This window comes from Drosophila biarmipes, unplaced genomic scaffold (assembly GCF_025231255.1).
Source record: "Drosophila biarmipes strain raj3 unplaced genomic scaffold, RU_DBia_V1.1 ptg000005l, whole genome shotgun sequence".
Lineage (NCBI taxonomy): Eukaryota > Metazoa > Arthropoda > Insecta > Diptera > Drosophilidae > Drosophila > Drosophila biarmipes.
The window spans coordinates 592,742-736,920 of NW_026114527.1; the positions used below are offsets into that span (position 1 = coordinate 592,742).

The 144,179-nt window shown below is 36.2% G+C and overlaps 1 protein-coding gene across 1 annotated transcript; it reads right to left on the bottom strand.

The window, feature by feature from the left end:
- Positions 1-37,815: 37,815 nt before the first annotated feature.
- On the bottom strand, positions 37,816-69,065 carry LOC108035828 (dipeptidyl aminopeptidase-like protein 6). The gene is made up of 4 exons (XM_050889679.1): positions 69,000-69,065; positions 60,264-60,388; positions 59,821-60,207; positions 37,816-38,215 (listed from the first exon to the last, which is right to left on the bottom strand). The coding sequence occupies exons 1-4, from the start codon at positions 69,063-69,065 to the stop codon at positions 38,203-38,205; spliced, it is 591 nt and encodes a 196-aa protein (XP_050745636.1). The 3' UTR covers positions 37,816-38,202.
- Between the last annotated feature and the right edge of the window lie 75,114 nt (positions 69,066-144,179).

Genomic DNA, 144,179 nt, shown 5'->3' on the forward strand with positions numbered 1-144,179 from the left:
GCAACAAGAAAAGAAGTTAACTTCGGCAAGCCGAAGTTTGTATACCCTTGCAGTTATAAGAAATAATCAAGTTTAGTAAATAATTTTATCATATTATTTTTCCACTAATTACCAAGCTAAGAAGGTAATATGTCAAAAAGCACTAATTCTACAATTTGTTATATATTATTTTCCCACCAATTTTCCGATCGTTCCTATGACAGCTATATGATATAGTCTCTCGATTTTGATAAAATTTAATTCGAAACTCAGAATTAATTAAAAAATTTCTTTCCAAGCTTAGAAGGTTATCTGTTAAAAAACACCGAAGACATAATTTTTCATATTATTTCATTATTTTCATATTATTTTACCACTAATTTTCCGATCGTTCCTATGACAGCTATATGATATAGTCTTTCGATTTTGATAAAATTTAATTCGAAATTCAGAACTAACTACAAAATGTTATTTCTAAGCTTAGAAGGTTATATGTTAAAAAACACCGAAGATTTTGATAAAAATTTTATTTGGAATTAAAAACCACTTAAAAAATGTTATTTCAAAGCGCAGGAGGTTAAATGTCGAAAAACACCAAAGATATAGTTTTTTATAAATGTTGTTCCCGATAGTTACTATGGGAGCTATAAGATATAGTTGTCCGATCCGGCTGGTTCCGACTTATATACTACCTACTTCTATCCTCCGTTCAAAAAAGACACCCACAGCTAAAACCTTATCTTGTTTTTGGCATTTAACTATCTCCGAATGTTATTTTTTGTTTTAAACCTATATTTCATTCTCTGTTTGAAGGTATAAATATGAACTATATGGATGTATGTTTCCGTGCGAGGCCGGAAAGCTTCTATTTGTCAGCAACCAACGCAATAGTATCTTATGTAATAATACAATGCCACAGATTTTTTAATAAGCCCGACTAGCTCTTTTAAGACTGGTTTGGAGGCGTGAGTCGCAGCCACACGTCAATGAAAAAAGAAACTTTCGTACGATGCAAGTTATATGACACATTACTTAGGGGCCTTGCCCAATTTATAAACAACTTTGAGCCAAGAGCCTTCAATCGATTCCCACCCAGATCAGTTTCACACTTTCCGCTTCAAACGGATTCTGTTAACATCTAAGCCGATATTGTAACACCAGAGCCCCAAAAAGGGAGCCCCAAGTCCGCTAATGTAAACACCGATTTCCGGCAGAATTTCAATTCTGCAAAATTGCAATTTTAAATTTAATTGACAATTTTCATCATCCTATTTTTCGACTTTCTTGGATGATTCTATTAATCAGATTTTTGTGATAAATGTCTTAAGCCGAGGTTCGATTATGGATTATTGAACCAAAGTCAGGCAGTCCGTTTTTGAATCCGAATTGATCGGTCGACAACTTGAATATCGCGAGCAGTGAAAATTGACTTCGGTACTAATAAAAATGTAAACTAAGCAATAATTTAATTGTCGCCCAACGTGGGGCGGTGGTATTTAAAAAAATTCCTGAAATACGTTTCAAAACAAAACAGTTTTCGAAAACAAAAAGGAAATTCGCGCCGCTCAAAAACCTAACCGATGACATAATAAAAAGTGTTTACATCGTGAAAATAGCTAAAGGAGGAAAACAATAAATGCAATAATCCCCCTGTTTACAACAATCCTTTAATTAGCGAACGTAATGAAAAGCACACTGCTCAAAAAAAATATTACTCTCAAAAACAAATATTTAACAAAAATAAAGATAACAAACAAATATTTAAAAATGAAATGGATAAATAAAAAATTTTAATTAAAATTCAAATACAAATTCAACAAAACAAGGAAAAGAGTTAATCAACGACTTTGAAAAAATTCTAACCATGACTCCACCCTTATCTGCAATGGCTTCTAGCAGCCAGATGGTTAATGTAAGCGATTTAATAGCACAAATAGTTAATAATGAATTGAGTCCTTTAAGGAATGAAATCGCGAGCTTAAAGACACAATTAAATCATAATATAAAAAAGGGTGCGGAATTCAAGGTGAAAGCTGTTGATCCAAACGTAAGGTGCAATACTTCTTATGAAATCATTAAGTCAGTTCGAAAATATAAAGGCGAAGAAGATAGTTATGTTAGCTGGAGAGAATCGGCGGAAAAAGCAATGGGACAATACAAAAGGGGAAGTGAAAAATACTTTTCGGCACTATCTATTCTTTAAAATAAAATTACAGGCATTGCCAATGATGCTTTAACTCATAATGGAACCGTATTGAATTTTAACGCCATAATGGCAAGACTAGATTTTGTTTTTAGTGACAAGCGACCTATACATATTTTAGAATAGGATTTAATTGTATTAAGTCAGGGGAAATTATCGATTATGGAATTTTATAATTTGGTAAATAAAAAACTAACTCTCTTGATTAACAAAACCATTATGGCACATGGGAGGAATAAGCCAATTACATCTGAACTTAATGAAAAACATAGAAAGACAGCCCAACGAGTGTTCATAACTGGCCTTAACGGCTATATCTCAGATGTAATATTTTCCATGAATCCACCCGATTTACCGAACGCAATGGTGGCCCAATTGAGGGCCCAATTCGTGAACAATTTTATATCATCACAACGCAAAACTAATGAGTCAAACTTATATGGGCAACAAAACTCAAATATCAAACCCAGACAAAACTGAAATAATTATAACAATTTTAGTTAAAATAGAAACAATGCTTGGAATCAGGGAAGTTAATAAAGTTAAGGAAAAACATCCTAATAAAGTTATTATTAATAACAGAAACCGTACGATTCATAAAGATAATATTAAATTTTAAACAAATTTAATTATCTTAAAATCCAGATAATGAATTCAATAATGTACTTATTATTGCTGGTAGCTTCAACCAAATACGAAATTATGGACTACACAAACCATGATTTCTTTCTTTACAAGGATACCAAAGAAGTCCTCATTTATGAATCATTCGCGGATTTTTTTCATATACCTAATTTAAGCTTTTATAAAGATATTATTATTCTTGAAACAGAATTTTAAAACGCCATAACGTTCAAAATTCAGAATGGGAAACAACCAACGATTTAAAAATTATAAAAATGCTTATTTCTCAAATATTACCCACTAGGTCAAAAAGAGGCATTAATGAATTAGGCACAATTTTGAAATGGATAGCAGGAACACCAGATCATGATGATTTCATAACAGTTCAAAATAAAATTGATGATTTGATAAAAAACAATAACGATCAATTCGTTATCAATTCCAAAAGATTTAAAGAAATAAAATCTCTATCTGACAACTTTAAAACCGCCTTTAAAGATCAAGAAATTCCACTCAGAAAATACCGCCTTCGTTTGCTGACTTACGATCTTATGAATTTAATGGACAAAATTACATTAGCAACAAGAAAAGAAGTTAACTTCGGCAAGCCGAAGTTTGTATACCCTTGCAGTTATAAGAAATAATCAAGTTTAGTAAATAATTTTATCATATTATTTTTCCACTAATTACCAAGCTAAGAAAGTAATATGTCAAAAAGCACTAATTCTACAATTTGTTATATATTATTTTCCCACCAATTTTCCGATCGTTCCTATGACAGCTATATGATATAGTCTCTCGATTTTGATAAAATTTAATTCGAAACTCAGAATTAATTAAAAAATTTCTTTCCAAGCTTAGAAGGTTATATGTTAAAAAACACCGAAGACATAATTTTTCATATTATTTCATTATTTTCATATTATTTTACCACTAATTTTCCGATCGTTCCTATGACAGCTATATGATATAGTCTTTCGATTTTGATAAAATTTAATTCGAAATTCAGAACTAACTACAAAATGTTATTTCTAAGCTTAGAAGGTTATATGTTAAAAAACACCGAAGATTTTGATAAAAATTTTATTTGGAATTAAAAACCACTTAAAAAATGTTATTTCAAAGCGCAGGAGGTTAAATGTCGAAAAACACCAAAGATATAGTTTTTTATAAATGTTGTTCCCGATAGTTACTATGGGAGCTATAAGATATAGTTGTCCGATCCGGCTGGTTCCGACTTATATACTACCTACTTCTATCCTCCGTTCAAAAAAGACACCCACAGCTAAAACCTTATCTTGTTTTTGGCATTTAACTATCTCCGAATGTTATTTTTTGTTTTAAACCTATATTTCATTCTCTGTTTGAAGGTATAAATATGAACTATATGGATGTATGTTTCCGTGCGAGGCCGGAAAGCTTCTATTTGTCAGCAACCAACGCAATAGTATCTTATGTAATAATACAATGCCACAGATTTTTTAATAAGCCCGACTAGCTCTTTTAAGACTGGTTTGGAGGCGTGAGTCGCAGCCACACGTCAATGAAAAAAGAAACTTTCGTACGATGCAAGTTATATGACACATTACTTAGGGGCCTTGCCCAATTTATAAACAACGTTGAGCCAAGAGCCTTCAATCGATTCCCACCCAGATCAGTTTCACACTTTCCGCTTCAAACGGATTCTGTTAACATCTAAGCCGATATTGTAACACCAGAGCCCCAAAAAGGGGCTTATGGATTATTGAACCAAAGTCAGGCAGTCCGTTTTTGAATCCGAATTGATCGGTCGACAACTTGAATATCGCGAGCAGTGAAAATTGACTTCGGTACTAATAAAAATGTAAACTAAGCAATAATTTAATTGTCGCCCAACGTGGGGCGGTGGTATTTAAAAAAATTCCTGAAATACGTTTCAAAACAAAACAGTTTTCGAAAACAAAAAGGAAATTCGCGCCGCTCAAAAACCTAACCGATGACATAATAAAAAGTGTTTACATCGTGAAAATAGCTAAAGGAGGAAAACAATAAATGCAATAATCCCCCTGTTTACAACAATCCTTTAATTAGCGAACGTAATGAAAAGCACACTGCTCAAAAAAAATATTACTCTCAAAAACAAATATTTAACAAAAATAAAGATAACAAACAAATATTTAAAAATGAAATGGATAAATAAAAAATTTTAATTAAAATTCAAATACAAATTCAACAAAACAAGGAAAAGAGTTAATCAACGACTTTGAAAAAATTCTAACCATGACTCCACCCTTATCTGCAATGGCTTCTAGCAGCCAGATGGTTAATGTAAGCGATTTAATAGCACAAATAGTTAATAATGAATTGAGTCCTTTAAGGAATGAAATCGCGAGCTTAAAGACACAATTAAATCATAATATAAAAAAGGGTGCGGAATTCAAGGTGAAAGCTGTTGATCCAAACGTAAGGTGCAATACTTCTTATGAAATCATTAAGTCAGTTCGAAAATATAAAGGCGAAGAAGATAGTTATGTTAGCTGGAGAGAATCGGCGGAAAAAGCAATGGGACAATACAAAAGGGGAAGTGAAAAATACTTTTCGGCACTATCTATTCTTTAAAATAAAATTACAGGCATTGCCAATGATGCTTTAACTCATAATGGAACCGTATTGAATTTTAACGCCATAATGGCAAGACTAGATTTTGTTTTTAGTGACAAGCGACCTATACATATTTTAGAATAGGATTTAATTGTATTAAGTCAGGGGAAATTATCGATTATGGAATTTTATAATTTGGTAAATAAAAAACTAACTCTCTTGATTAACAAAACCATTATGGCACATGGGAGGAATAAGCCAATTACATCTGAACTTAATGAAAAACATAGAAAGACAGCCCAACGAGTGTTCATAACTGGCCTTAACGGCTATATCTCAGATGTAATATTTTCCATGAATCCACCCGATTTACCGAACGCAATGGTGGCCCAATTGAGGGCCCAATTCGTGAACAATTTTATATCATCACAACGCAAAACTAATGAGTCAAACTTATATGGGCAACAAAACTCAAATATCAAACCCAGACAAAACTGAAATAATTATAACAATTTTAGTTAAAATAGAAACAATGCTTGGAATCAGGGAAGTTAATAAAATTTTGGGATATAAAAATCCTAAACGCGCCGTTGTCGAAATATCCGAATAATCAAAAAATTAACAATATACAAAATTTATCCTCATGTCAAAGAAAAGATTTTGAGGACAAAATATTAAATATTATTAATAAAGAACATTCCAAAATAAATATGCAGATTCCTCTTAGGACTGACATACGCGGTTTAATAAATACCGAAAACGATAGGGCTATTTATAGTAAGCAATACCCTTATGCTCTATCAGCCTCCGATTTTGTAAATTCTGAAATCGACAGAATGCTTAAAGAATAAATTATAAGGCCAAGCAGTAGCCCTTATAATTCCCTAGTATTAGTCGTACCAAAAAAAGGTTTTAACGAAGATGGAACTCCCAAACCTAGACTAGTAATAGATTATAAGAAACTTAACGAAAACACCATACCGGATAGATATCCAATGCAGGATCCTTCCGTAATTTTGTCAAACCTCGGGAAGACTTAATACTATTCAACAATTGATTTGGAATCAGGATTCCACCCAATTCTCATGAATGAAACAAACATTTAAAAAACCTCATTCTCAATAAAGAATTGAAAATACGAATTCCTGAGAATGCCATTTGGGTTAACAAACGCCCCTACAATATTGCAAAGAGCGATGGATGATATTTAGAAAAACGTGTCATGTCTATATGGAGGACATTATTATTTTATCAAAAACAATTGAACAGCATTATAAAGATTTAATTGTTATAATTAACATTTTGCTAAACGCAAACATGAAAATTTTGATTATAAAATCAAAGTTCTTCAAAGTGGAAACAAACTTTCTCGGTTACGTTGTTTATCACAATGAGTTCAAAACCGATCCCCAAAAAATTTTCACAATCGTACAATATCCAATCCCTAAAAATATTTGAGAGCGTAGAAGCTTCTTAGGCCTTACAGGATACTACAGAAAATTTGTTCAAAACTACGCCAAAATTGCTAAACCGCTAACGAAATATTTAGAAGAGCAAAATGGCAAAATATCAAAGAAGACATCCCGCAAATCTTCTATACAGTTGGATGAGCCAACTGTAAGAGCTTTCAACAAGCTCAAAAATAATTTAATCGCACAAGTGGAGTTAGTTCAACCCGACTATAATAAAAAATTTACTTTAACCACCAATGCGTCAGATTTGGCTATTGGTGCGGTTCTTTCTTAGGAAAACCAATTACTTTCATATAAAAAACTTTCACAAAAACTGAACAATTATATGCTACTAATAAGAAGCAACTTCTAGCTATAGTTTGTGCTTTTAAAAGTTTACGAAATTATTTATATGGAGTTAACAACATCGAAATTTACACAGATCATCAACCTTTTTCACCTTTCAATTTCTCAAAAGAACCCTAATATCGAAATAAAAAGATGGTAGTCTTTGATTGAAAGTTATTCTCCAAAAATTATTTATAAGCCAGAAGCAACAAATGTTGTTGCAGATGCATTATCTAGGATACATATTAATAACTTAACAGATAGTATCGAGTCGGTCTCAGAAAAAAACACTCAGCATTCAGCAGAGAGTAGTTTTGAGATTGTTATACAAGAAACCCGTAAACCCTTAAACCAGTTTAAGCAACAATTGCTAATAGCAACGGGGAGGCATATAATACATGAGTCGATTCGATTAACGTGTTCGGAAATACTAGACATATAAAAGAGTATGACACTCTGCAAAATTTAATAACTCTCTTAAGGGAATACATTCCACCTTATATAACAATTAGAATTCATTGTAGCTTAGAAGACATTTATATAATTCAAAAACCACTTAAGGATAATTTTATAAAAAAATTTGTATTTGCTAGAATATTTGTCCAAGACGTTGAAGACAGAAGTTTATAATAACAGAAACGCATTGTCGAGCATACAGAGGGCTTGATGAAAATTATAAACAAATTAACCGGCTATATTATTGGCCTACCTTATATCAAAAACTAAAAGAGTTTGTTAAGTATTGCACAATCTGCAATCAAAACAAATATAACCGACATCCAGTGCAAATTCCTATCGGTCAAGCACATATTCCGGATAGAGAAGGTTAAAGTTTGCATTTTGACATTTATTACGCCCAAAATCTTATATTCATCACTTGCATAGATTCATTGGCAAAATTTTTAGTCGTAAAAGAAATCTCAAATAAATCCCAAAATATATATCTTTAAATATCTTTATTTTACGCAAATCGTCGACATAGTACTTTCAACGTTCAAATTGAAAGGGCACACTTTACTTTTGCACGTTGCACTAAAGATGATTATTCCGAAATAGTAATAAGAGCAGCACAGAAATACAACTTATCAATTCACTCTATAACCAATCAACGACCGTATGATATATTATTCAATAAAATCAATCTCGATAAAATTTCCCAATTGTTAAAGCAAGCATAGGATAAAATGTTACATTTTCATAATAAAGACAGAAAAGAAAATGAGTATCACAGAGGAGAAATAATTTACGAAAAGAAACACGGGGAAAGAAATAAGCTTAACTCTAGATATAAAAAACAGGTAGTTAAGGAAAAACATCCTAATAAAGTTATTATTAATAACAGAAACCGTACGATTCATAAAGATAATATTAAATTTTAAACAAATTTAATTATCTTAAAATCCAGATAATGAATTCAATAATGTACTTATTATTGCTGGTAGTTTCAACCAAATACGAAATTATGGACTACACAAACCATGATTTCTTTCTTTACAAGGATACCAAAGAAGTCCTCATTTATGAATCATTCGCGGATTTTTTTCATATACCTAATTTAAGCTTTTATAAAGATATTATTATTCTTGAAACAGAATTTTAAAACGCCATAACGTTCAAAATTCAGAATGGGAAACAACCAACGATTTAAAAATTATAAAAATGCTTATTTCTCAAATATTACCCACTAGGTCAAAAAGAGGCATTAATGAATTAGGCACAATTTTGAAATGGATAGCAGGAACACCAGATCATGATGATTTCATAACAGTTCAAAATAAAATTGATGATTTGATAAAAAACAATAACGATCAATTCGTTATCAATTCCAAAAGATTTAAAGAAATAAAATCTCTATCTGACAACTTTAAAACCGCCTTTAAAGATCAAGAAATTCCACTCAGAAAATACCGCCTTCGTTTGCTGACTTACGATCTTATGAATTTAATGGACAAAATTACATTAGCAACAAGAAAAGAAGTTAACTTCGGCAAGCCGAAGTTTGTATACCCTTGTAGTTATAAGAAATAATCAAGTTTAGTAAATAATTTTATCATATTATTTTTCCACTAATTACCAAGCTAAGAAGGTAATATGTCAAAAAGCACTAATTCTACAATTTGTTATATATTATTTTCCCACCAATTTTCCGATCGTTCCTATGACAGCTATATGATATAGTCTCTCGATTTTGATAAAATTTAATTCGAAACTCAGAATTAATTAAAAAATTTCTTTCCAAGCTTAGAAGGTTATATGTTAAAAAACACCGAAGACATAATTTTTCATATTATTTCATTATTTTCATATTATTTTACCACTAATTTTCCGATCGTTCCTATGACAGCTATATGATATAGTCTTTCGATTTTGATAAAATTTAATTCGAAATTCAGAACTAACTACAAAATGTTATTTCTAAGCTTAGAAGGTTATATGTTAAAAAACACCGAAGATTTTGATAAAAATTTTATTTGGAATTAAAAACCACTTAAAAAATGTTATTTCAAAGCGCAGGAGGTTAAATGTCGAAAAACACCAAAGATATAGTTTTTTATAAATGTTGTTCCCGATAGTTACTATGGGAGCTATAAGATATAGTTGTCCGATCCGGCTGGTTCCGACTTATATACTACCTACTTCTATCCTCCGTTAAAAAAAGACACCCACAGCTAAAACCTTATCTTGTTTTTGGCATTTAACTATCTCCGAATGTTATTTTTTGTTTTAAACCTATATTTTATTCTCTGTTTGAAGGTATAAATATGAACTATATGGATGTATGTTTCCGTGCGAGGCCGGAAAGCTTCTATTTGTCAGCAACCAACGCAATAGTATCTTATGTAATAATACAATGCCACAGATTTTTTAATAAGCCCGACTAGCTCTTTTAAGACTGGTTTGGAGGCGTGAGTCGCAGCCACACGTCAATGAAAAAAGAAACTTTCGTACGATGCAAGTTATATGACACATTACTTAGGGGCCTTGCCCAATTTATAAACAACTTTGAGCCAAGAGCCTTCAATCGATTCCCACCCAGATCAGTTTCACACTTTCCGCTTCAAACGGATTCTGTAAACATCTGAGCCGATATTGTAAACACCAGAGCCCCACACCGATTTCCGGCAGAATTTCAATTCTGCAAAATTGCAATTTTAAATTTAATTGACAATTTTCATCATCCTATTTTTCGACTTTCTTGGATGATTCTATTAATCAGATTTTTGTGATAAATGTCTTAAGCTGAGGTTTGATTATGGATTAATGAACCAAAGTCAGGCAGTCCGTTTTTGAATCCGAATTTATCGGTCGACAACTTGAATATCAGCAGTGAAAATTAAGTTCGGTACTAATAAAAATTGTGTAAACTTGTGAATAAGAATTATCAATAAAAAAAATATTTTTTCTTTTAAATTAATTAGCAATAATATAATTTGTATACATATATACATATCTATACAGTTATGGTATTTTTTTTTGTGAAACATAATTTTTGTGTTACGTTTTTGTGAATCGCCATCCAATATCGCATGTGTATGTATATAGATATAAGCCAATTATAACCTCTTCCAAGCCTAATCGCACAGGATTGAAAGGGGGGTATGTTTTTCGGAACGAAGTTTCCACTTTTATGAATATGTCTGTATATACTCGTATATGTATATACTCGTATATATATATTACTAGCCAATTATTAAAAAGAACTTTAGATCATGATCCACAGTTTAATGTAAGAATTCTATATTTACTATCAAAAGCAAGCGAAAGCTAAGCTTGTGGTGCAGTGTGGGCCCTTCAGTGCTTTTTTCTAGACTTGGAAAGGGTAAATACTTTTTCACGATTGTTTTAGAATCTGGATTTCATTAGGTTCTCAGGAATGAAACATACATTCATGAAACCTAATTCTTAAAAAAAAAATAGAAGATACGAATTCCCATACAGTCATAATACGTATTTCCTAATAAATAATGGAAAACAGATTTCCTGAGAATGCTTTTCAGGTTACAAAACCCCCTAGAATATTTCAACTAGCAATGGATAATAAAAGGGAACAAGTCAGTAAAACGTGTCATGTTTATATGGATGACATTATTACACTTTGAAAAACGAGAAAGAAATCAAAAAAGATATTATACCCTTGCAAATATAAGAAATAATTAATGTCACTAACAAAACGTTAAATTTTTTACGAATTTTGCTAGTTTTAGTGCTATTAAAAACTAAATTTTTCCTTTAATAATTATTTCATTACTTCTTAAGAGTTATAAGATTTTAATTCAAATTAATTCAAAATTCTTAAAAATACCGAGGTTATAACTTGTTTAATATTATTTTTCCACCATTTTTCCGATCGTTCCTATTGCAGCTATATAATACTGTCGTCCGATTTTGATAAAACTAAATACAAAACTCAGAACTAATTAAAAAAAGTTATATCCAAGCGTTGAAGATTATATGTTTAAAAAACACACAGAGTTTTGGAAAAGTTTCAGCCCGATAGATATGTATTTTAACAATAGATGTTCACCGTACTCTAAAAGTTTTTCTTTTTTTTTTAAACCACTCAGAGATAATTTAATTTATATAATTTTATACACAAAAACATTTGTCCAGGATGTTGAAAGCGCCGGATATATATACTCGTATTTTATAATTTCCGAAAATCATTGTTGGGCTTATAGATTTCATTATAAGCATCATTAAGACAAGAAACCTTGGAAAATTATCAAAAATTAGACACAGTATAAACTCTATTCGGTCCAGCTAACACCTATTCCGGAACAAGGAGGTAAATGTGTGCTTATATTCAATGCTTGTATTCAAAATACGCATGTTTGCTTAATTCATGACATTCAAAGAATCTTATTCAAAATACTTAATAGTAATAGAAATTCAAAATATAGTTAACATTGTTTAAAATATTTTGCAACAATTTCCATTAGCCAAAGTGTTTCTTCATCCCCACTTAATGGACGAAGAAATGGGATATCTTTATTTTTTGTGGGTCCTCGACATAATGCGTCAAACCGACTTACTGACACCCTGATAAATCTATGTGCGCTGCGAAGGAAGCCCCGGAACCCTACTAGCTTTAATAGTTTCCGGATAGAACGTCGCACGGACATGGCTAGATCGAATCGGGTAGTGATCCTGATCAAGTGAAAGTGGTCCTTTTTTCGTGTTGTTGTAGCTAGTTCTTAAAGACTGAAGGCTTTGGCGGTTGTGTAATCTATTTTCCAACGTGTCCGTATTCACTACGCTCAGAGGGCATCATTCTTTGTACCAGGATATCGGCCAAAGAGATCCATATATAAACATTAAAAGGGGCGATCTGATGTTAATGGCCAGCCCATTTGTGGCTTTAAAATAAATTTCGGACTCTTAGTAGATCGACATTACTTTCAAATCCAGAAAACTTTCCTGGATTTCTTTAATTATATCAATTAAACTGAGATATTCTGTCGATCTAAATGGACCGAATGCAAATCATCAATAGGACTACTCGCAACAGACGTGTTTTCGCATCAGCTGAAATAGGTAAAAGATTGCAAAATTATCGACCATTTTGCTATATCTTTCTGCCCTATAAGCCATTGTGGTGCAGCATGATCAGTAAAAACCAGGAAGTATAAACCATCTATGAAAGGGCAAATGTCAATGTGCGTCAAAAAAAGCCAACTCTTTTCTCCCTTTTGCACCAGCCCGCAATTACTGCTCCACAACTACAAGACTCTTCAATTACTTCCAGTGCCAGCATCTGATCAACTTAAGTGAAACTTTAGTTTCTCTATTTTGTACAGTACGCGATTCTAGACAACCATTCAACCTATTATCGGGTTTTTTACAATTCCAACAATTTATTATGGCAGGCGACTCTATTTGGGTTTGGTTTCCATTAGTTCCTTTATATAAGAACGTCGAGTGCTTGGCTTAACGGGCCAATACGTATTCGATAAACGTACATTCCATATCGGCAATTGAAAAAAGCTTTTCTTTCGCCTATTCGCCTTTTCTGGTCTTTCCCCATATGTCTAGATCAGTCTCAGCTTCCTCAAACCGTTTATGAAATTCAACAAAAAATTATTCCCAATTAAAATAGGTATTCTTACGGTGAAACCAAAACTTTTTGGAAAAGAGTAGATACAAATGATCACAAGGCAACTGACAGTCATTACTTAAGTTCTGTCAAAGGTCGAATTGTTTTGGAGCCGTCAAACTTTATACGCCAGTTTTTTATAGTAATGGCAGTTTCTCCTAATGATATTTGAGGATTCGACCAACTTCCACTGTTATTCGAAGAAACGCTGGCCTATCAGGTCCCTTTTTCGAGTATCGCGATTTTTCAATGTTGCATTTTTCTCGCTTAAAATTCATTGCTGCTAGTTGTTAATAAATTGTTTCCTTTATGAAAGCGTTTAAGATCTCAATATTTTTTTTTAGATATTTTACTAATTCGCCTTGGGTTTTTATTTAAAAAAAAGGATCCCCCTCATCAGGCTTTAAGTATTCTAAGTAACGTGCTTTGAATCAAGTAGACATGCCTGTCCTTGATCTGAGAGACCTACCTCTATTTCGACTTTTAGTTTGAAATCTAGAACCTTTTTGATCATTTCTTTCCCGAATTTCCACAAACGCTTTTTCGTTTCTCGCTTCTTCCCCTTGGTTAGTGCGGCTAGCGCAGTAGATTATGTGTTTTCGTCCCACCAAATTTATATAAGCGTGACCGCCCAGCAGTTCAGTGAGAAAGCATAGAATTCACGGGCTCGTAGTGGGTTTAATTGCGGATAAAATTCCAGGCGGTTACCAAGCCGGATGGCCTTGGTAACGCCACTTCTGGTTGCCTCGATGCCCTCTTGCCTTGTTGAATTGGTAGCTCCCTGAAGATCCTTGCTCGCTGCTTATCCCTGACTCGGTGACTGCTTGGCAACGATTCAGACTCGTCAGGGGGTCAGCCGTGCGGGCTTAGGGAAGCGTCAACGTTCTCAGACTATGGTGAACAGAATGTCGCGCTCTGCAGGATTAATTCTTTTCACACACGACCGCCTGTCCCTTGCTATGTCCCGGATGGTCCCACTGAGGTTTCTGTTCAGATCGTGCGGACAGTCAAGGAAGCTGTCTCGCGCTTCACTTCTCTTCTACGCCTAGTGTAAACGAACGTACTGATCGACCGCTCCCCCTTCTAGCTCGTTATACTTTTTGTTCGGACACGCCGCTCCGGGAAGCCACAAGTCAAAACCGTAGGCTCTCTTGGAAAATTCCACTTGAGACCGTACTGACCTGCTCAATTCCACTTGATGTACGGGGTTTAGACAGGCTCGCCGGCCTTCACTGCTCAAACTCTGACATTTTCTCCAGGCGTAATGCCAAGACTTCGTTGACAGAAATAAACAGATCGCCTTGACCTAGCCGTGTGATTCCTCTGGACCGCTCCGCTGTTAAGATGTGGCACTTCCTCACTTGGTCCAAAGCTCACGGCAGAGTCTAAACTCCGTGGGAGTTTTGTTATTCCGTTTTGCACACGCCACTCTCGCTCTGCACGACAAGTCTCTTTTCTCTCTTAGTTCATTCTTCGACGCTAAACTTTTTTTTAATCTCCAAACTCTCTTCCGCTCCAACCGCTCTTGGCCGCGCCATTACTACGCGAATTCGCCGCGTATCTGGAAAGCAGTGTGAAAGAAGAAAACATGCAGCACAGGTTGGGGGTGTCCAGATCTATACTTTATTGCAAATTGAGCAAAAGAGATCGGCACGCTGGATGTTTTTTGGTTGTTCATTTAATTTCTTATTTCTTCATTCTGCCCAAAAAAAAAAACAAAAAAAATCTCGAATAATTGAAATAGTTGATATCCCTATGTCAGTCTTTTCTCAACTCAATCTCTTCCAAAATGCATTGCACCCGAAAAAGTATTATTTTCTACTGTTTCAGCTAATGAACCATTTGAAATTAGTTTTAAAACTAATCGAATTTATGGGCACTGTCCGAAGCCCTCCAGAACATTGTATTTCGCATTTAGAGGTAGCTTCCCTCGAAATTTCATTTAACGACTTCTCAATTAATTTATACACTTTGGTCAGTCTGAATTAAAACTGGGTGAATCAATGCGCAACGGAATTGCAATCACAAATTTTACCGCTTTAGTTCAGATATATCCTAAATAAGCATCGGTATACTTTATGAAAAAGGTGGCTTTAAAAGGTGAATTTTCTATAACAAAGGATCGATTTTAGGAGCCAAATTGTTACCGAAAATATCGTTTCCGCCCCACGTTGGGCGCCAGTGTGGGAAAGGAGCGATGCCAATATCTAATAGCTATTTCTATCACATTAGCCACATTATTTTAGTTATGACTTACTGTTAGAAGGAACTGGGTGCGCTGGTGCGCAATCTAGCGGTGCTCGGGTCTAGATCGTTGGATTGGTCGGGGTCCTTTCCCTTTTAGCTACCTAAGTTTACGAACGCAAATCATGGTTTAAAGCGTGAATCACAGAAAATATATACACACATCGACACGCATTACGTGAATTCAGGGGATCAAAGGTGTTAGTAATCCCCAACCTCAGGAGTTTCCCTAGAGCACAGATTTATATTATATTACTGATTTTTGTGTGAGGTTAGCATAAGTACTCGACCGACAGAGATAAAAATAATTTTAGTCGCAACGCGGCAGTCTTAGAATTTAAAACAATACTGTGTGGTAAAATGTTTCAACGCTTAACAGCCCATGCAAACAAGTAATTTTCGCTCGAGGAGTATTGGTTTCTTGTTGATATTTTATTATTAGTTCTGAATGACTGTGCAAAGTTGAGGAATGAAAACAAGTAATTCGGTTCCTTGGTTATGACGATTTTGTGGAGGAGAGTCAGTTTCTTAAATTCGACTAATGAGAAAAAGTGTACCATAGATTCTTTACCATGACTCGAATTTGACTCGTGTGACTTAGTATTGAAAATTAATCTCGCTATGCTTTTGTATGCTACGATCAATTTAATCCTACTTGTTCAGTCACATTTTTCATATATGTAATCGCAGTATAATGCCATTCTATATATTATTGGTAAAATATTCTGGATAAATTTTATTTTCACGGTTGACAATACGTTTTACCAATTCAGTATTAAAAATATTCAAAGATTTAATTTACTTTTTGATTTATATGAGCGTCATTATTATTTGCCCAATTGCTTAGCAGTTTAAGTTCACCATTTGTGAAATCAATTCATTCCGATGTACAGTACATATAAAATTAGACAAAACAGTAATGTTCCGAGGACCGAATCTTGGGGGACACCACGCTTACTGAATAAAAGGTCGAAGGTGTGAGATCGGCCCATTAGATATGATCTCATCAAGCTTGTAGCTGGGTTTGAAAAATTATATAGTTTTTCCAACTTAGAGCACAGAATAAAATGCTTAACAGTGTCGTAAGCTTTAATCTAGCAGTGTATCAAATGTAACTTGCCTATTTAATATTTAACATGGACTGAAGGCATTACATGGACTCACACAAGCAAAGATTTCACTAATTATTGAATTCATTAGCTATAATATGTCCATGTCTCTTCTCGTTGCTTTCCTACTCCAATACTTTAATATTTTTTCAGAATTTTTTCCAGATTACACATTATTGATTTTCTGTTGATTTTGGGTTTTGGCTAACTTGCATTACTTATTCATCTTTATTTTCAAGAAAATGTATTGCTTGTCAACGTTTACACTTTATGTAGGCCCTATCACACGCAGTTATGGTATTTTTGTATTTCCATGGTATTTCATGGGTTCTTATTCAGCTTAATAATACCCGTTACTCGTAGAAGTTTTCTGACAGTTTTTCTGATAGAAACAATATTTTAACTGAAATGTATTTGTCTCATCAATACCTATCGACTAATCAAAAAAAGGTGCCACGCCCTCCCTTATCTGTCTGCCACCCACATAACATATACTGAAAAAGCCGTTAGGTGGCGCCCTAAACTATCGATTTGCTGCTTATATATCTCTTCCTTCCTTGCTTTTTTTTTTGTTCTGAATGGTATTATTTTTCGTAAGGAAGCTCAATATTACTTTTAAAGAACTATAACTGTAAATCAAGATATACAATACTTGCCAGTTAAAAGATTTTATTTCTGAGTGCAGTTGAGTATAGTTTATATCTTTTAGTTCCCGAAAAGATATGGAGTATTCCTCAGCTCTTTATTCTATGCTTTGCGGCACGTTGATAAAATCATGCATAATAGTTCAGTTAAAAAATCACTGTTGAAATCACCGTCCAAAATCAAATTCTTGTAAATCCATGTTTGCATGCACAACCAATAAAAATGTTTTGAGAATTTGTTCCTTATACTTCTACAAATAAGAATTCTATTAGAATTTATTAAGATGTTGATTAGGCTCGATTGCAGAAATATGTACTAACAATATAAGTATTTTAAAAAGTAAAGACCTAGAATGAACACACACAACCACAGAAAATATAACAGTATTACTAATTGCAATTAAAAGTTAATATAAATATAATAATATATTTAAACGAAGTAAATTAGGTGACCATCCATCCTTCGTTGAGTCAGTTTCCTCAGGTGTTTTATGCTGATCATTATTAATGTCGTTAAGGTCTCATGGTCTCAATGTATAGGACCTTATTACTGCCCGTCTTTTTTACGTGGATTGTTGCTCGACGAATGATTTTGGCTCTGATGTGACTCTTCAGTTAAGTTACGTGGCTTTTAAGAAAGTCAGTTTGCTCATTAAACTTCTCACATATTTTTTCTCAAAGCCCATCTGCTAGAGAACCTACTCATTGAAAATGGATCTCTTTGCTGGCAGTGGTCGATGTTTAGACTTTAGTATTTTAAAATTTTGTTGTTTTTGTTCATGCTTTGCTATTTATTTATTGAATATTCTCCCTTTAGATACTATCAATAAGTGTATCAAAGCTTAAACTAATTAATCTAACTGACAGTGCTATTGCTTGCTTGGCATGTCGTTGCGTTCTAGACGGGATCGGCTGGAAACCCAAGTTAAGCCTCTTGCGAGGCGTTTGGATGCGTTTTTCATTGTAGGATACGGATACGGCATTACAAATAAAGTGCCTAGGTCCCTTTAGATGTTTTGGTTGCAAATATATATCAAATATTAACTTCTGATTCAAGCGTAATTTCAACCAGGTTACAAAAGGTTACAAAAGTCTTTGTCTGCAATGTCGAACAGTTTTCCGACGTCATCGATGGTAGATAAACCCTTTCGATAATCCTACTGCATCTAAGAGAGGCCGTTGGATCCAACCAGGGCACCTTCCAGCCGGGAGTGGATTATTCTTTCAAGAATTTTACCCGCCTTGTTTTCCAGTGACTGGGGAACACACCTTTTGTTAGGCATGCGTTATAGATGTCAACATATTCTTTTATGTTTGCTTTTATGGAAATGTTTAGTATTTTATTCGGAATTCCATCTAGTCCCGGTGCCTTGTCGTCCTTTATAGTCTTCCGAACCCCGAGGACTTGTCGGCGATGGTCTAGTAAATGCCCGAAGCCGTTTTGTGACGAGTTCATATGTGAAGCCCCAAGGGTTAGAGTCTATTTCTTCGCATATATTATTAATCCACCTACCCTACGTTTGCTCTCTTATATGCATTTTTCCAGGGCTCGTGAAATCAAGTTTTCCTTTTGAACGTTGGTATGCGCGTCTTGCCCTATGGCTTCCGCAATGGATTGTTTCCACCAGTATGCAAGTTTTTTTCTTGATGGGGTTTTCCCTTCCTCTAAATAGATGCATTACAGGCTATACTGAAGTAATCTGCCTTGCGGGTTGCCCTTTCTTCGGCTGATTCGCTTGTAAAGAGGTCTTCGGATAACATCTGCACCATCTCCACGTCTAGCGTTTGCGGGGTGGGCCATTTGTAGATTTAATCGTGCAAATTATTGCTGCATGGTCACTGCCCATGTATGTGTCAGCTGGAGCCCAATCCAGCACTCACAAATGTGAAGTCAATGATCTGGAGGAACTGGTGCCGGCTCTAGAGAAAGTCGGTTTTGTTCCAGAGTTCAGCAGTACTAGTTCAAGTGCGGCGAAGCTCTCCAGTAGCGCCCCTCCCCTCGGATTTGTCCGCTCCGGACTCCTCGGATTTTTCCCGGACGTCTTCTGCAATCTCTTCGAGCATAGATATTGCCTGGGGGAGGCTAAGGCTTGGCGGCAGCGACAGCTATAGAAAGCTATACCATTCACATGGGCCCTGTTGAAGCAATTTCTTCTTTTTTTTCTGGTAATCTGGCGCCTTGGGTTTCCGCAGCTTTTTTCTTTTTCTCGTTTTATTGAAAACGTATACTGTCGAACCAGGCACGGCTTTTTGCTGTACCACATTTCAAAAGGTATCTTTCTGCATTCATGTAATGCACTAGTTGGGCTTCTATTAATAAGGTAGGTGGCTGTTAGCACTGCTTCACCCCAGAAAGTTTTCTGAATCTTGCCCCCTATAACTAAAGCTCGAGCTTCTTCCGTTATAGATCTAATCATCCTTTCGGATACACCATTTTGTTGTACCATTATCAATATAAAGGTTAACAATATTTAAATTAAACAAAGCATGCGTTTTAGCTACATAGTCTTAAAATACACTAAAAACTTCTGACTTATAACTCAACAGGTAAGTTACACAATAATGCGTATACTCATCAATAAAAACTACATAATAATTCTTATGATCAACAGTAGATGCGGTTTTTGGATCACATACATCAGAAAATACAACAAATAATGGTCGATCTATGTGGTCCTTATTTTTAAATTTATTAAAACTTAATCTCGCTTGCTTTCCCATTACACAATTAACATAATTCATTTTCTGGTTTTATGTTATTCAGCAAATCTGTATCGTCAAAAATATTTTTGGTTTTAATTTCTAAAAACTTTTCCTTACTCAAATGACCTAGCCTCTCATGCCACAAACTATAATTATTATTTTTAGCTGCATTTGCAATACAAGCTAGTTTATTAGAAAAGAAATTAACCAATGGAACATTTCCAAATATACATCCATTCATTACAATTATTTTACCTTTTCTAACAGTTACACCTCCTCGGTGAAAAACAATGGTAAGGCCTGCCTCCTGCATTTTTTTTAACTGATATCAAGTTTTCAGGGATATCAGGACAGTATAAGACATCTTTAAGCTCAATTTTCTCATTTGAATCTGTGTACAGCTTCACTGTTCCCCTCTTACTGCATAAATGAATACATCGTTCTTGGCAACAGAAATTTTAATAGGTTAATCTAGTTCAGTGATAGTTGTAAACAAACTCTCATTGTTGGCCAAATGGTCTGGTGCGCCAGAATCCAATAAGAACCCAATGTTTGGTTGCAAATTTGCTACTTTTGAGGCTTTCTGTCCTTATTTACAGCCTGCATAACCTTTAGACTGGTATCTTTGCTAATATTTTTTAGCTTGATCTGGTGATCCAACAGACGATTTTTTTACAAAGGCCAAGGTTAAATTGTTTTCTGCTAAAGTTTCTATTGCCGTTAAAGCGCCCTCAAACGAAGATGGCAGTGTTAGTAGTTAATGCGAAACCTTGTCCATTTCTTCAACTTTAGCACCTGATGCTAGCAATACGGCAATGAGTTCGTTAAACAAATTAAAATGGCTTAATAACTGAGAATCGCTCTTAAGTTTTAAAGATAGCAGTTACTTGAGTGTAGACAACTATGAGGCGAAACTCTTCCTCTCATAGATTGAATCAAAATTTTGGAAAACCTGCTTTGCAGTATCTTTACTTTTAGCAAAATCTAAAAACGAGTCACTTAAGTACTCAATGATCACGCTTTTGTGCATTTCTCCTTTTTTTGCCATTCAACCATTCTTTAAGCTCAATATTCTTATTTGAATCTGTGTACAGCTTCACTGTTCCTTTCTTAACTGCATAAATGAATACATCGTTCTTGGCAACAGAAATTTTTAATAGGTTCATCTAGTTCAGTGATAGTTGTAAACAAATTCTCATTGTTGGCCAAATGGTCTGATGCGCCAGAATCCAATAAGAACCCAATGTTTGGTTGGCTATTTGCGCGTCTCATCATAAATGCGATCCCATTATGATTTCCTTGGCTTTGTGTGGATGTCATCTGCGCCTGATTGCCATTTCCATTATTCTCCTTTTCCCTTTTTAGAGCAAAGCAATCTTTTTTAAAGTGACCACTCTTGCCGCAATGAAAACATTTTTTCTGGAAATTTGAAACTCTATTTGTTGCAAATTTGCTACTTTTCTTATAAGAAAATAGAGGCTTAATGTCCTTATTTAGAGCCTGCATAACCTTTAGACTGGTATCTTTGCTAATATTTTTTAGCTTGATCTGGTGATCTAACAGACGATTTTTTTACAAAGGCCAAGGTTAAATTGTTTTCTGCTAAAGTTTCTATTGCCGTTATAGCGCCCTCAAACGAAGATGGCAGTGTTAGTAGTTAATGCGAAACCTTGTCCATTTCTTCAACTTTAGCACCTGATGCTAGCAATACGGCAATGAGTTCGTTAAACAAATTAAAATGGCTTAATAACTGAGAATCGCTCTTAAGTTTTAAAGATAGCAGTTGCTTGAGTGTAGACAACTATGAGGCGAAACTCTTCCTCTCATAGATTGAATCAAAATTTTGGAAAACCTGCTTTGCAGTATCTTTACTTTTAGCAAAATCTAAAAACGAGTCACTTAAGTACTCAATGATCACGCTTTTGTGCATTTCTCCTTTTTTTGCCATTCAACCATTCTTTAAGCTCAATATTCTTATTTGAATCTGTGTACAGCTTCACTGTTCCTTTCTTAACTGCATAAATGAATACATCGTTCTTGGCAACAGAAATTTATAATAGGTTCATCTAGTTCAGTGATAGTTGTAAACAAACTCTCATTGTTGGCCAAATGGTCTGATGCGCCAGAATCCAATAAGAACCCAATGTTTGGTTGGCTATTTGCGCGTCACATCATAAATGCGATCCCATTATGATTTCCTTGGCTTTGTGTGGATGTCATCTGCGCCTGATTGCCATTTCCATTATTCTCCTTTTCCCTTTTTAGAGCAAAGCAATCTTTTTTAATGTGACCACTCTTGCCGCAATGAAAAAATTTTTTCTGGAACTTTGAAACTCTATTTGTTGCAAATTTGCTACTTTTCTTATAAGAAAATAGAGGCTTACTGTCCTTTTTTACAGCCTGGTATCTTTGCTAATATTTTTTTAGCTTGATCTCGTGATCCAACAGACGATTTTTTACAAAGGCCAAGGTTAAATTGATTTCTGCTAAAGTTTCTATTGCCGTTATAACGCCGTCATACGAAGATGGCAGTGTTAGTAGTAAATGCGAAACCTTGTCCATTTCTTCAACTTTAGCATCTGATGCTAGCAATTCGGCAATGAGTTCGTCTGGCTTAATAACTGAGAATCGATCTTAAGTTTTAAAGATAGCAGTTGCTTGCGTGTAGACAACTGTGAGGCCAAACTCTTCCTCTCATAGATTGAATCTTAATTTTGGAAAACCTTAGCAAAACCTAAAAACTTAAGAACAAACTCTTTCTTCCAAATACTCCTATCTGAAACATTTTCTCGAACATTAAGAATTTGGTTCCTTGTGTTTCTTTTCACCTTTTTCAACCGAATGTGCATTCGAATCGAAACGTTTTCGCCACTTTAATTCACCAAACAACAGTGTTGATCTACTATGCGTAAATACAAGGTGAGTTCCAAAGTAAACATGACTTCTTTAATCTAGCGCCCTCTAGTGGCGCAATCTATATGTCAACTGGTGCGTTAGAATCACCTATCGTTTACGGACTTCCAGTAAAACATGACATTTCATGTATTGGAAGTGAGGTGTCAGTATGTTTTTGACATCGGCGCGAAAATGAGCCGAAAATGACCGAAACGTTTCAATTGATGAAACAAGATTATGGCGATGATTGCCTATCCCGTAGTTTCAACGTTTTTAAAGTGGTGGTGAGGACATAAATGAAGATGAACATGTGGGCCAACATAAATGACGATGAACATGTGGGCCAACAAAAATCCGTGATCATCGAAAACTCCATCGAAACTGTGAGTCAATTCATAAAAAATCAGCCGAAATCATCATTGAAATTCATGGAAATAGAATCGAACATCTCCAAAACATCGAATTATCGCAGTTTGACAGAACATTTGGGCTTACAAATGGTGTGAGCACGGTTTTTTCCGCACAAATTGACTGACGTCCAAAAATTGCTCAGAATACAACATTCGAAGGACATCATTAAAGAGGCAAAATAAAGACCCAAACTTTCTTTTTAAGATTGTGACTAGTAACGACACGTGGTGTTTTTAATATGATCCCGAAACGAAACGCCAGAGTGTTGGATAAAAGGCACCGGACGAGCCGAAACCCAAAAAAATCGCGCCTGGATAAGTCAAAACTGAAGACAATGCTGATTTGTTTTTATGATTCCAAGGGTATTGTCGACAAAGAATTTGTTCCACCCGGCCAAAACGTTAGTGCGGTATTCTACCTTGGAGTTTTGAAGCGTTTGGTGGGTCTTATTCGACGAGTTCGACCCGAATATCGTGAAGATGGAAGTTGGCGTAATGCGCCGTCTCATCGATCGACGCTTGTGTCCGACTTTTTGACCAAAAATCACATTTTAACCATCAACCACTCCCCGTATTCACCTGATATGGCACCCTGCGACTTCTAATTTTTCGGAAAAATGCATTTGCCGATGAAAGGAGAGCTTTATGCAGACGTAGAGGCCATTCAAAAGGCTTGCACCGGCATACTGGCGGCCATACCGGGCAACGAGCTAAATCACTCGTTCGACATGCTCTTGGAACGAGAAAAACGCTGTATTAAAGCAGAAGGAGACTATTTTGAATAAAATAAAATAGATTTTACCGAAAAAACTAATTGTTCTGTCGTTTTTTTTTAAAGTCCGGCTTACTCTGGAACTCACCTTGTATAATTTTGGGGTGTCCGTTTAACGACAGGTTACAGGTCACAGGTCAGCCAACAAATCAAAAGGTGTTTGTTTGAGAGAGGGATATTAGACACGCATACTTATTGTGGTGTGAAACAATCGTGTTCCTCCCTCCAATAATAAAAGTAAGGAAAACGTTGTCTTTTTAAGTTTTTCAAAGAAATAAAATCTATTCTTTTGAGTGATATATAAACAAGATTTTGAGGGTCTTCTCAAAATGGAAATATTATTTTGTTTTTCAGTTTGTCCCAAAACGTTATTTTAGAGTCCTGATAATTATAGACGGTAATATGCAGCTCAATATAAGAAGCATTATTTCTACCACTTTTGGAAACACTAGCTAGTTTGGCGAGCAAACAGCTATAAAATGTTAAATTTTTTTTACATACCTCAAGAGAAAGAATCCTAACGTGTAGTTTTCGTCGGAACTATAGCAGCTATATGATATAGTCTTCCGATAAAAATTAATTCGAAATTCAGAACTAATTTAAATAGCTATAGAACTGAGCTTTAAAACTGAGAGACTAGTTTGCGTAGAAACGGACGGACAGACGGACGGACAGACGGACATGGCTAGATCGACGCTGATCAAGAATATTTATGGGGTCGGAAACGTCTCCTTCACTGCGTTGCAAACTTGTAACTGAAATCATTGTACCCTCTGCAAGGGTATAAAAATTATATCTTTGGTGTTTTTTAACATATAACTTTATAAGCTTGAAAATAACATTTTTAAATAGTTCTGAATTTCGAATTAAATTTTATTAAAATCGGATGACTATATCATATAGCTGTCATAGGAACGATCGGATAATTGGTGGGAAATAATATGAAACGAGCTATAGCTTTGGGGCTTTTTGACATATTATCTTATAATATTGGGAATATAAATTTTTATATTTTTAAGAATTTCGAATTCAATTTAATAAAATTATTGATTATTTTTTATAACTGCAAGGGTATACAATCTTCGGCTTGTTGAAGTTAACTTCCTTTCTTGTTAAATACAAATTTTATTTTTTAATTGGTATATAAATTTAGTTCAGAAATTATATTTGATGTAAAAGAAACATGTTTTGATAAAGAAAACATTTTACCTTATTATGTGTGATGCCAAACACAAAGATATGAGAATTTATACGAATGGCTATACTTCGCGACTTACCAATAACAAAAAGTGCCAAGACGTATTTAAAATAACAAATTAAAATGAAATAACTTATAGCTTACATGAACTTTAATGAACCAAACCGTCAAATAGTTGTTATGGTTGCTATATAATGAAATTATGAAATTAAATCTCCCTCACCAACTATCGAATCAAAGCCACTATTTTAGTCAGAACGATAACCAATTCCCAATTAATAGCTAATGAACGATAAAGAAAATCATTTCACTGGGTTTCATTTTAGACTTATCCTTTTTAAGGTATTGTGCTGTAATGTGAGCACATATATTTGAAGCTTGTAGTTTGTCATAAGGAAACAAGCGTCTTTAATTAATGATGTAAACCCTTGACAAAAGTCATAAGAGCAGACACCTTCGACCACGTCGTGCATGATATCAAAGGATATATTATTAACTAAACTAAGAGATTTTAAAACATTGAGTGGGCATTCGATTTTCGAATTATCTTGCTCACAATCTTTGATATAATTTTCTATAGTTCGAATATTTTGTTCTTTTGTTTTAAATCTACTTTCACCTTTAGTGCATCTGCAAGCCCTACAGAATATAAATGAATTTAAAGATTGTTCCATGCACAAAACTGCATTGGCACCGAAATTGTCACCTATAACTACAGCTAACATAAAATAATTTTTTATACCTGTTACTCGTAGAGTAATAGGGTATACTAGATTCGACAGAAAGTATGTAACAGGTAAAAGGAAGCGTCCCCATAAAGTATATATATTCTTGATCAGGATCACTAGTTGAGTCGAACTAGCCATGTCCGTCTGTCCGTCCGTATGAACGCTGAGATCTCGGGAACTATAAGAGATATAATATTCATACCTGGCATGCAGATTCCTGGGCTTTCTACGCAGCGCAAGTTTGTTTCAGCGGGGTGAGTAGCCCACTCTAACTCCCACAATCCGTGAAAATTGACTCCCACAAATGGCCAAAACGCTTAAACCTGTCTGCCGCCCACATAACATCTTTTGAAAAAGCCGGTAGATGGCGCCCTATAACATCGCTTTGCTGCTTATATATCTTCATTATCCTTTTGCTTCCTCAAACTTAGTAACGGGTACCTGATAGTCGGGGCACTCGGCTATAGCTTTCTTCCTTGTTTTAAATTAATAATAATACCAGCATCTAAAGCTTTGAGTTGGTAGCCATAACAGTTTAAATATTTTGATGAAATTAATACAGCTGGAAAAACGTAATCTAACTTTGACTGATATTGAAATAATTTAGAAGTTAGCAAAGATATGCTTATCTAGCATGATCGGGAGTTTCTATCTAATGCAAAGAAATTTGAAGGAAGGTCCAAGCTAAACTGCATGGATCGGAATATTTTAGATTCAGTACTTGGAATAGTTTAGGGGTGCAATAAATAATTTTTTGATGCCCACTGCGATTATAAATGGTTGCAAAGTTGTTTTGAGCACCTGACAATTAGATCGGATATTCTCAACATTGACGTCGATGCTGTTGATGGTGGACATATGTACATCAAAGACTTCTTAGGTTAGGTTAATTAGGCAGTGATAGTAACATGCTTTGCAATATAATCATTACCAATAAGGCAACTACTATATATACACAAAGAATTGAAAGTCTACAGAAATCGTCAGTTTGTTTCGGGTGACACATCAATCGAAAGGTATTGCATAAACAAAAAGAGTTGTAAACCAAGACTTAAAAAAAAATGAACTAATTTGGGAGAAAAAGTGGTGAAAGTGTAAAGGTTAAAATTTCGAAAATTTGATTTGTTGTATTCTCAAATAAAATACGCTCCGTTCAAAGAAACCTTAGTTCTACCACTTTTGGAAAAACAAGCTAGTTTTTCGAGAAAACAGCTATAAATAGCTTAATTTTGTATACTCGTAACTTGTGAAGTACTGCAGTTAAAGGTTTGTGCTATACGTCGTTGGAAAGGTATTTTTAAATACTTTGTACGCCTTTTAAATACTATTTGTTAATGCCACAGTTTAAAAATTATAGTCCACTTATTTTTAAAAATATTTTTTGTATTTTTTTTCTTTTTTTAAAAAAAAGCCGTTAGCGATTTAAAATAAAATGTTAAGGTTTATAGCCCTTAAGATTCCCCAACTTTTGGCATGCGACACATTCTTGTAAAACAAAAAAAATAAACAAAAATGGCTACATAAACCAGTTCAAAGCATTTTACACTGCCTAAGAATATTCCTTTTTTTTGACCGAATCCAAACTCTATTTGAAGGTCCTAAAAATTTAAGAATATGTTAAGCAGATTAGTATAAGAAACTTTGATTCTACCACTTTTGAAAAAACTAGCTTGGCGAGAAAACAGCTATAAATAGATATATTTTGTACAGTCGTAACTTGTGAACAACTAAAGCTACAGGCTTTTGACAAGGTTTGTCAAAATACTACACACGAATTTTAAACACAATTTGTGAAAATAGCACCGTTTAAAAATTATGGCCCAAAGTTATTTTTATTTATTTTTAAATCCCTTTTTATGAATTCTTAAAAATAAGAGTTAAAGATGAAGAGACTTTGAGATTTCTAAAATTTTGGCATACGACACATTACAGTATCTTACACTGCCTGATCATTGACATTTTTTGCTGCGTAACTAAATTGTATTTGAATGTCCTGGAAATTTAAGATGATGTCAAAGAGCTTAATCCATGAAACTTTTAGGCAAACCAGCTGTTTTGGCGAGAAAACAGCAAGATATATCTAAACTTTGTACACCCGAGAACTAACGGGTGTTTTTTCTAGAGCTATATAATTTTAAGTTGCAATAAAACAACGATGGATTATTCGATTGTCATGAATGTTTTTTTATTTGAAAGATAATTTTGTGGCATTACATATTATATATGATTTCAGGCACATGACCGCCACAGCTGGCTCTGATGTAGTCCAATCTGGACGTCCAATTTTTGACATTTCCCAACATTTGCGGCCGTATATTGGCAATAAAACGGAGAATGTTGTATTCCAAATGGTCAAGCGTTTGTGGCTTATCCGCATAGAACAATGACTTAACATAGCCCCACAGAAAGTAGTCTAGCGGTGTTAAATAACAAGATCTTGGAGGCCAACTTACACGTCCAAAACGTGAAATTAGGCGGTCACTAAACGTGTCTTTCAATAAATCATATGTGAAATGTTGCTCCGTCTTGTTGGAACCAGAGCTCCTGGACATCATGGCTGTTCAATTCAAGAATGAAAAATTTAGTAATAATGGCTCTTTACCGATCATAACGTAACGTTCTGGCCATTATCGTTTTTGAAGAAGTACGGACCAATGATTCCACCAGCCCATAAAGCGCACCAAATAGTCAGATTTTCTGGATGTAACGGTGTTTCGACATACACTTGAGGATTAGCTTCACTCCAAATGAAGTGCGCTTCATCGCTAAACAAAATTCGCTTATGAAAATCGGATACAACGACAATCTCATTTTGGGCCCATTCGACGAAACTACGCCTTGCTTGATGATCGTTTGGCTTCAATTCTTGCACGAGTTGGATTTTGAAAGCACGCAAGCCAAGATCTCTCCGCAAAATCTTCCATTAAGTGGATGGACACAGATCCAATTCCTGTGCTCGATGGCGGATGGACTCATTCGGGTCTTCCCGAATGCTACGCTCTACAGTAGCAGTAGCTTCTTCTGTACGCACCGTACGGCGTCTCTTGGGATGCGAGTTATCAATAATAGTAAACGTGGTGTGAAAACGTTTCATGGTTAATCGAATTAACTGCTCTGATGGACGATTTAGTCGACGATAAAATGGACGTAGTGCGCGATACGTATTCCGCACTGAACCATTACTTTCGAAATAAAATTGCACTATTTCACTTGACAGCTGTTAAATCGGTAGCCATCTTGAACAGTGATGCCAACTTAAAGTTCTATACCTCCAAAAAAAAACACCCGAAATCAAAGCTACATTTTATTTCCTAAAATGATTTGTCGAAATGCTATCGTTTAATGACTATGGCAAAAAGTTTTTTGTTCCGATTTTTTTTTTAACTTTTTTCCTATTTCTCAAATGTGGGCTTAACGATTTCGTGCAAAGCCTTAAAGTGTATATCCACTGACATCTCCTAAGCTTTACATGCAACACATCTTTGTAAAAGTCCCGTTTTAAAATTTTTTCAACAGAAGTGGCTATTTGTACTAATTTAGAACCTATGTATAACACTACCGTATGGTTTAAGGTGAATGTTTCACATAAGAAACATGAATACTATTTATGAAAGTAGATGAATTATTTGAATGATTTTTAACACAAAAAGTTTTGAAATTAACAAAAACGATGTAAAAATCTAGTGACGATCACAAACAAAGAAAACAAAAAATGTGATATTAACATTTTTGATGAAAATCTATATTAAGATCTACTAAATAAAGACATTTTCTTAATTTTTTTTAATTCGACATTTTTTTAAGCCAACATAAAAAAAATTTAAAAATGATTTCTTTAGTAGATTGTTTAATACATTTTCTGCAGAAAAGTTTATATAAGAAGTTTTGTTTGCGATCGCCACTAGATTTTTACCTCGTTCAGAGGTGTTTTTGTTTGATATCATTATATCGCTATTAGCTAGCTTTAATATCGTGTATTTTTATCTTATCAGTACTAAACTCACTTTCTTTTTTATTTAAGTATTCTCTTAACATTTCACTTGCTATGTATCTCTTTTTTAAGTACAAAGCGTGCATTCATTCTGCTTAATCAATATATATTTCTTGTTACTTTTCGATCATTATTAAGAAAAAAAACTTTTTATTCATCTTCGTCTGCAATTTTTTCACTTTGTAAAGAATGTTTTGGGTCTTGTAAGATCCTTTCGTATAGTTTTCTACCCATCTGTTGCTAGAGGGGTATGTGCATTCATATGTCTGTTACAACGTTTTGATTTTATTCTTTTTTATACATTTTTATGTATATCGAAATGGCCTCATATGTTCCTTTCATTCTCAATTAATCTTTTTTTAAATTTTCTATAACAGCTCTCTTTTTGTATTCGAATTGTAAATTATTAATATTAATTGCATTTCTTAATTTGTTACTTATGCTCGACTTATGTTATCCGAATCGGATTCATTATCATTACTCCCCTTTATAATTTTTTGGTGGTTTTCTGTAGCTAATGAACCTAATTTTTATTGTTCAATTATTTCTATTGAATTATGATCTATTGTAGTTGACGTACATGATTTTTAATTTCATTTTTAGAATCCTTTTTTTCTGGTTTTCTTGTAGTTGTAGTTGTATTTATAGTGCTAGTTGTCTTTGTCGAAAACCGCATTTCTTCAGTACTATTAAAAGTATCAAGAAGAGGTGAATCTTGTGTTATGGACTTGATGCCACTGGTGATTTTGTTGTTGGTTGTGTTGTTGGTGGTGCTGTTGTTGCTGGAAACACTTTTGATTGTGTTGCTGGTAGTGGTGCTGTTGCTGTTTTTTTTTTGCTGTTTATAGTTGTATGTAGATGTTCGCTGATGTTGTTGTTTTTAGTGTCGCTGTTGGATGTGATGCTGCTGTTGATTGCAACGACACCAAGCACGTGCTTGTTACGCGCGGGGCCCTTTTATCCATTTGGGCAAAAAATGCGAGTTCGCGAGGAAGATACATACATACAACAAATAGAGACGGGACACAAATGGAAATAAAAGGCACAACTAAGAATTAAACAAATGAGCTAAAATATTAGTTTTTAATACCGGGATAGATGTTGAAAATCAAATCAAATGATAAAGTTTATTATAGTTACTACATAGAACGCGAAAGACAAAAATTTGATGTACATCGTGGCAAATTAAGAGGATAATAATTTCCTGTTAGTCTAATAGGAACATTGAATGTTAGGCGGTTTAAAAGATCTGCAGAATCAATGTCACCTCTTATAAGATGTTGTATAAAAATAGTACCAAGCATTTTTCTACGATTTACAAGTGTAGGTAAGTTAAGCAACTGTAATCTACTCTGGTAGGAAGGTAGCCTTACGTTTTGATCCCAGTCAAAATAAACCGACTTAATACGGTCGATTTGCACTTGATATTGTGGACTCCAAACCGACGAGCAATATTCTAAAATAGGACGGACAAGGGAGCTAAATAATAATTTGGTCGTATAAGGGTCATCAAATTCATTTGACCAACGCTTTATAAACCCAAGATCACTCATGGCTTTGTTAACAATGGATATAATGTGACAGTCGAATTTAAGTTTAGGGTCAAGAAAAACACCTAAATCGTTAACTGAATATATACGGTCAAGAGGAGTATGTTTAAGAAAGTAACTGATAAACGTAGGATTACCCCTAAAAAAAAGAGATAACATTGCATTTAAGGCAGTTTAAATTTAGAAGGTTGTACTCACACCATCCATGAAAACAATCAATATCCGACTGTAAGTTAAATCCCGACGCTATATCATTATATGATAAACAAAGCTTAACATCATCAGCATAGATCGTTAATAGACAAAGTAAACAGCAAAGGGTCCAAATGACTACGTCACGTAGATCAATTTTGAAACAGCATTCTTGAATATAATCCTCTGAGTCCTACCATTCAAGTAACATGAAATCCAAGATAATTGATTACCAAGAAACCCAAGCTGATCTAATTAAAATAAAAGGAATGAGTGGTTAACGCAGTCAAAGGCCTTACTAAAATCTGTATAAACAATGTCCGTCTGGATTTTTTTCTTAAACCCATTTATTACAATAGCTGACATTTCAAAAAAGTTAGTGGTGGTCGATCTTGTCTTTACAAAACAATGCTGACACGGTGATGTAAGAGAGGAACATAAATGTTGCAAATGAGAAGTGATAATACGTTCAAATACTTTAGGAATTGCCGACAATTTAGGAATACCTCTATAATTTTGGGCATCCGCCTTTGCACCTTTTTTATGGATTGGAATTTATAAAGGAGTCCTTCCAGATAGAAGGAAAAACTGATGATGAAATAGACAAATTAAAAAGTTAAAGAATCGGTTTAAAAATGGTTGACGCACAAAACTTAAGCACACATCCAGGAAGTCCATCTGGACCGAAAGCATAAGTTGGTGTTGTTGTTGCTAAATCTCTTACGAGAGAGCTTTCGGTGATTACAGGGGAAAAAATACAATTTGCCATACCATACAATTTTTTTATAAAGCTTACTTGCTGTAACGATAATTCTAAAGGGTCATCCACAAAATCATGGGCGTATAACGGCATAGCGACAAATGAGTCAGTAGGAGGAGACCAAGAAATATCATGTAGATTAAAGTCACCTAAAACAATCAAGTCCCTGTTAGAAAGAAGGGTTAAAACAGATTTTATTGCAGACAGATGGTGTTCATAAATTACTAGGTCAGAGCCAGGTGGAATATAAGAACATGTAACAAAAACAGATAAAGATTGCAAAGAAACTTTCACACTTAGAAATTCAATTTCATTGGGCTAGAGGTAACGGCAATCAGGACACCGCCCCCCCCTACGTGAGTGGCGATCGGTTCTAAAAGTATTAAAGTTATTATCCAGAACTTCAGAGTCGGATATCCCTCGTTTCTGCCAAGTTTCCGTAAGAGCTAAAATATCTTCTGTAAATGCAGAGGGGTCAGCATAAAGCTTGGGTAGCTTCAGATTTAATCCCCTAACATTTTGATACGCCAACATTAAACTTTTTAGTTTTTTGACAAAGTAAAGGGTCTGTTATTTGTTCTCGGTTTATTTGGGACAAATTCTTTAATTACTAAACCATCATTAAGCCAAAAGCTTTCAGAAAGTAAAACATTAAAAATTTCAGGCGGAGCAAATATTTTAAAAGAAGATATCCTACGAGCATATGAAAATCGAAATTGTTCAACTGCAATATCTTCGGATGGGAATTTTTCACGTATAAATTCCTGAACATCCTCAGATGTGGTATCTGGGGTGAGTCTAGTAACAAATAATTGCTTCCGTTGTGGAACAACTGAAAGTTTTTTACGCCCCCCAGCAGCAGTCTGAACCTCACTAGGCTGAGATCCAGGAGCGGTGCCTACTGTACCTATAGGAACGGTCGGCACCGATTTCTTTGACTTAGCCATTACAAAAGCTTTTAGTCCGGAAACATAGACTTCATTCGAGCCAGCTGTATCCAGACGCACAGTTAGTTCGCTTTCCCCTGTGTCGACAGGAACTGCTGCTACCAAGTTCGGATTTGGGTTGGAATCAATGGTGGCATTAACGGTGGTTAAGCTAGCTTTTTTGCGTTTAGGCGACTCGGTTAATAATTTTTTATTATTAAACTGCGCACAGACGGTATTGAACCCTCCATTGAGTTTCCTAAAAGCACCCGAGATATTCAACAGGCTGTCTCAAGTCTGCTTCATAAAGCCGCTCATCTCAGCCATCATTTCCTTGCAGGAACCACAAACCACATAAGACCAGAGTTGAGATCAATAAAATCTTTTACTCTGCCGGTGAATCCTGCACATTTGACGTGCATCATCGAATTGCAGAGCCAGCAAAAAATAAAGGGGTCTTTCGTTGAAGACGCAAGTGTGCAGTTTTTCTTGGAACAGACAAGGGCCATTATAAGACAAACGAATGAAAAATGAAGTAAAATATCAAATATACCCCAAAGTAAATTTGGCACTGATCATATTCTAAAATCACAAAGGCACAAAACACAAAAAAAAAAATAAGAGCGCGAGATCGCGAAAATGTATTAAAACGTAAGAGAGCTCAAGAGAAAAAAAAATATTCTATCGACTGAGCGTGGATTGTGCGACACTAACAACTTTCAGCACGAACAAATACAAAGTAAATCAAGCAAGAGTGAGAGAGAGTTGCAGAAAATAGCACAGAAAAAGTCTACTAGATATTCAGCGGGTGCATAGAGAGGTGATTACAGTTATAAAATAGAGCAAGGGAGATTGAGAGGGAGTAAAAGAGTTTTAGCAAGTTTCGGAGCGTAAGTTACACAAGCAAAGCTATAAGATTAAACAAATCTAATAGAAATGCTAAAATAACTATTAACACGTATCCGTTTACTGGGAGATCTATTTAAAATTAGTAGCGCAATTGTTAAGCTAATCTTTGTAAATAAATACACACAGAACACTCGCACAAAATCATTGAAAAGGACAACAGCTCGGAGCACAAAAGTAAACACAGTCGTTCACAAGCGACGCTAAATCGTGATGATATATGATGATATATATATATATATATATATATATATATATATATATATATATATATAATATTGAATTACGTTTTTGCGAACCAACTATCATTTTGAACTCTTTTAAAAAGCCTAGCCAACGCAAAAGCACAAAATCATCTTTTTGACAAGATACATATTTGGGGAATTGTTTAGTTTTTTTTTAGTTTCTTGTTTAAAGAAACCACCATTTACTGGGTCACTCTTTAAGTCCTCAAGTAAATATGTGGTGAAGAATGTATTTTGTACTTTTCGAATTCCAAGAATTTCTGTTGTCCAGTTTGGGGTTTAAACTTTTTTAAAGACATCCTTGTATTTACTTATCGTACATGATCATCCTCTTTTAAGTCTCCATTTGCAAATATTTTTATATAATTGTATGATCTTATCAAAATTGGTTTTTTAATGTTAGCATTAACATAAATGGGTTTCATTTTAATCGCTGTATGCTTCCCGTTATTATATATATTAATCAACTCTTTATATATTTGTAGCATGTATTCCTTTAAAACTATACTCACGCCACGTTAGTCATTTTGGTGTTTTATTAAACGTTTTACAATAGATGCTTTAAAATTACCAAATGTTGAGTAATGATTCATTTCATGTCGATTCATTATTTGTCTAAATTATAGAATTCGTTTCCATTCACTGTTTGTAAATTCTTTAGTACTCCACTACCACATTTATTACTTTTTTCATTGCTTTTGTTACTTTTTCTGCATTTTTTAGTTTAATTTCTACACCCCATCGATATTTAGTAAAGGTTTCTATTACTTTTAACGATGGATGATGCATATGCACCCATTTCAACCAAATCAGCGTGCCATAAATCATTAATACCATTCACTATTATTCTACGTCTTGGAAAATTTTTGGATGATGGGCTATGTAATTCATTTACAATCTCTCGTTTACTCATAGCTTTATTTTATTTGCTACAAATGGTTTCTTCTCTAAAAATTCGATCTTACTTTTCAAACTTGATGAAATGATATAATTAAAAATGTTATTCTCTTTCATTTATATCATAACCTATCCTTTTAATAGTTTTTATAACATATTCCAATTTTGTTTTCCAATCACTTTTCCATCAATAAGATTTATTGTTTCTGTGGCTGAATAGAAATTCACTAAATTCTGCAGTAGTTTAATAACTTCATCATCAGTATAAAATTTTGTTGCCACTTCATTCATGAATAAAGGTAGAGAATTTTCAAATCTTTACCTCTGAACGTTCATAATCGTTAAGTAGACTTTGCCATTTTCTACACCTCTTGTAACATCTCTTAAGTACACTTTCTCATTTAAAAAATAACCAAACTTGTCAACTGACATTGTTATTATAAAAATAAATCATTACACAATGATATATTTATTTAATTGTTATAGCTTTTTCTTTTTCAAGACGAGAAAATTGGAATTTTCCATCTTTTTGTATCCAATCATTATCAAAACGAATAATTGGTGAGGGTCTTTAAATTTTGGTTTATGAATTTGTTAAGATTTTCCAATTTATCATGAAACTCTAAATCATGTATGTGCTCCATTTAAGGTATCATTTTATTGCTTTACTTTCCAACTTTGATACTCTTAAATGTTTTAGTTATAGTGGCTATTTGCTATTATTTCGCTTCATTGATTTTATCGTCTACATAACATTTAAAAACCAAATCATGACCATTTATTGGTTCTAAAGAGTTTTTAATTCTTTTTTTCTGTATATTTATGCGACCACCAGTGTCAAGATATACACCATTTAAAAAGTAAAGAAAATGTCTCTATCATTTAAAAAATGACCAAGCTTGTCAAATTTTAATATTAACCAACATATTTAAATGTTTTGTATGTTTATTAATATATTATTTTTCTTATCGCAACTCTTCTACCATTAAACAAATTTTATTAGTATGGTTAAATTAACAGCAGCTCATGATGCTAGTAAGAGTTGTGATCTTTCAACAAGTTCATTAACATTATCCCAATATACATAATTTGATGGCATTTGTTGTAGTGTCATATACCTAGACCCACTATCTAGTTCATTTACTAAAGATGTTACTAAAAGTTGAATACTTAAAGAATATTTCTTAGAACGATTTCCTTTCAATTGACCATTTTAAATTTTGATAAATTTTTTTATGAGTACTTGTTTCAATTAAAATGTTTTTGTATGATTCTAAATCTTTCTTATTATAGCCCTCAGGAGCATAATGAAAAATTATGCCCTTTCATTATTTAAAATTTTAAATGTATTAAAATATTTTTTCCTCTCTTGGATCATATCTATTATCTAAAATCGTTTATTCTTTTAACTGATTAATGTTAAGATTGTACCTCACACCTTCTTTCTTAGATTTATTTATATTAGAATGTTGTGAAACATCTGCTTCATTATCAGAATCATCAGAATATTGTGAATAGAATTTTTCATTACCATCACTTTCATAGCTATTAGGTGGTTTTATTTCCTTTTTAAGGTTTCATATTATGCATTTCATCATCATTATCAGCATACCTACTTTTTTTCAGTAAGTCATGTTAAGTTTCTGTAATAGGTTTTAAAGTTTCTTCTAAATTTGATACGTTCTCATTTGTTATTTGTTGTAATTCCTCATATTTTCTTTTTAATGAATTCATACAATTAGTAAACTGTTCTAAAAGTTTACGCTTCATTTTTTTAGTTTTCCCAGGTACTCAAATGCTACTGTGTCAAATGTATTGTTCCTTAATTATTTATATCGAAGTGTACGAGTATATATATATAATATTGAAAATGGATACAATTTCATGATTTCAAAACTTTTTTTCATTCTAAATAGAGGTTATTATGATATCTTTTTATTATAGATAAGTTATTATCTCGAAGAAGATTAGAGTTGTTTGTAGATGTTTACATATGTCGTTTGTTTGTTGTTGTTGCTGTTGTTTTGCTGTTTGTTGTTCTTCTTTTGCTGTTTGTTGTTTTTGTCTTACCGTTTGTTATTGTCGTTTTGTTTTGTTGTTTGTGGCTGTTGTTGTGATTTTCGTTGCTGTTTTCTAAATTGCACATGAAGTTGTTTAAATATGATACTGTTTACAGAATGATAGTAGTCTGTTTGCAGATTGTCCTTTTATACCTTCAGGTAAGCCAACCATCTTTATTTATGTCACCAAACCAATTATAGAAGTGTATACTATGTAAAAAGTTTATGTAAGTTTAAACGATCATAGATAAATTAAAATGATGATCATCCGAGCTTAACGAGAATGTTAAGGTGGGATACAGAGTAAGAAGTTCAGAGACAGGTTTCCACAGTGGGTAGTAATAAGGGCTTGTTTTCTTGTAAATGGTATTCCCCAAGTATTTCACAATTTCTTTTGGTGGTTGTAAATTTTAAAAACTATACAACTATACTTTTTATTTTTGTTATAAGCTACCCAATGACGATTTGGATCGCTGAACTGAATTGCCCAGATTTGGCTGGCAAAATAAAATTCAAGTTTGTTTGGCTCGCTCGGGCGATATAATCTGCTGATTCCCAGGGGGCGACCGCCCCTTGGTGCTCGTGGCGGGTGCATCAAAAATATGCGTGCATATGCATTTAGGAGCCTGTGTAGGTGTGCCTGATCAATTTGCTCTACCTTTCCATTTTTTGGGTGTTTCATTTCCATTTCCATCAGACATGACAACTGAAAAAGTTACAAAAGATAACCAAAGATTGAAATGTGTTCCGCTTGCTGCCATAGATAAATGTGTTTTCTGCCTGCCTACAAATTGTTTCCCCATCCGATTCACCCCCAAGCTTTAAAGTATTCAACCGAAATTTAAATTATATTTTTTTAATTTTCTGAGTGAATGAAAAAAATGCCTGAATAACAGGGTTTAATATCTTTGGTATCTTTGGCTGAAATCAATTTAATCAGTTCTTCGCTGATCATCAACCAATATTCATGTACCTCTTTTTTTGGTGGTCGCGGTTGTTGTTTTAGTGCTTGTAGTTGTTTCCTATTTTTGTTGTTTTATTGTTTTAGCTATTTTTGTTGTTGTTGTTTTACTGTTTTAGGTTGAAATTTTTAGGTTGAGATTGTTTACAGGTGGGTTTTAAAAGTGGGTTAAAAAACGGAACCAAACCTTTACATATCGATGATCAACCAACAAAACAATATATTGATAAGAACATCGGAAAGTTAGGAGATTTTTAGAAAAATTATAACTCAAAATATAATTCATCTACTCACAAATATTTCAAGCTTAGAAAACAAAGTTTTATAATAAGACAAATTTTTTGCCAAAACTCTAGAAAAGACTAAAAGCATTAAGGATTACACACGACATGGTATGATAAGTACCTACGAGGGCAGACCGAGCAGTACTTAGCCTTACCACCCGATGGCATCACTATCGCAAGTGAAATGTACTATCATGTAAAACATTCTTGCAGACGGCTACTGTTTCAATTTCAGTTTTTTGGGATTCACAAGGTGTGATCTACATCGACTACCTGGAGAAGGTTCAAAACGGTCACAGGACTGCACTTCCGAACTATTGGGCCGATTCGCCGCCGAATTGCAACCCCATCCACCATATTCTCCAGATTTAGCTCCGTGTAACTTATTTTTCTTATCAAACTTGAAAAAAGTCACTAAAATTTGCGTCGAAATGGGAAGCTTCACGGTTGCGTTTGTTGTCCGGAGTGAGCAAACGCGGCACCCATCGCACCGACAGCTTTCTCATGCCCAAAATTTAATGCAGAGTATAACCCTCACGGTCTTTTGACATGCCTACTGTCTCAGCTATCTTGCGTATCTACGAGATCGTGGATTTTGGTCAAGTTATCCGTGGTAGCCGTTTTCGGGGCACCTGGGCGTGGCTCATGAAAAACCGAAGTGCGACTACGTTGAAACTCGTTAAAAAATTTTTGACGGTTGCCATCGAAGAATAAGAGTCACCGTACACAATTCGCGGACACATCCGATTCCACACAAAGCCAAAACAAAGCTACTAGTCCGATTCGGCTATTAGCAAATTTTTCTTGCAATAGTGACGCCATCGGGCGGTGAGGCTAAGTACTTATCGGACTGGCCTCGTAATGTATACTGTTTTATTTTTGTTATAAGCTACCGAATGGGTACCATTTGATGAGCTCTCATCTAGGTTTACAATTATTGATTCTTCTCTTCAAAAAGATTTTGGTGGATAGTCTCTCATAATTACAACTCGGAAACTTGGAATATATTGACCAAATGAATGACCAAAACTCAAAACACCAACATTTGAAAGTTTACTTAGGTAGCTTACTGATTAGTTTTTTTGATTTCCTTTAAATGTATTAAAATATAATTCATAACCTTTTCTATAATTTTAAGCAATATACCTTCACCAACCGCTTACTCTTTTTTTTTTTCTATTTTAGCAACTTGATTAACTAACTGTCTTACATGCAACCTTGATTATACTCATTAGATCAAATGGTTTCTGAGTTTCAAATGCTCCTATTCCTGTTTGAATAACATTTGAGAAACTCTTTACCTTTGATCTCCTTTTCATAGACTTTCTCTTCGCTTCCTTCTTTGCACCCAATCCAAATTTATTTTTTGTTTTCATAATATTTGTATCTAAGTATGCTGCTGTTTTTCCATCAATACTACTATCTTTTGAACGATCATGTTCCCCCCTATTATTAATACAACATCAGCCTTATTTCTATCAGTTAATTCCTTATGTTGTGAATAAGAAATATCAGGTATTCTAAGAACTTCATTCAATTGATTAACCCCACGATCACTGCGCTCCAGTCTTTCCTTAAGCTTTGTTTTAGGTCCACAAAATGTATAACCTGGTATATGGGCTTCAGGTGGAAGTGTGCTAATATGTAGAAATGCTTGTTTATTAGAAATCTTAAAAAGTAGGCAAAGAATAAAGAAAAACATATAACCCATCAAAAGATACAAACAAGCAAACAAAAAAGTGCTGCCTAACAAGAATGTTGGTATCAGCAAGGGCAGAAACTCAGAGCAAATTGTCATTTTTTGTTTTGACTTTTGAGAGGATAAAAAATGAAAATCTGCTGATTGGTTCCATATTTGTCTGTTCGATTTTGATCGCCAAGAAGGACAGTCCATCAGCTCGAAAGGATTTAGAGCTGAATTTTGATTTCTTGCTGCCAAGTTACGTAAATATACCAAGCTATATGTATGGCCAATCTAAGGGAGTGCCTTTCTTTCCCTCAATGTGTGTCCAGATTGGCACGCAGCCGCAAAATCTTCAAACAGCATCCAACTGGCAAGTGATTTCGCCGGAGATACAAAATTTCATCACACAGTTTTTTAAGTTGGAAATCTTGCTAAATGTGAAAAAATAACCCAACATATGCTTATAGACCCCACCGCCCTGTAAGTAGTTTATCTAATAAAGTGCTTATAGTCACTCCCTGGTAGGGTGGTCCTTCGGAATAATCCTTTGCGAAAAATGGAGTGATGCAGGCAAGTATTGTTGATGTTGTTTTTTGACCGTTTTCTTTAACTTTCTTTTTTTTTCTTCCCCCAACTAGGTACGCGAAATCTAATTAATTTAATTAAAGCGCCATTTCTTTCCATCAGCTCCTTTTCCAAATCAAACGTTATATGCTACAAATTATTTTGTTGATAATACCACTACCTCGTTTGTAGTTTGATGACTGACTGTAAAAATTATAAAAACGTTTACCTATTTTATACAATGCTTAATCAAGGAGTATTTTTAATCGAATGAACTACATTACATGCGTTTAATACGTCAAAAACTATAATTTAGAAATATTGAAGTCGGCGATCTGTTACTTATAAATGCATTTCCTGGCCACAATTATTTATTACCCAATACAATTAGAAACTCGGTCGCGGTCCCTCAAACTGTAGAAAAACTAATATTATGCTCAGTTTTATAGAAAATGCAAGCGTATTAAAATTTGAGAATATATATGTATTTTCAAGGAATTTATATCAACCAAAGTATGAGTATTTAGAGAAATTGATATATTATTATATATATATTATATTTATATATATTATATTTTTATATAATATTATTATATATTATATTTTTTTTTTAGCTATGTCAAACATATACTCATTTAAACAAGATGATTTAAGTATGCGACATATATATCGTTATCATGTATATGACTCATTTATGAAAATTTGCCATAAGTATTAGGAGGATAAAAAACGGTTTAAAAAAGAAAGATATAGGAAAGGATTTAATGAATTTAAATGTATATATATTTTCACAGTTTATTATAGATCCAAATGAGTAGTAATGAACCCATTACAAACATTACTTATTTCACAACCATTGAACTGATAAATGTTGAATATGAGTGTGCACTCATTGACTTTCATATGTACAACTCTTACCCAATGTTGTTAAATAATAATCTTTTTCATATTGGTGACAAAGTTGTTCAACTCCCATGGGATCATATAAACTAAATAATATTTATGATTTAATAAAAAAATTAACTAAATTATGTTCATGTGAAAATTTTCATATTTTAACTAGCAAGGATTGAATTAATTTTAATAAACACAAAAACAAATTGGTCAATTGCTTAGTTTCAATTAAAAAATATTCTGCCACCGATCAACCAGTCAACATTTTAAAAATAAACGCAATACGCTTATATCGTAAGAGGATCATATATTGATAGTAGACAAGATTATTCAATATACGAATTTGGAATCAGTGCTTAACCAGGCTTTAATTACTTACCAGTCGAGACTAGAGAATTAATTATATTCATCATACATACATTACATTACATTAATACATACATTAATCCTTAACTAAGTAATAAAAAACTTCATGTTTGGAATGTCAAATTAGCTGCTAACCGTAAACGTCCACGATTTTTTTTAACTGGAATTAAAGATAACCATTATCTGATTAACTTAATGTTTACGAAATCTTAAGGTATACTTAAATTCTGAAACATACCCTTACGATAACTTAAATTTAGATTTTGATAAAGATCGATTTGCTCAGTTATATGAAATGTATTGCAAAATTTCAAACTAGCTATTATAATCGAAATGAATCTTCTTTAGTATCACCTGCAGAACTTAAAACTTAAGCTCCTTTTGTCGTAAAAGATGAACTTTACAACCCCGCTATCAAAAATGTTCATGTATATTGCTTGCGATACATGATCGTTTAGTTGAAAATAGCCCGTTTAACGGTTCAGCGGATTGCCTAACAATGAGTGATGAGATTGTTGCAATTGATATTCAAGAATTTCTTGGAAAAAAATAATAAATGTATTTTGAAAGAAATTTGATTCTTAACAAAAATGAAACAAACCTAAATTCTAATATTATTATACACTCTCCACATGATTTTATCGAATTGAATAAAAAATTTAGAAAAACAGCCACTTGGTTAACAAAATAGCATCGTACAATTTATTGGAATGATGAAGATTACTTTCAAAGAGAAACAAATGTTAATGTGAAAAATAATAAAGAAATAAGAGTAATGAAATAATTTTTAAAGGATATCAAAAAAGAATTTTCACACAACAATTTTTAAAAACCTCGGATATAGTTAACATTGATGAAATTCGATGTCCCTTTCAAAAAATAATAATATAATAATAATATGGAAATCAGTTTCCATATTGCGCATTACATTCTCAAGATTGTATCTGTGCACTCAACAATGCCCACAAAATATTTAACTTTTCAGAAACGAAAACTTCTAAAAACTTTACTAAACAGGATTTATAATATCTGCTGTATTCAAGGAACATGTTCATTGGGATTGACGTAAAGGAATTTATAAAGACCACATTTGGAGAACATCTAAATTTATGTAAATTTTATAATGATTATATAGAAACATGTAATTCAACAACATAAAGTTCGGAAATTAATTTCATTATATGATAAAATTCCAAAACAAACAGAAAACCGAAAAGTTTTCATTGTTATACCCTTGTAGAGGGTATAATGATTTCAGTCAGATGTTTGCAACGCAGTGACCTCATAAATTATATATATTCTTAATCAGCGTCAGTAGACGATTCGATTTACCCATGTCCGTCCGTCCGTCTGTCCGTCCATCAGTACGTCCGTCCGCTTGTCCGTCTGTCCGTCCGTCTGTCTTTCCGCTTCTACGCAAACTAGTCTCTCAGTTTTTAAGCTATCGGGCTGAAACTTTCTTAAAAGTTTTCTTTCTATTGCAGGTAGTATATAAGTCGGAACCAGCCGGATCGGACAACAATATCTTATAGCTCCCATAGGAACTTTTGTGGAAAAAATTAAAAAAAAAACTATATCCTTCACTGCGTTGCTAACTTCTGAATGAAATCATTATACCCTCTGAAAGGGTATAAAAATCAACTAATGTGGGAGAAAAAGTAATGAAAAATATAAGTTAAAATTTGGAAAACTTGATCTGTTGAGGCCGGTGGGGATAATTACACCCTGCTATTCTCAATTAAAGTATGCGTCGAATGACACTCAAAAATCAGGTTTTCCGTTCAAAAGTAATACGCAAAACAAAATTTTCGTGGTCGTCTCAAAATAAAATTTATATTTTGTTTGTCAAATTGTCAGTTTATCGCAATATGTTTTTTTAGAGTTCTAAAAAAACGTAATATAATACGATTAATTAAGAAAGATTATAAAGAAAGATTAATTCTTGAGATTCCTCAGCAACGCTATTCAATATGCTTGTGTTTATTTTCATAAAGCGTGCCGAATGCAAAAAAATTAGGAAAATGTATTTAATTAGTGCATCTTTTAATAGATTTTTCTCACAAATGTTGATTTCAGAACTTTTGTTTTCTGTAGGTGCGATTTTGTTTAATTAATAACTATTCCCGTTATTCGTAAGGTAAGAAGAAAGATTTACCAGGTAGAAGGCAGCGTTTCCAACCCCATAAAGTATATATATTCTTTATTATATGCCAGCCAAGTATACTTTAAAAGGATGAGTCGGACTTGGCATAGAGATTCAAACACGCGAAAGACTTTAACATCTACACTTTGTTATGCTAGAACAACAATGTTAACTGAAATGTATTCAGCTCATACCTATTACTTGACCGCCCAAAAATGGGGGGCCACAAATCTCATACTGGAATACACATTTTAGTTGAAATGTATTTGTCTCATCAATACCTATCCATTGACCTGAAAAAAAAGTTTGCCACGCTAATTCTAACGCCCAGAAAAGACCAAAACGCATAAATCTATCTGTTGCCCGCACGACATACGAGTACACTGAAATATCTGGTATGTAGAACATTTCAATATGGCTTTGGTGCTTATACATCTTTGTACGTGATCAGAAGGATACCAGGATCACTAGCCAAGTCGATGTAGCCAGTATCGTCGAAAAGTATATAACAGGCAGAAGGAAGCGTTTCCGACCCCATAAAGTATATATATTTTTGATCAGGATCACTAGCCGAGTCGATCTACCCATGTCCGTCCGTCTATCTGTCTGTCTGTCTGCCTGCCTGTCCGTATGAACGCAGAGATCTCGGAAACTATAAGAGCTAAGTCTGGCATACTTGGCATGCAGATACCTGGGTTTCCAGCACAGTGCAAGTTTGTTTCAGAGGGCTGCCACGCCCACTCTAACGCCCACAATCCGCGAAAATCTGTAGCGCCTACAGTTATTATGATACGCTCAAATTTTTAATTTAATTGTGTTTGTCTCATCAATACTTAACGACTAACCTAAATAAACGCTTAAATCTGTCTGCCACCCACATAGCATCTACTGAAATAGCCGGTAGGCGGCGCTTTAAAATATGGCTTTCCTGGTTATATATCTCCATTTGTGAACGCAGAGATCTCGGAAACTATAAGAGCTAAATATGTCTTATTGGCATGCAGATACCTGGGTTTCCTGCGCAGCGCAAGTTTGTTGCAGCGGGGTGCCACGCCCACTCTAACGCCCACAATCCGCGAAAATCTGTAGCGCCTTCAGTTATTATGATACAATAAAATTTTTTACTTAATTGTGTTTGTCTCATCAATAACTATCGGCCAACCTAAATAAACGCCCAGAAACGGATTAAACGCTTAAATCTGTCTGCCGCCCACATAGCATCTACTAAAATAGCCGGTAGGCGGCGCCCTAAAATATGGCTTTCCTGGTTATATATCTCCATTCCCTATTTGCTAGCTTAAGCTGAGGCACTCGACTATAGCGTTCTGAAACAAAAGCAGAGCCGAAAAATAAGATCAAGGCTGCTGCCGGCGCTTGGAGAGAACGAATTGCGCGTTTCCGACCCCATAAAGTATTTATATTCTTGATCAGCGCTACTAGACGAGTCGATCTAGCCTTTTCCGTCTGTCCGACCGTCTGGCAGTCTGTCCGTCCGTCTCTACGCAAACTAGAAATAACATTTTTTAATTAGTGCTGAATTTCGAATTAAATTTTGTCAAAATCTGACTATATTTATAGCTGCCATGGAAACGATCGAAAAATTAGTCGGAAAATAAGAAAAAATGATATCTTTGGTGTTTCTTAACATATAACCTTCTAAGCTTGGAAAAAACATTTTTTTAATTAGTTCTGAATTTCGAATTAAAGTTTATGGAAATCGGACGATTATATCATATAGCTGTCATAGAAACGATTGGAAAATTGTTGGGAAAATATTATGAAACATATTATAGCTTTGGGGCTTTTTGACATATTCTCTTATTATATTGGGAATATAATTTTTTATGTTTGTAAAAATTTTGAAATCAATCTAATAAAAATCGGACTAATCTAACATATAGATGTAAGAACAAGAAAGAAAGTTAACTACCACCATGTGAAGTTTAAACAATCTTTAATTTTTGCTTGCTTTAGAGATATAAAAAAAATTATTTTAATATTTCCCTCACCATTTCTTTGACAGCCGATTTTTATTAAATTGAATTCGAAATTCTTAAAAATATAAAAAACGATATTCCCAATATTATAAGATAATATGTTAAAAAACACCGAAGTTTTAATTTATTTCATATTATTTTCCCACCCATTTTCCGATATTTCCAATGAGAGCTTTATGATATAGTCGTCCGATTTTGCTAAAATTAATTTCAATATTCGAAACTTATTAAAAAATATTATAATAAAAAACAACAAAGAGATACATTTTTCATATTATTTTCCCACCAATTTTCCGGTCGTTTTATGGCAGCTATATGATACAGTGGTCCGATTTTAATCAAATTAAACAAAATTGAATTAAATAGTGAAATTTCTAAACTTAGGAGGGTATACAGTATTTTCATATTATTTTGTCAGCAATTTTTTGATCGTTCGTATGGCAGCTAATTTAAGATTTTGAAAGAATTTAATTTAAAAAACCAGATTTAATAAAAATGTTATTTTTAAGCGTAGGAAGCTATATGTTAAAAACAACAAAGATTTAGTTAGAAATAAAAAAAATTTTAGTATTAAGATATAGATGAACTGGTCATTAAGAATATATCTACTTTATGGGGTCGGAAATGTCTCCTTCACTGCGTTGCAAACTTCTGATTAAAATCAATATACCCCCTCAAGGGTATAAAAAGGCAAGGCGAAAAGAAAATAAAGTTTTAGTTAAGTGGCTGGGATTTTCAAAGACTATTTGGATAAATAAGAAAGACATTTTGTGGTATAACAATTGATTTATTACATTAATTGTATATACAAATATAACTAAAAATATAAATAAAAAACTCTAAATATTTTCTTTTTTTAACTCAAAATATTTTCCGAAAGACTGTAGCGCCCAAAACTTCTGTGCTAGAAACAAAATTTTAACAGAAATGTATTTTTACAGTGTTGAATTGTAAGATTTTGTAAACCCACTCCCTTTGCTTTGTTATGCGAAGATTCAACTTGCTATATCCTTTAAGAATAAACTTTTTAGCACTCCTTAAAATTTTTTCAGGATTTTTCCGCTAAGTTCATCTTTGAAAAACCCCTTTCTTTTTTTTTGTTAATTTTTTTTTAAGTTTTGCAGATTAATTCTTATAATTCTAGTACTAACAATATTTCGATGTATTAAATTTTGCATCAAGATCATTACGTTAATCTTAATAAAAATACTTAATTTTTTAATCTATAAATAAATAAACCCGTAACCATATAATTTAAGAGTAAAACTTTGTCTTCATATAGGGAAAACAATATATTTTTCATTTCGACAAGTCTAATAGAACGATCATCTTTTCATTGAATTACTAGAAATTATCTTATCTTGAAATGAAAATTGAATTTTGAAATTACAGTTTTTACACAGTAAAGTAAGTAAAGAAAAGTGTTCATACTTGGTGCTATCCGGAGCTTCCCATATTCCAATAAGCCTTTTCTCATATAAAGTATTAAAATCAATGTAATTGCTTTACCAGAGCTTTTGTAAGTTCCCTATAGTCTTTTGGCAGGGGTTGTGACGTTGCCCACCCAAACAAGTAATTCGCTTCCACAGTCATTAAAAAATGAAGACTCCTTCGAGGAATCATAATATGACAAATATTTATTATTTGCTTTTGTGTATCTATGCCTTCAATGTACTAAGCCACATCAAAAAGCTTTTTTAAATAATTCTATACATATCTATATCTGTCAGCAGTTCAAGTTGAATATTTGAAAAATACATTCTAAATCAGAGTCTTTATTCCTGATCAGAATGTCAAACTCTTTTTAGGAAGCTTTTCATTTCAATCTGTTCAAATTGATTTATTAATTGTATATACTCTATATCTGTCAGCAGTTCAAGTTGAATATTTGAAAAATACATTCTAAATCAGAGTCTTTATTCCTGATCAGAATGTCAAACTCTTTTTAGGAAGCTTTTCATTTCAATCTGTTCAAATTGATTTATTAATTGTATATACTCTGCAAATCGTTCAAAGTCTTGTTTTGCTAAAGTATAACTTAGATGAGGTAGCAACGTTAATCTAGCTTCACTCACGAAATACTCAGAAAAGATCAAGTTCAATTCATTATTTACATTCATGTAATGCACTATTTTGCCTCTTAGACCTTCATAAATTTTATTGACTCTTCCTTCAAGAGGTTAAATGGCATTTCGCTTATGCCACTCCGAACAGACATGGTTTTCCCAATTATTCTTTTGCACAAATTTAACTTATTAATAATTATTTCCGTTGTTCGGAAAGAGGAACATTTATTATAAAGTTCGCAGAGAGCATTCAGACGTTCATACCTGAGTTGAAAATTTTGTTAAAATGAAAACGACGTTTTTATATCCGTTACTCGTAGAGTAAGTATGTTATTCAGTATGTAACAGGTAAAAAGAAGCGTTTTCGACCCTATAAAGTATATATATATTCTTGATCAGGATCACTAGCCGAGTCGATCTAGCCATGTCCGTCCGTCCGTATGAACGCTGAGATTCGGAAACTATAAGAGGCAGAATATTTATTGTGCCACTCTAACGCCCACAATAGCGCCTACAGTTTTTATGATAGAAACCAAATTTTAACTGAAATGTGTTTGTATCATCAATACCTATCGACTGACCTAAAAATAGGTGTCACGCCCACTCAAACGCCCACAAACTGTTAAAACGCTTTAATCTGTCTGCCGCCCACATAACATCTACTGAAAAACCCAGTAGATGGCGCCCTAAAATATCGATTTGCTATATACCTTCATTAATCGTTTGCTCCATTAAACTGACTAACGGGTATCTAATAGGCGAAGCGCTCGACTATAGCGTTCTTCCTTGTTTGAACTCAAAATGTTATCTTTGTGATTAAATCAAGTTGTACTTAAAAACTGTTCTCAAATTAAGAACGTGGCTGTTAAATCAAATTTAGTTTGTTCTCAGAAACCCCTACAGACTAAAAACAGAACAAACAAGAAAGGAAGTTAACTTCGGCAAGCCGAAGTTTGTATACCCTTGCAGTTATAAGAAATAATCAACGTTAGTAACACTATGTATAATTTTTAAGGATTGTTGCTGACTTCAGTTAAACAAAAATTATTGTATTCTTATTTTTATACCCTTGCAGAGGGTATCATGATTTCAGTCAGAAGTTTGCAACGCAACATAAAGTATATATATTCTTGATCAGCGTTACAAGTCGAGTGGTCAGATCCGTCTGTCCGTCCGTTTCTTTCAGTTTTAAAGCTATCGGGCTGAAACTTTCCCAAAATTCTTCTGTCTATTGCAGGTAGTATATAAGTCGGAACCAGCCGGATCGGACAACTATATCTTATAGCTCCCATAGGAACTATCGGAAAAAAATTTTTTTTTAAATTATATCATTGGTGTTTTTTAACATATACCTTTCTAAGCTTGGATATAAAATTTTTTAATTAGTTCTGAATTTCGAATTAAATTTCATCAAAATCGGACGACTATATCATATAGCCCCCATAGGAACAATCGGAAAATTAGTGGTAAAATTATATTGAAAAATGATATCTTCGGTGTTTTTTAACTTATAACCTCCTACGCTTGGAAATTACACTTTTTATTTGGTTTTGAATTTCAAATTAAATTTTATCAATTTCGGACGACTTTATCATATAGCTACCATAGGAACGATCGGAAAATTAGTCGGACAACATGAAATAAAAATTATATCTTTGGTGTTTTTAACATATAACCTTATAAGCTTGAAAATAACATTATTTAATTAGTTCTGAATTTTGAATTACATTTTATTAAAATCGGACGACTATATCATATAGCTGTCATAAGATCGATCGGATAATTGGTCGGAAATAATTTGAAACAAATTATAGCTTTGGCGCTTTTTGACATATTATCTTATAATATTGGGCATACAAATTTTTATATTTTTAAGAATTTTGAATTCAATTTAATAAAATTATTGATTTTTTTATAACTGCAAGGGTAAATAAACTTCGGCTTACAGAAGTTAACTTCCTTTCTTGTTTAACATATAACCTCCTACGCATGTTCTTTCCTTTGATCCCAAATTCAGATAAAATAAAAATCAAAATGTTATCTTATTGATCCAAATTTGCTCTTAAATTAACTCCTAAATCAGCTCAATATAAGTTTTTAAGGTGTGTATAAGTTTTTAAAGTGAAAAGGAATAAGTGCGCCCAAAAACCCGATGTAAACGACAAAAGTGAAAAAGTGTTTGTTGTAACAAATAAGGTGGTAATTAAGGAGTCTAATAGGTATCCTAGGAATCTGCATGCTCATCCTCTAGCTTTTATGGTTTTCGAGATATCAGCGTTCATATGGAGGGTTGGACAGACGGGCAAGGCTAGATCGACTATTATCGGGTCCGAACGCTTCTTTCTGCCTGTTACATGAATACTACCCGACGTAAGTAGTATACCATTTTAACGGGTAAAAAATATATATAAAAAATAATTTGGCTGATAGATTTTAAACGATGGTAGTAGTATGAACATCCGATTTCTGGCACAATTAACATATTAATGGTTTACAGATTCCGACCCTCTTATTAGCTTATTCGGGTTAAATGTTGGGTTAATGATGTTGGGCAAATCTTGTTGCCTCAATGTAATAATTATAGCAAGGATAAAACCTGGATAAACAGGTGTAGCTGTGGTCGTAAGTAAGATCAAAGTATACACAGATATACAAGCAGCAAAGCGATATTGTAAAGCGCCACATACCAGTTATTTCAGTATATGTTATGTGGGCGGCAGACTGATTTATGCGTTGGGAGGGACATTTTTTCTTAATATTTAGACCATATTTTAGGGCCTTGAAATAATTTAAATTTTTATTAATAGTTTTACAAAAATTATGTAAATTCTATGACTTTTAAGAAAGTAAATTTACATATGGTGTGAGAGTTGAATAACTCCACACAAATACCGGCAGATGGTCGCTTACCAGGTACTCAGTGGAGTGGAAGAGAATTTGGAGATCAAGTTGGAGATCGTGAGAGTTTAGAGAGCATGAGAGTTTGGAGAACTTAGGAAAGTGAGAGTATTGAGTACGTGTTACGTACACCCACAATTTTTATTAATAGTTTTACAAAAATTATGTAAATTCTATGACTTTTAAGAAAGTAAATTTACATATGGTGTGAGAGTTGAATAACTCCACACAAATACCGGCAGATGGTCGCTTACCAGGTACTCAGTGGAGTGGAAGAGAATTTGGAGATCAAGTTGGAGATCGGGAGAGTTTAGAGAGCATGAGAGTTTGGAGAACTTAGGAAAGTGAGAGTTTTGAGTACGTGTTACGTACATTTCAATGCATTTTTGAATGCTTCCAATGTTTTTGATTTTCAAATGTGTTTTGGTTGTATTTGCCTTTGGTTATGCATAAGTTCACTTTAGTTTAGATTGATTCGATGGATACATTTACATTGCACCACCACTTTTTCGAAGTATGCCGTTGGTCACTAAGCCTCTGATCGGGTGACTCCTACAGGTGAAGAATCTTCGGAAGTATGAGGACTTCGAGTACTGTTGCTACAAGCATCCCAGTATGTCGAATGTCGTGCTTTTGGTTGATATTTCCTCCTTCTTTGATTATCAACATCATCCCGAAAGTAGTCATAACGGACAAGGGTGTGCAGCTCAACAGCAGAGTCTTCAAGAGTTTCCTGGCTGAGATGGGAGACAAGCAACAGTTCGCGGCTCCATACCCCGCAAGAGAATCCGTCGCAGAGAGCAAATAGGACGGTGAAGCCAATGATAGCGCAGTTGGCGGGGCAGGGTCAAAGAAACTGGGACGAGAAATGGCCTAAGAATATGCTGGCAGTAAAAACGAGTGTTTCGGAATCTACATGCTAATCCAACACATAAAAATCTGTTGAGCTATAGGTGTCCTCCTCAAAGGCTTCCTCGGAGCCGGCGGCTTCCGTCAACAAGACACCAAAATGGATTCTCCCCCCTTTTCCCAATCGTCTAAGGCCTTTTATACCCCAGTTTAGGTTTTACTTAGCTGCCAATTTGATGCGGATGAACTAGGTGTTCCCACATAGGGTTACTATATCACGGTATTCGATATCTTTGGAGTAAACGGTCGGTTGTGGCACTTTGCCAGCTACCGGGGTATGGCTACCAGTCGATCGATCGTGGCCGTTGTTCTGGCTACGCGACACCAGTAATATGGCCGAAACACAGCCTGAAGTGGGTCAAACTGGAGCCATAGACTTTGAACCCGGTGTGGAGAGATTCAGCGGATTGTGCTCAAAAAGGAAATCCTGAGGGCATCACACGTCTAGGTCAAGGCGATCTGTTTATTCCTGTCAACAAAATCCTTGCATCAGAGGTTGAGCAGTGAAGGCCGGCGACAAGACAACACGGCAAACGACACACATCACAGACCCCCAGAAGGCTTGCCGAAGGTGCGACGGCCTCGGCAATGGGCTGTCGGCATTGGGGATGTCGATACCACCGCCTGTTCTGGATGGGCGGTGATCATTGGTGTTAGGATGGAACATTCTAGCTCAGGTCGGAATAGAGATAAGGTGTACTGGACACGAAATGATAATACCAGCCATTTATCGACACAATGGATGGCTCGATGAGAGGCTATTGGTCGCAGTCGTACAACAGGAAACCGAAGATGACGACACGGCGAAAATCCTGGAGGCAGAGTTTCAAAACCATGACAGAAACGTCAGACATGGCAGAGCATCAAATCACCATGAAGGACGACAAACCAATAAAGCAGCGGTACAACTCCAAGAACCCGAGAGTTCAATTGAAGATCAATGCAAGCGTGGACGAGCTTCTCCAAATTGGATACTTAGAATACTCAACAAGCCCATACAGCTCTCCCATCGTGATGGTTAAGAAGAAGACAAATCAACACCACATCGATAAAGAATACATACCCGATGCCTCGAATAAATTATATCCTCGACCAACTGAGGGAGGCACGGTGCATAAGCAGATTGAATCTGAAGAATGGGTACTGGCAAATCCCGCTGAAGGAAAGCAGCAGGCAAGTCACGGCGTTTACAGTGCCGGGAAAGGGCTTATTCCAGTGGAAAGTAATGACATTCGGACTTCGTTCGGGGTCTGCGACCTTCCAGCGGGTTACTGCGCGTTTGCCTACCATAGTGATCGGGCGTACGCCAGAAGAGCACAAGCAAACCTGAAAGAGATGTTCCGGCGTCCGAAGGAAGAAAATCTAAGGTTGAACCCGGAAAAATACGAATTTTTCAAGAAGGAGCTGTTGTACTTTGGTCATCGAGTGAATAGTGACGGAATAGGCACGGATCCGGAAAAGGTAGCGGCCATCGACGAACTAGAACCACCGTCAATAGTTAGAGAGCTCCGACAGTGCATGGGCGTAGCATTATGATACCGTCGATTTGTGCATGACATCCCGAAAATATTCAAACCTCTCAATGCTGTGCTGCGCAAGGGTAATGTATGACTTCGAGATAGCGTACAGAAAAGGACAACTCAACGTTGTGGCAGACGCATTGTCAAGGCAGCCACCACCAAAAACGCTTCGAGGTAACAAGGAGACATCGGCGGCGGAAGCTTCCGCAGCATGCATCGGCATTCAGGACACGCGTAGATAAGGACCTATCCACAAAAGTTCACAGAATACGTGATGGAGGGGGAAGAAAGCGTTCAGGGAACGCATCATCCCGAAAGTAGTCATAACGGACAAGGGTGTGCAGCTTAACAGCAGAGTCTTCAAGAGTTTCCTGGCTGAGATGGGAGCCAAGCAACAGTTCGCGGCTCCATAACCCGCAAGAGAACCCGTCGCAGAGAGCAAATAGGACGGTGAAGCCAATGATAGCGCAGTTGACAGGGCAGGGTCAAAGAAACTGGGACGAGAAATGGCCTAAGAATAGGCAGTAAATACGAGTGTTTCGGAATCTACATGCTAATCACCGGCTTTCATTACCTAAGGCAGAGAGCCAAGATTACGTAGCGCCCTACGACTTAGTCCCCAGAGGAGGAGGCCAACAAATTAGGGGAAGTATTCGAGATTTTAAGGCGGAATCTGAAGAGAGCCTCCCAGGATCAGGATAGGCATTACAACCTCAGGAGGAGACAATGGACCCCAGCGATGGGGGACGTCAAGCCAAGAATCATCATTTGTCAATAGCGGGCGATGGGTTCGCAGTGAAATTGGCCCCAAGATGTAACGGACCGTACCAAGTCATGGGTTTTGCGTCACCAGTTATCTGCAAAATACGAAACGTAAACACAAAGAAAGAGAGAACCATCCAAACAGCTAAAAAAACAAAACACGAGCGAGCAGCTACTACAGACGAAAAGCAACATTAAAACCCGAAGGATGCCTATCGGATACTGAGGAAAGAGATAGCTCCAAGGAAGCTCAAAGGATACTGAGGGAAGTGCCTAAGAATAACTCCAAAGATGGTCAAAGGATTCTGAGGAAAGAGCCCAAGAATAACACCAAGAATACTCAAAAGATACTAAGGATAGAGCTCAAGTATAACTCCAAGAATTCTCAAGGGGTGCCACGGAAAGAGTCCAAGGATATCTCCAAGAATTCTCACAGGAAAACTCCAAGGATCATAAATAGTTGCTTTTCAAGAGGGATACTATCAGGCACTAAGAGGTAACCACATACAAGGAACAAGTCAAGGATACCAGAAGAATAACAAGAACAAGGAAGTCGTTCAAAAACTAGCTTCGGACTGATAGGAAACGCAAATCAGCAGACTGCCAAGGGAAGGGCGATGACAGCACAGATAACTGTACCGTAATGTCCATAAACAATGGCCAGTGACGCCGCTAAGCAACTTAGGCTGGACGAAGGCAACGCATTGAACTTTACTATTAGCGGCTCGTTTAGCAGGTTCTTCATTCGGCTTTGCACCATCTGCTCCTCCTGGCACTGTCAGATTTAGCGTCGGACGAGTTGCGCAGCCCATGAGAAAGTTGTATCTACGTCAGTCTGCGGGAGTAGTAGCACGCCTGCCAGGTGCTGGCCACTCTGGATGTACCGGCCCTCTCCCGCAGTTTTAACGCGGTCGTGGCGCAGAAGGGAGAATGTGATGGAGATGGAAAGGTGCTACGGGAATTAGAAACTTACCCATAATGCACAATTACCCATAATGCACAATGCCTCGATAGGCGGTCGATTGACACTGGACGATAGTGCGATCTATGGGCACAAGGAAGTGAAAATATCGGATATGGTGAATAACGCGGCGAGCAAATGTCAACCCCGCCCCTGCGATCGGGTGATGATTATCGATTTCGTGTGGAGTCTCGCTGGGTATGGTTAGCTAATTAGCATTGGTGCCCAGTAAGAACAGATGGAGGATCGACGCGGGAGCTTCAAAATTGCTACAAGGAGGACGGCCAGCGCTGTAGCAACTCAACGTAGCTGAAAGCGTCGAGGGAGCAACGAGGCAGGGCCGAGGGAATCTGAAGGAGCTTCGCAAGGACTAGATGGCTAGGATACACGAGGAAACGCCGGACAATATGAGCGAGGATTTTTTAAATTTTTTCCGAAGTAAGGGCGGAATGTGAGGATTTGAATAACTCCACACAAATCCCAGCAGTAGTAGCAGCCGGCCGCTTACCAGGTAGGTTCGCGAAGTAATGGCGCGGCGACGAGCGGTTGCAGGGGAAGAGAGTTTGGAGATCAAGGATGGAGGAAGAGAGAGTTTAGATTTTGCTGGCAGAGCGAGAATGCGCAAAAGAGAATAGGGGGACTTCGTCGGACTTTGGACTCTGCCGTAGACTTTGGACCAGGAGAGGATGTGCCACATGCATCACGGTAGGCAGCGGGACGGCAGCACTAGGCAGGAATCCGTGAAAGCCTATAAGGAGGCAGATCGCTACGTAGAGACGTTCAGGGCTGGGAGGTCCTGGCGTTACGCCCAAGCAAAGGTGGAGTATAGGGTGGAACGGTTGTTTACAGTAGGCGTAGAAGCGAAGAGAAGCGCGATGCAGCTTCCTTTGCCTTTACTGTCCGAGCGATCTTATTAGAAATCCGAGTGGGATCAATCGGGACCGAGCAAGGGACAGGCGGTCCTGGAGAGCACGTCATTCTGTTCACCCTAGTCTGCGAGCGGTAAGGCTTCCCTAAGCCAGCACCGCTGACTCTCTAGGAAGTTGGAGTCATTGCAAAGCAGTCGCCGAGTTAACGAGGACAAGCAGCGAGCATGGATCTTTTTGGTGCCACAGGACTGGAGCACCAAGTCAAAGAGGCGAGAAAATGGCAGAGAGGCAACCAGAACCGTCAAAGACAGCGAGGGCCCTAAGTGGCGATATCGAGGACATCCAAGTTACCAAGCCTTCTATAATTTTACCTACCAGTACGAACCCGTAATTATTGTGATTTATCACTGTTTATATAAATTTGGTGAGACGAACACACACAATCTAATGAGCCAGCCGCACGAATCTCGTAGCGAGCAGGAAGTACAAAATCAGCTCGTTACAAATAATGATGTTCAAAGCATAAACTACTGATATTAACCAAAAACACCTCTGAACGATGTAAAAATAAAAACGTTGAGTTCTCGGAAATTATAATAAAATATTCAGTCTTGGCATGCAGACTCTGGGCTTCCTACACAGCTTAAGTTTCTTTCAGCGGAGTGCTATCGCCCACAAACCGTCCAAAACTGTAGTTTCCACAGTTGTCATGCTGGAAAATTTTTTTTGGCAAAATATATTTGTCTTATCAAAGCATTTCGATTGATCTAAAATCTAAAATGTTTGCCAGGCCCACTCTAGCGCCCCCGAACGGGTAAAATGCTTACAAGTGCCACCGATATAACATATACGGAAATAGCAGGTAAGTGGCGCTTTACAATATTCTTTTGTATATCATTTTCATTTGCTCGCTCAATCTGGATATCTGATATCGGATATAGCGTTATTCCTTTTTTTTAATACATCGTATAATAAAAAAAGTTGGTATCGAAACTGTTTCCCGTTCATTGTTGTTTTCGTTTGATGTCTTATATGTCGACAAGGCAGATGGCAATATTTCAAAACATGTTCAACCTAAGCTACGGATCCTTGACATATGGATTTGCTCCACGCCCACTTTGACTCCTAAAATCCGCAAAAAACTAAAAACTCCACGGCTAAGGTGCAAATAAATAGATGAAACTAACTAACCCACAAACCACGGGTAAACTTAAAAAAAATAATACTTAGTAAAACGATGTGATCTAGGAAACTATAAAAAACATAAAGTTGGGATTCCACATTTTGTTTCCTTAGTTTCGTGTACAGCGCAAATTTGTTACGCGAATAAATATCCACAAACCGTCCAATAAGAGGCTCTTACAATGCTTTCCCCTTCCTTTTTATTCATACTTTTGTGTTATTTTGTACACTCAAAATGCCTGAATAAAATATTAATTTTTATAATTTTTCTACGTTGATGAAAAATTATCTGCTTTTATAATTCCCATCATGCCTTCTTTACATTTTTGGACGCTGGACCAACTCCCACTATTAACGTAAAACATTTGTTTGTAAAGTTTTGGATCTAGTTGTAACCGTAAAGTTAGTTGCATTTTTGAGTTTATGGTGCAGAATTTAGAAATTTTGTGCCGAATTCTGAATTGTGAGATTAAAAAAATTTTTTAATTTAAAAGGGTTTGGAATAATTAACTTAGGACTGTATAAACTAAATAAATTGAAGATATATTTTTATTTACGAAAGAAGTAGTGGAAGAAACTTGGTATCTTTTTATATTGCTGCAATCTGTGGACAAGCAATGGAAAATTTACTCAGCAGCATTTTGACGATATGATACCTTGCTTCTTCTAAACGACTTTTTAAGCCTCGGTGCTTAGTATGCACATCTTAAAGGAAGATATCTAATTACATTTCGTGTACACAAAACGCACATTCATCATTATGCATTTACCTCTCAGACATCCTCAAAAATAGAAAATTACCATCTAAACGTAACTATTCCGATCGAAAACGATCATGTATTTTAAATCCACAAACTGAAGACTTAAAAATTAGGACGAACCGCTCGGCACTATTCTACACTTAAGTATACACAGATTTCGGGACCCAAGCTTGGAATTCAAAAAACAAATCATAAACCTAAAGTCAACAAACATAAAACCACTAATAAAAAGCTTTAAAACTCAGAGCCCAGGTCTGATCGTAACCAAAGCGAAAGGACTAGTAAGCGCTGATGTTGAATATACCCACAAGGTGAGTCGATCTAGTATTGTCTGTCTTTATCGGTGTGCACGCTGATATCTTAGATCTAAATGACCCTAAATTTTTTTAAGATTTGGTTAGATTTTAAATGAAAGTTATAGCCAAATAAAAATGGAGATATATAAGCGATATTTTAGGGCAACACCTACGGGCTATTTCAGTAGATGCTATGTGGGCGACAGAAAGATTTAAGCGTTTAAATCGTTTGTGGTCGTTAGAGTGGGTGTGGCACATTTTTATAAGCAGCGAAGCGTTACAATAGGGCGCCCCCTACCGGCTCGTTTGTGGGCGTGGTATATTTTTTTGTGACGGGCGTGGCAACCCGCTGCGCATGAAGCCAACGAATCTGCATGCCAAGTTTGTCTGTTCTGGCTCTTATTGTTTCCGAAATCTTAGCGTTCACACGGACAGACGGACTGACGGACAGACGGACATGGCTAGATCGACTTGGCTAGTGATCCTGATCAAGAATATATGTACTATATGGGGTTGGAAACGCTTCCTTCTACCTGTTACATACTTTCCGACGAATATAGTGTACCCTTTTACTCTACGAGTAGCGGGAATAAACACCACTATCAGTTGACAGGTCGTCAAGAGGCGAAATTATTTTTAAGTTGATAGTAAGGTTATTTACTATAACGGTTTTTTTGTTTTAAAAGATTATTTAAATATAGCAGATTCAACTAATTTTGTTGATGATTTTTCCAATTAATGCCAAATCTTACAATACATGCAAAATTTTAATAGAGTGTTACACTCACTATAAGAACATACATTAGCGTACCATAAATCTACGTTAGGGATTAATAAAATTAAATTGAATTAATCAATTGAGTCAAACTGGAAGAAGCTTTTATAAAAGTCAATATACATCGTAGCCCACTAGGTTCTTGACCCAAGATATCTGGAACGACCTTAAAGCGATTACACGAAAAAATAAAAACAAGTGATGGGGAGCACAATGATCTAAAATCCTTTTCGCAAAAAATTAATAAAAATAAAAAATGTTAATCGATTGTAGTTGTGTGTTTTAAAATTTTAAATAAATTTTAAAACTTTACAGCACACCTTATAATATATTTATCGTATAAACGTAGTTAAATGCTTTGAAATTAATAAAGTAAGAAGCTTGATTGGCTACTTTAATGTTTTGTTTAACTTGCGTACACTTCAACAATAACTGGGAAAGCAGCATCTCGTAATTCTTCTCGCCAGCTGGGTGGGAGTAGTAACTGAACTTGAGCTCGTCCTCCATGCGTTAATGGTATTTCAAAATATCGATGAGACGGTAGTGCCAGTTTTTGTAGCCTTTCTGTATAAAATGGCCTTGTGTCATATAAAATTTGTACTAAACTGTGGGTCTTGTGCATGTGGACTCCTGATACAGGTAGCCCTGGACCTAGGCACTCCAAAATGTAGAACTCAATTCCATTGATTGTTGAAACCCCAAATGTTGGTGTTATAAAGGCTTCAAAATGTGAACAGTTCGTATAATAGTATCGACTACTCCAAAGATCCTCGCCTAAGTCACATGTAATACACTGTGGTTCAATTCTGTTGATTAAAAAAAATTTCAAAATAATAAATTATCACATTGTTATTTTCCTTACATTCTTGTATCATCGTGAATTGGATCCTTAACAGAATATAAGTGCTGTTGACCAGGCTTCTTATCTTGAGTAGCCAAAAAGTAAACTTTGTGGTCAAGGGCATCCCAACATAATATTTTTATCACCTGAAAATAGAGTAACATAATAATATTGTTATTTTAACGGGAAGTTTTCTAAAAGCTTAAAAAAAAATTATTTAAGCCACCCAAATTAATCAAATATAATACTTTTCAAAAACAAACACAAAACGATGTAAAAAAAATCACAAATCTGTTTAATTTCGGTTTTCAGAATATGGAAAGTTCACTTCGGCAAGCCGAAATTTTTCTACCCTTGCAGTTATAAAAATAATCAACGTTAGTAACACCATGTTAAATTTTAAAGGATTATTGCTAGCTTCAGTGAAAATAAAAAAAAAAAAAATATTTCAATGGTTTTTTAACCATTTTCTGACTTCTATATGTTAGAGTAGTAGAGTAGAGATTTTTATTAAATTGAATTCGAAATTCTTATAAATATAAAAAATTATATTCCCAAGCCCCAAAGCTATAATTTGTTTCATATTCTTTTCCCACCAATTTTTCGATCGTTCATATGACAGCTATATGATATAGTCGTCGTTTAATTCGAAATTCAGAATTAATTAAAAGCTGTAATTTTCAAGCTTAAGAGGTTATATATTAAAACCCTGCGTAAGAAGACTTTTGAAAAAGTTTAAATATTAAACCTGATAGACTAGTTTGCGTAGAATCTGACGGACAGACGGACGCACAAACGGACCAGACTGACATGGCTAGATCGCCTCGTCTAATGGTGCTGATGAAGAATATATATACTTTACTGGGTCGAAAACGTCTCCTTAACTGCGTCGCAAACTTCTGACTAATATCATTACACAAGGGTATAAAAATCCAAGACAAAAAAGTAAAACCCCAACCATAATATTGCAGAAGTAAAGGGTAAGGTGACGATCTCGGCAAAATACATATGTGAAGTTACGTTTTAAACGAAAAAAAAAATTAGGTAAAATTATTTATCTAAATGGAGAATGTGTACACAGTAACACAATTTGTCTGTGTTTAAAATGGAACGAGGTGTGTAATTTAAATTCGGGGCCTATTTCACTTTCAGCCATATTAAGACCGATAAAGACGGTTAATGAAAAATATTATTAGCTCGTAAACTTGTGAACTATGACGAATAGAGTGTAACGATCAACCTAAATCCAGATAGCAGATAGCATTGATGCAGAGCTTAAATATGCGAGATCATCATTTCAAATGCCGTGAGATATAGACATCCTTGCGCATTTTTCCACCAAAACAATGAGAATATTGGAGGAAAGCAATTCTGAAAAAATGCAAACGCGGGAGTAAAAAAAGTGATTCCACAATTGGTTTGATTTTAAGCAAAAGTGAAAAACTTTTGCTCAGTAAATCTAATATTCGTTGCGTTGATATCATGCGCTTTCACCCTCCGATGAATGCATCGGATGACAGATTCGTTACCACCTAGACGTGCGCTGCCTTTGTGGCGAAGCTTAAAAATATGGCGATACAGATTTTGTAGGGTCCCTTACCTCTAGTGCGCAAGAATGTTGTTGTGAAATCGATTCCGCAGCGAGAAAATGGTCAAGAAGAAGTGATTTTTTTCCGAGACCTTTTGGGCTAGCTTGGGCCAATAACGCTCACAATGTACGTATTTTCTGACTACACGTTGGGTCAGGCCCTTTACTGTCACGATCCTTAATTGTCGCTAATCCCTAGGGTTCAGAGCGAAAGTTCTGTGGTGAACGGCGGTTAATGACTATCAAGTTACCCTTTGGTAATAAAATAGGATGTCTTTCATTGTAGAGCATCAGCGAGAGTTTAAACCAGGGACCAACTAAGTGCAGTGAAAGCCCATTGACATTCTGTAATGTTTAAGTTAACTGCGTACTTGGATTTTTCTTTTTCGGCAAGTGTTGAAGATTCCATTCAATGATATGTGGAACCCAATTCTTAAGATGACGATGATGTTTTATCGAGAGCGATTGCCTCACGGTTTCTTTTAAAAGCTATGCATATAGCAAACATTTTTTTAGTGCTTGAGTTACCATTATGGTAGATTTCCGTTTCTTCACTTTAATACGAACATACGAACATCCAGTATGTTACAGTTATCCAGTAAATACAGTTTTCGTCCATTTGCCAATTAGATGACCAAGACGGCATGGTAAAAAAATCATAAGATTCATTTTATTATTGTCGACGGCGTTCGTCTGCTTTATCCTCAACGATCTAGATGAGCATTGCTAAGCTATCTAAGGCTCGGTACCTACCGACTGAGTTTTGAGTTTCTCTACTTCCGTTTTCTATAAATTGTAATGTAAGTGGACTTTGTCAGAAATGCGATAACGTAAAATTATCGCGAAGAACTCTGTCAAAATATTATATTCGATATCACACGAAAAGAATCGTCATATTGAGTACTCGGTTTTGATTTCTGTTTTTCCGAGGAAGAAGATGTAAGAGTGAATACTCTTGTTTCTCTATTAAATAAAATCATTAAACGCAATCGTTGATATTATCTTTTAACCAATCACCGGTGATCCAACAAATTTGGTGTTAGAAGCGGGATTTATATGAAAAAGCTGCAGAAAAGCGGATGTGCCAGACAGATTAATTAAAATCTGAGTGCGGATAGCATTGATCCACGCGGAGGGAAAGCAGTTCACTGGCAAATAGTGTACACCTGAGAGATAACGCAACGTGCGCAAAGGTTTTGCAAGCGAGCGAGGAGGCGTCAAATCTGGCTTGGAGAAAGCGCAATTTGGTTAAAAAGCCTACAAAGCAGCGTCACCTTGGACATAGTGTGTGCATAAGGAAAAAGTACTGAGTCAACCAGCAAGCACCAGAAGTGCGCTGTTCGCACTTTTCATACCCTTGCAGAGGGTATAATGATTTCAGTCAGAAGTTTGCAACGCAGTGTAGGAGACGTTTCCGACCCCATAACGTATATATATTCTTGATCAGCGTCGTTAGACGAGTCGATCTAGCCATGTCTGTCTGTCCGTCCGTCTGTCCGTCCATCCGTCCGTCTGTCTTTCCGCTTCTACGCAAACTAGTCTCTCAGTTTTTAAGCTATCGGGCTGAAACTTTCCTAAAAGTCTTCTTTCTATTACAGGTAGTATATAAGTCGGAACCAGCCGGAGCGGAACTCTCGGGGAAAATATTAAAAAAAAATATTATATATTCGTTGTTTTTTAACACATACGTTTGGAAATAAAATTTTTTAATTAGTTCTGAATTTCGTATTACATTTTTTCAAAATTTGACTACTATATCATATAGCTGCCATAGAAACAATCGAAAAATTAGTGGTAAAAAATTATACAAAATAATTTTATTTTGGTGTTTTTTAACATATAACCTCCTGCGCTTGGAAATAAAATTTGTTAATTGGTATAGAATTTAGAATTAAATTGTATCAAAATCGGACGACTATATCGTATAGCTGTCACAGGATCGATCGGAAAAAAAATTTAGCTCTGGGCCTTTTTGACATATTGTCTTATAATATTGGGAATATAATTTGTTATATTTTTAAAAAAAATGGTCCAAAAGAAATGAAATAATTCAATTCAGCTGAAACTTTCCCAAAAGTCTTCTTTCTATTGCAGGTAGTATATCAGTCGGAACCAGCCGGATCGGACAACTATATCTTATAGCTCCCATAGGAGCTATCGGGGAAAAAACTTTAATAAAAACATATATATCTTCACTGTTTTTTAACATATAAACTCCTAAGCTTGAAAATACCATTTTCTAATCAATTTTAAATTTCTAATAAAATTTTATCAAAATCGGACGACTATATCATATAAGTGCCATATGAACGATTGGAAATATAGTGGTAAAATAATTTGAATATGAAAAAAAAAATTTTTTATAATTTGAAAAATTTGATATGTAAGGAGAGAGTAACAACGAGTACAGAATGCAGAGGGAGAAAATTTTGTAGCTTAAAAGATTATCACTATAAGCGGTAGATAGCAATCATTGCTGGACAGAGTTCTTGACCACTACAACTTATCGGCTGACAAAATCGCATAAGAGAATCTGATTACGTGAATGCACTTTTAGTGAACATCCCGATATCCTACTAAGTCGAAACTCGTAGTTCATTTACACGGCGCGACATTGAGGACTCACGTTTGAAGATAATCCCGCAACTAAAATATTTGTTCGAAGTCAGCCAGTTACTTTCAATTGGTCAATTCTCATTCTATTTTTAGAAACTGAGTTCTTGTCAGATGTATCGGCTATTGACGTTCACCGTATGTTAAAAAACCACCGAAAAGCCCCAAGTGAAGATTTTAAGGAGTACCTCTACACCACAACAAAATCAACTTATACCAGACCATGACTCAAAAGGAACTGAAGGAGCAAATAATGGTATATGAGAAAATTCTGAATTGCTTAATACGGCTGAAAATCATTATACCAATAAAAACAAAAAAAAACCTGTGTGATCCAACAGCATTCCAGAAAATGTTTTAAGTGTGAAAAGAAGTCTAACCAGCCCTTTAAATGCTGCAGACGTGAACAGCTTGGCCACAAGGCATCGAATTGTCCAGGCAATAGAATAAATAAAAAGAAGGAGGGAAAAAGTGTCAACTCCATGACGAACCATCTCAGTAGCAGTGACAAATTTATATTTAAGAAAATTTCCTGTAATGGCATTCGATTTTCCACTATATCGCCTCAAACTTTCGCGCTACCAGCAGAAATTATATCAAGTACTCAGTAGTCAGAGGGAATAGCTGGTGGACTTGATATTCTCAGAGAAGTCGGTAACATTGCAACAGAAAAGGAACCATAACATCCTTGAATCTTTCGGCGCAGTCTGAGTTACAGATATTCGCGGAAATACCGAGATCGACGTCGCTCACCTGGAGAGACCAACTGCTAAAGATGTAAAAGATTTTATAAACAAGGACAATTCAGAGAGGAAAAAGGACAGTCCAGTTTAAATAAAGATATTGTTTAATGCAACGTTATGACTTTTTATAGGTGTTCTCCTACTTTTATCAGTTACTTTCTTAAAAATACGCCACTTGGCCGTATATATTCAGTTAACGATTTAGGTGTTCTTCTTGACCCTAAACCTAACTTTGACTGCTACATTATGTCCACTGTTAACAAAGCCATTAGTGTTCTTGGGTTTATAAAGCGTTGGTCAAAAGAATTTGATGACCCTTATACGACCACATTATTATTTACCTCCCACGTCCGTCCTATTTTGAAATATTTTTCGTCGGTTTGAAGTCCACAATATCAAATGCACATCGACCGTATTGAGTCGATACAAAAACAATTTCTCTTATTTGCCCTGCGTAGTTTGAACTGGGATCAAAACGTAAGACTACCTTCCTACCAGAGTAGATTACAGTTGCTTAACTTACCTACACTTGTAAATCGTAGAATAATGCTTGGTACTATTTTTATAGAACATCTTATAAGATGTGACATTGATTCTGCAGATCTTTTAAACCGCCTAACATTCAATGTTCCTATTAGACTAACACGAAATTATTATCCTCCTTATTTGCTACGATGTACATCAAATTTTTTTTAGCACGAGCCCTTTCGCGTTCTATGTAATAACTATAATAATAACTATTACAAACTAATATTTTAACTCATTTGCCTAATTCTTAGTTGTGCCTTTTATTTTCATTTGTGTCCCGTCTCTATTTGTTTTATGTATGTATCTTCCTCGCGAACTCGCATTTTTTGCCCAAATTGATAAAAGGGCCCCGCGCGTAACAAGCACGTGCTTGGTGTCGTTGGGCCACTTGTTTGTACTGTTCGAAGTGCATCAACGTCCTTATTAATGACGCGTACACAGTCTACGAACGCCCTCCACGCATTTCATTTTCAGACTTGACAATTATCGACAACCAGGTTAAGAAATGGTTGTTGTTCAACCAAGTTCGTCTGAGTACGCCTCATCGGTTGTCTTGGTACCAATAATGGATGACAGCAAGCGATTTGTGACTTAGCGAATTGATTTTTCCATGTACCAGCTAAGCAAATTTCTAGAAAATATACATCTTTGTGTGCAGGGCAATTCAAGTTTTTATATGTCCCTTTTGGAATTTCACCAGCCGTGTCTTCAAGATACATTTATGCGATTCTACTAGATATGGTGCAAGATGGTTTAGTCGTAGCATACATCGATGATCTATTATTCCCTCAAGGAATGTAAATGAAGAAATACAAAAGCTAGAGCGTATACTAAATGGAGCTTCGGAGTTTAACTTGAAAATTTAGTGAACCAAATAAGATCGTCGGAGGCCAAGACTCAAGCAAACAAGAACTTTTCGATTCCACATGACCGAAAGAGTCTTCAACGTTTCCCTGGACTAACGTCCTATTTTAGGCGATTCATGGCAGATAACGCATTGAAAGCAAAACCATTTTCCGACTTTTTTCGTAAGGAAATTCCTTTCCGCTTCGCCGAAGAACTGCGCAATTGAGCAGCAAAAAAATATTAATATCTGCACCAATGTTCCATTCGTAATTATCGATTAACGATTTTTTTGTTTTTTTATTTTGGTACACTCTTTCGGAACATATGTACCAAGTTTTAAGTGTATATCATTTATTATTTGTCTGTTAGAGGCGTAAAGGTTATGGTGTGTTGTTTGTATAGCTGAAAAAAATATGAAAAAGTGTCAATTTCATGACGAACATTGTTGTATGATAATTTAGTCGTTCCTTTTATTCTTTTTATTCGGGTGTTTTATTTCGGGTTTATTTTTAATTAGTTGGAGCAGCAATGGTGCCGCTCCACCGATCGAAGTGTCTCTGATCTTTTACCATATTCTTTAAGTCTAAGTAAGGCTAAGTCTCGTAGATGCGCTGCTCGCAGGCGGCGGCAGAGAGACGGCTATTTACCTATATACTTATGTATAAAGGAGTGTACTTATATACGTTGCTATGCGCTCTTAAGTGGAGGCGCGAGGGGTATGCATATGCTGTCCGTTCGTTACAATTATGCCGACTGTAGCACTTTCTGTGTGCGGGCTAAGCCATAGCGATCGGTTCATATTTCGGCTACTTAGGGCTTATGACCGGGAACAAAGTGTTACAGTGCGCACCTTTTGAGTACTTGAGTATATGCGCATACTACACCATATTAGTAGCAGTGGCAAGTGTTTACTTAAGGTATGGTTACAGGCTGTGATCCTTATGTGTGTAAACGTTATTCCACTATTTGTATCGCACATAGTACATAGACACGCACATCTTGTTTTTCTTAAGCGCAAGGGTCAAGGACTAACAATAAGTGTTCGTTATAAACAAAATAAATTAAGGTCCGTAACTTTTTACAAAAATCTGATCATTTGATCTAATTAACAATTGTCGAATTTGTCTGTTCAAGTGCAAATTTTACCGCCTATGCCAACAGATTTGTATTGATTCTAAAATTCCAATCTGTTTCAAGCCCAATTCCGTTTTAAAATTGTAAGTTTAAAATTGTAATTTAATTTTTGTCAAAAACAGCTTTAGCCCAATTAATAGCCACAGCTGATGATCTGATCCAATGTGAGGCACTGTGTACGCTCGGTCACTTCAAAACTGTGTTAAATGTGCAATTCATACCACAGGACTGTGGAGCAGCCTTAGAAACTTCAACGCAGTTTTCAAGGCTGCCTAACTTAATTGGAATTTAATATTGAGAATTGGGACCCTATTCAGGCTTATATGTGCTGTGTTTGGCGAAACTACCAAAACTCACGCTCTCATAAAGCTAGCAAACCATCGAAAATAAAGCGGAATTTCATACGTGGCTTGAGCTTGATCCCCATTTAACGGAGTGCCGAACTCTTGATGTTTATTCTGCTTCTAGAAATAAAAGGCTCTTATGGAGTGAACAAGTTCAGCCAAAGAGCTAGTGAGATGGCTTGGAGGGTGCCAAAGTAATAAATACCGAACATGCCGCAGGTTGCGGATAGCGAGCGGCCTGGATCGCCAGGATAGCTATGAATAAGCGAAGAAGTTGGTATGGCACGGCAATCGCTAAGTCCCCATCATTAAGCATAAATAGGTAGTAGTAATGATGCCGCTTCGAAAAATAGTTGGACTAAGGTTCCACTCGTACCGTGCCCAGAGTCAATCTAGCTGGGAGCCCGATTCAACAAATAACTCAGTTTCAATCGGTGGCTCAGGTGGCAAGTGGCAACCTCCTGTTCTAACTCATCCAACCAAATCTTAAGTCCGGCACTCATAAAATGTCAGAAGTCGCAAGATGCGACGACCAGAAGAGCAAGAGGACTGCTCTAAAGGCTGATCTTATAGTAAGCACCAGGGCCAAGGAGTTCAAGAGGACACCACCTAACCAGACAGGACCTCTGGAACGAAAGAAAGCGTTTCGAACCTTCAAACGCCTTGCCGTCAACCCCCTACGAGAGGACCAAGCGTTTAATGAGGATTCCCAGAAAATCCTAGAGGAAAAAGCATGGGACAGATCTCGACATTGCTCTGATCCCCAGTAATAGCAAGAAGAGAGAGAGAGAGGTCGATGCAAGTAGAGCAACCAGGCATGCTTGGAACCCCTCACAGCGCAGCAGAACCGGCTAAAATATGGGTTCGACAACGTGTAACTCCACATTTTTTATACGCACAAACTAACTACAGAAAGCTTGGCTGCCTGCACAAGTTACGTGCCAATATATTCAGAGCTCACCGAAAGCCTGAAGCAGCTGCTCACATAGGGCACGACCCAAACAGGTCGCACTGTATTCCGGCACATAGTTGAGGAAGCGGAGCTCAGCCTTAAAGATGGTGCAGTTTCTACAGATTAATCTGCATCACAGCAAGGAAGCATCTGCTGCCCTCCCTTGGGAGGGGACGCTAACTCACACCACACGCTATGGAGAAGTACAAACACAAATGAAAGGGGTGAGTTAATCTATACCTATCCCCTTTAATGAAATCCTTTTGATTTGGAACAAAGGTAGTGACAAGTGGTGGAAAGCAATAATTGCAAGACAGATTTAAATGCGCAACCCAAGACTCATTGCAGACGATGGTCGTAGTTTAGCATTAAAAGATGAGTTCGGGTCAGAACTATCGACAATTGAAGCTTTCCACGTTTTTAAAAACGGCCCAAAGGAGGATTACCATTCTATCATGTAAATAGGAAAGCCTGTCATTCTGGATGAACCCAGCCTTAAATGGTACTTCATCGAAGGGATACCCGATTCGAAGGCCAACAAAAGCATTTTAAGCAAAGCCAGCCAGGAAGTCAGGAGCAAATAAAGGTATATGAGCAATTCCGCTGTAGTCGCCCTAACGACTTAATACGGTTAAATCTCAAAATATCAATGAAAACAGAAAGCATTCTAAAAAATACTTTAAATTTATTGATCTTTATGCCATGGAGTGTAACCAGCCCATTAAATGCTACAGGTGCGAACAGCTTGGCCATAGGGTATCATATTATCAAGGAAGTGGGATAGCTTATAAACATAAACATTTAAAAGATATTCTATTGAACTGAAGCGGAATTATCCTAAAACTCCTGGACCCAATTGCGAACTTATGATTTTATGCAATGGTGCAAGATGGTATAGTGATTTCATTATACCCTGTCAAAATTTAAATGATGGAATTCGGCGAGTCAGCACACCGAGAGTAACGAACCCGAAGGGAGAGAAGTCCCGGATCGGCGAATGCCCACGAGCCCAACACAAAAGTCTCGCTACGTACAGCCACCCAGTCAACAGCAGTTCGCAGGAAACCGACACCAGCAAACAGGATACCACAAGAACAAGCAGCGGACAAGGATCTTTAGGGAACTACAAAACTGGAACACCGTGTCAACGAGGCGAGAGAGCGTCGAGACAACCCGTACCGTCGGAGACAAGCAAATTATAAAGCCGACTGCAGTTATACCCGCAATAAACCCACTACGAACCCATGAATCTGTGCTTTCTCACTGAACTACTGGGCGATCACGTTTATATAAATTTTGGTGGGACGAACACAAACAATCTACTGAGCTAGCCGCACGAATCTCGTAGCGAGCAGAAAGCAAACAAATCATTTCGTTACATCTGACGGCCAAAACGTGCGGTGAAAGCAACATAAACAGAATGGGAACGAATTGGATCTACCACCTTAAGAAGGAGGACTTCGCTCAGGTCGCACAAAGACTTAATGTTGCCCTGGACGGCAGAATAGAAGACATTGTCGAACTAGTACTTCAAGACAGAAAACGATGGTCCGAGCACCACCCTGACGAACGCTGAAGGAGATAACCTACTAGCAAGCTTGAGCGACGACAGCTTGCAAAGGAAAGCCGACAGGAGAGAGTCAAGCCAGGACAGGAAGACAAAAGTGCTGACCTCTAGACCCAGCCAGTCGGACTATGCAAGGGTTGCTAAACAAGTCCGCGAGTGGTCATTGTGAGCTTCCAACTGTACTTTCTGCCGAGAGATTTTTCACAAGGCTGTCGGATCATTAAAGATCATCAAGGAAAAGTGCACCCCAAGCTTAAGGATCTTCCTAAGGGCATACAAAGTGCCGGACCGGGACATGTTGATGCTATTAGCCGATGAATACGAAGAACTGGTAAAGGAGCGGAAAGCGATCGCACAAGAAAACAAGTTCTCGAAGGGCGAGTCTTCACCACCAACGCAGGTCACGTGGAGAAGATGCGAGGAGACAGATAACCAGGAGACACGGAAAAATGACCAAATGACCAACAACGAGTCCAACGACAGCAAGCACCAGGAGCACCACGAGGAGGCCAATGTGAACAAACAGCGAACACTGTGTGGAGACCGCCAAACACCGCACAGAGGCCGCGGGGAACGACACACATCACAGACCCCCACGAGGCCTGCCGAAGGTGCGGCGGCCACGGACACTGGGCACGAGGATGTCGACTGCAACGCCGGTTGTTCTGCTGGGTGTGCGGGAGAGTAGGTGTCAGGAGCGTCGAGTGCTGCCAACAGGCGGGAAATACCCAGCGACCCCAGCCGCATAGTGGCGAGCGGGGGTCGCAAGATGCTACCTCTCCAAACCAACGGGCGATCTAATCGAGAAGGAGCAGCAGTTGTCCGCAGCGGTGTCGATTGGGGGAGGCACTTCCAAGGCCACGATCGACAGCGGGGCAACAGCGAACAGTAAGGACTGACGGACAACCTAGCTGCCGTCGGGAGAATTACAAGGACACGGCGGCAAGTTAGGTTGGCAGACGGAAGGTGCGGCGGGATCTATGAACAGCTGGAGGTGGAAATCGCATTCGGAAACAAGCGGCTGACCATAAGCCTGGTGATACTACCAGGGGTAGTGGATTCATTGGTGTTAGGTTGGAACTTTCTAATTCAGGTCGGAGCTAAAATAAGGTATGCTGGACACGAGATGATAATACCGGCCAGGAACCGACACAATGGATGGCTCGAGGAGAGGCTATTGGTAGCAGTCGTACAACAGAAAATCGAAGATGACAGCGAATTTCCTGGAGACAGAGCTATCCAGTTTCAAAACCAGGATGACAGGAGCGTCGTCACGATGAAGGATGACAAACCAATAAAGCAGCGATACTACCGCAAGAACCCGAAAGTTCAAGGGGAGATCAATGCGAAGTTGGACAAGCTACTCCAAATGGGATACATAGAGCACTCAACCAGCGCATACAGTTCCCATTGTGATGGTTAGAAAGAAGACGGGCAAGTGGAGACTGTACGTCGACTTCAGGCAAATCAACGCCAAATCGATAAAGGATGCTTACCCGATGCCTCGAAAAAATTATATCCTCGACCAGCTGAGAGAGGCACGGTACATAAGCAGTTTGGACTTGAAGAACGGTTACTGGCAAATCCCGCTGAAAGAAAGCGGCAGGCAGTACACTGCGTTTACAGTGCCGGGAAAGTGCCATTACAGTGATCGGGCGCACGCTAGAAGGCAAACTTAAAAGAGGTGTTCTGATGGCTTAAAGGCGCAAATCTGAGGTTAAGCCCTGAAAAATTCAAATTTTTCAAGAAAGAGCTGCTATATCTGGGTTATAGAGGGACAAGCGGCGGGATCCGGAAAAGTTAGCGGCCATCGCCGAACTAGAACCGCCGTCAACAGTTAGCCGCACTTAGCAGTTAGCTCCGACAGTACCTGGGCGTAGCATCATGGTACCGGCGATTTGTACCTGACTTCACAAAAAAAGTTTAACCTCTTAACGATCTGCTGCGCAAGGGCAACAAGTGGGTGTGGACACAGGAACATCAGTCGGCATTCGAAGAAGTAAAGGCAAGACTGGTGGCAGAGCCCAAAGTGGCGTGCCCGGATTTTGAAAAACCATTTGTCCTGCAAATGGACGGGAGTGATTACGGTGTTGGGGTAATTTTGACCCAGGAAAGTGGCGAAAAGGTGATCTCTTACTCAAGCCCAACGCTCCACGGTGCTAAGAAAAACTACTCCACGACCGAGAAGGAGTGTTTGGTAATAGTCTGGGCGATCCGAAAACTTAAGCCATATCTGTAAAAGTACTACCTCAAGTTGGTAACCGACCAAGTGGCAGGAAGGGACAGCTCAATGTGGTGGCAGACGCATTGTCAAGGCAGCCACAACCAGTAACACTGTGAGGGATCAGGAAGATAACGTTGGCGGAAGCTTCCGCAGCATGCAGCTGGATTCAAGACATGCGCGGAAAGATTTCCTAATCTAACCAGAAGTACCCGGACTACGTGATGGAGGGAGACACCTTGTACAGGACATTCCACACAGAGCAGTCAGTGAGGATGTCGCGACGTGAAAGATGTGCGTCCCGAAAGTTGTGCGAGAAACGGTGCTGAAGGAGAACCACGACTCACCGGCAGCTGGCCACGTAGAAAGCCGAAGGACAATAGCACGTCTGGCAGCCCGGTACTACTGGCCAGGCATGCACCGAGATGCTTGAGCCCACTTAAGAGGGTGCGAGACATGAGAAGAATAAGGAATGCAGAAAAGAACGAACCAAGGTGACCACTGGATGATAATGCGATCGATGGGCACAAGCAAAATGGAAATATCGGTGATGATTAACATCGCGGCGAGCAAGTGGCAACGCCGCACCTGCGATATCGATGTCGTGAGCAGGCCCTCTGGGTATCGATAGCTGATTAGTATCGGTGCTCAGTGGGAACAGATGGAGGACCGGCGCGGGAGATTTTAAGTTGCTATGCGGAGGACGACCAGCGCAGTGGAAACGTAACAGAGTAAAAGCGTCGGAGGAACATCGAGGGAGCGCCGAGGGAATCGGAACAAGATGCGCCATGACTCTAGGGCTAGGATACACAAGGGATCGCCGGACAGTGGGAGCGCTGATTTTTCTTAAATCTTTCTCGAAGTAAAGGGGGAATGTAAGGAGTTGAATAACTCCACACAAATCCCAGCAACAGATGTCCGGCCGCTCACCAGGTACGCGGTGCGTAGCGACGGTGCGGCGGAGGGCGGTTGGAGAACGTGAGAGTTTGGAGATCAAGGACGGAGAACGTGAGAGTTGGAGAACGTGAGAGTTTGGAGAACGTGGGATGTGAGAGTTTGTAGATCAAGGACAGAGAACGTGAGAGTTGGAGAACGTGAGAGTTTGGAGAACGTGAGAGTTTGGAGAACGCGGGAGTTTGGAGAGCAAGAGAGTTTGGAGACAAGGGAGCTTGGAGAGCAAGAGAGTTTGGAGAGAAAGAGGGTTTGGAGACCAAAAAAGTTTGGAGAGCAAGAATGGAGAAAGAGAGAGCGAAGACTTGGCGGGAGGAGCGAGAATGCCGTATGCAGCGGAGCGGCATACAAGCATGCCATATGCAGCACTGGAATCAGCGGGATGGCAGAATCAGGCTGGACGTCGGCGGGAAGCAGCGCGTGAATAACAAGAGTGTCAAACAGGTGCCATGGACTTTGGACCCGGTGTGGAGAGTTTCGTCGGGTCGTGCGCAAAAGGGGAATAATGGTTCCCGGGGGCCCTATATAAGCCCGCAAGGCGCTGGCAGCCGGTACAGTCGATTACGGTCAGTCGAACACGATCAGTCGATCACGAGGAGAAGAGTTGAGACAAGCAGTCGATCAAATACCAACTAAGGAAACCACGAGGGAGCCACAACAAGGCGATTCGTCGAAAGTAGCGCCGTGGGAGCCTACAAGGAGTAAGATTGTCACGTCGAGACGTTCGGGATTGGGAATACAAGAAATCTCCGAACTGAGGCACAGGTGGCTGAGATCTAAAGAGGCACCACACTGCTAAGTCAAGGCGATCCGTTCATTCCTGCCAAGCACTACTTCGGCGTGTCCCGGCGTGAGCCCCGTGCGCCAAGTGGAGTTGAGCAGGTCCTGTCGCGATCAGCTAGAAGTGAGAGCAGTCGGCCGGTGCGGTCTCGAGTGGAATTTTCCAGCAGAGCCTACGGTTCCGACTTGTGAAGTCCCGGAGCGGCTCTACCGAAACCCGAGAGTAACGAGCCAGAAGGGAGAGAAGTCTTGGAGCGGCGCGACAGAACCCCGAGATTAACGAGCCAGAAGGCAGAGAAGGCCCGGATCGGCGTATGCCCACGAACCCAACACAGAAGTCACGCTACGCACAGCCACCCAGTCAGAAGCAGTTTGCAGGACACCGCCACAAGCAAGCAGGGTACCATACCGCAACAGCCACTCGAGGAGAATCGAGCCCGCAGGAATGGCACGGACAGTAAGCGAAAGGGTGAGGCTAGGGTGGAACGTTCATTTACACAAGGCGTAGAAGCGAAGTAAAGAGCGGGGCAGCTTCCTGGCGTTTCGCCTTGACTGTCTGCACGATCTGAGCGGAAACCCCGGTGAGACCATCCGGTACAGAGCAAGGAACAGGCGGTCGTGCGTCGAGAGGAGTGATCCTGGAGAACTCGTCAGTCTGTTCACCCTAGTCTGAAACTGGTGACGCTTCCATAAGCCCGCACGGCTGACCCCATAGTGATTCTGAATCGTGGCCGAGCAGTCACCAAGCCTACGCGTCAGGCACAAGCAGCGGGCAAGGATCTTCAGGAAGCATCGAGTTTTCTGATTTATTGTCGGGGACAACGATGTCAGAAATGCTTATAATCATCCGCAAAAGGTTAGTAAGTTTCTGCAATAACAACCCAGAAGACCCAAAAATCAGTTTTAACCCGTAATTCACCGGTGGCTTGTCGGCTGTCACGTATTGTGTGGAATGTTTGCTTTTTCTCTTGTAACAGCTCATATAACAAATATTTCGTACAAGTGGTTTTATGAGCCTAATGTTATCAGGCGTGTCAAAAATAAAATATCATCGCTGAAAGTTGTTAAAAATGAACTTATGAAACAAAATAATTATTTTTGCTACAATGCCAGTTTCGGCTTCGAAAAAGTTTCACTTGTGAATCACCTTGTGAGTCCGGAGTGACGTATCAGCTTGCAAGACTGAAGAACAAGTAACGCTCCATACAGAAAATTGAATGGGATGTCCGCTTTTTCACAAATAAAAAGGGAAAGGGAACTTTTTCGAAGTCGAATTTCACTTGTTCCTTACGCTCATTTGTTATAAGGCTTGTCACCTTCAAGCGAACCGTCCCAAGTGAAATCACTTCGGAAATACTACATTTTTAAAATAGTTTTTACATGTGAAATCCCTTGTAAGTGAAAAGTCCCAAGTTAAATCACCTCGAAAATTCTGAATTTTTTCAATACATTTTCACCTGTTAAAATATTGAATTTAAAATATATACATATTTATTTTCATTTTGCTTAATTTTATTTAAAATGTATTAATAAATGTATTAATGAATTACAGTTATGTTTCGTAAATCTAGTTTTTTGTTTTGTCAATATGTTTTTAATGTTTGTCACCGCTTTTCGTAAACAGTTGTCTGGGTCTTCGGAATCCCTGTCCAACGCACTTGAAAATATGGGTATGTGTTGAAAAAAGGTCTTAGTTGTAGAGCCCTTTGAGAGATTACATCACGCCACTTTCGGGTTACGGAACCACAAATATCTGGTATCAAACAAAAACGTGACTTAATTAGGAAGGAGTCGTGCCGATCAAGTACCATCAACATACAAAAGTTCTGATATCGACATTTGTGACGAATAATGCTTCTTAATTTTACCAAAATGTTTTGGCATTTAATAATAAATTGAGTCGAAAATTTCACCTGCAGTGAAGAAGTCGTTTTCGAACCCATAAAGTATATATTCCTAATCAGAATCACTAAACGAGTGGAGAGACAGGCCCGTTTATCCGTTTCTACGCAAACTAGTCTACCAATTTTGAAGCTTTCAGAATGAAACCTTCCCCAAAGTCGTATTTATATTAAAGGTAGTATACGTATACCCAATTTTCCGATCGTTCCTACGACAGCTATATGATATAGTCGTCCGTTGTTGATAAAATTTAATTCGAAATTCAGAACTCATAAAAAATGTTATTTTCAAGATTAGGTTATGTGTTGAAAACAACCACAGATATAATAATAATTTCATGTTTTCCGACTAATTTTCCGATCGGTCCTATGGCAGCTATATGCTATAATAGTCCTATTTTGATGAAATTGAATTCAAATTCAAAACCAATAAAAAATGTTATGTCCATGCGTAGGAGGTTATATGTTAAAAAACACAAAAGATATGTTTTTTCAATTTTTTCCCCGATAGTTCCTATGGTAGCTATAAGATATAGTTGTCTGATCCGGCTGGTTCCGACTTATATACTACCTGCAATATATATACAAGTATATATATACAGACGTTGATGCACTTCGAACAGTACAAACAAGTGGCCCAACGACACCAAGCACGTGCTTGTTACGCGCGGGGCCCTTTTATCAATTTGGGCAAAAAATGCAAGTTCGCGAGGAAGATACATACATAAAACAAATAGAGACGGGACACAAATGAAAATAGAAGGCACAACTAAGAATTAAGCAAATGAGTTTAAATATTAGTTTTGCAAATGCAAATTAAATTATAAAGTTTATTATAGTTATTGCATAGAACGCGAAAGGGCTCGTGCTGAAAAAAATTTGATGTACATCGTGGCAAATAAGGAGGATAATAATTTCGTGTTAGTCTAACAGGATCATTTAATGTTAGGCGGTTTAAAAGATCTGCAGAATCAATGTCATCTCTTTTAAGATGTTCTATAAAAATAGTACCAAGCATTGTTCTACGATTTACAAGTGTAGGTAAGTTAAGCAATTGTAATCTACTCTGGTAGGAAGGTAGCCTTACGTTTTGATCCCAGTTCAAACTACGCAGGAAAAAATAAGAGAAATTTTTTTTGTATCGACTCAATACGGTCGATGTGCATTTGATATTGTGGACTCCAAACCGACGAACAATATTCCGAAATAGGACGGTCGAGGGAGGCAAATAATAATTTGGTCGTATAAGGGTCATCCAATTCTTTTGACCAACGCTTTATAAACCCACGAACACTCATGGCTCTGTTAACAGTGGACATAATGTGGCAGTCAAATCTAAGTTTAGGGTCCAGAAGCACACTTTAATCGTAACTGAATATACACGGTCAAGTGGCGTACTTTTAAGAAAGTAACTGATAAACTAATAGGGATGGGATGGCTTTCATTCGTACAGAGTAAAGTTTTCTGATCGCGGTCAACTTGGTCGCCGCCAGTGCGATCTCTGTTTTCAAAGGATTGCAAGTTGACACACAGCCTCCTCGTGGCACCTCCTGGGTAGCTATCTTAGCATTCGCTAGATAGTGAGCTAGTGTGTGCAGCGAGTCACCCGAAAGTTAAGCGGTTGAGCGCAGGGTTTGGAACCCGCCTCGTAAAAAAAGAAGCCCAGTCAAGACCAAAGCGAAAGCCTCGGAAAGGATCGCCCCTTATGATGACGACCACCGCAAAACGAAAAAGGACTACGATTTGAGGATATGCACCTGGAATGTCCGAGCCCTTAATTGGGAAGGTGCCTCTATCCAATTGGCGGATGCCCTCGAAAAATTAAAGCAGACATTACCACCATCCAGGAAATGAGATGGACAGGACAAGGTTGCTCCAAGCGAGCAAACTGCGATATCTACTACAGCTGCCATGCGCAGAGGCGAGAATTTGGATACGTATTTGTAGTAAGCCGGAGACTTCGCCACCACGTCTCCAATTTCACCCCAGTGAGTGAACGGCTGGCTACAATCCGCGTCAAAGCTAGGTTTTTCAATCTTAGCATAATTTGCGCGCACGCCCCGATGGAGGAGAAGGACGAAGCTGTTAAGGAAGCATTCTACGCAAGACTCGAGGACACATACGACCGCTGCCCAGACCACGACGTGAAGCTTATCCCCTCTTCCCTGTTGCCGCCGGCATATCCCACTCCATGGGAGCTGCTGCTGACACAACCATTGGGTTCCAGCTCCCACCCACACGGAACCAAAGGTATGACGAGGAGTGTTGCGTCGCAGCTGCAGCAAAAAACGCCGCCCACAGAAAAACGCTGCAGTCTGGCGCAACGCGAGCTACGTGTGAACGTTATAGGGAGAAAAGGAAGAGAGGCGACTTTACAGACGGAAAAAACGGGAGCAAGAAAAGCAAGGAACTTATGATATTCGAAAATTCTACCAACAAGTCAACTGTCTGACACAAGGTTTCAAAACCGGAGCATCTAACTGAGGTTATGGAGGGAGCAATTCTCCAAGCTGCTAGCAGGCGATAACGGCACCAATCCCGCCTTTGAAGGAAGCAGCCCGATACCACCAATCGACGACAATGTGAATATACCACTACCTAGCCATGACGAGGTCCAAATTGCTATAATGCGGCTCAAAAACAACAAAGCAACCGGTGCTGATGGACTGCCTGCAGAGTTGTTCAAGGCCGGCTACGAAGAGCTGATAAGGTGTATGCATCAGCTCTTGTGCGAAATATGGCTAGAAGAAAACATGCCCAACAATTGGAATCTCAGCGTCCTTCTGAAGAAACGTGACTCGACGATAAGCGCCAACTACCGGGGAATCAGCCTGATTACCATCTCATACAAGGTCCTATCGAGCGTAATATGTGAACGACTGAAGCCGTATACCACACTGATCGGACCATATCAGTGCTGCTTCAGACCTGGTAAGTCCACCACAGACTAGATCTTCCCATTACGCCAAATCCTGGAAAAACCCACGAGAATAACATTGACACACACCATCTCTTTGTCGATGATAAAACTGCATTCGATAGCCCGACGAGGGAACGCAAGACGAAGTATATGCTGTCGACAAGCAAGGAGGCGCGGCGCCTAGACTCCCATGTGGTAGCAGACAGCTATACCTTCGAAGTGGTCAAGGAGTTCACGTACCTTGGCACTGTCATTAAAACCGAAAATGACGTCAGCCTGGACATCTAGCGAAGAATCACACTTGCCAATAGGTGCTACTTTGGTCTGAGTAAGCAAATGTGCAATACGGACCTCTCTCGCCGAACAAAATTAACACTCTGCAAGACACTCATCTTACCCGTGCTATTATATGGCGCAGAAGCATGGGTAATACACAGACGGATGCAGCAGCGCTTGGAGTGTTCGAGAGAAAAATTCTTCGCAAGATCTTTGGCCCGTTCGGATTGAAGACGACTTTCGTATTCGGATGAACCACGAGTTGTACGACGACGTGGACGTGGTCCGGCGCATCACGATATAACGTCTGCGCTGGCTCGGCCACGTTGTGCTTATGGATGAAGAATATAATCCTCTGAGTCCTACCATTCAAGTAACTTAAAATCCAAGTTAATAGATTACAGAAACTCAAGCTGATTTTATTTGAATAACAGAAGCGAGTGGTTGACAGAGTCAAAAGCCTTACTAAAATCTGTATGTATAACGTCAGTCTGCATTTTTTTCTTAAGTCCATTTATTACAATACTTGACAGATTAAAAATGTTAGTGATGATCGATCTTCACCTCACAACACCAAGGCGACCCAGTTATTTTATCGAGAAACGTCAATGTTGCAAGTGAGAAGTGATATTACGTTCAAATGATTTGGAACTGCCTATAATTTGGAAATACCTCTATAGTCTGGGTATCCGCCTTCGCACCCTTTTCGTGAAGTGGAATAATAAAAGAGTCCTTTCAGATTGTAGGATACAACAGATTTTATTGCAGACAGATGGTGCTCACATCAGGGCCAGGTGGAACATAAGAGCATGTCCTACCAAATTTATACAAACTCGACCGCCCAGTAACTTAGTGAGAAAGCACAAAATTCACGGGTTCTTAGTGGGTTTAATGCGGGTATACTATAACAACGGTTTGGTGGCTCGGTTGGCGTTATATCGCCACTCGTGGCCTTTGGCATCTGGTAAGCGGCCGTCCATCTGTTCTTATTACTGGATGTTACTTGGATTTTCCTCCAAGCTATTGGTACTTTTTAGAAGACGTAAACTATCTTGTTTATCTTAAAGACCCGAAAACCAGGAAGGTATTAAAAAAACTAACAAGCTCCAGGGCAAACAATTTTGTTTTGGAAAGTTGAGCGAAATCTTTTTTTGCAATAACTGTTGAACGACGCATCGAGTTTTGACACATAATACGTATTCTCAATAGGAATAAAACTAATCTTATAACCTTTAGCATTTCTTCCCACTGCCACCAACAGGTAAATTTTCCCAACATTTTACTTTTTTAATACTTTTTTCAACGCACTTTCTGCAAATCCAATTGATTATGCAATGCCTTTGGATTGGTTACAAGCGGAGCATCAGTGTAGATTTGAATTTTTTTAAACGGTATCTCATGCTGATGCATAAACTCTACACTACGAATTTTATTATATCGAGTCCCTCAAAACAACAAAACATTACTTAAGTTGAATTATTATAATAAAATAATTGCCTAATATTAAGTTGAAGGCTGTTTGCATTTAGGAATCAAAATTTGCAAAATCCATAGTCGTTATCAGCCAATTGAAAGGTAAACCGGTGCAAAACGGTGCATGCTCGCACAGGTTGTTAGACAATTCCCGTAGGCAAGCTGGCGATAGAAGATTACGTTTAAGTATCTCTTTTATCTTTCGGCATGGTTTTATAACCGTCACGATGAATATTCTTGTTATGGTGTTTTTGCCTTTTATGTCAGTATTTACCTTGCAGTACCATTCAGCACTGTATGAGCACCGATTCACTACACTGAGCGTTCATACAGTGCTCAATTTGTTTGATGACTGCTTCAATTAACAAGTGCATGTCTTAGGACTCAGCAGTGCTCAAAAAAGAGCACAGATTCAGTGCCCTTTAAAGCACCCTCTTGAGCGTTTTTTTAAGCCGAAGAAAAAGCACCGATTCAGCACAGATGGAACGCTTAGCTTGAAATATATTTAAAATTTAATTATACCCGTTACTCGTAGAGTAAAAAGGTATACTAGATTCGTATTCGTATTCGAAAGTATGTGCCAGGAAAGGAAACGTTACCGACCACATGAGGTATATATATTCTTGATCAGGATCACTAGCTGAGTCGATCTCGCCATGTCCATCTAAAAAAGTCTTAACTAAAATGTTTTTGTCTCATCAATACCTACCGAATAATCAAACTAAAATTTGCCACGCCCATTTTAACGCCCACAAGCCGCCCAAAACTGTGGTGACCACAGTTGTCATGCTAGAACTTATTTTTTTGTTAAGATAAAAAAAAATGTTGCAACGCCCACTCTAACGCCTACATCACTGTGGACTGCATACTACGTAGTGACGAAGCGCACCAGAAGGGTGGGCGAAGGCTACTATTCCATATATACAAAGAAATGAAAACCTACAGTAATCGTCGTGGTTACGAGTGATACATCAATCGAAAGGTATTCCAAAAACAAATAGGATTGCATACCATAGGATTGCACCATCATTATTAAAATGAAAATTTAAAAAATTTTATCTTTTTGGGACCGTGGGGATCAATACTCTCGCTTTTAACCTATTTGTATTCTCAAATACACGTCAAATGACACCTCAACTGCCAAAATTGGATGTAATACTCAAAACAAGATTAGGGGAACTTCTCAGAATGAAAAAATAATTCTGTTTTTCAGTTTTTCAGTACGTCAGTTTGTCCGTTTGTCCGTTTGTCCCAGTATGATGTTTTATGATCCTTGAACTTTAAGGTGATGTTAAACAGCTCCATATAATAAACATTAGTTCTACCATTTTGGAACACTATCTTGTTTGCCGAGAAAAAATCTATAAATAGCTACATTTTGTACACCTGTAACTTGTGAACTACTAAAGCTACAGGCTTTATTTTATTTATGCTTTATGTCGTTACAAAGTTATTTAGAAATACTATTTACGTCTTTCGAACATGATTTATATGAAAATCAAACATTATAATAGATAGAGGGAAGATAAAGGGAAGATCATTTATACACAGAACAAACAGCAGTGGGTTTAAATGTCACGTAGATCATCTTGGTTTCGGTGGTTTTGTTAAGCGATGATCGACTACCACTAACCTTAGAGCAGGATTCAACAAGAAATTGCAGACGGTCGTGATATATAAATTCCTTTTGTGAAGTCTTTGACTCTGTTAAAAATTTCTTTTATTCAAATTCGTATAGCTCGCGTTTTATAATAATCTGTTATCATGGCTTCCAAACGTCATAGGGTTGGGATAACATTAGTAAGTAATAAAATTTTTAACACAGCCACGATCTGTGAAGCCTGTTTGGTGTCACGGGCTCACGAAAGCTACTTTGCGAAAAAATAATGTGATGGACGTTGATGCACTTCGAGCAGTACAAACAAGTGGTCCTACGACACCAAGCACGTTCGTGTTACTCGCGGGGCCCTGTTATCAGTTTGGACAAAAAAGAGTTCGCGAAGAAGGTACATAAACAAAATAGAGACAAATAGATGAAAATAAAAGGCACAGCTAAAAATAAAGCAAATGATAGAACTTGAAATGCAAATTAAATGATAAATTATAGTTATTACATAGAACGAGAAAAATCGTGGAAAATTTAAAGGATAATAATTTCGTGTTAGTCTAACAGGAACATTGAATGTTAGACGGTTTAAAAGATCTGTAGAATCAATGTCACCTCCAATAAGATTTTGTATAAAAATAGTACCAAGCATAGTTCTACGATGTACAAGTGTAGGTAAATTAAAGCAATTAAAATTTAAAAGGTTGTACTCAGATCATCTATAAAAACAATCAATAGCCGACTGTAAGTTAAAACCCGACGCTATATCATTATATGATAAACAAAGCTTAAAATGTGTTAGGACAGAGGGAAGATCGTTAATAAACAAAGTAATGACTTCCCTGCGGCACTCCAGATGTCACGTAGATCAATTTTGTAACAGCATTTTTAAATATATCCCTTTGGGTCCTACCATTCAAGTAACTTAAAATCCAAGTTAATAGCCTACGGAAACCCAAGTTGATCTTATTTGAATAACAGAAGCGAGTGGTTGACAGAGTCAAAGGCCTTACTAAAATCTATATGTATAATGTAAGTCTGCATTTTTTTCTTAAGTCCATTTATTACAATACTTGACAGATTAAAAATGTTAGTGATGATCGATCTTCACCTAACAACACCAAGGCGACCCAGTTATTTTATCGAGAAACGTCAATGTTGCAAGTGAGAAGTGATATTACGTTCAAATGATTTGGAACTGCCGATAATTTGGAAATACCTCTATAGTCTGGGCATCCGCCTTCGCACCCTTTTCGTGAAGTGGAATAATAAAAGAGTCCTTTCAGATTGTAGGATACAACAGATTTTATTGCAGACAGATGGTGCTCACATCAGGGCCAGGTGGAACATAAGAGCATGTCCTACCAAATTTATACAAACTCGACCGCCCAGTAACTTAGTGAGAAAGCACAAAATTCGTAGTCTTAGTTTAGTTCTTAGTGGGCTTAGTGCGGGTATACTATAACAACGGTTTGGTGGCTCGGTTGGCGTTATATCGCCACTCGTGGCCTTCGGCACTTTAGAAGACGTAAACTATCTTGTTTATCTTAAAGACCCGAAAACCATGAAGGCATTAAAAAAACTAACAAGCTCCAGGGCAAATAATTTTGTTTTGGAAAGTTGAGCGAAATCTTTTTTTTGCAATAACTGTTGAACGACGCATCGAGTTTTGACACATAATACGTATTCTCAATAGGAATAAAACTAATCTTATAACCTTTAGCATTTCTTCCCACTGCCACCACAGGTAAATTTTCCCAACATTTTACTTTTTTACTACATTTTTCAACGTACTTTCTGCAAATCCAATTGATTATGCAATGCCTTTGGATTGGTTACAAGCGGAGCATCAGTGTAGATTTGAATTTTTTTAAACGGTATCTCATGCTGATGCCTAAACTCTACACTACGAATTTTATTAAATAGAGTCCCTCAAAACAACAAAACATTACTTAAGTTGAATTATCAAGGCAAAATCAAACTAATTAGTGAATAGGTACGATCTTCAAAGAATTTGAAGAGGGTGACGTTTATGGTAGCGGCCGCAGTTTTTTTTAACCCGACTATGCTTCTCTCGAAAAAAAGAAGAAACAAAAATTTTAATGTCCCCTTTTATTTTAGTTAATACCCCCTGTCTAATAACAACTAAAAAATTCTTCGTAATATGGATCTCTGTATAATTCACAATATAAATTGTAAAAATAATTGCCTAATATTCAGTTGAAGGCTGTTTGCATTTTTTTTAGGAATCAACATTTGCAAAATCCATAGTCGTTATCAGCCAATTGAAAGGTAAACCGGTGCAAAACGGTGCATGCTCGCACAGGTTGTTAGACAATTCCCGTAGGCAAGCTGGCGATAGAAGATTACGTTTAAGTATCTCTTTTATCTTTCGGCATGGTTTTATAACCGTCACGATGAATATTATTGTTATGGTTCTTTTGCTTTTTATGTCAGTATTTACCTTGCAGTACCATTCAGCCCTGTATGAGCACCGATTCACTACACTGAGCGTTCATACAGTGCTCAATTTGTTTGATGACTGCTTCAATTAACAAGTGCATGTCTTAGGACTCAGCAGTGCTCAAAAAAGAGCACAGATTCAGTGCCCTTTAAAGCACCCTCTTGAGCGTTTTTTTAAGCCGAAGAAAAAGCACCGATTCAGCACAGATGGAACGCTTAGCTTGAAATATATTTAAAATTTAATTATACCCGTTACTCGTAGAGTAAAAAGGTATACTAGATTCGTATTCGTATTCGAAAGTATGTGCCAGGAAAGGAAACGTTACCGACCACATGAGGTATATATATTCTTGATCAGGACTAGCTGAGTCGATCTCGCCATGTCCATCTAAAAAAGTCTTAACTAAAATGTTTTTGTCTCATCAATACCTACCGAATAATCAAACTAAAATTTGCCACGCCCATTTTAACGCCCACAAGCCGCCCACAACTGTGGTGACCACAGTTGTCATGCTAGAACTTATTTTTTTGTTAAAATAAAAAAAAATGTTGCAACGCCCACTCTAACGCCTACATCACTGTGGACTGCATACTACGTAGTGACGAAGCGCACCAGAAGGGTGGGTGAAGGCTACTATTCCATATATACAAAGAAATGAAAACCTACAGTAATCGTCTTGGTTACGAGTGATACATCAATCGAAAGGTATTGCAAAAACAAATAGGATTGCATACCATAGGATTGCACCATCATTGTTAAAATGAAAATTTAAAAAATTTAATCTTTTTGGGACCGTGGGGATCAATACTCTCGCTTTTAACCTATTTGTATTCTCAAATACACGTCGAATGACACCTCAACTGCCAAAATTGGATGTAATACTCAAAACAAGATTAGGGGAACTTCTCAGAATGAAAAAATAATTCTGTTTTTCAGTTTTTCAGTACGTCAGTTTGTCCCAGTAGGATGTTTTATGATCCTTGAACTTTAAGGTGATGTTAAACAGCTCCATATAATAAACATTAGTTCTACCATTTTGGAACACTATCTTGTTTGCCGAGAAAAAATCTATAAATAGCTACATTTTGTACACCTGTAACTTGTGAACTACTAAAGCTACAGGCTTTATTTTATTTATGCTTTATGTCGTTACAAAGTTATTTAGAAATACTATTTACGTCTTTCGAACATGATTTATATGAAAATCAAACATCATAGATAGAGGGAAGATAAAGGGAAGATCATTTATACACAGAACAAACAGCAGAGGGTTTAAATGTCACGTAGATCATCTTGAAAGCATCGTATTTGTAATATAACTAACTTATTTTCATTTCGGTTTCTGTGGTTTTGTTAAGCGATGATCGACTACCACTAACCTTAGAGCAGGATTCAACAAGAAATTGCAGACGGTCGTGATATATAAATTCCTTTTGTGAAGTCTTTGACTCTGTTAAAAATTTCTTTTATTCAAATTCGTATAGCTCGCGTTTTATAATAATCTGTTATCATGGCTTCCAAACGTCATAGGGTTGGGATAACATTAGTAAGTAATAAAATTTTTAACACAGCCACGATCTGTGAAGCCTGTTTGGTATCACGGGCTCACGAAAGCTACTTTGCGAAAAAATAATGTGATGGACGTTGATGCACTTCGAGCAGTACAAACAAGTGGTCCTACGACACCAAGCACGTTCGTGTTACTCGCGGGGCCCTGTTATCAGTTTGGACAAAAAAGAGTTCGCGAAGAAGGTACATAAACAAAATAGAGACAAATAGATGAAAATAAAAGGCACAGCTAAAAATAAAGCAAATGATAGAACTTGAAATGCAAATTAAATGATAAATTATAGTTATTACATAGAACGAGAAAAATCGTGGAAAATTTAAAGGATAATAATTTCGTGTTAGTCTAACAGGAACATTGAATGTTAGACGGTTTAAAAGATCTGTAGAATCAATGTCACCTCCAATAAGATTTTGTATAAAAATAGTACCAAGCATAGTTCTACGATGTACAAGTGTAGGTAAATTAAAGCAATTAAAATTTAAAAGGTTGTACTCAGATCATCTATAAAAACAATCAATAGCCGACTGTAAGTTAAAACCCGACGCTATATCATTATATGATAAACAAAGCTTAAAATGTGTTAGGACAGAGGGAAGATCGTTAATAAACAAAGTAATGACTTCCCTGCGGCACTCCAGATGTCACGTAGATCAATTTTGTAACAGCATTTTTAAATATATCCCTTTGGGTCCTACCATTCAAGTAACTTAAAATCCAAGTTAATAGCCTACGGAAACCCAAGTTGATCTTATTTGAATAACAGAAGCGAGTGGTTGACAGAGTCAAAGGCCTTACTAAAATCTATATGTATAATGTAAGTCTGCATTTTTTTCTTAAGTCCATTTATTACAATACTTGACAGATTAAAAATGTTAGTGATGATCGATCTTCACCTAACAACACCAAGGCGACCCAGTTATTTTATCGAGAAACGTCAATGTTGCAAGTGAGAAGTGATATTACGTTCAAATGATTTGGAACTGCCGATAATTTGGAAATACCTCTATAGTCTGGGCATCCGCCTTCGCACCCTTTTCGTGAAGTGGAATAATAAAAGAGTCCTTTCAGATTGTAGGATACAACAGATTTTATTGCAGACAGATGGTGCTCACATCAGGGCCAGGTGGAACATAAGAGCATGTCCTACCAAATTTATACAAACTCGACCGCCCAGTAACTTAGTGAGAAAGCACAAAATTCGTAGTCTTAGTTTAGTTCTTAGTGGGCTTAGTGCGGGTATACTATAACAACGGTTTGGTGGCTCGGTTGGCGTTATATCGCCACTCGTGGCCTTCGGCACTTTAGAAGACGTAAACTATCTTGTTTATCTTAAAGACCCGAAAACCATGAAGGCATTAAAAAAACTAACAAGCTCCAGGGCAAATAATTTTGTTTTGGAAAGTTGAGCGAAATCTTTTTTTTGCAATAACTGTTGAACGACGCATCGAGTTTTGACACATAATACGTATTCTCAATAGGAATAAAACTAATCTTATAACCTTTAGCATTTCTTCCCACTGCCACCACAGGTAAATTTTCCCAACATTTTACTTTTTTACTACATTTTTCAACGTACTTTCTGCAAATCCAATTGATTATGCAATGCCTTTGGATTGGTTACAAGCGGAGCATCAGTGTAGATTTGAATTTTTTTAAACGGTATCTCATGCTGATGCCTAAACTCTACACTACGAATTTTATTAAATAGAGTCCCTCAAAACAACAAAACATTACTTAAGTTGAATTATCAAGGCAAAATCAAACTAATTAGTGAATAGGTACGATCTTCAAAGAATTTGAAGAGGGTGACGTTTATGGTAGCGGCCGCAGTTTTTTTTAACCCGACTATGCTTCTCTCGAAAAAAAGAAGAAACAAAAATTTTAATGTCCCCTTTTATTTTAGTTAATACCCCCTGTCTAATAACAACTAAAAAATTCTTCGTAATATGGATCTCTGTATAATTCACAATATAAATTGTAAAAATAATTGCCTAATATTCAGTTGAAGGCTGTTTGCATTTTTTTTAGGAATCAACATTTGCAAAATCCATAGTCGTTATCAGCCAATTGAAAGGTAAACCGGTGCAAAACGGTGCATGCTCGCACAGGTTGTTAGACAATTCCCGTAGGCAAGCTGGCGATAGAAGATTACGTTTAAGTATCTCTTTTATCTTTCGGCATGGTTTTATAACCGTCACGATGAATATTATTGTTATGGTTCTTTTGCTTTTTATGTCAGTATTTACCTTGCAGTACCATTCAGCCCTGTATGAGCACCGATTCACTACACTGAGCGTTCATACAGTGCTCAATTTGTTTGATGACTGCTTCAATTAACAAGTGCATGTCTTAGGACTCAGCAGTGCTCAAAAAAGAGCACAGATTCAGTGCCCTTTAAAGCACCCTCTTGAGCGTTTTTTTAAGCCGAAGAAAAAGCACCGATTCAGCACAGATGGAACGCTTAGCTTGAAATATATTTAAAATTTAATTATACCCGTTACTCGTAGAGTAAAAAGGTATACTAGATTCGTATTCGTATTCGAAAGTATGTGCCAGGAAAGGAAACGTTACCGACCACATGAGGTATATATATTCTTGATCAGGACTAGCTGAGTCGATCTCGCCATGTCCATCTAAAAAAGTCTTAACTAAAATGTTTTTGTCTCATCAATACCTACCGAATAATCAAACTAAAATTTGCCACGCCCATTTTAACGCCCACAAGCCGCCCACAACTGTGGTGACCACAGTTGTCATGCTAGAACTTATTTTTTTGTTAAAATAAAAAAAAATGTTGCAACGCCCACTCTAACGCCTACATCACTGTGGACTGCATACTACGTAGTGACGAAGCGCACCAGAAGGGTGGGTGAAGGCTACTATTCCATATATACAAAGAAATGAAAACCTACAGTAATCGTCTTGGTTACGAGTGATACATCAATCGAAAGGTTTTGCAAAAACAAATAGGATTGCATACCATAGGATTGCACCATCATTGTTAAAATGAAAATTTAAAAAATTTAATCTTTTTGGGACCGTGGGGATCAATACTCTCGCTTTTAACCTATTTGTATTCTCAAATACACGTCGAATGACACCTCAACTGCCAAAATTGGATGTAATACTCAAAACAAGATTAGGGGAACTTCTCAGAATGAAAAAATAATTCTGTTTTTCAGTTTTTCAGTACGTCAGTTTGTCCCAGTAGGATGTTTTATGATCCTTGAACTTTAAGGTGATGTTAAACAGCTCCATATAATAAACATTAGTTCTACCATTTTGGAACACTATCTTGTTTGCCGAGAAAAAATCTATAAATAGCTACATTTTGTACACCTGTAACTTGTGAACTACTAAAGCTACAGGCTTTATTTTATTTATGCTTTATGTCGTTACAAAGTTATTTAGAAATACTATTTACGTCTTTCGAACATGATTTATATGAAAATCAAACATCATAGATAGAGGGAAGATAAAGGGAAGATCATTTATACACAGAACAAACAGCAGAGGGTTTAAATGTCACGTAGATCATCTTGAAAGCATCGTATTTGTAATATAACTAACTTATTTTCATTTCGGTTTCTGTGGTTTTGTTAAGCGATGATCGACTACCACTAACCTTAGAGCAGGATTCAACAAGAAATTGCAGACGGTCGTGATATATAAATTCCTTTTGTGAAGTCTTTGACTCTCTTAAAAATAATAATCTGTTATCATGGCTTCCAAACGTCATAGGGTTGGGATAACATTAGTAAGTAATATAATTTTTAACACAGCCACGATCTGTGAAGCCTGTTTGGCGTCACGGGCTCACGAAAGCTACTTCGCGAAAAAATAATGTGATGGACGTTGATGCACTTCGAGCAGTACAAACAAGTGGTCCTACGACACCAAGCACGTTCGTGTTACTCGCGGGGCCCTATTATCAATTTGGACAAAAAAGAGTTCGCGAAGAAGGTACATAAACAAAATAGAGACAAATAGATGAAAATAAAAGGCACAGCTAAAAATAAAGCAAATGATAGAACTTGAAATGCTAATTAAATGATAAATTATAGTTATTACATAGAACGAGAAAAATCGTGGAAAATTTAGAGGATAATAATTTCGTGTTAGTCTAACAGGAACATTGAATGTTAGACGGTTTAAAAGATCTGTAGAATCAATGTCACCTCCAATAAGATTTTGTATAAAAATAGTACCAAGCATAGTTCTACGATGTACAAGTGTAGGTAAATTAAGCAATTGTAATCTATTCTGGTAAACCACGAAGGGCAAAAAATAAATTTTTGTTTAAGGACTCAATACGGTCGATGTGCACTTGATATTGTTGACTCCAAGCCGACGAACAGTAGTTGGACGGACAAGGGAGGTAAATAATAATATGTTTGTATAAGGGTCATCAAATTTTTTATAATCACTAATAAACACTAATGGCTTTGTTAACATCGGACATTATGTGGCAGTCAAATTTAAGTTTAGGGTTCAGAAGAACACCTAAATCGTTAACTGAATATATAGTATCAAGTGGCGTATTTTTAAGAATGTAACTGATAAACGTAGGTGTACCGCTATAAAAAGTCATAACGTTGCATTTAAGGCAATTCAAATTTAAACGGTCCACACCATCCATGAAAACAATCCATATCTGACTGTAAGTTAAAACCCGACGCTATATCATTATATGATAAACAAAGCTTAGCATCATCAGCAAACATAAGTATACAAAAATGTGTTAGGACAGAGGGAAGATCGTTAATAAACAAAGTAATGAATACCCTGCGGCACTCCAGATGTCACGTAGATCAATTTTGTAACAGCATTTTTAAATATAACCCTTTGGGTCCTACCATTCAAGTAACTTAAAATCCAAGTTAATAGCCTACGGAAACCCAAGTTGATCTTATTTGAATAACAGAAGCGAGTGGTTGACAGAGTCAAAGGCCTTACTAAAATCTATATGTATAATGTAAGTCTGCATTTTTTTCTTAAGTCCATTTATTACAATACTTGACAGATTAAAAATGTTAGTGATGATCGATCTTCACCTAACAACACCAAGGCGACCCAGTTATTTTATCGAGAAACGTCAATGTTGCAAGTGAGAAGTGATATTACGTTCAAATGATTTGGAACTGCCGATAATTTGGAAATACCTCTATAGTCTGGGCATCCGCCTTCGCACCCTTTTCGTGAAGTGGAATAATAAAAGAGTCCTTTCAGATTGTAGGATACAACAGATTTTATTGCAGACAGATGGTGCTCACATCAGGGCCAGGTGGAACATAAGAGCATGTCCTACCAAATTTATACAAACTCGACCGCCCAGTAACTTAGTGAGAAAGCACAAAATTCGTAGTCTTAGTTTAGTTCTTAGTGGGCTTAGTGCGGGTATACTATAACAACGGTTTGGTGGCTCGGTTGGCGTTATATCGCCACTCGTGGCCTTCGGCACTTTAGAAGACGTAAACTATCTTGTTTATCTTAAAGACCCGAAAACCATGAAGGCATTAAAAAAACTAACAAGCTCCAGGGCAAATAATTTTGTTTTGGAAAGTTGAGCGAAATCTTTTTTTTGCAATAACTGTTGAACGACGCATCGAGTTTTGACACATAATACGTATTCTCAATAGGAATAAAACTAATCTTATAACCTTTAGCATTTCTTCCCACTGCCACCACAGGTAAATTTTCCCAACATTTTACTTTTTTACTACATTTTTCAACGTACTTTCTGCAAATCCAATTGATTATGCAATGCCTTTGGATTGGTTACAAGCGGAGCATCAGTGTAGATTTGAATTTTTTTAAACGGTATCTCATGCTGATGCCTAAACTCTACACTACGAATTTTATTAAATAGAGTCCCTCAAAACAACAAAACATTACTTAAGTTGAATTATCAAGGCAAAATCAAACTAATTAGTGAATAGGTACGATCTTCAAAGAATTTGAAGAGGGTGACGTTTATGGTAGCGGCCGCAGTTTTTTTTAACCCGACTATGCTTCTCTCGAAAAAAAGAAGAAACAAAAATTTTAATGTCCCCTTTTATTTTAGTTAATACCCCCTGTCTAATAACAACTAAAAAATTCTTCGTAATATGGATCTCTGTATAATTCACAATATAAATTGTAAAAATAATTGCCTAATATTCAGTTGAAGGCTGTTTGCATTTTTTTTAGGAATCAACATTTGCAAAATCCATAGTCGTTATCAGCCAATTGAAAGGTAAACCGGTGCAAAACGGTGCATGCTCGCACAGGTTGTTAGACAATTCCCGTAGGCAAGCTGGCGATAGAAGATTACGTTTAAGTATCTCTTTTATCTTTCGGCATGGTTTTATAACCGTCACGATGAATATTATTGTTATGGTTCTTTTGCTTTTTATGTCAGTATTTACCTTGCAGTACCATTCAGCCCTGTATGAGCACCGATTCACTACACTGAGCGTTCATACAGTGCTCAATTTGTTTGATGACTGCTTCAATTAACAAGTGCATGTCTTAGGACTCAGCAGTGCTCAAAAAAGAGCACAGATTCAGTGCCCTTTAAAGCACCCTCTTGAGCGTTTTTTTAAGCCGAAGAAAAAGCACCGATTCAGCACAGATGGAACGCTTAGCTTGAAATATATTTAAAATTTAATTATACCCGTTACTCGTAGAGTAAAAAGGTATACTAGATTCGTATTCGTATTCGAAAGTATGTGCCAGGAAAGGAAACGTTACCGACCACATGAGGTATATATATTCTTGATCAGGACTAGCTGAGTCGATCTCGCCATGTCCATCTAAAAAAGTCTTAACTAAAATGTTTTTGTCTCATCAATACCTACCGAATAATCAAACTAAAATTTGCCACGCCCATTTTAACGCCCACAAGCCGCCCACAACTGTGGTGACCACAGTTGTCATGCTAGAACTTATTTTTTTGTTAAAATAAAAAAAAATGTTGCAACGCCCACTCTAACGCCTACATCACTGTGGACTGCATACTACGTAGTGACGAAGCGCACCAGAAGGGTGGGTGAAGGCTACTATTCCATATATACAAAGAAATGAAAACCTACAGTAATCGTCTTGGTTACGAGTGATACATCAATCGAAAGGTATTGCAAAAACAAATAGGATTGCATACCATAGGATTGCACCATCATTGTTAAAATGAAAATTTAAAAAATTTAATCTTTTTGGGACCGTGGGGATCAATACTCTCGCTTTTAACCTATTTGTATTCTCAAATACACGTCGAATGACACCTCAACTGCCAAAATTGGATGTAATACTCAAAACAAGATTAGGGGAACTTCTCAGAATGAAAAAATAATTCTGTTTTTCAGTTTTTCAGTACGTCAGTTTGTCCCAGTAGGATGTTTTATGATCCTTGAACTTTAAGGTGATGTTAAACAGCTCCATATAATAAACATTAGTTCTACCATTTTGGAACACTATCTTGTTTGCCGAGAAAAAATCTATAAATAGCTACATTTTGTACACCTGTAACTTGTGAACTACTAAAGCTACAGGCTTTATTTTATTTATGCTTTATGTCGTTACAAAGTTATTTAGAAATACTATTTACGTCTTTCGAACATGATTTATATGAAAATCAAACATCATAGATAGAGGGAAGATAAAGGGAAGATCATTTATACACAGAACAAACAGCAGAGGGTTTAAATGTCACGTAGATCATCTTGAAAGCATCGTATTTGTAATATAACTAACTTATTTTCATTTCGGTTTCTGTGGTTTTGTTAAGCGATGATCGACTACCACTAACCTTAGAGCAGGATTCAACAAGAAATTGCAGACGGTCGTGATATATAAATTCCTTTTGTGAAGTCTTTGACTCTCTTAAAAATAATAATCTGTTATCATGGCTTCCAAACGTCATACGGTTGGGATAACATTAGTAAGTAATATAATTTTTAACACAGCCACGATCTGTGAAGCCTGTTTGGCGTCACGGGCTCACGAAAGCTACTTCGCGAAAAAATAATGTGATGGACGTTGATGCACTTCGAGCAGTACAAACAAGTGGTCCTACGTTCGTGTTACTCGCGGGGCCCTATTATCAATTTGGACAAAAAAGAGTTCGCGAAGAAGGTACATAAACAAAATAGAGACAAATAGATGAAAATAAAAGGCACAGCTAAAAATAAAGCAAATGATAGAACTTGAAATGCTAATTAAATGATAAATTATAGTTATTACATAGAACGAGAAAAATCGTGGAAAATTTAGAGGATAATAATTTCGTGTTAGTCTAACAGGAACATTGAATGTTAGACGGTTTAAAAGATCTGTAGAATCAATGTCACCTCCAATAAGATTTTGTATAAAAATAGTACCAAGCATAGTTCTACGATGTACAAGTGTAGGTAAATTAAGCAATTGTAATCTATTCTGGTAAACCACGAAGGGCAAAAAATAAATTTTTGTTTAAGGACTCAATACGGTCGATGTGCACTTGATATTGTTGACTCCAAGCCGACGAACAGTAGTTGGACGGACAAGGGAGGTAAATAATAATATGTTTGTATAAGGGTCATCAAATTTTTTATAATCACTAATAAACACTAATGGCTTTGTTAACATCGGACATTATGTGGCAGTCAAATTTAAGTTTAGGGTTCAGAAGAACACCTAAATCGTTAACTGAATATATAGTATCAAGTGGCGTATTTTTAAGAATGTAACTGATAAACGTAGGTGTACCGCTATAAAAAGTCATAACGTTGCATTTAAGGCAATTCAAATTTAAACGGTCCACACCATCCATGAAAACAATCCATATCTGACTGTAAGTTAAAACCCGACGCTATATCATTATATGATAAACAAAGCTTAGCATCATCAGCAAACATAAGTATACAAAAATGTGTTAGGACAGAGGGAAGATCGTTAATAAACAAAGTAATGAATACCCTGCGGCACTCCAGATGTCACGTAGATCAATTTTGTAACAGCATTTTTAAATATAACCCTTTGGGTCCTACCATTCAAGTAACTTAAAATCCAAGTTAATAGCCTACGGAAACCCAAGCTGATCTTATTTGAATAACAGAAGCGAGTGGTTGACAGAGTCAAAGGCCTTACTAAAATCTGTATGTATAACGTCAGTCTGCATTTTTTTCTTAAGTCCATTTATTACAATACTTGACAGATTAAAAATGTTAGTGATGATCGATCTTCCCCTAACAACACCAAGGCGACCCAGTTATTTTATCGAGAAACGTCAATGTTGCAAGTGAGAAGTGATATTACGTTCAAATGATTTGGAACTGCCGATAATTTGGAAATACCTCTATAGTCTGGGTATCCGCCTTCGCACCCTTTTCGTGAAGTGGAATAATAAAAGAGTCCTTTCAGATTGTAGAATACAAAAGATCTTATTGCAGACAGATGGTGCTCACATCAGGGCCAGGTGGAACATAAGAGCATGTCCTACCAAATTTATACAAACTCGACCGCCCAGTAACTTAGTGAGAAAGCACAAAATTCACGGGTTCTTAGTGGGTTTAATGCGGGTATACTATAACAACGGTTTGGTGGCTCGGTTGGCGTTATATCGCCACTCGTGGCCTTTGGCATCTGGTAAGCGGCCGTCCAGGAAAGGAAACGTTACCGACCACATGAGGTATATATATTCTTGATCAGGATCACTAGCTGAGTCGATCTCGCCATGTCCATCTAAAAAAGTCTTAACTAAAATTCTCTTGTCTCATCAATACCTACCGAATAATCAAACTAAGCGCACCAGAAGGGTGGGCGAAGGCTACTATTCTATATATACAAAGAAATGAAAACCTACAGTAATCGTTGTGGTTACGAGTGATACATCAATCGAAAGGTATTGCAAAAACAAATAGGATTGCATACCAAGACTTTTAGAAAATTAATTAGTTAGGGAGAAAGTGTGTTGAATGTGTTAAAATGAAAATTTAAAAAATTTTATCTTTTTGGGACCGTGGGGATCAAAACTCTCGCTTTTAACCTATTTGTATTCTCAAATACACGTCGAATGACACCTCAATTGCCAAAATTGGATGTAATACTCAAAACAAGATTAGGGGAACTTCTCAGAATGAAAAAATAATTCTGTTTTTCAGTTTTTCAGTACGTCAGTTTGTCCGTTTGTCCCAGTATGATGTTTTATGATCCTTGAACTTTTAGGTGATGTTAAACAGCTCCATATAAAAAACATTAGTTCTACCATTTTGAAACACTATCTTGTGTGCCGAGAAAAAATCTATAAATAGCTACATTTTGTACACCTGTAACTTGTGAACTACTAAAGCTACAGGCTTTATTTTATTTATGCTTTATGTCGTTACAAAGTTATTTAGAAATACTATTTACGTCTTTCGAACATGATTTATATGAAAATAAAACATCATAGATAGAGGGAAGATAAAGGGAAGATCATTTATACACAGAACAAACAGCAGAGGGTTTAAATGTCACGTAGATCATCTTGAAAGCATCGTATTTGTAATATAACTAACTTATTTTCATTTCGGTTTCTGTGGTTTTGTTAAGCGATGATCGACTACCACTAACCTTAGAGCAGGATTCAACAAGAAATTGCAGACGGTCGTGATATATAAATTCCTTTTGTGAAGTCTTTGACTCTGTTAAAAATAATAATCTGTTATCATGGCTTCCAAACGTCATAGGGTTGGGATAACATTAGTAAGTAATAAAATTTTTAACACAGCCACGATCTGTGAAGCCTGTTTGGTGTCAAGGGCTCACGAAAGCTACTTTGCGAAAAAATAATGTGATGAACGTTGATGCACTTCGAGCAGTACAAACAAGTGGTCCTACGACACCAAGCACGTTCGTGTTACTCGCGGGGCCCTATTATCAATTTGGACAAAAAAGAGTTCGCGAAGAAGGTACATAAACAAAATAGAGACAAATAGATGAAAATAAAAGGCACAGCTAAAAATAAAGCAAATGATAGAACTTGAAATGCAAATTAAATGATAAATTATAGTTATTACATAGAACGAGAAAAATCGTGGAAAATTTAGAGGATAATAATTTCGTGTTAGTCTAACAGGAACATTGAATGTTAGACGGTTTAAAAGATCTGTAGAATCAATGTCACCTCCAATAAGATTTTGTATAAAAATAGTACCAAGCATAGTTCTACGATGTACAACTGTAGGTAAATTAAAGCAATTAAAATTTAAAAGGTTGTACTCAGATCATCTATAAAAACAATCAATAGCCGACTGTAAGTTAAAACCCGACGCTATATCATTATATGATAAACAAAGCTTAAAATGTGTTAGGACAGAGGGAAGATCGTTAATAAACAAAGTAATGACTTCCCTGCGGCACTCCAGATGTCACGTAGATCAATTTTGTAACAGCATTTTTAAATATATCCCTTTGGGTCCTACCATTCAAGTAACTTAAAATCCAAGTTAATAGCCTACGGAAACCCAAGCTGATCTTATTTGAATAACAGAAGCGAGTGGTTGACAGAGTCAAAGGCCTTACTAAAATCTGTATGTATAACGTCAGTCCTCATTTTTTTCTTAAGTCCATTTATTACAATAGTTGACAGTTTAAAACTGTTAGTGATGATCGATCTTCACTTAACAACACCAAGGCGACCCAGTTATTTTATCGAGAAACGTCAATGTTGCAAGTGAGAAGTGATATTACGTTCAAATGATTTGGAACTGCCAACAATTTGGAAATACCTCTATAGTCTGGGCATCCGTCTTCGCACCCTTTTCGTGAAGTGGAATAATAAAAGAGTCCTTTCAGATTGTAGGATACAACAGATTTTATTGCAGACAGATGGTGCTCACATCAGGGCCAGGTGGAACATAAGAGCATGTCCTACCAAATTTATACAAACTAGACCGCCCAGTAACTTAGTGAGAAAGCACAAAATTCACGGGTTCTTAGTGGGTTTAATGCGGGTATACTATAACAATGGTTTGGTGGCTCGGTTGGCGTTATATCGCCACTAGTGGCCTTTGGCATCTGGTAAGCGGCCGTCCATCTGTTCTTATTACTGGATGTTACTTGGATTTTCCTCCAAGCTAGTGGTACTTTTTAGAAGACGTAAACTATCTTGTTTATCTTAAATACTCGAAAACCATGAAGGTATTAAAAAAACTAACAAGCTCCAGGGCAAATAATTTTGTTTTGGAAAGTTGAGCGAAATCTTTTTTTTTGCAATACATGTTGAACGACGCATCGAGTTTTGACACATAATGCGTATTCTCAATAGGAATAAAACTAATCTTATAACCTTTAGCATTTCTTCCCACTGCCACCAACAGGTAAATTTTCCAAAATTTTACTTTTTTACTACTTTTTTCAACGCACTTTCTGCAAATCCAATTGATTATGCAATGCCTTTGGATTGGTTACAAGCGGAACATCATTGTAAATTTGAATTTTTTTAAACGGTATCTCATGCTGATGCCTAAACTCTACACTACGAATTTTATTAAATAGAGTCCCTCAAAGCAACAAAACATTACTTAAGTTGAATTATCAAGGCAAAATCAAACTAATTAGTGAATAGGTACGATCTTCAAAGAATTTGAAGAGGGTGACGTTTATGGTAGCGGCCGCAGTTTTTTTTAACCCGACTATGCTTCTCTCGAAAAAAAGAAGAAACAAAAATTTTAATGTCCCCCCTGTCTAATAACAACTAAAAAATTCTTCGTAATATGGATCTCTGTATAATTCACAATATAAATTGTAAAAATAATTGCCTAATATTCAGTTGAAGGCTGTTTGCATTTTTTTTAGGAATCAACATTTGCAAAATCCATAGTCGTTATCAGCCAATTGAAAGGTAAACCGGTGCAAAACGGTGCATGCTCGCACAGGTTGTTAGACAATTCCCGTAGGCAAGCTGGCGATAGAAGATTACGTTTAAGTATCTCTTTTATCTTTCGGCATGGTTTTATAACCGTCACGATGAATATTATTGTTATGGTTCTTTTGCTTTTTATGTCAGTATTTACCTTGCAGTACCATTCAGCCCTGTATGAGCACCGATTCACTACACTGAGCGTTCATACAGTGCTCAATTTGTTTGATGACTGCTTCAATTAACAAGTGCATGTCTTAGGACTCAGCAGTGCTCAAAAAAGAGCACAGATTCAGTGCCCTTTAAAGCACCCTCTTGAGCGTTTTTTTAAGCCGAAGAAAAAGCACCGATTCAGCACAGATGGAACGCTTAGCTTGAAATATATTTAAAATTAAAATTAATTAGTTAGGGAGAAAGTGTGTTGAATGTGTTAAAATTAAAATTTAAAAAAATTTCATCTTTTGGGGACGGTGGGGATCAATACTCTCGCTTTTAACCTATTTGTATTCTCAAATACACGTCAAATGACACCTCAACTGCCAAAATTGGATGTAATACTCAAAACAAGATTAGGGGAACTTCTCAGAATGAAAAAATAATTCTGTTTTTCAGTTTTTCAGTACGTCAGTTTGTCCGTTTGTCCCAGTATGATGTTTTATGATCCTTGAACTTTAAGGTGATGTTAAACAGCTCCATATAATAAACATTAGTTCTACCATTTTGGAACACTATCTTGTTTGCCGAGAAAAAATCTATAAATAGCTACATTTTGTACACCTGTAACTTGTGAACTACTAAAGCTACAGGCTTTATTTTATTTATGCTTTATGTCGTTACAAAGTTATTTAGAAATACTATTTACGTCTTTCGAACATGATTTATATGAAAATCAAACATCATAGATAGAGGGAAGATAAAGGGAAGATCATTTATACACAGAACAAACAGCAGAGGGTTTAAATTTCACGTAGATCATCTTGAAAGCATCGTATTTGTAATATAACTAACTTATTTTCGTTTCGGTTTCGGTGGTTTTGTTAAGCGATGATCGACTACCACTAACCTAAGAGCAGGATTCAACAAGAAATTGCAGACGGTCGTGCGGCCAACAATTCTACTTTTTTAGTGTAAAAATTAAAAAATCCACCAAACGACACAACAAAGTGGAAGTGATTGATTTAAAAGGAAAGCAAGAAATAATTCATTTAAAGGTGAATTTAAAAACATAAAGGTGGACCAAATTATTAAACAAAAAATAAAAGAATACAAAATAAAAACAAACAACGTAAAAAGGCTTTAAAACAAACCAACAAAGAAGGAAGATCAACCAACAACCTCTCAGAAGGAAGACCCCTTCGGGACAGTATCGTGAGGAATTAAAGTTTAATTCTAAAGATAGCAAGAGAGTTGACCAAATGAAAGTAACTGAATGACTTCGAACAAACGTGAGTCCTCAATGTCGCGCCGTGTTAATGAACTATGGGCTTCGACTTAGTAGGATCTCGGGATGTGCACTAAAATTGCATCCCCGTAACCAGATTCCTCATCTGCGATTTTGTCAGCCGATAAGTTGTAGTGGTCAATGTCCTATATACCGCTTATAGTGATAATTGCTCTTTTGAGCCACAAAATTTCTTCCCTCTGCATTCAGTACTCGTTGTTACTGTCTGCTTACATATAGTACAAATTTTTCAAATTATAAAAAAATGTTATACTTAAGTAAGTGTTTGCGTCTTGTGAAATATTATAGTTTAAAGGTATGAAAATTAAAACAAGAAAGGAAGTTAACTTTGGCAAGCCGAAGTTTGTATACCCTGTATAATGCAAATTAAATGATAAATTATAGTTATTACATAGAACGAGAAAAATCGTGGAAAATTTAGAGGATAATAATTTCGTGTTAGTCTAACAGGAACATTGAATGTTAGACGGTTTAAAAGATCTGTAGAATCAATGTCACCTCCTATAAGATTTTGTATAAAAATAGTACCAAGCATAGTTCTACGATGTACAAGTGTAGGTAAATTAAAGCAATTAAAATTTAAAAGGTTGTACTCAGATCATCTATAAAAACAATCAATAGCCGACTGTAAGTTAAAACCCGACGCTATATCATTATATGATAAACAAAGCTTAAAATGTGTTAGGACAGAGGGAAGATTGTTAATAAACAAAGTAATGACTTCCCTGCGGCACTCCAGATGTCACGTAGATCAATTTTGTAACAGCATTTTTAAATATATCCCTTTGGGTCCTACCATTCAAGTAACTTAAAATCCAAGTTAATAGCCTACGGAAACCCAAGCTGATCTTATTTGAATAACAGAAGCGAGTGGTTGACAGAGTCAAAGGCCTTACTAAAATCTGTATGTATAACGTCAGTCCTCATTTTTTTCTTAAGTCCATTTATTACAATAGTTGACAGTTTAAAACTGTTAGTGATGATCGATCTTCACTTAACAACACCAAGGCGACCCAGTTATTTTATCGAGAAACGTCAATGTTGCAAGTGAGAAGTGATATTACGTTCAAATGATTTGGAACTGTCGACAATTTGGAAATACCTCTATAGTCTGGGCATCCGTCTTCGCACCCTTTTCGTGAAGTGGAATAATAAAAGAGTCCTTTCAGATTGTAGGATACAACAGATTTTATTGCAGACAGATGGTGCTCACATCAGGGCCAGGTGGAACATAAGAGCATGTCCTACCAAATTTATACAAACTCGACCGCCCAGTAACTTAGTGAGAAAGCATAAAATTCACGGGTTCTTAGTGGGTTTAATGCGGGTATACTATAACAACGGTTTGGTGGCTCGGTTGGCGTTATATCGCCACTCGTGGCCTTTGGCATCTGGTAAGCGGCCGTCCATCTGTTCTTATTACTGGATGTTACTTGGATTTTCCTCCAAGCTAGTGGTACTTTTTAGAAGACGTAAACTATCTTGTTTATCTTAAATACTCGAAAACCATGAAGGTATTAAAAAAACTAACTAGCTCCAGGGCAAATAATTTTGTTTTGGAAAGTTGAGCGAAATCTTTTTTTTTGCAACACATGTTGAACGACGCATCAAGTTTTGACACATAATGCGTATTCTCAATAGGAATAAAACTAATCTTATAACCTTTAGCATTTCTTCCCACTGCCACCAACAGGTAAATTTTCCAAAATTTTACTTTTTTACTACTTTTTTCAACGCACTTTCTGCAAATCCAATTGATTATGCAATGCCTTTGGATTGGTTACAAGCGGAACATCATTGTAAATTTGAATTTTTTTAAACGGTATCTCATGCTGATGCCTAAACTCTACACTACGAATTTTATTAAATAGAGTCCCTCAAAACAACAAAACATTACTTAAGTTGAATTATCAAGGCAAAATCAAACTAATTAGTGAATAGGTACGATCTTCAAAGAATTTGAAGAGGGTGACGTTTATGGTAGCGGCCGCAGTTTTTTTTTAACCCGACTATGCTTCTCTCGAAAAAAAGAAGAAACAAAAATTTTAATGTCCCCCTGTCTAATAACAACTAAAAAATTCTTCGTAATATGGATCTCTGTATAATTCACAATATAAATTGTAAAAATAATTGCCTAATATTCAGTTGAAGGCTGTTTGCATTTTTTTTAGGAATCAACATTTGCAAAATCCATAGTCGTTATCAGCCAATTGAAAGGTAAACCGGTGCAAAACGGTGCATGCTCGCACAGGTTGTTAGACAATTCCCGTAGGCAAGCTGGCGATAGAAGATTACGTTTAAGTATCTCTTTTATCTTTCGGCATGGTTTTATAACCGTCACGATGAATATTCTTGTTATGGTTCTTTTGCTTTTTATGTCAGTATTTACCTTGCAGTACCATTCAGCCCTGTATGAGCACCGATTCACTACACTGAGCGTTCATACAGTGCTCAATTTGTTTGATGACTGCTTCAATTAACAAGTGCATGTCTTAGGACTCAGCAGTGCTCAAAAAAGAGCACAGATTCAGTGCCCTTTAAAGCACCCTCTTGAGCGTTTTTTTAAGCCGAAGAAAAAGCACCGATTCAGCACAGATGGAACGCTTAGCTTGAAATATATTTAAAATTAAAATTAATTAGTTAGGGAGAAAGTGTGTTGAATGTGTTAAAATTAAAATTTAAAAAAATTTCATCTTTTGGGGACGGTGGGGATCAATACTCTCGCTTTTAACCTATTTGTATTCTCAAATACACGTCGAATGACACCTCAACTGCCAAAATTGGATGTAATACTCAAAACAAGATTAGGGGAACTTCTCAGAATGAAAAAATAATTCTGTTTTTCAGTTTTTCAGTACGTCAGTTTGTCCCAGTAGGATGTTTTATGATCCTTGAACTTTAAGGTGATGTTAAACAGCTCCATATAATAAACATTAGTTCTACCATTTTGGAACACTATCTTGTTTGCCGAGAAAAAATCTATAAATAGCTACATTTTGTACACCTGTAACTTGTGAACTACTAAAGCTACAGGCTTTATTTTATTTATGCTTTATGTCGTTACAAAGTTATTTAGAAATACTATTTACGTCTTTCGAACATGATTTATATGAAAATCAAACATCATAGATAGAGGGAAGATAAAGGGAAGATCATTTATACACAGAACAAACAGCAGAGGGTTTAAATGTCACGTAGATCATCTTGAAAGCATCGTATTTGTAATATAACTAACTTATTTTCATTTCGGTTTCTGTGGTTTTGTTAAGCGATGATCGACTACCACTAACCTTAGAGCAGGATTCAACAAGAAATTGCAGACGGTCGTGATATATAAATTCCTTTTGTGAAGTCTTTGACTCTCTTAAAAATAATAATCTGTTATCATGGCTTCCAAACGTCATACGGTTGGGATAACATTAGTAAGTAATATAATTTTTAACACAGCCACGATCTGTGAAGCCTGTTTGGCGTCACGGGCTCACGAAAGCTACTTCGCGAAAAAATAATGTGATGGACGTTGATGCACTTCGAGCAGTACAAACAAGTGGTCCTACGACACCAAGCACGTTCGTGTTACTCGCGGGGCCCTATTATCAATTTGGACAAAAAAGAGTTCGCGAAGAAGGTACATAAACAAAATAGAGACAAATAGATGAAAATAAAAGGCACAGCTAAAAATAAAGCAAATGATAGAACTTGAAATGCTAATTAAATGATAAATTATAGTTATTACATAGAACGAGAAAAATCGTGGAAAATTTAGAGGATAATAATTTCGTGTTAGTCTAACAGGAACATTGAATGTTAGACGGTTTAAAAGATCTGTAGAATCAATGTCACCTCCAATAAGATTTTGTATAAAAATAGTACCAAGCATAGTTCTACGATGTACAAGTGTAGGTAAATTAAGCAATTGTAATCTATTCTGGTAAACCACGAAGGGCAAAAAATAAATTTTTGTTTAAGGACTCAATACGGTCGATGTGCACTTGATATTGTTGACTCCAAGCCGACGAACAGTAGTTGGACGGACAAGGGAGGTAAATAATAATATGTTTGTATAAGGGTCATCAAATTTTTTATAATCACTAATAAACACTAATGGCTTTGTTAACATCGGACATTATGTGGCAGTCAAATTTAAGTTTAGGGTTCAGAAGAACACCTAAATCGTTAACTGAATATATAGTATCAAGTGGCGTATTTTTAAGAATGTAACTGATAAACGTAGGTGTACCGCTATAAAAAGTCATAACGTTGCATTTAAGGCAATTCAAATTTAAACGGTCCACACCATCCATGAAAACAATCCATATCTGACTGTAAGTTAAAACCCGACGCTATATCATTATATGATAAACAAAGCTTAGCATCATCAGCAAACATAAGTATACAAAAATGTGTTAGGACAGAGGGAAGATCGTTAATAAACAAAGTAATGACTTCCCTGCGGCACTCCAGATGTCACGTAGATCAATTTTGTAACAGCATTTTTAAATATATCCCTTTGGGTCCTACCATTCAAGTAACTTAAAATCCAAGTTAATAGCCTACGGAAACCCAAGCTGATCTTATTTGAATAACAGAAGCGAGTGGTTGACAGAGTCAAAGGCCTTACTAAAATCTGTATGTATAACGTCAGTGCTCATTTTTTTCTTAAGTCCATTTATTACAATAGTTGACAGTTTAAAACTGTTAGTGATGATCGATCTTCACTTAACAACACCAAGGCGACCCAGTTATTTTATCGAGAAACGTCAATGTTGCAAGTGAGAAGTGATATTACGTTCAAATGATTTGGAACTGCCGACAATTTGGAAATACCTCTATAGTCTGGGCATCCGTCTTCGCACCCTTTTCGTGAAGTGGAATAATAAAAGAGTCCTTTCAGATTGTAGGATACAACAGATTTTATTGCAGACAGATGGTGCTCACATCAGGGCCAGGTGGAACATAAGAGCATGTCCTACCAAATTTATACAAACTCGACCGCCCAGTAACTTAGTGAGAAAGCACAAAATTCACGGGTTCTTAGTGGGTTTAATGCGGGTATACTATAACAACGGTTTGGTGGCTCGGTTGGCGTTATATCGCCACTCGTGGCCTTTGGCATCTGGTAAGCGGCCGTCCATCTGTTCTTATTACTGGATGTTACTTGGATTTTCCTCCAAGCTAGTGGTACTTTTTAGAAGACAAACTATCTTGTTTATCTTAAATACTCGAAAACCATGAAGGTATTAAAAAAACTAACAAGCTCCAGGGCAAATAATTTTGTTTTGGAAAGTTGAGCGAAATCTTTTTTTTGCAATAAATGTTGAACGACGCATCGAGTTTTGACACATAATGCGTATTCTCAATAGGAATAAAACTAATCTTATAACCTTTAGCATTTCTTCCCACTGCCACCAACAGGTAAATTTTCCAAAATTTTACTTTTTTACTACTTTTTTCAACGCACTTTCTGCAAATCCAATCCTTTGGATTGGTTACAAGCGGAGCATCAGTGTAAATTTGAATTTTTTTAAACGGTATCTCATGCTGATGCCTAAACTCTAGACTACGAATTTTATTAAATAGAGTCCCTCAAAACAACAAAACATTACTTAAGTTGAATTATCAAGGCAAAATCAAACTAATTAGTGAATAGGTACGATCTTCAAAGAATTTGAAGAGGGTGACGTTTATGGTAGCGGCCGCAGTTTTTTTTAACCCGACTATGCTTCTCTCGAAAAAAAGAAGAAACAAAAATTTTAATGTCCCCCCTGTCTAATAACAACTAAAAAATTCTTCGTAATATGGATCTCTGTATAATTCACAATATAAATTGTAAAAATAATTGCCTAATATTCAGTTGAAGGCTGTTTTGCATTTTTTTTAGGAATCAACATTTGCAAAATCCATAGTCGTTATCAGCCAATTGAAAGGTAAACCGGTGCAAAACGGTGCATGCTCGCACAGGTTGTTAGACAATTCCCGTAGGCAAGCTGGCGATAGAAGATTACGTTTAAGTATCTCTTTTATCTTTCGGCATGGTTTTATAACCGTCACGATGAATATTATTGTTATGGTTCTTTTGCTTTTTATGTCAGTATTTACCTTGCAGTACCATTCAGCCCTGTATGAGCACCGATTCACTACACTGAGCGTTCATACAGTGCTCAATTTGTTTGATGACTGCTTCAATTAACAAGTGCATGTCTTAGGACTCAGCAGTGCTCAAAAAAGAGCACAGATTCAGTGCCCTTTAAAGCACCCTCTTGAGCGTTTTTTTAAGCCGAAGAAAAAGCACCGATTCAGCACAGATGGAACGCTTAGCTTGAAATATATTTAAAATTAAAATTAATTAGTTAGGGAGAAAGTGTGTTGATTGTGTTAAAATTAAAATTTAAAAAAATTTCATCTTTTGGGGACGGTGGGGATCAATACTCTCGCTTTTAACCTATTTGTATTCTCAAATACAAGTCGAATGACACCTCAACTGCCAAAATTGGATGTAATACTCAAAACAAGATTAGGGGAACTTCTCAGAATGAAAAAATAATTCTGTTTTTCAGTTTTTCAGTACGTCAGTGTGTCCGTTTGTCCCAGTATGATGTTTTATGATCCTTGAACTTTAAGGTGATGTTAAACAGCTCCATATTATAAACATTAGTTCTACCATTTTGAAACACTATCTTGTGTGCCGAGAAAAAATCTATAAATAGCTACATTTTGTACACCTGTAACTTGTGAACTACTAAAGCTACAGGCTTTATTTTATTTATGCTTTATGTCGTTACAAAGTTATTTAGAAATACTATTTACGTCTTTCGAACATGATTTATATGAAAATCAAACATCATAGATAGAGGGAAGATAAAGGGAAGATCATTTATACACAGAACAAACAGCAGAGGGTTTAAATTTCACGTAGATCATCTTGAAAGCATCGTATTTGTAATATAACTAACTTATTTTCGTTTCGGTTTCGGTGGTTTTGTTAAGCGATGATCGACTACCACTAACCTAAGAGCAGGATTCAACAAGAAATTGCAGACGGTCGTGCGGCCAACAATTCTACTTTTTTAGTGTAAAAATTAAAAAATCCACCAACCGACACAACAAAGTGGCAGTGATTGATTTAAAAGGAAAGCAAGAAATAATTCATTTAAAGGTGAATTTAAAAACATAAAGGTGGACCAAATTATTAAACAAAAAATAAAAGAATACAAAATAAAAACAAACAACGTAAAAAGGCTTTAAAACAAACCAACAAAGAAGGAAGATCAACCAACAACCTCTCAGAAGGAAGACCCCTTCGGGACAGTATCGTGAGGAATTAAAGTTTAATTCTAAAGATAGCAAGAGAGTTGACCAAATGAAAGTAACTGAATGACTTCGAACAAACGTGAGTCCTCAATGTCGCGCCGTGTAAATGAACTCTGGGCTTCGACTTAGTAGGATCTCGGGATGTGCACTAAAATTGCATCCCCGTAACCAGATTCCTCATCTGCGATTTTGTCAGCCGATAAGTTGTAGTGGTCAATGTCCTATATACCGCTTATAGTGATAATTGCTCTTTTGAGCCACAAAATTTCTTCCCTCTGCATTCAGTACTCGTTGTTACTGTCTGCTTACATATAGTACAAATTTTTCAAATTATAAAAAAATGTTATACTTAAGTAAGTGTTTGCGTCTTGTGAAATATTATAGTTTAAAGGTATGAAAATTAAAACAAGAAAGGAAGTTAACTTTGGCAAGCCGAAGTTTGTATACCCTGTATAATGCAAATTAAATAATAAATTATAGTTATTACATAGAACGAGAAAAATCGTGGAAAATTTAGAGGATAATAATTTCGTGTTAGTCTAACAGGAACATTGAATGTTAGACGGTTTAAAAGATCTGTAGAATCAATGTCACCTCCTATAAGATTTTGTATAAAAATAGTACCAAGCATAGTTCTACGATGTACAAGTGTAGGTAAATTAAAGCAATTAAAATTTAAAAGGTTGTACTCAGATCATCTATAAAAACAATCAATAGCCGACTGTAAGTTAAAACCCGACGCTATATCATTATATGATAAACAAAGCTTAAAATGTGTTAGGACAGAGGGAAGATCGTTAATAAACAAAGTAATGACTTCCCTGCGGCACTCCAGATGTCACGTAGATCAATTTTGTAACAGCATTTTTAAATATATCCCTTTGGGTCCTACCATTCAAGTAACTTAAAATCCAAGTTAATAGCCTACGGAAACCCAAGCTGATCTTATTAGAATAACAGAAGCGAGTGGTTGACAGAGTCAAAGGCCTTACTAAAATCTGTATGTATAACGTCAGTCCTCATTTTTTTCTTAAGTCCATTTATTACAATACTTGACAGATTAAAAATGTTAGTGATGATCGATCTTCACCTAACAACACCAAGGCGACCCAGTTATTTTATCGAGAAACGTCAATGTTGCAAGTGAGAAGTGATATTACGTTCAAATGATTTGGAACTGTCGACAATTTGGAAATACCTCTATAGTCTGGGCATCCGTCTTCGCACCCTTTTCGTGAAGTGGAATAATAAAAGAGTCCTTTAAGATTGTAGGATACAACAGATTTTATTGCAGACAGATGGTGCTCACATCAGGGCCAGGTGGAACATAAGAGCATGTCCTACCAAATTTATACAAACTCGACCGCCCAGTAACTTAGTGAGAAAGCACAAAATTCACGGGTTCTTAGTGGGTTTAATGCGGGTATACTATAACAACGGTTTGGTGGCTCGGTTGGCGTTATATCGCCACTCGTGGCCTTTGGCATCTGGTAAGCGGCCGTCCATCTGTTCTTATTACTGGATGTTACTTGGATTTTCCTCCAAGCTAGTGGTACTTTTTAGAAGACGTAAACTATCTTGTTTATCTTAAATACTCGAAAACCATGAAGGTATTAAAAAAACTAACAAGCTCCAGGGCAAATAATTTTGTTTTGGAAAGTTGAGCGAAATCTTTTTTTTGCAATAAATGTTGAACGACGCATCGAGTTTTGACACATAATGCGTATTCTCAATAGGAATAAAACTAATCTTATAACCTTTAGCATTTCTTCCCACTGCCACCAACAGGTAAATTTTCCAAAATTTTACTTTTTTACTACTTTTTTCAACGCACTTTCTGCAAATCCAATCCTTTGGATTGGTTACAAGCGGAGCATCAGTGTAAATTTGAATTTTTTTAAACGGTATCTCATGCTGATGCCTAAACTCTAGACTACGAATTTTATTAAATAGAGTCCCTCAAAACAACAAAACATTACTTATGTTGAATTATCAAGGCAAAATCAAACTAATTAGTGAATAGGTACGATCTTCAAAGAATTTGAAGAGGGTGACGTTTATGGTAGCGGCCGCAGTTTTTTTTAACCCGACTATGCTTCTCTCGAAAAAAAGAAGAAACAAAAATTTTAATGTCCCCCCTGTCTAATAACAACTAAAAAATTCTTCGTAATATGGATCTCTGTATAATTCACAATATAAATTGTAAAAATAATTGCCTAATATTCAGTTGAAGGCTGTTTTGCATTTTTTTTAGGAATCAACATTTGCAAAATCCATAGTCGTTATCCGCCAATTGAAAGGTAAACCGGTGCAAAACGGTGCATGCTCGCACAGGTTGTTAGACAATTCCCGTAGGCAAGCTGGCGATAGAAGATTACGTTTAAGTATCTCTTTTATCTTTCGGCATGGTTTTATAACCGTCACGATGAATATTATTGTTATGGTTCTTTTACTTTTTATGTCAGTATTTACCTTGCAGTACCATTCAGCCCTGTATGAGCACCGATTCACTACACTGAGCGTTCATACAGTGCTCAATTTGTTTGATGACTGCTTCAATTAACAAGTGCATGTCTTAGGACTCAGCAGTGCTCAAAAAAGAGCACAGATTCAGTGCCCTTTAAAGCACCCTCTTGAGCGTTTTTTTAAGCCGAAGAAAAAGCACCGATTCAGCACAGATGGAACGCTTAGCTTGAAATATATTTAAAATTAAAATTAATTAGTTAGGGAGAAAGTGTGTTGATTGTGTTAAAATTAAAATTTAAAAAAATTTCATCTTTTGGGGACGGTGGGGATCAATACTCTCGCTTTTAACCTATTTGTATTCTCAAATACAAGTCGAATGACACCTCAACTGCCAAAATTGGATGTAATACTCAAAACAAGATTAGGGGAACTTCTCAGAATGAAAAAATAATTCTGTTTTTCAGTTTTTCAGTACGTCAGTTTGTCCGTTTGTCCCAGTATGATGTTTTATGATCCTTGAACTTTAAGGTGATGTTAAACAGCTCCATATTATAAACATTAGTTCTACCATTTTGAAACACTATCTTGTGTGCCGAGAAAAAATCTATAAATAGCTACATTTTGTACACCTGTAACTTGTGAACTACTAAAGCTACAGGCTTTATTTTATTTATGCTTTATGTCGTTACAAAGTTATTTAGAAATACTATTTACGTCTTTCGAACATGATTTATATGAAAATCAAACATCATAGATAGAGGGAAGATAAAGGGAAGATCATTTATACACAGAACAAACAGCAGAGGGTTTAAATTTCACGTAGATCATCTTGAAAGCATCGTATTTGTAATATAACTAACTTATTTTCGTTTCGGTTTCGGTGGTTTTGTTAAGCGATGATCGACTACCACTAACCTAAGAGCAGGATTCAACAAGAAATTGCAGACGGTCGTGCGGCCAACAATTCTACTTTTTTAGTGTAAAAATTAAAAAATCCACCAACCGACACAACAAAGTGGCAGTGATTGATTTAAAAGGAAAGCAAGAAATAATTCATTTAAAGGTGAATTTAAAAACATAAAGGTGGACCAAATTATTAAACAAAAAATAAAAGAATACAAAATAAAAACAAACAACGTAAAAAGGCTTTAAAACAAACCAACAAAGAAGGAAGATCAACCAACAACCTCTCAGAAGGAAGACCCCTTCGGGACAGTATCGTGAGGAATTAAAGTTTAATTCTAAAGATAGCAAGAGAGTTGACCAAATGAAAGTAACTGAATGACTTCGAACAAACGTGAGTCCTCAATGTCGCGCCGTGTAAATGAACTATGGGCTTCGACTTAGTAGGATCTCGGGATGTGCACTAAAATTGCATCCCCGTAACCAGATTCCTCATCTGCGATTTTGTCAGCCGATAAGTTGTAGTGGTCAATGTCCTATATACCGCTTATAGTGATAATTGCTCTTTTGAGCCACAAAATTTCTTCCCTCTGCATTCAGTACTCGTTGTTACTGTCTGCTTACATATAGTACAAATTTTTCAAATTATAAAAAAATGTTATACTTAAGTAAGTGTTTGCGTCTTGTGAAATATTATAGTTTAAAGGTATGAAAATTAAAACAAGAAAGGAAGTTAACTTTGGCAAGCCGAAGTTTGTATACCCTTGCAGTAATAGGAAATAATTTACTTTCATAATACCATGAGATATTTTTAAGGATTGTTGCTGACTTCAGTGATATTAAAAAAAAAATCATTTCATTTTTTTTTCAGACCTTTTTTTTGACGGACGACTATATCATATAACTGCCATATGAACGATCGAAAAAGTAGTCGGAAGATATGAAAAAATTATATCTTTTGTGTTTTTCAACATATTACTTTCTAAGCTTGGAAATAACATTTTTTGATTATTTTTGAATTTCTAATTAAATTTTATCAAAATAGGACGACTATGTCATATAGCTGTCACAGGAACGATTGGGAAATGGGTGGGAAAATAATATGAAACAAATTATAGTTTTGGGGCTTTTTGACATATTATCTTATAATATTGGGAATATCATTTTTATACTTTTAAGAATTTCGAATTCAATTTAATAAAAATCGAACTACTCTGACATATAGATATCAAAAAACGGTCTGAAAAAAGAATGAAATGATTTTTTTTTAATATCACTGAAGCCAGAAACAATCCTTAAAAATTTCACATGGTGCTAGAAAAGTTGATTATTTCTTATAACTGAAAGGGTATACTAACTTCCGCTTGTCAAAGTTAACCTCCTTTCTTGTTTTCTTTTATTTCGCGCTTAACTAGCGGTGTTATCCAAAAGTCGTGAAGAAATATTTTCTTTCTCGACCTTTTTTATACATCCATTAGGTCTTCAAAAGCCTTAAAACAAAACGGGATACAAACAAATCCACAAACAAAGGGGGCATTTATGCCCACCGACTCCAGCAGCTCAAATTTTCTAAATTTTCTATACCGCTTTTTCTCCCAAACAATTGGTGTATCAATCATTACCATCGGACATCATAGCAGATATATTCGATTTAGCGTCGCTCGAGAACAGCTGTGCTAACTTTTGTGCTCCGAGTTTTTGTCTTTTTCAGTGATCATGTGCGAGCGTTCTGTGTGTATTTATTTACAAAGATTAGCTTAACAATTGCGCTACTAATTTTAAATAGATCTCCCAGTAAACGGGTACGTGTTAATAGTTATTTTAACATCTCTATTACATTTGTTTCTTCTCATAGCTTTGTTTGTGTAACTTACGCTCCTAAACTTGCTAAAACTATTTTACTCCTTCTCAATCTCCCTCGCTCTATTTTATAACTGTAACCTGCTCTCTATGAATTTCTGGTATACTTTTTCGGTGCTATTTCTGCAACTCTCTCTCACTCTTGTTTGATTTACTTTGTATTTGTTCGTGGTGAAAGTTGTTAGTGTCGCACAAGCCACGCTCAGTCTATAGAATATTTTTTCTCTCGTGCTCTCTTACGTTTTGAAAAACTTTCGCGATCTTGCGCTCTCATTTTTTTTGTGTTTTGTGCCTTTGTGATTTAAGAATTGATCCCAGTGCCAAATTTACTTTGAGGTATTTTTGATATTTTATTTCATTTCATTTTTTTTCTTGTTTGTCTTATAATGTCCCTTGTCTGTTCCAAGAAAAACTGCACACTTGCGTCTTCAAAGAAAGACCCCTTTATTTTTGGCTCTGCGATTTAATGATGCACGTCAAATGTGCAGAATTCACCGGCAGAGTAAAAAATTTTATTGATAGTAACTCTGGGGTTATGTGGTCATGTGGGTCCTGCAAGGAAATTGTAAGTAGCTATTAAAAGCGGTTGCACATTTTTAACAAAACTCACAAAATGAAAATTTCACACTTTCGCGCACAAGCAGTTATGAGCAAGGACTCGAGGGTAGGGGGTGAGATTCGGGTTCGTGGGTACGCACGTCCACTTTCTCCTGCTCATTCTCAGAAGATACCGAGGGGTCACAATATATGAAATGCAATAAAAAGGGAGGGTTCCGTGGAATACCAAACACACTGATTCTGGGATGAGTATACGCTTGCAATTAAAAACAACTCATACAAAATACATTTAAAACCGCCTAAAAAACCTCCGCAACCGCTTTTAATAGCTACTCTTAGCTTAAGGCTTAGGAAATTCCAATGGTTGCATCGCAACATCTTATGCCAATGCTGGCCCGACCTTAACTGACCATTTATTCATATCTTGCTTACACAGAGATTGCCTTTCCTTAACCTATGTCGAAGTTGCACACCTTCGATATTTACCTACAGCCACACCCCTCCTACACCACGTTCACCCCCGGTAACTTGTTATCAATTCTTGTGTTCGTTTTCCTTCTAATAACCATTCTACTGGGGTATTGGGCTGCATGCCTGTATGCACTCCCTGTAGATGTCAACCTGTTAAGTTAACATTCTGGACTATAAAAATAACTAGATCCACATCGGTCCTTGCAATCGCGCCTAACAATTCTAATCGTGCTTTTTACATTTTAAACGAGTGGGTGAAAATTGTTAACAACATTATCGTGCTTTTTACCTTTATAACGAGTGGGTGAAAATTGTTACCAATATTACAACATATAACAATATATTTTTTGAATAAAAATATTAAAACCAAACCCCTAAAAATGGAGTCATTCGTTGCTTGTGATTTGTGCACCAAAAATGTGGAGATGAGGGAGTTTGAAACTCATTATGCTCAGTGCTCAAAGCTTTGGAATGCCTTCGAGGTTTTAATGTGTAAATGAAAAATAAGGTGTGACTTATGCTCTACCTTAGTTCATAATTATGAATTTGACGAGCACTATCAAAATTGTAATGGACCTATAAATGCATTCAATGTTTTAATGAATGTTGAAAAACGGCAACCAGAAAACCGAAGGCAAAATCATTTGGACGATCATCCCACAACATCATCAAATGCTCTCAAACCATTCTACTGGGGTATTGGGCTGCATGCCTGTATGCACTCCCTGTAGATGTCAACCTGTTAAGTTAACATTCTGGACTATAAAAATAATTAGATCCACATCGGTCCTTGCAATCGCGCCTAAGAATTCTAATCGTGCTTTTTACATTTTAAACGAGTGGGTGAAAATTGTTAACAACATTATCGTGCTTTTTACCTTTATAACGAGTGGGTGAAAATTGTTACCAATATTACAACATATAACAATATATTTTTTGAATAAAAATATTAAAACCAAACCCCTAAAAATGGAGTCATTCGTTGCTTGTGATTTGTGCACCAAAAATGTGGAGATGAGGGAGTTTGAAACTCATTATGCTCAGTGCTCAAAGCTTTGGAATGCCTTCGAGGTTTTAATGTGTAAATGAAAAATAAGGTGTGACTTATGCTCTACCTTAGTTCATAATTATGAATTTGACGAGCACTATCAAAATTGTAATGGACCTATAAATGTTTTAATGAATGTTGAAAAACGGCAACCAGAAAACCGAAGGCAAAATCATTTGGACGATCATCCCACAACATCATCAAATGCTCTCAAACGGATGAGAATGGATGAGGGTAAAGAAGTACTAAAACAAGGAAAAAAAGCTAAGATTAGCGAAAATAAAAATGATTTAAAATTAGAACTTTTATGTCCTACTTGTGGTGCTAAATATCTTGCATCAAGGGAACGTCGACATATATTGACCGAAAGGCATAAAAATGCATCAGCCAGAGAAGTAAAAAATAATGAAAACATAATTCTACTTATCTCTCAAACTGTTTTTCCTGTTAAATCATATCGAATCAATAGTACAGTCCAGAAAACATTCCTGTTAGCGGATACATTCAGGCCCCGAAGAATATAAGAGCCCGAAATGCACTTATAAATTTACAGAATACTGACGTATTTTGTTTCAAATGGTGCATACTGGCATTCATAGCTAACAAAACTCATGAGAGTGCTACCTTTACAACAGCAAAGCAAAAAAAGTTTCACGAGAGAAAATGACAAAGCCCACAACTTACCACATTAATATTAATAATGAAATAATTGTATATGACGGAATAAGATTGGATTTTTCAGGAATCGAGTTTCCAATAACGAATAAAGGGATTATCCATTTCGAGAAAAATAACAAAGACTTTAGTATAAATGTTTATAAGATCGACGCTGATGGTGATAAAATTATCGGTCCAACATTTAGAACCAAATGTATTCAAACCAACCACATCAATATATTGGGAATAAATAACGTAAACCAAGACAGTATGCATTACGCTTACATTACAAGTGTAAAAAGATTATGCTACTCACAGCATTCCAAGGCCAAATCAGGAGGATATTTTTGTGTTAACTGTCTACAGTTTTTCACAGGTTATAATACTACCCACAACAAACTTGAATGCGGAAAAGTGGCCTCGTTTTACCCTGAACCAACCACTACAACTTCATTCAAGGGCTTTCATAAAAAATTATCTCCTCCGGTGGTGATATATGCCGATATTGAGGCTGTTCATGAACTATAGAACATGCCTAAATTCATCTTCAACGTCGTCAACAACAAAAGTACAGAAGCATACTGCATGTGCCGTATCATTTTATATAGCACATAAATATAATCCGGATCTTAACGAATTGTGGACATATGAAGGTATGTAAAAACAATAAATAATTAATTTCTTAGTATTTTAAAAACTAATTCAAATTTTGTATAATTTTATAGGCGCTGACTGCATACAAAAATTCTGCAAATCACTAAAGGGAAAAACTACGAGTTTGTTCTACATGTACTGGTCGACTCTCAAAAACCCGATTGCTAGCACAATCCATGAACAGGAAGGAAATTGCTGTGCCTGTGAAAAGGAAATAAACGCTGACGGCCTGGACAAATATTTTGATCAATTTTCTGGAAAATACATGGGTCCCATTCATAAAAATTGTAAGCCAAAGTACAAATTAAGTGATCCCTTCTTTCCTGTAGTATTTCATAACTTATCCAAATATGACATACCTTTATTCATTACTAAATTAGAATGAGACTTAAGCCCCTTACCCTGTATTAAAGAGCTTTATATAGCGCTAACGCAGACAATTAAAATAAATGCATCAAATAGATATAAAATAAGATATATCGATTCGATTAGATTTTTAAATTCTAGTTTAGAAAAACTATCGAGCTACATGGAGGACAAAGATTGTAAACTTCTAAGTGCTAAATTTCAGGGACAAAAATTTAAGCAAATGCGTAGGAAGGGTGTTTTCCCTTACGACTATTTAGATAGTTTTGAAAAATTTGAGGATACCCAGCTTCCTGACATTGATAGTTTTTACAATTCTCTCAGCGAAGCAATGAGTCAATCCTTACCGCTTTCAGGATTTAAATTTTTAAGTAATGATCAATTAGAATCTTTCGATTACAAAAATATTTCTGCTGAGGGAAATGTGGGATATATATTAGAAGGATTTAGAATATCCTACTGATCGGCATGACTCGCATAACTACTTGCCTTTCTGTCCAGAAAACAAAGTTCCTCCAGGAGGTAAGCAGCAAAAACTTATAGCTGATTTATCGAATAAAAGCGAATACATTATTTACTTAAAACAGCTTCAACTTTGTATACAGCATGGTTTAATTGTAAAAAAAATACATAGGGTTTTGTCTTTTACACAATCATGCTGGTTAAAGCCCTATATTGATTTAAATACTGATCAAAGAAAACTAGCCGAAATGATTTTGAAAAATTTTTTTTTAAGTTAATGAATAATGCAGTATACGGCAAAACAATGGAAAATGTCGCCAAGCGTTGAAATATAGTATTAGTAAAACATTATAAATCAAGAAAAAATTCGACAGGCTTCAGGCAACGCATAGCTAGACATGACTTCCATAGCGTTGAGATATTTGGGACAGATCTTGTATGGATTGAATCAACACCATCAAAAATTATGTAGGATAAGCCAATATACATAGGAGTTGCTGTTTTAGAATTATCTAAATGGTTAATGTATGAATTTTATTATAATTTTCTATTACTTAAAAGTCCTTCTTCGAAAATAATTGTTATGAATACAGATTCATTTATTTTATCTTCAGAGGAAGACTTTTACGAAACTAGAAAAGAAAATCGTGAACGATTCGATACCTCAAATTATAAACTAGAAAACCAATTTAATATAGTTCAAGCTAATAATAGGGAACCTGGAAAATGAAGGAAGAACATGCAGGTAGGGTTATGACTTCTTTTGCTGGACTTAAGGCTTGTTTAGTTGATAAGGAAGGAAACGAAAACGAATGTATAAAAAAATTAAAGGAGTTAAGAAATCAGTTATTAAAAAACTGAATCATGAAGATTATATAGAATGTATAAAATATAAAAAAACATTTTATGAATCCCAGCGAGTTATTCGAAGGTCGCACATCCTCTATACTGAAATTATGAATAAAATAAGTCTTAATTATAAGCATGATAAGAGATATATTTTACCATATAATTGTAATACATTGGCTCATGGTCATTAAAATATTGAACATATATTAAGTAGTCAAAATTAAACCCGTTATTAAATAAATGTTTATATGTTTATATTATAAGAATAAAAAAATAGAAAAAAAATTAAACTTGTTATTGTTGCCTTTTATTACATTAGCAGGTCATTTACAGATATCCATGAGTTGTGGCTGGAATCGAAACCGCTCCATTTTACAAGCACTTGATTATTTTTCCTTTTTGTCTTTCACTTTTTGAAGTTCCTCTTCATAAAATGACCCATTAATAGGGGTACCCATATAATCTTGTATTTCATATGTTACGGGGTATGAAGACTTGACTTTTAAAACTTTAAAAATTTCTGTGGTCCAATTAGGTTCGTATCCCTTCATAAATGCTCCCTTGTATTTACTTATTTTAACAAAATCACCTACTAAAAATTTATGTTTTGGAAATATTTTTGGTATATTATATACCGATTTTAAAATAAACTCTTCATTTTTCGTGCAGACATCTATAGGCTTCATTTTAATTGTTCGGTGATATGAATTATTGTATTGATTTACGAGATAATTGATGTTATAAATCCACTTATATTTACCCTGTATACTAAACATTTTCCACATACGATTTTTTAATATTCTATTAAAGCGTTCACATATAGAAGTCTTAAGATGCGTATAAGTATGATAATGTGGAATTAAAAAAATCTTTCCCTTGATCTGACTGAATATTCTTGGATGTACTTTTACTCTTTTTAAAAACAGATTTCATTGCCTCTGCTACATCCAGGACAGACTTTGACTTAACTGCCTCGGCGTATGCATACTTTGAGAACGTGTCAATAACGGTCAGTAAATATCTAAAACCCTTATTTTCCTTCGAAAATGGTATCATTTCAACTAAATCAATTTGCCATGTGTCATTTGTCCCTTTTTGAACAAACTTTTGCCGTATAAAGTTTTTTCGCGCTGCCTTATGAATTTCATCGACAACTTGTTGTTTGCTCATCTTAAGGTGTTGATTTATTAGTGTTATTTTTTATTTGATGACGGTGGTTGCTTAGTCAATAATGCTTGCTTATATACAAGAACATCCCTTTTTATTTCTGAACGCATCTTTTTTGAAATTTCAAAACATAATCGTGTTAAATCTATTTGCACATCCTTATCATAGGTACCTTCTAAATCAGATAGTTGAATATCAAATTTTTGTAATAATATGATTATTGTAAAGATATATTACTTGCTGTCTTAATATGGAGTTCCAACATAAAAATGTAGTAAAAAATATGCCTAATCTTAGTAATGATCTCCAGGACTCAGAATCAAACTCAATTTTGTTACCATACTGATTAATCACAAAAATGATTTCCTAAATCTAAAGTTACATTTTATGGAGTACAAGCACGGATGATCAATAATTGTATCAGGCATCAAGAAGTCATACTGGTCCAGTTTCAACTGAATAAATTCCTTATACGTAAGCAGTTGCATCCATTCGTCTTTGCAAATCCAATGAAATTATTTTTACTTTGCTGCATTCAAACCATCTGCAAAAATTTTCGGGTAGTTGCCAGACCACATATCAATTTTAAGTTATGAACCACATAACACTCGAATCCAAAAATGACTTCGTGGTCCTGTTTCTTTCGAGAAGTTTTGTGAAATTTTAATTTTGTGAGTTTTATTAAAAAAAAACGCAGACTTATCCATTTAACAAAACCTAATTATAATACTAAAACCCTTACAATAATCAATACCAGTGGGATTACGTATATGTTATTTCAATAACCTAATCACAGCCCGGTCCCACATAATTTGGGGGCTCAACCAATAAAAGCCAAGAAATTGCAGAAAAGATCGAGAAATAACATTATCATAAAAGTTTAACTCCGCTAAACTTAAAGCTCGGAAGGGTGCGAAAATTTTCGTGATCCGCATAAAAATGTAAGAAAGCCAAAGTTAAGTGAGTGCAACGTTTATCTCATCGGTTTCGGTAAATCAGATCAAAACAAGATTAAACCATCGGGTTCGTTTGAACATGAAATTACAATTGACGGTGAACAATTCGTAACGAAGTTTCTTGTGGTCGAGTGACAGTTTTTGGACAAGGAGATGGTTCTTGGTGAAGAGTTTTACAAGCAAGCTCAATTGACAATTTCTAGTGAAGGCGTGAAAGTAACCAAGCCACGTAGTGCCGACGCAGAGATCAGTTCGATTTTTAAAATTGACACTGAAGACTGCGAAGCAGTTGTAACTGACATCGAAACATCATCAAGTGCAAAAGGTAATGAGGTAGTATACAATGCCGTCCAAAATTAAACTGGTAAGCACGAAATCCACAAACATTCAAATGCATTTGATCCTTAACGACGATATGCCGATACACTCACGACCTCAAAGGCTTTCGTATGCCGAGCGATGCATCGTAGACAAACAAACTGACCAATGGCTGAAGGACGGTGTTATTGAAATCTCCGAGTCGGAAACATCCCAGCCCAGCCCAGTTGTCCTAGTTAAAAAACGTGACGTATCTCATCGCCTATGCATCGATTACAGACGAATCAATAAACTCATCATCAGAGACCATTTTCCTCTCCCTTTGATCGAGGATCAACTTGACAGATTATCGGACGCGCGTATTTTTAGCTCGATTTATTCGAAAAACGGGTTCTTCCCCGTCGGTATAGAAAAAGAGAGTCGCAAGTATATGTCGTTCGTCACACACAACGGACAGTTTCAGTTTCTTCGAGTTCCTTTCGGGGTCTCCAATTCGCCGAGCATATTCCAACGTCACCTCAATGCTATTTTCAGAGACCTGACATGTACCGTACGTCGACGACATTATAATCCCTGCAAAAACGGAGAAAGAAGCTGTAGAAAACATCATCGAAGTTCTAAAGAGATGTTCAGAGCATGGACTTTTAATTAATTTCAAAAAATGTAATTTTCTGAAAATCAGAATCGAGTACTTGGGCCACATAAAAATCCAAAACACAAGCTGTGACTTCGTTTCCTGTTCCGACTAACCTGAAACAGATACAGAGTTCCTTGGCTTACTGGGTCATTTCCGAAAGTTCATCGCTAACTTCTCGCAGATGGGAAACAAGATGGGAAAATTCATTTCGGTGATCAAGAGCTAGATGCGTTTAACAAATTAAAGGTTCTCATTGCGCAAAAACTTGTCCTAAAAATTTTTCATCAGCAGCACGAGACTTAACTCCATACGGACTCCTCAATCGATGAATTCGGCGCAGTTTTGCTGCAAAAAAGTACGGACGATAACCAGTGGCATCCTGTATATTATATGAGTAAAAAGACGACAGATGCTGAAATGAAGTTCACGAGCTACGAGCTCGAAATCTTAGCTGTTGTAGACGCTTTCAATAAGTTCAGGGTCTACTTACTGGGTTTGCGAGTTAGACTCATACTCGGTTAGACTCACACCCGAATAGCTCGCTGGATTCTTCAATTACAAGAGTTTAAATACGTCGTTGAACACCGAGCTGGCACACGAATTTGCGACGCATATGCCCTAAGCGTGCAAGTTAAATTTGAGATTGTATGGTGATTAAAAAAAAATATAACATTTTTATTTTATATCTTTGGTGTTAAACCTTTATTTAAAATACAAATAATACAAGACACTTTTATTTTCTTCGAATTATAAACCGTTCGCGGTCTTCGTCAAAAAAGGACTGAAGATCCAGTCTTAAATCTAATCACAAGAACATTGGCCAGAAGTTTCTCTGGAGCTTCAAGAAGTTTATTTTTATTAAAATAAAAGCTCATGATGAAAATGTCGCATTCTATTGTGAATTTCAATTATGCTGACCAATGCAGTTTATTTGGGGCTTGGAAAGGGGAACGCGCAATTGATTGGGCTTTGAACGGAAGATGATGTTTACTTTAAGTTTGATTTGTTTATTTCGGTTGGGGAACCAAGAGCGTACCTCAAAGCCAAAGACATAGGCAAGGATAAAGACTAAGGCAAAGGCAAATGTTTGTAAATGCCATTAGTTTCACGGGTTGGATAACTCTCCCCCTTCTAAAATGGATCGCCACGATTCATTATTAATTTATTTTAAATGCTCTCTTAGTTTTAAAAAAAAGGCATTGGTCTCGCTTTGTATTTTTTCGGTGATTTCTTCTTGATTTGTATTTTTTTGTATAATAATTACATGGTTTGAATTTTCATTTTCTAAAATTTCATGGTTTGTTTTTTCTTCTGGTTCTGGCCGTTGTTTTCTGTTCACAAAAATAATGTGTGATATTCAATTAAGTGTCGTGTCCTACCAAAGATTTCCAGGGACTTATGTATTGTATACCTCCCCGTTGTTAATAACAGTTGTTGTTTAAACTGGTTTAACGGTTTACGGGTCTCTTGTATTACATTTTCCAAACTACTTTCAGCTGAATGCTGTGTGTTTTGATCTGAGTCTGACTTGTCTGTTTATTCTATATCGCTGTTGGTAATATTATTTATCTGAATTCTTGATAAGGCGTCTGCAACTACATTAGTTGTACCTGGCTTATAAATGACTTTTGGAGTAATACCAGTGTTTCATTTCGATATTAGGATTTTTATCAGAGACTGCGAAAAATAATGGTTGATGATCGGTTTGAATTTCAATTCCAATCACTCCGAATAAGTAATTTCTTAGATATTTTAGAGCACATACTATGGCTAAAAGTTCTTTCTTGGTTGCATAAACTTGTTCTGTAGTAGTCAATGTTTTTGAGATAAAAGTAATTGGTTTACCTTCTTGAGATAATACTGCACCAATTGCGACGTCAGAAGCATCGGTGGTTAGGGTAAATTTTTAATTATAGTCCGGTTGAATAAATTCTTCTTGAGCAATGAGATTTTCTTTTAGCTCTTAAAGCTTTTAATAGCTGGGTCATCCAGCTGAATTAACGTTTTTGTTGACATTCTTTTGTAAATTTTGCCATTATGACCTCCTAGATATTTTGTTAGAGGTTTGGCTATTAAGGCGTAATTTAAAACCAATTTTCTATAATAGCCCGTAAGGCCTGGGAAACTTCTTAGTTCCCGAATATTTTTTGGAAGTGGATATTTAACAATGGTATCAATTTTTTCTGGGTCTGTCTTGATGACGTTGTAAAATACGATGTATCCTAGAAAACTGGTTTCGCGTTTAAAAAACTTTGATTTTTCTAAAGTGATTTTCATGTTAGCCCTAAATAATATATTTATAATTTTGTTTAAGTCTACATAATGCTGTTTAATCTAATTTGAGAATATTATAATGTCGTCCATGTAAACATGGCATGTTTTCCCTACTTGTTTTCTTAGCATGTCGTCCATTGCTCGCTGAAAAATTCTTGGTGCACTTGGCAGTCCGAATCGCACTTAAAAATTCGTATTTTCCATTATTTATAGAAAAAGATGTTTTTCGACATCAGATTCTTTCATTAATATCTGATGAAAGCCTGATTCTAAATCAATTGTTGAAAAATATCTTGCTTTTCCCAAGTTAGATAAAATTACTGACGGGTCTTTCATTGGGTACCTGTCAGGTATCGTACTTTCATTTAATTTTTTATAGTCAATAACGAGTCTTAATTTACGGCTTCCGTCTTTATTTTCTCCTTTCTTTGGAACTAACAAAGCTGTTGAATTGTAAGGGCTTCGGCTTGGTCTTATATTTTCTTCTGATAGCATTCTACTGATTTCGCTATTTACAAAGTCGGCGACAGATTAAGGATACGGGTATTGTTTTCCGTATATTGGCCTATCGTGAATTAGATTTATTTCCCCTTTTATGTTTGTTATAAATGGAATTTGCATATTTATCTTTGAATGAATCTTTGAGGTCATCGTCGTTTTTTGTCTTTTTCAGTTGAGTATTGGGAATATAAAAAAAAAACTGCACATTTTGAACAAAACTCACAAAATTAAAATTTCACACCTTCGCGCACAAGCAGTCATGAGCAAGGACTCGAGGGTAGGGGGTGAGATTCGGGTTCGTGGGTACGCACGTTCACTTTCTCCTGCTCATTCTCAGAAGATAACGAGGGGTCACAATATTTGAAATGCAATAAAAAGGGAGGGTTCCGTGGAATACCAAACACACTGATTCTGGGATGAGTATACGCTTGCAATTAAAAACAACTCATACAAAATACATTTAAAACCGCCTAAAAAACCCCGGCAACCGTTTTTTAATAGCTACTCTTAGCTTAAGGTTTAGGAAATTCCAATGGTTGCATCGCGACATCTTATGCCAATGCTGGCCCGACCTTAACTGACCATTTATTCATATCTTGCTTACACAGAGATTGCCTTTCCTTACCCTATGTCGAAGTTGCACACCTTCGATATTTACCTACATCCAGACCCCTCCTATTATTAAATGAGAATTGAATAACTCATATGGTATATAAAGGAAAAGATCTGAACAGATTTAGTTGTGCTCAAATTGAATTTTTATCAGTAAATAAGTGAAGTAAATAAAATTCTTCAATATAAAGAGCTGAGTTTTTAAATCCAACAACAGTATTAAATCAGTCTCAAAAAGAAATAGTTTTCCTTAAAAATGTACGCTCAACAGATAGAACTATTCTTGATGCAATTTGAAGGCATGCTTTTCGAGCAACACCTACAAAGGATGGAGTTCCTAAAAGCTACTTTGGAGGATTTAGAGGAAAAAGAGTTGATCCATTCGAAGTTTGGATTCCATTATAAACTTGGTCCCTGGAGCGACGATGATGCCTCATCTGGACCAGACACATGTCAGTGTCATATGCTGCCTGCACTGAAAGAGGAAGCCCTTAGTCTAATGATTAAATATCATAAGTTAAACAAACGTATTGCTCCAAAACCATAAATAAAACGAATTAATTTTACTTAAATATATATATGTTTTTTATTTTTTAAAATGGTTCTTAAACATTTTTATTATTAATTTATCATTAAATGAATAGTCGTTTTTCTTGAATTTTCTTAAAAAAGAATTTAGTGTTTTCTTTTTACTTTTAAAAAGACCGAACAGCATACAATAATGTCCGCAAGTGTTAGAAAAGTATCTCTGCAGTTGTTGCTTATTAAAACATATTTCTATGCTTATCAATATCAATTATTGAATCGTATTCACAGTATACCAAGCAAGTAACTGCTTCAGCAAGTGGTTCCGAAAATCTTCCTTCGATTCTTATAGTACCTTGAGAGATTAAATTTGAACATATAGTTGAATTTGATTGATCAGCAGTTAAGTCAGAGGCTAATATAAAACTGTTTGAATCAAACATTTTCACATGATCTAAAAGCATATTATAACCTCTTGAGCTCTGAACCTTTTCAGCGTTCGTGTAATCGAACTCCAGAGCCTGGGAAGGAACTTGAACTCCGTTAACCAATAGGTTAAAGCGTTGAATTTTAAAATGTTCAAATTGAAATGGGTCTAAGCCTGGGTTTCCTGAGTATGAGCGGTTCTTAACCATGCAAAAAGCCAGAAAATTTGGTATTTGATCAACAACTGCGTTGTCTATCGACAGTGCCTGGATATATTGTAAATGATTTGACTTCAACCTTGCTGAATGGGTACAGAGCATTTTTTGTTTGTAAAACATGATGATGAGCCAATAAAATGCTTGGGTTAACTGTTATGTGGTTCATGAAAAGTTGTGCTTCAAGTATCTTTAACTTTGATTCAGTACCAGTTTCTATTAAATAAAACGCTGTTTTTTCAATATTGAAATTGATTCTTAAATCAACATTGTTAACAAGCAGTTGGTTTGATTGAAAATGTCTCCATGAACTTTTCTGAATAACTCAACCTTGTTACTATTTTGAAACATATTTTTAAGGGTTTCATTCGAGTCCGGATAAACATATTTCCCTGCTGTTATTCTTCCAAAATTGGGAAAATAACCTTGGGAGGCCAAGTGACTTTCAGAGGCGTCACTCCCATAGTTTAAAATTGTTTGCAAATACGCTCTATAGTGATATTTATCACTTTGCGATACCAGTATATTATTTAAATAAACTGACGAACTGCTAAATATTGAATGTAGAATATTGTTTACAACACCGACAGCATTTTCTTCAATGCTGTTGTCATCATTTTTTTTAAGTTGCACAACAAGTCGTAAATAAACACTGGATAAATCTCGATACGTTTCACCATTTCCCAAGCAAACAAATTCGATTGAAGAGGCACCGTCCAAAGAAGCAATTGGGTTGTATGAGACTTCTTCAATTCTTGGAATAGAACTTTGCGTGGGGTGTGCCGCAAAAAAATCTAATTCACTTTTCATACATTCGATATGCGTACTCATTTTGCTTTAGAAAAAAAATCTTTAATATTTAATTTTCTTGTTGATTTTTTTTTATGTTGCGTTTGGGTATGTTTACGTGGTCGTTTAGATGTATAATGAAGTCGTTTTTTCCTATTACCTAGCCTTTTATTTCTTTTTCCACTTCCACTTTGAAAACGGGTAATTTTATCAATTGCTTTCTTTGAAAGATTTTGTAAAGCAATTTTACTTTGTTCTTGAATTATATTTCTTAAAGACTTTCTCCGAAATTCATTGATTACAGCCTTACCAGTCTCAGCAGCCTAATTTTTTATAGCAGTTATGCCCGAAAGAAAAAGTGGTTTTATGTAATTAAAAAGACCGCTAAAAAAATTTCCGATTCCTCGTCCTTGTTGCACTATATGCGGAGATATGTAAAGACTTCCGATGTTGCTTAAGCCCCCACCACACTGATTTAGATAAGAATCCTGATAAGATTTCACCATGATGGCTATTTTAGTTCTAAATAAATAATTTTTTTTTTTAAATTTTGTCGAAATGAGTATATAATAACAATAAATAAGTGGCGTGTATCCATTTTTACGGGGATTATTTCCAAAAAATCTCCTAAAAGAATCCAAAATAAGAGAAAACCTGATAGGACCATGAATTTCTTTTTACTAAATTTTAAACACATGTGTCACCATTACTATATATTTCATAATTGGTGTTTTCTAAGAATACAAACAGCTTAAATAAATTATTTAATGAACATCGAAGTGGAAGTTTTTTCTTGTGTTTTCTAATTCGTAAAAAAATTGGGTAGTTGAGTTAAACTTTTTCCGATATCTATATCGATAATGTTTGTTGATAAATACTTGATTAAAAAATTCTTTTTAATTTCACCACGAACAAGAACTGTGTGATACTTATTGAGTGGTGTGAGTATTTCTTCAAGACTTGTGTATGGAATATCTCCAGCTGACCAATCCAATCCGTTCATGTTCTGCTGGTTAAGGTGCTGCTGCTTAAGAGCTCTATTATCCAATTCTTTTATGTTATATGGCGGTTTGAAATGAAAAAAATTTGGTATAACAGTTCCAGCAGGCATAAACGCCAGCTCCTTAACGAAAACTTGTTTGTTGTTACCAAGTACATATTGAAAATCTACTATAATGCTTGAATTACATTCGACTGTGTTCATCATTGGTTGAGATTTTTTAATCAACTAAGGGTGCGCTTGCTAGGGCTTTCTCCTTTATATACCGGACTAGAACATATTTACAGTTTATTTAAAGTACTCTTACCTGATGGACATGTGTGTAACTAAAAGAAATAAAACTTCTCGAAAGAAACAGGACCACGAAGTCATTTTTGGATTCGAGTATTATGTTGTTCATAACTTAAAATTTATGTGGTCTGGCAACTACTCGAAAATTTTTGCCGATGGTTTGAATGCAGCAAAGTAAAAATAATTTCATTGGATTTGCAAAGACGAATGGATGCAACTGCTTACGTATAAGGAATTTATTCAGTTGAAACTGGACCAGTATGACTTCTTGATGCCTGATACAATTATTGATCATCCGTGCTTGTACTCCATAAAATGTAACTTTAGATTTAGGAAATCATTTTTGTGATTAATCAGTATGGTAACAAAATTGAGTTTGATTCTGAGTCCTGGAGATCATTACTAAGATTAGGCATATTTTTTACTACATTTTTATGTTGGAACTCCATATTAAGACAGCAAGTAATATATCTTTACAATAATCATATTATTACAAAAATTTGATATTCAACTATCTGATTTAGAAGGTACCTATGATAAGGATGTGCAAATAGATTTAACACGATTATGTTTTGAAATTTCAAAAAAGATGCGTTCAGAAATAAAAAGGGATGTTCTTGTATATAAGCAAGCATTATTGACTAAGCAACCACCGTCATCAAATAAAAAATAACACTAATAAATCAACACCTTAAGATGAGCAAACAACAAGTTGTCGATGAAATTCATAAGGCAGCGCGAAAAAACTTTATACGGCGAAAGTTTGTTCAAAAAGGGATAAATGACACATGGCAAATTGATTTAGTTGAAATGATACCATTTTCGAAGGAAAATAAGGGTTTTAGATATTTACTGACCGTTATTGACAAGTTCTCAAAGTATGCATACGCCGAGGCAGTTAAGTCAAAGTCTGTCCTGGATGTAGCAGAGGCAATGAAATCTGTTTTTAAAAAGAGTATAAGTACATCCAAGAATATTCAGTCAGATCAAGGGAAAGATTTTTTTAATTCCACATTATCATACTTATACGCATCTTAAGACTTCTATATGTGAACGCTTTAATAGAATATTAAAAAATCGTATGTGGAAAATGTTTAGTATACAGGGTAAATATAAGTGGATTTATAACATCAATTATCTCGTAAATCAATACAATAATTCATATCACCGAACAATTAAAATGAAGCCTATAGATGTCTGCACGAAAAATGAAGAGTTTATTTTAAAATCGGTATATAATATACCAAAAATATTTCCAAAACATAAATTTTTAGTAGGTGATTTTGTTAAAATAAGTAAATACAAGGGAGCATTTATGAAGGGATACGAACCTAATTGGACCACAGAAATTTTTAAAGTTTTAAAAGTCAAGTCTTCATACCCCGTAACATATGAAATACAAGATTATATGGGTACCCCTATTAATGGGTCATTTTATGAAGAGGAACTTCAAAAAGTGAAAGACAAAAAGGAAAAATAATCAAGTGCTTGTAAAATGGAGCGGTTTCGATTCCAGCCACAACTCATGGATATCTGTAAATGACCTGCTAATGTAATAAAAGGCAACAATAACAAGTTTAATTTTTTATCTATTTTTTTATTCTTATAATATAAACATATAAACATTTATTTAATAACGGGTTTAATTTTGACTACTTAATATATGTTCAATATTTTAATGACCATGAGCCAATGTATTACAATTATATGGTAAAATATATCTCTTATCATGCTTATAATTAAGACTTATTTTATTCATAATTTCAGTATAGAGGATGTGCGACCTTCGAATAACTCGCTGGGATTCATAAAATGTTTTTTTATATTTTATACATTCTATATAATCTTCATGATTCAGTTTTTTAATAACTGATTTCTTAACTCCTTTAATTTTTTTTATACATTTCCTTTCTTATCAACTAAACAAGCCTTAAGTCCAGCAAAAGAAGTCATAACCCTACCTGCATGTTCATCCTTCATTTTCCAGGTTCCCTATTATTAGCTTGAACTATATTAAATTGGTTTTCTAGTTTATAATTTGAGGTATCGAATCGTTCACGATTTTCTTTTCTAGTTTCGTAAAAGTCTTCCTCTGAAGATAAAATAAATGAATCTGTATTCATAACAATTATTTTCGAAGAAGGACTTTTAAGTAATAGAAAATTATAATAAAATTCATACATTAACCATTTAGATAATTCTAAAACAGCAACTCCTATGTATATTGGCTTATCCTACATAATTTTTGATGGTGTTGATTCAATCCATACAAGATCTGTCCCAAATATCTCAACGCTATGGAAGTCATGTCTAGCTATGCGTTGCCTAAAGCCTGTCGAATTTTTTCTTGATTTATAATGTTTTACTAATACTATATTTCAACGCTTGGCGACATTTTCCATTGTTTTGCCGTATACTGCATTATTCATTAACTTAAAAAAAAATTTTTCAAAATCATTTCGGCTAGTTTTCTTTGATCAGTATTTAAATCAATATAGGGCTTTAACCAGCATGATTGTGTAAAAGACAAAACCCTATGTATTTTTTTTACAATTAAACCATGCTGTATACAAAGTTGAAGCTGTTTTAAGTAAATTCGCTTTTATTCGATAAATCAGCTATAAGTTTTTGCTGCTTACCTCCTGGAGGAACTTTGTTTTCTGGACAGAAAGGCAAGTAGTTATGCGAGTCATGCCGATCAGTAGGATATTCTAAATCCTTCTAATATATATCCCACATTTCCCTCAGCAGAAATATTTTTGTAATCGAAAGATTCTAATTGATCATTACTTAAAAATTTAAATCCTGAAAGCGGTAAGGATTGACTCATTGCTTCGCTGAGAGAATTGTAAAAACTATCAATGTCAGGAAGCTGGGTATCCTCAAATTTTTCAAAACTATCTAAATAGTCGTAAGGGAAAACACCCTTCCTACGCATTTGCTTAAATTTTTGTCCCTGAAATTTAGCACTTAGAAGTTTACAATCTTTGTCCTCCATGTAGCTCGATAGTTTTTCTAAACTAGAATTTAAAAATCTAATCGAATCGATATATCTTATTTTATATCTATTTGATGCATTTATTTTAATTGTCTGCGTTAGCGCTATATAAAGCTCTTTAATACAGGGTATGGGGCTTAAGTCTCATTCTAATTTAGTAATGAATAAAGGTATGTCATATTTGGATAAGTTATGAAATACTACAGGAAAGAAGGGATCACTTAATTTGTACTTTGGCTTACAATTTTTATGAATGGGACCCATGTATTTTCCAGAAAATTGATCAAAATATTTGTCCAGGCCGTCAGCGTTTATTTCCTTTTCACAGGCACAGCAATTTCCTTCCTGTTCATGGATTGTACTAGCAATCGGGTTTTTGAGAGTCGACCAGTACATGTAGAACAAGCTCGTAGTTTTTCCCTTTAGTGATTTGCAGAATTTTTGTATGCAGTCAGCGCCTATAAAATTATACAAAATTTGAATTAGTTTTTAAAATACTAAGAAATTAATTATTTATTGTTTTTACATACCTTCATATGTCCACAATTCGTTAAGATCCGGATTATATTTATGTGCTATATAAAATGATACGGCACATGCAGTATGCTTCTGTACTTTTGTTGTTGACGACGTTGAAGACGAATTTAGGCATGTTCTATAGTTCATGAACAGCCTCAATATCGGCATATATCACCACCGGAGGAGATAATTTTTTATGAAAGCCCTTGAATGAAGTTGTAGTGGTTGGTTCAGGGTAAAACGAGGCCACTTTTCCGCATTCAAGTTTGTTGTGGGTAGTATTATAACCTGTGAAAAACTGTAGACAGTTAACACAAAAATATCCTCCTGATTTGGCCTTGGAATGCTGTGAGTACCATAATCTTTTTACACTTGTAATGTAAGCGTAATGCATACTGTCTTGGTTTACGTTATTTATTCCCAATATATTGATGTGGTTGGTTTGAATACATTTGGTTCTAAATGTTGGACCGATAATTTTATCACCATCAGCGTCGATCTTATAAACATTTATACTAAAGTCTTTGTTATTTTTCTCGAAATGGATAATCCCTTTATTCGTTATTGGAAACTCGATTCCTGAAAAATCCAATCTTATTCCGTCATATACAATTATTTCATTATTAATATTAATGTGGTAAGTTGTGGGCTTTGTCATTTTCTCTCGTGAAACTTTTTTTGCTTTGCTGTTGTAAAGGTAGCACTCTCATGAGTTTTGTTAGCTATGAATGCCAGTATGCACCATTTGAAACAAAATACGTCAGTATTCTGTAAATTTATAAGTGCATTTCGGGCTCTTATATTCTTCGGGGCCTGAATGTATCCGCTAACAGGAATGTTTTCTGGACTGTACTATTGATTCGATATGATTTAACAGGAAAAACAGTTTGAGAGATAAGTAGAATTATGTTTTCATTATTTTTTACTTCTCTGGCTGATGCATTTTTATGCCTTTCGGTCAATATATGTCGACGTTCCCTTGATGCAAGATATTTAGCACCACAAGTAGGACATAAAAGTTCTAATTTTAAATCATTTTTATTTTCGCTAATCTTAGCTTTTTTTCCTTGTTTTAGTACTTCTTTACCCTCATCCATTCTCATCCGTTTGAGAGCATTTGATGATGTTGTGGGATGATCGTCCAAATGATTTTGCCTTCGGTTTTCTGGTTGCCGTTTTTCAACATTCATTAAAACATTGAATGCATTTATAGGTCCATTACAATTTTGATAGTGCTCGTCAAATTCATAATTATGAACTAAGGTAGAGCATAAGTCACACCTTATTTTTCATTTACACATTAAAACCTCGAAGGCATTCCAAAGCTTTGAGCACTGAGCATAATGAGTTTCAAACTCCCTCATCTCCACATTTTTGGTGCACAAATCACAAGCAACGAATGACTCCATTTTTAGGGGTTTGGTTTTAATATTTTTATTCAAAAAATATATTGTTATATGTTGTAATATTGGTAACAATTTTCACCCACTCGTTATAAAGGTAAAAAGCAGGATAATGTTGTTAACAATTTTCACCCACTCGTTTAAAATGTAAAAAGCACGATTAGAATTGTTAGGCGCGATTGCAAGGACCGATGTGGATCTAATTATTTTTATAGTCCAGAATGTTAACTTAACAGGTTGACATCTACAGGGAGTGCATACAGGCATGCAGCCCAATACCCCAGTAGAATGGTTATTAGAAGGAAAACGAACACAAGGATTGATAACAAGTTACCGGGGGTGAACGTGGTGTAGGAGGGGTGTGGCTGTAGGTAAATATCGAAGGTGTGCAACTTCGACATAGGTTAAGGAAAGGCAATCTCTGTGTAAGCAAGCAAGCGGTTGCGGAGGATTTTTTGGCGGTTTTAAATGTATTTTGTATGAGCTGTTTTTAATTGCAAGCGTATACTCATCCCAGAATCAGTGTGTTTGGTATTCCACGGAACCCTCCCTTTTTATTGCATTTCATATATTGTGACCCCTCGGTATCTTCTGAGAATGAGCAGGAGAAAGTGGACGTGCGTACCCACGAACCCGAATCTCACCCCCTACCCTCGAGTCCTTGCTCATAACTGCTTGTGCGCGAAAGTGTGAAATTTTCATTTTGTGAGTTTTGTTAAAAATGTGCAACCGCTTTTAATAGCTACTCACAATTTCCTTGCAGGACCCACATGACCACATAACCCCAGAGTTACTATCAATAAAATTTTTTACTCTGCCGGTGAATTCTGCACATTTGACGTGCATCATCAAATCGTAGAGCCAGCCAAAAATAAAGGGGTCTTTCTTTGAAGACGCAAGTGTGCAGTTTTTGTTGGAACAGACAAGGGACATTATAAGACAAACAAAAAAAAAAAAATGAAATGAAATAAAATATCAAAAATACCTCAAAGTAAATTTGGCACTGGGATCAATTCTTAAATCACAAAGGCACAAAACACAAAAAAAATGAGAGCGCAAGATCGCGAAAGTTTTTCAAAACGTAAGAGAGCACGAGAGAAAAAATATTCTATAGACTGAGCGTGGCTTGTGCGACACTAACAACTTTCAGCACGAACAAATACAAAGTAAATCAAACAAGAGTGAGAGAGAGTTGCAGAAATAGCACCGAAAAAGTATACCAGAAATTCATAGAGAGCAGGTTACAGTTATAAAATAGAGCGAGGGAGATTGAGAAGGAGTAAAATAGTTTTAGCAAGTTTAGGAGCGTAAGTTAAAACAAACAAAGCTATGAGAATAAACAAATCTAATAGAGATGTTAAAATAACTATTAACACGTACCCGTTTACTGGGAGATCTATTTAAAATTAGTAGCGCAATTGTTAAGCTAATCTTTGTAAATAAATACACACAGAACACTCGCACATGATCACTGAAAAAGACAAAAACTCGGAGCACAAAAGTAAGCACAGTTGTTCTCGAGCGACGCTAAATCGAATATATCTGCTATGATGTCCGATGGTAATGATTGATACACCAAATGTTTGGGAGAAAAAGCGGTACAGAAAATTTAGAAAATTTGAGCTGCTGGAGTCGGTGGGCATAAATGCCCCCTTTGTTTGTGGATTTGTTTGTATCCCGTTTTGTTTTAAGGCTTTTGAAGACCTAATGGATGTATGAAAAAGGTCGAGAAAGAAAATATTTCTTCACGACTTTTGGAAAACACCGCTAGTTAAGCGCGAAATAAAAGAAAACGGAAGTTAGTATACCCTTTCAGTTATAAGAAATAATCAACTTTTGTAGCACCATGTGAAAGTTTTAGGGATTGTTTCTGGCTTCAGTGATATTAAAAAAAAATCATTTCATTCTTTTTTCACACCTTTTTTTTTATATCTATATGTCAGAGTAGTTCGATTTTTATTAAATTGAATTCGAAATTCTTAAAAATATAAAAATGATATTTCCAATATTATAGGATAATATGTCAAAAAGCCCCAAAACTATAATTTGTTTCATATTATTTTCCCACCCATTTCCCAATCGTTCCTGTGACAGCTATATGACATAGTCGTCCTATTTTGATAACATTTAATTAGAAATTCAAAACTAATCAAAAAATGTTATTTCCAAGCTTAGAAAGTAATATGTTGAAAAACACAAAAGATATAATTTTTTCATATCTTCCGACTACTTTTTCGATCGTTTATATGGCAGTTATATGATATAGTCGTCCGTCAAAAAAAAGGTCTGAAAAAAACAATGAAATGATTTTTTTTTTTTAATATCACTGAAGTCAGCAACAATCCTTAAAAATATCTCATGGTATTATGAAAGTTAATTATTTCCTATTACTGCAAGGGTATACAAACTTCGGCCTGCCAAAGTTAACTTCCTTTCTTGTTTTAATTTTCATACCTTTAAACTATAATATTTCACAAGACGCAAACACTTACTTAAGTATAACATTTTTTTATAATTTAAAAAATTTGTACTATATGTAAGCAGACAGTAACAACGAGTACTGAATGCAGAGGGAAGAAATTTTGTGGCTTAAAAGAACAATTATCACTATAAGCGGTAGATAGCTATCATTGCAGGACATTGACCACTACAACTTATCGGCTGACAAAATCGCAGGTGAGGAATCTGATTACGGAGATGCAATTTTAGTGCACATCCCGAGATCCTACTAAGTCGAAGCCCATAGTTCATTTACACGGCGCGACATCGAGGACTCACGTTTGTTCGAAGTCATTCAGTTACTTTCATTTGGTCAACTCTCTTGCTATCTTTAGAAAGCTATATATATATATATATATATATATATATACATATATACAATTAAACTTTAATTCCTCACGATACTGTCCCGAAGGAGTCTTCCTTCTCAGAGGTTGTTGGTTGATCTTCCTTCTTTGGGTTTGCTAATTTCAGTTCTGTTTTTTTTGTTGCTGTTGGTTTGTTTTAAAGCCTTTTTACGTTGTTTGTTTTTATTTTGTATTTTTGTATTTTTTGTTTAATAACAATAACCAATAACCATGGACCAACCACCTTTATTTTTATAAATTTGGTTTGAATTTTCATTTTCTAAAATTTCATGATTTGTTTTTTCTTCTGGTTCTGGCCGTTGTTTTCTGTTCACAAAAATAAAGTTTTTATATTTTATAAAAAGTAAAAATATCAAATATACGATAATTACAATTAATAATATAAAATAAATTGGAATTTTTGTATTACTTATTTGGAAATATGGATGGAGAATATTAATATCAAAATCAAGAGTAAGTCCCGAATTATTTGAAATTTTTGATGAATAAATATTATCTTTATGAATAATCCTATTTCTATTGTTGATAATTATTTTGTTAGGCATATTTTCTTTAACTACCTGTTTTTATATCTGGTTTTAAGCTTATTTCGTTCCCCATGTTTTTTCTCATAAACAACTTGCCCTACATGATACTGTTTTTCTTTTCTGTTTTCGTTATGTGTTTCCGACATTTTTGACTGTGTATTTTTTAATAAAAGGGGAATATTTTTGTGCTTAATTTTATTATAAAGAATATCAAAAGGTTTTTGGTTTGTTGTGGAGTGAATAGTCTGATTATATTTTTGAGGTGCTCTAATAACTATTTTAGAATAATCAGTTAAATTGAACTCTTCTTTTATGCAGCGAGCTATTTCTGTTATTGTCGAGTGTGCTCTCTCAACTTGTCCGTTTGAAGAACTGTGTCTTGGTTCTGCGTAATGTAAACTTATTCCACACCTCTGTGCAAATGATTTAAATTGGGCCGAGCTAAAACTCGGTTCGTTATCTGTCATAATTACTTTAGCTTGGGGAAATGGTTGAAGTAATTCCATTACTTTGTTTTCAATGTTTCAATTCTAGTCCTCTATGAGCTCGACTGTGTGTTTCTTCTATTATTAAAGCTTTATCTTCTTCGTTTTCTACGTCTTGTAGAAAGATTCTTGTAAAAGGAATGTGTTAGTAAAATTATTTTTTAAAGGTTATTGAATATGAAATAAGTCCTCTAAGGTACAATGAATTCCTACCGTAATATTAGGTGGAACATACTCTCTTAATACAGATATTAAATTTTCTGGTGTGTTATATTCAATTAAGTGTCGTGTCCTGCCAAAGATTTCCAGGGACTTATGTATTGTATACCTCCCCGTTGTTAATAACAGTTGTTGTTTAAACTGGTTTAACGGTTTACGGGTCTCTTGTATTACATTTTCAAAACTACTTTCAGCTGAATGCTGTGTGTTTTGATCTGAGTCTGACTGGTCTGTTTGTTCTATATCGCTGTTGGTAATATTATTTATCTGAATTCTTGATAAGACGTCTGCAACTACATTAGTTGTACCTGGCTTATAAATGACTTTTGGAGTAAAACTTTCTATGAAGGAGTACCAGTGTTTCATTTCGATATTAGGATTCTTATCAAAGATTGCGAAAGATAATGGTTGATGATCGCTTTGAATTTCAATTCCAATCACTCCGAATAAGTAATTTCTTAGATATTTTAGAGCACATACAATGGCTAAAAGTTCTTTCTTGGTTGCATAAACTTGTTCTGTAGTAGTCAATGTTTTTGAGATAAAAGTAATTGGTTTACCTTCTTGAGATAATACTGCACCAATTGCGACGTCAGAAGCATCGGTGGTTAGGGTAAATTTTTAATTATAGTCCGGTTGAATAAATTCTTCTTGAGCAATGAGATTTTCTTTTAGCTCTTAAAGCTTTTAATAGCTGGGTCATCCAGCTGAATTAACGTTTTTGTTGACATTCTTTTGTAAATTTTGCCATTATGACCTCCTAGATATTTTGTTAGAGGTTTGGCTATTAAGGCGTAATTTAAAACCAATTTTCTATAATAGCCCGTAAGGCCTGGGAAACTTCTTAGTTCCCGAATATTTTTTGGAAGTGGATATTTAATAATGGTATCAATTTTTTCAGGGTCTGTCTTGATGACGTTGTAAAATACGATGTATCCTAGAAAACTGGTTTCGCGTTTAAAAAACTTTGATTTTTCTAAAGAGATTTTCATGCTAGCCCTAAATAATATATTTATCCAAACCCTGAAACCAGGCCTTTTATGGCATTTATAAACAATTTTCCAATTTCAATCTCAGCGATCTTCGCATTTGCCTTTGCCTTTGTCATTAGCCTTGCCTATGTCTTTGGCTTTGAGGTCCGCTCTTGTTTCCCCAACCGAAATAAACAAATCAAACTTAAAGTAAACATCATCTTCCGTTCAAAGCCCAATCAATTGCGCGTTCCCCTTTCCAAGCCCCAAATAAACTGCATTGGTCAGCACATGGTCATTTCACAATAGAATGCGACATTTTCATCATGAGCTTTTATTTTAAACAAAAATAAACTTCTTGAAGCTCCAGAGAAGCTTCTGGCTGATGTTCTTGTGATTAGATTTAAGACTGGATCTTCAGTCCTTTTTTGACGAAGACCGCGAACGGTTTATAATTCGAAGAAAATAAAAGTGTCTTGTATTATTTGTATTTTAAATAAAGGTTTAACACCAAAGATATAAAATAAAAATGTTATATTTTTTTTTTTAATCACCATAAAATCTCAAATTTAACTTGCACGCTTAGGGCATATGCGTGGCGAATTCGTGTGCCAGCTCGGTGTTCAACGACGTATTCAAACTCTTGTAATTGAAGAATCCAGCGAGCTATTCGGGTGTGAGTCTAACCGAGTATGAGTCTAACTCGCAAACCCATTAAGTAGACCCTGAACTTATTGAAAGCGTCTACAACAGCTAAGATTTCGAGCTCGTAGCTCGTGAACTTCATTTCAGCATCTGTCGTCTTTTTACTCATATAATATACAGGATGCCACTGGTTATCGTCCGTACTTTTTTGCAGCAAAACTGCGCCGAATTCATCGATTGAGGAGTCCGTATGGAGTTAAGTCTCGTGCTGCTGATGAAAAATTTTTAGGACAAGTTTTTGCGCAATGAGAACCTTTAATTTGTTAAACGCATCTAGCTCTTGATCACCGAAATGAATTTTCCCATCTTGTTTCGTCATGTCAGATAGGGGTTTAGCCATCTGCGAGAAGTTAGCTATGAACTTTCGGAAATGACCCAGTAAGCCAAGGAACTCTGTATCTGTTTCAGGTTAGTCGGAACAGGAAACGAAGTCACAGCTTGTGTTTTGGATTTTTATGTGGCCCAAGTACTCGATTCTGATTTTCAGAAAATTACATTTTTTGAAATTAATTAAAAGTCCATGCTCTGAACATCTCTTTAGAACTTCGATGATGTTTTCTACAGCTTCTTTCTCCGTTTTTGCAGGGATTATAATGTCGTCGACGTACGGTACATGTCTCTGAAAATAGCATTGAGGTGACGTTGGAATATGCTCGGCGAATTGGAGACCCCGAAAGGAACTCGAAGAAACTGAAACTGTCCGTTGTGTGTGACGAACGACATATACTTGCGACTCTCTTTTTCTATACCGACGGGGAAGAACCCGTTTTTCGAATAAATCGAGCTAAAAATACGCGCGTCCGATAATCTGTCAAGTTGATCCTCGATCAAAGGGAGAGGAAAATGGTCTCTGATGATGAGTTTATTGATTCGTCTGTAATCGATGCATAGGCGATGAGATACGTCACGTTTTTTAACTAGGACAACTGGGCTGGGCTGGGATGTTTCCGACTCGGAGATTTCAATAACACCGTCCTTCAGCCATTGGTCAGTTTGTTTGTCTACGATGCATCGCTCGGCATACGAAAGCCTTTGAGGTCGTGAGTGTATCGGCATATCGTCGTTAAGGATCAAATGCATTTGAATGTTTGTGGATTTCGTGCTTACCAGTTTAATTTTGGACGGCATTGTATACTACCTCATTACCTTTTGCACTTGATGATGTTTCGATGTCAGTTACAACTGCTTCGCAGTCTTCAGTGTCAATTTTAAAAATCGAACTGATCTCTGCGTCGGCACTACGTGGCTTGGTTACTTTCACGCCTTCACTAGAAATTGTCAATTGAGCTTGCTTGTAAAACTCTTCAGCAAGAACCATCTCCTTGTCCAAGAACTGTCACTCGACCACAAGAAACTTCGTTACGAATTGTTCATCGTTACGAATTGTTCCGAGCTTTAAGTTTAGCGGAGTTAAACTTTTCTGATAATGTAATTTCTCGATCTTTTCTGCACTTTCTTTTTCACTTTTACTCTTGGCTTTTATTGGTTAAGCCACCAAATTATTTGGCACCGGGCTGTGATTAGGTTATTGAAATAACATATACGTAATCCCACTGGTTTTGATTATAATTATTGTAGTTTTATTGTAAGGGTTTTAGTATTATAATTAGGTTTTGATAAATGGATAAATCTGTGTCTTAGATTTTCGTCTGCGCTTTTTCACGTCTTTTCTACTAGCGTCGTTTTCGCACGTATCCTCCTCGTCGTTGCAAATTCATAATTCTTTCTTTTCCTCAATTTTGCAGGCTTGCCACGTTGATAGTTTTGTCCAATCTCTTGTTATTAGACCAGCTGATCTGGGTTGCTACACCATTCTCACATTGTTTAATGGCGATACCCAGTCTAAGAACGCCCCCCACGCATTTCATTTGCAGACTTGAAAATTATCGACAAACTGGTTAAGAAATGGTTAGTGTTCAACCAAGCTCGTCTGAGTATGCCTCATTGGTAGTCATAGTACCAATAATGGATGACAGCAAGCGAATTGTGGCGATTATAGACGACTAAACGCTAAGATTGCCGATCATTTTCCGACGCCACTTATAGACGATGTCATTTTTCCATGTAGACACTCACATATTCTTTTTCTTAAGCGCAAGGGTCAAGGGCTAACAATGAATGTTCGTTATAAACAAAATAAATTAAGGTCCGTAACTTTTTACAAAAATCCGAACATCCGATCTAATTTATAATTGTCGAATTCGCCTGTTCAAGCGCAAATTTTACCGTCTATTTTTACTGATTTCTATTGATTCTAAAATTCCAATCTGTTTCAATCCCCATTCCGTTTTAAAATTGTAAGTTTAAAATTGTAATTTAATTTATGTCAAAAACAGCTTTAGCCCAATTAATAGCCACAGCTGATGATCTGATCCAATGTGAGGCACTGTGTACGCTCGGTCACTTCAAAACTGTGTTAAATGTGCAATTCATACCACAGGACTGTGGAGCAGCCTTAGAAACTTCAACGCAGTTTTCAAGGCTGCCTAACTTAATTGGAATTTAATATTGAGAATTGGGACCCTATTCAGGCTTATATGTGCTGTGTTTGGCGAAACTACCAAAGCTCACGCTCTCATAAAGCTAGCAAACCATCGAAAATAAAGCGGAATTTCATACGTGGCTTGAGCTTGATCCCCATTTAACGGAGTGCCGAACTCTTGATGTTTATTCTGCTTCTAGAAATAAAAGGCTCTCATGGAGTGAACAAGTTCAGCCAAAGAGCTGGTGAGATGGCTTGGAGGGTGCCAAAGTAATAAATACCGAACATGCCGCAGGTTGAGGATAGCGAGCGGCCTGGATCGCCAGGATAGCTATGAATAAGCGAAGAAGTTGGTATGGCACGGCAATCGCTAAGTCCCCATCATTAAGCATAAATAGGTAGTAGTAATGATGCCGCTTCGAAAAATAGTTGGACTAAGGTTCCACTCGTACCGTGCCGAGAGTCAATCTAGCTGGGAGCCCGAGTCAACAAATAACTCAGTTTCAATCGGTGGCTCAGGTGGCAAGTGGCAACCGCCTGTTCTAACTCATCCAACCAAATCTTAAGTCCGGCACTCATAAAATGTCAGAAGTCGCAAGATGCGACGACCAGAAGAGCAAGAGGACTGCTCTAAAGGCTGATCTTATAGTAAGCACCAGGGCCAAGGAGTTCAAGAGGACACCACCTAACCAGACAGGACCTCTGGAACGAAAGAAAGCGTTTCGAACCTTCAAACGCCTTGCCGTCAACCCCCTACGAGAGGACCAAGCGTTTAATGAGGATTCCCAGAAAATCCTAGAGGAAAAAGCATGGGACAGATCTCGACATTGCTCTGATCCCCAGTAATAGCAAGAAGAGAGAGAGAGAGAGGTCGATGCAAGTAGAGCAACCAGGCATGCTTGGAACCCCTCACAGCGCAGCAGAACCGGTTAAAATATGGGTTCGACAACGTGTAACTCCACATTTTTTATACGCACAAACTAACTACAGAAAGCTTGGCTGCCTGCACAAGTTACGTGCCAATATATTCAGAGCTCACCGAAAGCCTGAAGCAGCTGCTCACATAGGGCACGACCCAAACAGGTCGCACTGTATTCCGGCACATAGTTGAGGAAGCGGAGCTCAGCCTCAAAGATGGTGCAGTTTCTACAGATTAATCTGCATCACAGCAAGGAAGCATCTGCTGCCCTCCCTTGGGAGGGGACGCTAACTCACACCACACGCTATGGAGAAGTACAAACACAAATGAAAGGGGTGAGTTAATCTATACCTATCCCCTTTAATGAAATCCTTTTGATTTGGAACAAAGGTAGTGACAAGTGGTGGAAAGCAATAATTGCAAGACAGATTTAAATGCGCAACCCAAGACTCATTGCAGACGATGGTCGTAGTTTAGCATTAAAAGATGAGTTCGGGTCAGAACTATCGACAATTGAAGCTTTCCACGTTTTTAAAAACGGCCCAAAGGAGGATTACCATTCTATCATGTAAATAGGAAAGCCTGTCATTCTGGATGAACCCAGCCTTAAATGGTACTTCATCGAAGGGATACCCGATTCGAAGGCCAACAAAAGCATTTTAAGCAAAGCCAGCCAGGAAGTCAGGAGCAAATAAAGGTATATGAGCAATTCCGCTGTAGTCGCCCTAACGACTTAATACGGTTAAATCTCAAAATATCAATGAAAACAGAAAGCATTCTAAAAAATACTTTAAATTTATTGATCTTTATGCCATGGAGTGTAACCAGCCCATTAAATGCTACAGGTGCGAACAGCTTGGCCATAGGGTATCATATTATCAAGGAAGTGGGATAGCTTATAAACATAAACATTTAAAAGATATTCTATTGAACTGAAGCGGAATTATCCTAAAACTCCTGGACCCAATTGCGAACTTATGATTTTATGCAATGGTGCAAGATGGTATAGTGATTTCATTATACCCTGTCAAAATTTAAATGATGGAATTCGGCAAGTCAGCACACCGAGAGTAACGAACCCGAAGGGAGAGAAGTCCCGGATCGGCGAATGCCCACGAGCCCAACACAAAAGTCTCGCTACGTACAGCCACCCAGTCAACAGCAGTTCGCAGGAAACCGACACCAGCAAACAGGATACCACAAGAACAAGCAGCGGACAAGGATCTTTAGGGAACTACAAAACTGGAACACCGTGTCAACGAGGCGAGAGAGCGTCGAGACAACCCGTACCGTCGGAGACAAGCAAATTATAAAGCCGACTGCAGTTATACCCGCAATAAACCCACTACGAACCCATGAATCTGTGCTTTCTCACTGAACTACTGGGCGATCACGTTTATATAAATTTTGGTGGGACGAACACAAACAATCTACTGAGCTAGCCGCACGAATCTCGTAGCGAGCAGAAAGCAAACAAATCAGTTCGTTACATCTGACGGCCAAAACGTGCGGTGAAAGCAACATAAACAGAATGGGAACGAATTGGATCTACCACCTTAAGAAGGAGGACTTCGCTCAGGTCGCACAAAGACTTAATGTTGCCCTGGACGGCAGAATAGAAGACATTGTCGAACTAGTACTTCAAGACAGAAAACGATGGTCCGAGCACCACCCTGACGAACGCTGAAGGAGATAACCTACTAGCAAGCTTGAGCGACGACAGCTTGC

Coding starts and splice junctions, on each gene's coding strand:
- LOC108035828 (XM_050889679.1), bottom strand. CDS start 69,065: ATGTGCCGGAATACAGTGCGACCTGTTTGGGTCGTGCCCTATGTGAGC. Junction 60,389..68,999: donor GCAGCTGCTTCAGGCTTTCG/GTGAGCTCTGAA, acceptor CTCTATTTTCAG/GTGATAAAAATATTATGTTG. Junction 60,208..60,263: donor ATTCACGATGATACAAGAAT/GTAAGGAAAATA, acceptor TTTAATCAACAG/AATTGAACCACAGTGTATTA.